Source organism: Symphalangus syndactylus, chromosome 9 (genome assembly GCF_028878055.3).
Source record: "Symphalangus syndactylus isolate Jambi chromosome 9, NHGRI_mSymSyn1-v2.1_pri, whole genome shotgun sequence".
NCBI lineage: Eukaryota > Metazoa > Chordata > Mammalia > Primates > Hylobatidae > Symphalangus > Symphalangus syndactylus.
In genome coordinates, this window is record NC_072431.2 from 108,499,664 (window position 1) to 108,642,714 (window position 143,051).

The following is a 143,051-nucleotide window of genomic DNA, read 5'->3' on the forward strand; positions in this document are numbered from 1 at the left end:
TCTCATCTCTATAATTTTTTTAATTATGTGTATGATGTTTAGTGTATTCATAGATAGTGCAACCATCACCACAGTCAATTTTAGAATATTTTTATCACCTCATTAAGAAATCACCACAGTTGTGGTGGCTCACACCTGTAATCCCAGCACTTTGGGAGGCCGAGGCAGGCAGATCACTTGAGGCCAGGAGTTTGAGAGCAGCCTGGCCAACATGGTGAAACCCTGTCTCTACTAAAAAATACAATAATCAGCCAGGTGTGGTGGCTCACGTCTGTAATCCCAGCTACTCAGGAGGTTGAGACAGGAGAACTGTTCAAACCCGGGAGGCAGGGGTTGCTGTGGGCCAAGATTGCACCACTGTGCTCCAGCCTGGATGACAAAGCAAGACTCTGTCTCAAAAATAATACATACATACAAACATAAATACATAAATAAAAGAGGCTGGGCGAGGTGGCTCACGCCTGTAATCCCAGCACTTTGGGAGGCCGAGGCTGGTGGATCATGAGGTCAGAAGATCGAGATCATCCTGGCTAACACGGTGAAACCCCGTCTCTACTAAATATACAAAAATTAGCCAGGCGTGGTGGCGGGCGCCTGTAGTCCCAGCTACTCAGGAGACTGAGGCAGGAGAATCGCTTGAACCTGGGAGGTGGAGGTTGCAGTGAGCCAAGATCGCGCCACTGCACTCCAGCCTGGGAGACAAAGCGAGACTCCGTCTCAAAAAAAAAAAAAAAGAAAGAAAGAAGAAGAAAGAAGAAAAAGAAGAAAAAGAAAGAGAGAGAGAGAAAGAAAGAAAGAAAGAAAGAAAGAAAGAAAGCAAGCAAGCAAGCAAGCCTGCTTATTTTAATAGTGGATAGAACAACTAGGCAGAAGATGAACAAGGAAATAGAAGACTTAATACTATAAAGTGGCCAGGTGCAGTGGCTCACGCCTCTAATCCCAGCACTTTGGGAGGCCAAGGCGGGTGGATCACCTGAGGTCAGGAGTTCTAGACCATCCTGGCCAACATGGTGAAACCTTGTCTCTACTAAAAATACAAAAATTAGCCAGTTGTGGTGGCGTGTGCCTGTAGTCCCAGCTACTCGGGGGGGGGCCAAGACAGGAGAGTCGCTTGAACCCGGGAGGCGGAAGTTGCAGTGAGCTGAGATCGCCATCACACTCCAGCCTGGGGGAAAAGAGTGAGACTTAGTCTCAAAAAAAAAACAAAAACCAAACCCAAAAAACTATAAAGCAACTAGACCTAACAGACATCTCTAGAATACTCTACCCAGCAATAGCAGAAATAGCAGAATATATATTCTTCTCAAATACACATAGACGATTCTTTAAGATAGACCATATGGTAGGCCACTGAACAAATGTTAATACATTTAAAAGGATAAAAACAATGTAAAGCATGTTTTCTGACCACAGTGGAATGAAATGAGAAATCGATAACAAAGAAACTTGGGAAACATACATCTGTGGAGATGTGCATGAAAATCTCCAACTATCATTATTCAGTTTCTGTTTCTCCCCTCCATTCCGTTCATTTCTGCTTTATGTGTTTGGGTGCAAAATACCATACCATACATATATGTAAAAATTAACTTAAAATGGATCATATACATAAATGTAAGAGCTAAAACTATAAAACTTTTAGAAAAAAAAACAGGCATAAATCTTTGTGACTTTGGATTAGGCAATGATTTCTTAGTTATGACATCAAAAGCACACGCAACAACAAAATAGACAAATTATACATTATTAAAAGTTAAAACTTTTATTTTTATTTTTAATTTTTATATTTTTATATATATTTTTTGAGACAGAGTCTCGCTCTGTCACACAGGCAGGAGTGCAGTATGGCAATCTTGGCTCACTGCAACCTCCGCCTCTCAGGTTCAAGTGATTCTCATACCTCAGCCTCCTGAGTAGCTGGGACTACAGGCGCACATCACCATGCCCGGCTAATTTTTTGTATTTTAGCAGAGACAGGGTTTCACCATGTTGCCCAGGGTGGTCTTGAACTCCTGAGCTCAGGCAATCTGCCCGCCTCAGCCTCCCAAAGTGCTAGGATTACAGGCGTGAGCCACCACGCCCACCTAAAAGTTAAAACTTTTACTTCTCAAAGGAAACCATGAAGAAAGTGAAAAGACAACCCGCAAAATGGAAAAACATGTTTGCAAGTCATATATGTGATTTTTAAAAAATCTACAACTCAACAAAAAAAAGTTAGCCCAGCTAAATGCACAGGATTTGAATGGACAACTCTCCAAATAAGATCTACAAATGGCCGTCCAGGCGCGGTGGCTCACGCCTGTAATCCCAGCACTTTGGGAGGCCAAGGTGGGAGGAGTGCTTGAACCCAGGAGTTTGAGACCAGCTCTGGGCAACATAGTGAGATCTCATCTCTACAAAAAATGAACAAAATTAGCTGGGCGTGGTGGCTTGTATCTATAGTCCCAGCTACTTGGGAGGCTGACGTGGGAAGATTGCTTGAGCCCAGGAGGTCAAGTCTGCAGTGAGCCAAGATCATGCCACTGCACTCTAGCCAGGGCAACAGACCCTGTCTTAACAACAACAACAACAACAAATACACACACACACACACACACACACACACACATACACACACACACAAATGACCAATAAGCACATGAAAAGATTCTTGACATCATTAACCATCAGGAAAATGCAAATCAAAACCTCAAAGAGATAACACTTCACACCCACTAGGATAATTTAAAAGACAGACAGTAACAAATATTGGCAAGAACACAGAGAAATAGAATCTTCATACACTGCTGGTAGAACTGTAAAATGGTGCAGGGACTTTAGAAAACAGCCCGGAGGCACCTCAAAAGGTTAAACAGAGTTACCATATGACACAGCAATTCCACTTCTAGGTGAATATCCAAGAGAAATAAAAGCATACATCTACACAAAAACTTGTATGTGAATATTCATAGCAGCATTTGCTGGGTGTGGTGGCTCACACCTTTAATCTCAGCACTTTGGGAGGCCAAGTCGGGTGGATCACCTGAGGTCACGAGTTTGAGACCAGCCTGGGCAACATGGTGAAACCCCATCTCTACTAAAAACACAAAACTTAGCTGAGCTTGGCGGCTGGCGCCTGTGGTCCCAGCTACTTGGGAGGCTGAGGCATGAAAACCACTTAAACCCAGGAGACAGAGGTTGCAGTGAGCTGAGATCATGCCACTGCATTCCAGCCTGGGCAACAGAGTGAGACTACATCTCAGAACAAAAACAAACAACACAAAACAACAAATATTCACAGCAGCATTATTCTAATAGCCAAAATGTGGAAACACTCCAAATATCCCTCCAATGATGAGTGGATAAATAAAATGTGATATAATGAGACTTTATTTGGTAATACAAAGAAACAAAGTACTTATAACAAGCTACAACGTGGAGGAATCTTAAACACCTATGCTAAGTGAAAGAATTCAGACACAAAAGGTCACATATCATGTTTCCATTTATATGACATGTTCGGAACAGACAAATCCATAGAGACAGAAAGTGAATTGCTGGTTGCCTAGGGCTAGGTGGGGAGAGCAGAGGATGGGCAGAGTTGGGGTGGAACAGGGAGAGACTGCTGCTTATGGGTTTGCAGTTTCTTTTAAGGCTGATAAAAATGTTCTAAAATTCATTGTGATGACAGCACAACACCTTGAATATATTTTTAAAAACCCATTGAGGCTGGGCGCGGTGGCTCACGCTTGTAATCCCAGCACTTTGGGAGGCCGAGGCGGGCGGATCACGAGGTCAGGAGATCGAGACCACGGTGAAACCCCGTCTCTACTAAAAAATACAAAAAATTAGCTGGGCGCGGTGGCGGGCGCCTGTAGTCCCAGCTACTCAGAGAGGCTGAGGCAGGAGAATGGCGTGAACCCGGGAGGCGGAGCTTGCAGTGAGCCGAGATCGCGTCACTGCACTCCAGCCTGGGCGACAGAGCGAGACTCCGTCTCAAAAAAAAAAAAAAAAAAAAAACCCATTGAATTGTACACTTTAAGTGGCTTTTCGATATTATATTTCAATAAAGCTGTTACTTAAAAAAATGTTGGTAGTCTTTCCGTGTAAATAAGGAATCTGTAGTTATTTTTAAAATAAAAACTAAAACTAACTTTTTTATTTTTATTTTTTTTTGAGACAGAGTCTTGCTCTGTCGCCCAGAGTGGAGGGCAATGGCGCAACCTCGGCTCACTACAAGCTCTGCCTTCCGGGTTCACGCCATTCTCCTGCCTCAGCCTCCCAAGTAGCTGGGACTACAGGAGCCTGCCACCACGCCCTGTAATACAAAAAATAATTTTTTGTAGTTTTAGTAGAGACAAGGTTTCACCGTGTTAGCCAGGACAGTCTCGATCTCCTAACCTTGTGATCTGCCCGCCTAGGCCTCCCAAAGTACTGGGATTACAGGCGTGAGCCACTGCACCTGGCCTTTTTATTTTTATTTTTAGACGGAGTCTTGCTGTTGCCAGGCTGGAGTACAGTAGAGCGATCTCGGCCACTGCAACCTCCGCCTCGTGGGTTCAAGTGAGTCTCCTGACTCAGCCTCCCAAGTAGCTGGGATTACAGGCATGCACCACCACGCCTGGCTAATTTTTGTATTTTTACTAGAGACAGGGTTTCACCACGTTGGCCAGGCTGGTCTCAAACTCCTGACCTCAAGTGATCTGCCTGCCTCGGCCTCGCAAAGTGCTGGGATTACAGGCATGAGCCACTGCACCTGGCCTTTTTTTTGTTGTTGTTGAGATGGAGTCTCGCTGTCTTGCCCAGGCTGGAGTGATTCTTCTGCCTCAGCCTCCAGATTTGCTGGGATTACAGGCACCTGCCATCACGCCCAGCTAATTTTTTTGTACTTTTGTAGAGACAGGGTTTCACCACGTTGGCTAGGCTGGTCTCGAACTCCTGACCTCAGGTGATCCTCCCACTTTGGCCTCCCAAAGTGCTGGGATTACAGGCGTGAGCCACCGCACCAGGCCTAACTTTTATATAAAACAAACAAACAAAACTGTTGGAAGTGCAGAAGACTGCTGCTAGTGTTAAGAAAATCAAGCTGTGTAGGAACTACCAATGAACTCAGCTCCCTGCAGCACTGAGGTGAACACCTTGCAAGAAGACATCTGGAACATGTGGCTAAAACCTTCTTTCCAAAGCCTGCTGAAGTCTGCTCACCTGCCTTCCGCTGCCAGAAGCAATAATCCTCTCTACTCCTCTCACTCTCTTAATTTTGTAGATACACTATTTATTGGCAGAACCTGCACTGGAGCCCTGCAGATGAGCAGGTACAGGAACCGTCATGTCCCAGATGCCAGCTCCTGTGATACCAGGGAGAACGCAGGAGGAAGTGGGAATGGCACTAAGCAGCCACACAGAACAGGAAATGAACTCACCTTCTGTTTGAAATGAGGAAATGGAACCTGAGATTGTAGAGGTGACTTGCTCAAGGTCACATAACTTGCTAGTGATAATGTACCTAGTGTTCAGCTTAGGGCTTTCGTTGATGGCAAGGGGGACAAAAACCATCTGTGTGAATTTTAGGAGGCACAATAAACTGACTATCAAGTTACCATTCTGATTTAACACCCAGAAAACAAATATACCAAAGATGGTTTATGTAGGAAAAATCCTGGTGCTGTAGATTTCAGGCCTGTCCAAACATTACACTTCAAACAGATACCTGACATTGCAAAATAAAGGCTCATTTCATGGGCTTGGTGGTTTGTCAAAAAATCCTTCAACATGATATTTTGGCGCACACACAAAAAAATTCCACATATCATGAGCAGAAAGTCTGAGTAGAGTTTTGCTCTTGTTGCCCAGGCTGGAGTGCAAGGGTGTGATCTCAGCTCACCGCAACCTCTGCCTCCCAGGTTCAAGCAATTCTCCTGCCTCAGCCTCCCTGGTAGCTGGGATCACAGGCGTGTGCCACCATACCCAGCTAATTTTGTATTTTTAGTAGAGATGGGGTTTTTCCATGTTGGTCAGGCTGGTCTCAAACTCCCAACCTCAGGTGATACGCCTGCTTTGGCCTCCCAAAGTGCTGGGATTACAGGCATGAGCCACCAAGCCCAGCCTGAATCTTTTTTTTTTTTTTTTGAGATGGAGCCTTGTGCTGTTGCCCAGGCTGGAGTGCAGTGGAGTGATCTTGGCTCACCACAACCTCTGCCTCCTGGATTCAAGTGATTCTCGTGCCGCAGCCTCCTGAGTAGCTGGGACTACAGGCACATGCCACCATGCCTGGCTAAATTTTTTTGTATTTTTAGTAGAAACGGGGTTTCACTATGTTGGCCAGGCTGGTCTTGAACTCCTGAACTTGCGATCTGCCCGCCTCAGCCTCCCAAAGTGCTGGGATTACAGGCATGAGCCACCACACCCAACTAGTCTGATTTTTTATTAAGATTTGTTTACTGAGAACCAAGGCTCCAATTACCCATTCACTCATTCTTAAATTTGTTCACTCATTCGCAAATGTTCCCTAAACATCCCTTAAGGAGCTTACTTCAGTGAAGGAGACAGAAACGTAAAAAGTGAATAAAATATATATGAGACTGATAAACTTAGTGTAAGAGTATAAATATATGTAAACTGATGAACTAATTATTATAAGTATAATAGGGTTGGGCACAGTAGCTCCTGTCTGTAATCTCAGCACTTTGGGAGGCTGAGGCAGGAGGATTGCTTAAGTCCAGGAGTTCGAGACCAGCCTGGAAAACCTAATGAAATCTTGTCTCTACAACAAAAGAAAAAGTAAAAAGTGGCCAGGCACAGTGGCTTATGCCTGTAATCCCAGCTCTTTGGGAGGCCAAGGTGGGCAGATCATTTGAGGTCAGGAGTTTGAGATCAGCCTGGCCAACATGATGAAACCTTGTCTCTACTGAAAATATAAAAATTAGCCAGACTGGGCACAGTGGCTCACGCCTGTAATCCCAGCACTTTGGGAGGCCAAGGCGGGTGGATCATGAGGTCAAGAGTCCAAGATCAGCCTGATCAACATGGTGAAACCCTGTCTCTACTAAAAATACAAAAATTAGCCGGGCATGGTGGCAGGCATCTGTAATCCCAGCTACTCAGCCAGCTGAGGCAGGAGAATCGCTTGAACCTGGGAGGCGGAGGTTGCAGTGAGCCAAGATCGTGCTGCTGCACTCCAGCCTGGGTGACACAGCAAGACTCCGTCTCAAAAAAAAAAAAAAAAATTAGCCAGGCATGGAGGTGGCTCTCATGAAGGCAGCTCGCATGAGGCTAGGGAGCGCCGAGCCACGCGTCGTGCCCTGTGCCACCCAGACTAGTGAACAATACAGTCAGGATGGCTAAAGGTGACCCCAAGAAACCAAAGGGCAAGATGTCTGCTTATGCCTTCTCTGTGCAGACATGCTGCAGTGGGATAATTAAGGAATCAGAAAGACTGAGGGGTTGAGGAGGAATTATTTAATTATTTAGGTGCACCGACCCAGTCGGATTAACATCCAAAGGACTGAGCCATGAACAAAGAGTCAAGCTACCTTTTAAGCATTTTGTGGGGTGGAGGGAGATCTGTGCAGGGGGAAGCATATTACAGAAGCAAGAAACAAAGACAGTTATTTAATTAAGACATGCGTTACATCATTTCTTACTTTCCAAGGAACAACATGTTTTACGACTTGAGATTATCTGCCTAGTGACCTTGCAGCTGCACAGCTAGAGAAACAGAGTCTTCACAATGCCTGGGAAAGGGAGAGATAAGGCTCACTAGCCACAGGAAAATGTCAGTCAATTTTTAAAGGACTTCAGCTTTTTTTCTTTCTCAGGGAGAATTGGGTTTTCTTACATACAACTGAGTTTTTGCTTACACATTCTTTAATTTCTTTTTTTTTTCTGAGATGGAGTTTTGCTCTTGTTGCCCAGGCTGGAGTGCAATGGTGTGATCTCAGCTCACAGCAACCTCCGCCTCCCAGGTTCAAGCCATTCTCCTGCCTCAGCCTCTGGAGTAGCTGGGATTAAAGGCATGAGCCACCATGCCCGGCTAATTTTTTGTATTTTTAGTAGAGACAGGGTTTCTCCATGTTGGTCAAGCTGGTCTCGAACTCCAGACCTCAGGTGATCCGCCCGCCTCAGCCTCCCGAAGTGCTGAGATTACAGGCGTGAGCCACTGCGCCCAGCCTCTTTAATTTCTTTTAATTCCTGTTCCAATGCAGAGAAGAACATAAGAAGAAAAACCGAGAAGTCCCTGTCAATTTTGCAGAATTTTCCAAGAAGTGCTCTTGGAGGTGGAAGACAATGTCCAGGAAAGAGAAATTTAAATTTGATGAAATGGCAAAGGAGGATGAAGTGTGCTATGATCAAGAAATGAAGGATTATGGACCAGCTAAGGGAGGCAAGAAGAAGAAGGATCCTAATGCCCCCAAAAGGGCACCGTCTGGATTCTTCCTGTTCTGTTCAGAATTCTGCCCCAAGATCAAATCCACAAACCCCAGCATCTCTATTGGAGATGTGGCAAAAAAGCTGGGTGAGATGTGGAATAACTTAAATGACAGTGAAAAGCAGCCTTACATCACTAAGGCGACAAAGCTGAAGGAGATGAGAAGGATGTCGTTGACTATAAGTTGAAAGGAAAGTTTGATGGTGCAAAGGGTTCTGCTAAAGTTGCCCGGAAAAATGTGGAAGAGGAAGATGAAGACGACGAGGAGGAAGAAGAGGAGGAGGAGGACCAGCAGGATGAACAAAGAAACTGTTTATCTGTCTCCTTGTGAATACTTAGAGTAGGGGAGCACCGTAATTGACACATCTCTTATTTGAGAAGTGTCTGTTGCCCTCATTAGGTTTAATTACAAAATTTGATCATGATTCTGTAGTCTCTCAAAGTGCTCTAGAAATTGCCAGTGGTTTACGTGAAGTGGCCATGGGTGTCTGGAGCACCCTGAAACTGCATCAAAGTTGTACATATTTCCAAACATTTTTAAAATGAAAAGGCACTCTCATGTTCTCCTCTCTCTGTGCACTTTGCTGTTGGTGTGACAAGGCATTTAAAGATGTTTCTGGCATTTTCTTTTTATTTGTAAGGTGGTGTTAACTATATGGTTATTGGCTAGAAATCCTGAGTTATCAACTGTATATCTCTATAGTTTGTAAAAAGAACAAAACAGCCAAGACAAACTCTTGATGCTCCTTGCTCGGCACTGAGGCTGTGGGGAAGATGCCTTTTGGAGGGGCTGTAGCTCAGGGCATGTACTGTGAGGCTGGACCTGTTGACTATGCAGTGGGCATCCATTCAGCTTCAGGTTGTCTTGTTTCTGTATACAGTGACATAGCATTCTGCTGCCATCTTAGCTGTGGACAAAGCGGGGTCAGCTGGCATGAGAAGTTTTTGTTTGTTTGTTTGAGTTAAGTGGGGTAGTTTTTAAACAAACTGTAGAACTCTTCATTGTCAGCAAAGAGCCACTGCATCAATGAAAGTTCAAGAACCTCCTGTACTTAAACACGATTTGCAACATTTTTGCTTTTTTTTGGTATGTTTAGAATGCTGAAATGTTTTTGAAGTTAAATAAACAGTATTACATTTTAAAAAAAATAGCCAGGCATGGTGGTGGGCGCCTGTAATCCCAGCTACTTGGGAGGCTGAGGTGGGAGGATGGCTTGAGCCCAGAAAATCGAGGCTGCAGTGAGCCAAAATCATGCCACTGTGCTGCAGCCTGGGCGATAGAATGAGACTCTGCTTCAAAAACAAGCAAACAAACAAACAAACAAAAACTCTGAAAGAAGCACTAGCAAAGAATTATGAGAGCATCTGAAAGGAATAATAATAACTCTTTTTTTTTTGAGATGGAGTTTTGCTCTTGTTGCCCAGGCTGGAGTGCAGTGGCGCAATCTCAGCTCACCGCAACCTCCGCCTCCCAGGTTCAAGCGATTCTCCTGCCTCAGCCTTCCGAGTAGCTGGGATTACAGGCGTGCACCACCACTCCTGGTTAATTTTTTGTATTTTTAGTAGAGACAGGGTTTCTCCATGTTGGTCAGGCTGGTCTTGAACTCCCGACCTCAGGTAATCCATCCGCCTCGGCCTCCCAAAATGCTGGGATTACAGGCGTGGGCCACCGCACCCGGCCACAATAATAACTAACTTTTATTGGGCACTCACTATGTTCTAAGCATCTTCTAAATGCTTTACATGTATTAATTTAATCTTCACAAAAACCCTATGATGTGAGTGGGTAGCACTCTTTTTAGAAAACTCAGACACAGAGTGGTTTAATATTGAAGGGGAGGAAAAATAACTTCTTTTTCTGCCCTTCATAGTTCTTAGACAGGATGGGCCTCTGTAACACAGGACAGATAACAAGAGAAAAACAGGCTGGGCACAGTGGCTCATGCCTGTAATCCCAGTACTTTGGGAGGCCTAGGCGGGAGGATTGCTTGAGCTCAGAAGTTTGAGACCAACCTTGGCAACATGGCTGAGACACTGTCTCTACAAAAAATACAAAATAAAATTAACTGGGCAGTGGCAGGTGCCTGTATTCTTAGCTACTTGGGAGGCTGAGGTAATAGGATCACCTGAGCCCCGGAGGTTGAGGCTGCAGTGAGCTGAGATTGTGCCACTATACTCTATCCTGGGCAACAGAGCAAGATCCTGTCTCAAAACAAAACAAAACTCCAGAATTTAACAACATGTATACCTCCTAGGTATCCATAGGAGATAAACAGAGAAAGGAGTAAACCTCAAAGAGGTGGCTTTGAATTCAGGGTTCCATACCATCGTTTGCTGGACAGGGAAAGAAGGGTGTGGAGAAGGCTGATAAGGAGGGAGCCGCCAGGAACAGCAGAGGAAACAAGAGTGAGGTTTGCTGCGCCGATTTAAATCAGAGCCATCTCTACTGATGAGTTCCTAGTGATTTAGAATCATCCTGCTTTTCCTGGTACAGAAAGGAAGACAACCCTTACAAATGGAGACTTCCCGCCAGGCGTGGTGGCTCATGCCTGTAATCCCAGCAATTTGGGAGGCCAAGGCGGGTGGATCACCTGAGGTCACTAGTTTGAGACCAGCCTGGTCAACATGGTGAAACCCCATTTCTGCTAAAAACACAAAAATTAGCTAGGTGTGGTGTCATGCACCTATAGTCCCAGCTACTCGGGAGGCCAAGGCAGGAGAATTGCTTGAACCTGGGAGGCAGAGATTGCAGTGAGCTGAGATCATGCCACTGCACTCCAGCCTGGTGACAGAGTGAGATTCTGTCTCAAAAAAAACCAAACAAACAAACAAACAAAAAATGGAGACTTCCTTTATAGATTAAATTTCCTTTACAAAAGGGTAATTTCTACTGTTTTCAGAGCTTCTCCTGTATCTGTAGCTTCTCAAAATCGTCAGGTCAAAATAGTCCTTATGCTAAGGAGGCATATTTTGTGCTGGCATATGCTGGTCTCCTACAATAACTCGCCAAAGATCACAAAACTAATAAGGGAATTCGGGCAGTCTGGCTCCACACCTGTGTCCTGCGTCATCTCACTGGAGATCTTTACAGGACAAGGCAAGTCACTTGGTAACTTCTAATTAGAGGGATCAAGGAAGACTTCATGGAAAAGGCAGCATTTGAATTAAGCCCTGAAAGTAAAGTAAAAGAGCATTCCAAGTTGGGAGCGTAGATACAGAGATGCAAAAAGAAATGTTTGGGGGTAAGCATTTGGCCTGGCACAAGAAGGTGGAAAATATTGAGGGGGAATTTGGACTCTCTACTAAGTGTCTGCACACTATTGTGAAGGTATTGAGAAGTCAAAGATTTTTTCTGAGCCCTTTTTTCTAGCCCTTTAATACAAAATAGCTAATACCTATGCCAGGCATGGTGGCTCAAGCCTGTAATCCCAGCACTTTGAGAGACCAAGGCAGGAGGACTGCTTGAAGCCAGGAGTTCAAGACCACCCTTGCCAACATAATGAGACCCCCATCTGTATATTAAAAAAAAAATCAGGGCCAGGTGTGGCACTCACACCTGTAATCCCAGCACTTTGGGAGGCCAAAGTGGGCAGATCACAAGGCCAGAAGTTCGAGACCAGCCTGCCTAATATGGTGATACCCTGTCTCTACTAAAAATACAAAAATTAGCCAGGCGTGTTGGCAGGTGCCTGTAGTCCCAGCTACTCGGGAAGCTGAGGCAGGAGAATCGCTTGAACCCGGGAGGCAGAGGTTGCAGTGAGCCGAGATCGTGCCACAGCACTCCAGCCTGGTGACAGAGTGAGAATCTGTCTAAAAAAAAAAACAAAAAACTAACATCTAATATGGGGTGGTGGTAGAGGAGAAAAATTTCTGGTATCTATTCTAGAAGTGCAACTTCATTGAAAACACAAGACATAAGAACACTCAAAAAAATGATAGACAAGTTTAAAAATGTGATACAAAAGATGTTTCAAGGTTGTGCATGGCCAGGCGCGGTGGCTCACGCCTGTAATCCCAGCACTTTGGGAGGCCGAGGCAGGCGGATCACGAGGTCAGGGGGTTGAGACCAGCCTGACCAACATGGTGAAACCCCATCTCTACTAAAAATACAAAAATTAGCTGGGCGTGGTGGCGGGTGCCTATAATCCCAGCTACTCAGGAGGCTGAGGCAGGAGAATTGCTTGAACCCCAGAGGCGGAGGTTGCAGTGAGCCGAGATCGCGCCACTGCAGTCCAGCCTGGGCGACAGAGCAAGACTCTGTCTCAAAAAAAAAAAAAAAAAAAAAAAAAAGTTGTAAGGTTGTGCATGATTAATTGTTTAACAAACCACATGGTTTTGCAAATTTAAGGTTCTATTAATTGTTTCTTTGGTTTGAATGGACGGTTTGCAAGTAGAAGAAGAGTCTGGAAAAGGCTTTGGGCAGTTGAGACAGGTTTTGGAAGGAAGCTTCTATGGTTTGAATGTGTCCTCCAAAACTCATGTGTTGGAAACTTAATCCCCAATGCAACAGTATTAGGAGGTGGGGCCTAATAAGGTGATTAGGTCATAGCGTTCTGCTCTCGTGAATGGATTAATGTCATTTTTGAGGGAGTGGGTTAGTTATCTCGAGAGTGGGCTGTTGTAAAAGTGAGTTTGGCCTCCTTTTGCTCAGTTGCCCTTGCCCTCTCTTGCTCTTTTGGCCTCTGCCATGGGATGACTCAGCAAGAAGGCCCTTGTCAGATGCTGGCACTTTGATATTGAACTTCCAGACTCCAGAACTGTGAGAAATAAATTGATTTTCTTCATAAATTTCCCAGTCTGTGGTACAGTGTTATAGCAACACAGAACAGACTAAGACAGAGGCTATAAATAATGGACGGCAAGCCCTATTGCCAAATGTGGGAATAAAATGGTTAATGCTGAAACTGACTGCCCAAGAACCGTCTCCTTACCTTCATAACGCCCCAGGGAGAGGAGAATCCCAGTAATGAGTGACTGGAAATAATAAACTGGCTGTGACAGGAGCCTAGGTGTCCAGATGTAGGCAGCTCCAGACTGACTTTGTGGTTCCACAATCCAGAGTGAGAAAATTCCAAGGCTTCCTCCTAGACCACATCCTAAATGCATAAGAATTGCCAGAGAAAATTATCCAAGATATGGAAATGGGCAAAGGAGATTACTAGGTTTCCTTTCAATGGAATTGTTATTACTGCCTATTGGAATTTCTGGAATTTTTGGATTTTATAGGGTTGTGCAATTTAACTGATTTCTTATTGACTAAGTTATTTTATAATTTTGTAGGAAATGAAGTAAAATTGTAAAAAAAAATCTGATGGTAAGGCAAATTCTTTTTTTTTTTGAGACAGAGTCTTGCTCTGTCACCTAGGCTGGAGTGCAGTGGCACAATCTCCGCTCACTGCAAGCTCCGCCTCCCAGGTTCATGCCATTCTCCTGCCTCAGCCTCCGGAGTAGCTGGGACTACACGCGCCCGCCACCACGCCCAGCTAATTTTTTTTTTGTATTTTTAGTAGAGATGGGGTTTCACCATGTTAGCCCGGACAGTCTCGATCTCCTGACCTTGTGATCCACTGGCCCCGGCCTCCCAAAGTGCTGGGATTACAGGTGTGAGCCACCGCGCCCGGCCTGGTAAGGCAAATTCTTATCCATAGCAATGCAAATAAATTTTGTCTGATAAAGATACAATTGATTTCTCCTCTGCAGAAGAGAGAACACCAAAGATTACATTTTATTGCACTGTAGGATTTTTTTTTTTTTTTTTTTTTTTTGAGACAGAGTCTCGCTCTGTCGCCCAGGCTGGAGTGCAGTGGTGCAATCTCGGCTCACTGCAAGCTCCGCCTCCCGGGTTCACGCTATTCTCCTGCCTCAGCCTCTCCGAGTAGCTGGGACTACAGGCGCCCGCCACCACGCCCAGCTAATTTTTTTTTTGTATTTTTAGTAGAGACGGGGTTTCACCATGGTCTCGATCTCCTGACCTCGTGATCCGCCTGCCTCGGCCTCCCAAAGTGCTGGGATTACAAGCGTGAGCCACCGCGCCCGGCCTGCACTGTAGGATATTAACCAGTTTTGCATCTATTTGAAAACCATTTTATCTTTTCTCTTTGCCTCTCTGTTCCTCAAATTCCCTTTGAAATAATCTTAACATCTTACCAGTGCCCTCATTAATTGAATTGAATAAAATATTTGACTTGTGATCATTCTATATTTGCACAAAACTATGTTTTTGAATTTTTTTTTTTTTTTGAGACAAGGTCTTACTCTGTCACCCAGGCTGGAATGCAGTGGCACAATCTTGGCTCACTGCAGCCTCAACTTCCCAGGCTTAAGCAATCCTCCCACCTCAGCCTCCCTGGTAGCTGGGACCATAGGCTCATGCCACCACACCTGGCTAGTTTCTTGCATGTTTTGTAGAGATGAGATTTCACTATGTTGCCCAGGCTGGTCTCAAACTCCTGGCCTTAAGAGATCAGCCCCCCTCAGCCTCCCAAAGTGCTGGGATTAAAGGTGTGAGCTGCGGTGGCTCATGCCGGTAATCCCAGCACCTTGGGAGGCTGAGTCGGGCAGATCACAAGGTCAGGAGATCGAGACCATCCTGGCTAACACGGTGAAACCCTGTCTCTACTAAAAATAGAAAAATTAGCTGGGCGTGATGGCAGGCTCCTGTAGTTCCACCTACTCAGGAGGCTGAGGCAGGAGAATGGCATGAACCCAGGAGGTGGAGCTTGCAGTGAGCCGAGATCATTCCACTGCCCTCCAGCCTGGGTGACAGAGCCAGATTCCATATCAAAAAAAAAAAAAAAAGGTGTGAGCCACTGCGACTGGCCCTTGTTTTTACATCTTAAAATATTATACTTTACATTGTTAATTCCTGCAGGTTTTCCAGTGTCTAGGCTAATCAGAAGAAAGTAAATGCCACAATTTTCACAAATGGACCAAAAGTAGTTTCCAGAAACTCTATCTGCAGTGCTTGTTGGCAACTCTGATAATTCTAATGGAGTTTTAAACAGACATTTATGAGAATTAGAAAAGGGGGAAAAGCATTTACTAGGAACTGTATATTGCCAATTACTGTGCTAAATACACAGACGTTAATCTCACTTATTCCTCAGAAAATCTTTGAGATCTTTGTCCTAATTTTGCAGGAATAAGCAGGAAATATTTGAGTAAGTATGGTAACACCCAACTGCAGATCAAGTCACATAAGTGGAAAATTACAATAATGGTTCATGAACCCTGGTGGTTAAAAGGTCATACCATAAAAAGGGTGGACAATTCAGTAAACATGTGAATGAAAGGACAACCAGCAAGATTAAAGTCATAAACAAGAGAAACTGGTGCCAGGGCTTGGGCGGGTGCTCTTAATTACATAGGCACAGCTTGAAGGTGTCTTTGTTACTTTAGACCTCAGTTAGCAACAGATCTTCCCTCACACACCCACCTTCCACCCTCTGCCTCCCTTCCTGAGCAAGAGAGGGAATTTAGCATTCACTTCAGTGCCTGCCTTCCTACATCAAGACCTATGTACATACCAGGCAAAATGAACTCTTTAAGAATAAAAGAAAAAAAATCTATGTACTGTGATTCTCAAAAGGATTTGTACTCCATGGCCAGAAGGCAGCAAGAGTGACTAGAAGCTGATAGAACTGAGGTAGCCTCTTAGAAACAGAAAGAGAGTACGTCCCTCCACTGTATCTGCAATACTATCTAAAACACAAGATCTAGCCGGGAGTGGTGGCTCCCACCTGTAATCCCAGCACTTTGGGAGGCCAAGGCAGGCAGATCACTTGAGGTCAGGAGTTCGAGACCACACTGGCCAACATGGTAAAGCCCTGTCTCTATTAAAAATACAAAAATTAGCCAGGCGTGGTGACACCCACCTGTAATCCCAGCTACTTGGGAGGCTGAGAGAGGAGCATCACTTGAACCTGGGAGGTAGAGGTTACAGTGAGCTGAGATTGCGCCACTGCACTCCAGCCTGGGCAAGAGAGTGAGACTCTGTCTTAAAAAATAATAATAAATAAATAAGATCTGATGCAAAATGGAATAATGCTAACTTTTTTATTTTTTGAGACGGATCTGGCTCTGTTGTTCAGGCTGGAGTGCGGTAGTGTGATCACAGCTCACTGAAACCTCAACCTCCTGGACTAAAGCAATCCTCCCACCTCAGCCTCCTGAATAGCTGGGACCACAGGTATGTGCCACCATACCTGGCTAATTTTTTATTTTTTGTAGAGATGGGGGTCTCACTATGTTGCTCAGGCTGGTCTTGAACTCCTGGCCTCAAGTGATCTTCCTGCCTTGGCCTCCTAAAGTGCTGAGATTAAAGGAGTGAGACGCCATGCTCAGCCAGCATAATGCTAATATTTAAAAGATTGGTTGTTATATTTTTCTCTATTTTTGCCTCTATACTTGATATATTTTATGAAAAATAAGTTTATTGTCAAGAAAAAGAAAATCTGGAGGAAAAAATATTTAAATTATTTAATTATTTATCTTGATTTTGAACCCCCACCCCATAACAGAAGAGAGATGGGAAGGTAGCAAGATGCCAGCTGCTTTTTTTTTTTTTTTTTGAGACAGGGTCTCACTTTGTCACCCAGGCTGGAGTGCAGGGGCACAATCTCGGCTTACTGCAGCCTTGGCCTCCTGGGTTCAAGGGATCCTCCCGCCTCAGCCCACCAAGTAGCTGAGACCTGGGGCACCACCACACCCGGCTAATTTCTGTTTTTTTTTGTAGAGAAGGGATTTCACCTAAGCTGGTTTCAAACTCCTGGACTCAAGCGATTCTCCTGCCCTGGCCTCCTAAAGTGCTGGGATTATAGGTGTGAGCCACCATACCCAGCCTCCAGCCGCTTTTCTTTTCTTTGTGTTTTTTGTTATGTTTTGTTTTTGAGACGGAGTCTTGCTCTGTTGCCCCAGACTGGAGTGCAGTGGTGCAATCTTGGCTCACTGCAACCTCTGCCTCTGGGGTTCAAACGATTCTCCTGCCTTGGCCTCCAAGTTTAGCTGGGATTACAGGTGCGCGCCACCATGACTGACTAATTTTTTTGTATTTTTAGTAGAGACATGGTTTCACCATGTTGGCCAGGCTGGTTTCAAACTCCTGACCTCAAGTGACCCACCCTCCTCGGCCTCGTAAAGTGCTGGGATTACAGGCATGAGCCACCGCGCCCGGCCACCAGTTGCTCTTAACTACCCCTCAGGGACCTTGTGCTGCTCTTGCTTCTCCAGTCATGGGCTCTACCTACCAGCATCCGGCCTCCCTGGTCAGCATCCCTTTTTGTCTTCTACTTGATAGATGTCTGCTTCTCTTGGAAATTTTAGGACAGTTCATGGAGATCCTACATATACAAGATTTGCTGGCTTTGGCCACAAAGTTTCTTCAGGCCTGATTTCCTCCTCCAGCTCCCCAGTCCTGACTTCAGTTCTCACTCCACCCTGCCACCTGTATCTTCTACTTCTCCTGTGTTTGCACGTTTTATTTTATATTCTCATAAACAGATTCCCCATCCACACACATACTGCCCAAACCAGTGCCTAATGGTTCTACGATTTATCAAAGAGTATCTGCGGTTACCAAATCAGAGCCTGGGGACACCCGCATGGTTTCCCCAAGCAGCCAACTTGTTTCTGTTGTCACACTGCATTCCGGCAGGGCTGCCCAGGTCATTTGAAGGAATCTGGGCCTCCAGCAGCACTTGAGGGTGGCTCTGGGAAAGCACCTTCACTCTGCAGGGCGCCTGCTTGCTGAACAGGAAAGCCGGGGGCTTTCTGAGGCTGCACAATCAGAACCTGCTGGTGTGTTTTTTGTTTGTTTGTTGTTTTTTGAAATGGGGTCTTGCTTTGGTGCAGTGGTGCAATCATAGCTCACTGCAGCCTCGACCTCCCAGGCTCAAACAATCCTCCCACCTCAGCCTCCCAAGTAGCTGGGACTACAGGCATGCACCACAAAGCTGGCTGATTTTTGTATTTTTTGTAGAGAAGGGGTTTCGAACTCCTGGCCTCAAGTGATCCTCCTGCAATGCCCTCCCAAAGTGCTGGGATTACAGGCAGGAGCCACCGCGCCCGGCCCTGCTGATGTTGTAACAGGTTTTGCCACTGCCTGGTACCATACTCGTGATGAGGGTGGCTGTTTTAGGGGAGCCCTGAATCAGCAGAGGGGACCAGTGCCTGCGCACAGGAAGTCTTAGGGCACGTCCCAGCCCTTTCTTTTCCCTCAACATCTCCTGAGGAGCCTGTAGTCACTCTGACACTGTCACAGTGCCTCTGGAGCCCCTCCTTTCCCTAAGTCCCATCCACAACTCCTTGGGACAAATGGTTTTGCAGCACTCTCACCTGGCCCAGGTCTCCTTCTTGTCCATAGGGCTGTTATGACAGCCTTTGACGGACACCTCTCTGAGACCAGGTGCCACTCTTGACCTTTTCCTGAGCAGCTGATTTGCTTCCTGTCAATAGAAAGCAACACAGCTGGTCTGGTATGTCTTATTCTTGATAAATCTCTTCGTTCTTTTGAACCCGCTGGCTCCAGGGATCACACTTCTTTCTGAAAACCTGAGTTGTTCCCATTGAACTTGCCAGAGGCCTTGTCAGGAGGTTTCTCTGTTTCAATTTTTAGTTCTCGGCTCCGTGAGGGATGAGAATGCAACATGATGCTGCAGCCCTGCTGTCTTCTCAGTGAAGGCTGAAGGTGTGTGGCGTGGAAGGTGAGAAGGTGGCACAGACAGGGTCGCTCCACGAGAGGAGGAGTGCAAGGAGAGAGGAGAGGCGGCCAGAGGACTCAGACCTCCGGGACCCTCCGGGTAGGGGGCACGAAGATGAGCCAGGAAAAACCTTGAGAAGGAACAGCGCAAGGCCGGCTGGGGCCAGAGCCAAAGAGAGGGTCATCAGCCGCAGAGGTGGGTGAGGGTCCTGAGCGCTCACTGCTGACTGTTAGGCACCGCTGAGGGTATTGCACTCTCACCATTCAGTGCCATGAAAGGGAGGGAGGAAGCAGCACTGACATACAGAGGGCAGGAGGGCAGAGAGAACCGGTTTGGGCTGGTTGTTTTTGTTTTTGCCATGGAGGAACACGTCAGTCCACAGAGGGGAAGGCTCAAGAAGAAAGGAAAACACTGAACATGCAAAAGGCGAAGGAAATAATTGACCGAGCCAAGTCCCCCTTGAAGAAGGAGCCTTGGAAAAGCATGTGAAGGTGGGAAGTCGTTGTGTTCATTGAAGCAGAGGGTGATACCCCAGGGTGCACAGTCTGATCAAGTCTGATAAAGGTGGACAGAAGCTCCCAGCTCAGCCTAATGGTGGCATCTCCTCAACTCCTATCCCCCAGTCTGAATCTTGGGATCTTAGCAGTGCGTGGGCCTGGAGACCAAAGCAATGTTAGGAGAAGGATGAAGGCCTGTCGGGAAAATAAAAAGTGTGAGCGTGGCTGGCTTGCTCTGAGCCAATTTACTCATGGGGGTGCCTGGAAAGAGGACATGAAGGAAGAGAAAGAAAGAGAAAACACACACACACACACACACACACACACACACACACTAGCCAAACCCACAGGGCAGGCTTTAGTCCATTTTTCCTGCAGTCACCTATAAGGGAGAATGAGATGAGAAAGTGAACACAAGAAGCCAGGCCCTAACATAGATCCCTGCATGCCTTCTGACCTCCCTCCTGCCCACTGCATGGAGGCAAATGAAGAGTAGAAGAAAGCTTCCAGCGCCAGGCCTGGGATTGGGTGCACACTGACTTGGGTCCCCAGTAAATACACCACAGAACTTCTTAAGTCATCGCTCTTCTCAGTCATGGGAGCGACTGGGGTCCGGGATCAGCACAAGTGCTCAAGAGCTTAGAACTGTGCCAGGCTGTTCTAACATAAAAAGGCACTCTCCATAGCTGCTGAATGCATGACTACTTGAATGTATTCATTATAATGTATATTAGTTATATATTTTTGAGACGGAATGTCTGTCACCCAGGCTAGAGTGCAGTGACGTGATCTTGGCTCACTCCAACCTCCACCTCCCGGGTTCAAACGATTCTCCTGCCTCAGCCCCCTGAGTAGCTGGGATTACAGGCACCTGCCACCATGCCCGGCTAATTTTTGTATTTTTAGTAGAGACAGGGTTTCACCATGTTGGCCAGGGTGGCCTTGAACTCCTGACCTCAGATGATCCACCCGCCTCAGCCTCCCGAAGTGCTGGGATTACAGGTGCGAGCCACTGCACCCAGCCCTAAATATCTCTTGAATGAATGACTAAATGTATTTACAGTGCATTGGAAGAAAAATATATGATTGGCATGTTAAACCCATGATTTCACAAATAATATTGGTTAGAAAAGGCTAAATTTAAAAAAATGAATTGACTTAAAGTTGATTTCAAGAAAGATATAAATAGAACCTGGGAGGTTAAGGCTGCAGTGAGCCAGGCTCACACCGCTGCACTCCAGCCTGGGTGATAGAGTAAGACCCCGTCTCGAAAGGAAAAAGAAAGAAGGAAAGAAAGAAAGAAAGAAAGAAAGAAAGAAAGAAAGAAAGAAAGAAAGAAAGAAGGAAAGAAAGAAGAAAAAGAAAGAGAGAGGGAGAGAGAAAGAGAGAGAGAAAGAAAGGAGAGAAAGAGAGAGAGGGAGATAAAGAAAGGGGGAAGAAATAAAGAGAAAAAAGAAAGAGAGAGATGGAGATAAAGAAAGGGGGGAAATAGAAGAGAGAAAGAAGAAAGGAGAAAGAGAAAAAAGAGAGAGGGAAAGAGAAAGAGAGAAAAAGAAGGAAGAGAAAGAAAGAAAGAGAAAGGGGGAGAAAGAAAAAAGAAAGAGAAAGAAAAGGAAAGAAAGAAAGAAAGAAGGAAAGAAAGAAGGAAGGAAGAAATAAGTAAAATAATATTACAAGCAGTGCTTGGTACAGCATTGAGCCCGAGGTGCTTCTCCCCCACTGCCTGTGTCACCCACAAGGGCCTACATCACCTTCTGCCTGGCTGGCAGAGAGGAAGGAAACTCATTAAGTGTCAGATGGTGGATGTGCACTTTGCCTAGGTATCTCCTTCCCCTGCTCCCAGCCCTCTTAAATTTATTCCTCCGGAAGTACTATCAACCTTAGAGAAGTTAACTTGTCCAAGATCAATCAACTATAACTGGCAGAGGCAGAATTCAAACTAAGCTCTGCCGACTTCAAAGCTTGCTCCTTTCACTGTCTGCCAGCCGAGAAGAAGAGAGTGGTCAGTGTATACAGCATTGTTCAGCCTGGGAGAGGAAGGACGAGGGAGTTTGCCTAGGAGTTCCCCTGTCTTCATGAAGTCAGTGGAGAGACCTTCTGCTGAGCTACTGTGGGGGAATTTGATAAGAAATCACCCTGATTGAAGCTTTTATCCTGTTCTGATAGAAAATTCAAAGAAATAAAAGCACTGGAAAGGGGAGACCCTTGGGGAGTAAATGTACCACCATCCACGATACTTTAGGTTGGGACCAATCGATTTATCCATTGGGTATATACTTTCACACTTATCCCCATATTTGAGGAAGGGCCAAATTTTTATGACTTTTCCTTACTATAGAGATCTCTAACTCCTTGTTACTCAAAGTATGGTTTGTGGACCAGCAGTAGGGTGACCAACCATCCCGAATGCCTGGAGCTCCGAGATTTTCTGGGACAAGGGACTTTCAGTGCTAAAACTAGGGTAGTCCTGGGATGAGTTGGTCACTCTAACCAGCAGCACCAGCATCTCCTGGGAGCTTGTTAGAAATGGAGAATTCCGGGCTTACTGAATCAGAATCTGCATTTGAACAAGACCATACACACATTCAGGTCTGAAAAGCATTTCTCTAGGTTAAATATTGGTAGAGTGGGTTGAATGGTGGTGGGTGGGCTTTATCTAATCAGTTGAAGGCCTCAATAGAACAACCCCTATATTAGTCAGGATTTTCTACAGAAACAGAATCTATAAACTTAGTTTAAGGAATTGGGTCCCACAATTGTGGGAGCTTGATGAATTCAAAATCTGATGCGGGAGACCCAGGAAGGAGCTGCGGTTCAAGTCCAAAGGCAGTTAGGCTGGAGACCCGGGAAAAGCCAATATTGCAGATGAGGTCCAAAGCCATCTGCTGGCAGAATTCCCTTTTGCTTGGGGAGGTCAGCCTTTGGTTTGATTCAGGCCTTCAACTGATTAGATAGAGCCCACTCTCATTATGGAGGGCAATTCACTTTACTCAAAGTCCATCAATCTAAAGGCAAATCTCACCCCAAAACACCCTCACAGAAACATCCAGAACAATGTTTGACCAAATATCTGGGTATCATGGCCCAGGTAATTTGACATAAAAAATTAACCATCACAGAAATCCCTGGAACCCGTGTTATCTTATCTGAAAAAGGAGTCTTTGAAGATGTTAGAAAGGATCTTGAAATGAGGAGATTATCCTGGATTCTCCAAGAAAGCCCTCAACTTAATGACAAGTGTCCTTATAAAAGACACACAGGGCCAGGTGTGGTGGCTCACACCTGTAATCCCAGCACTTTGGGAGGCTGAGGCGGGTGAATCACCTGAGGTCAGGAGTTTGAGACTAGCCTGGCCAACATGGTGAAACCCCGTCTCTACTAAAAAAAATACAAAAATTAGCTGGGTGTGGTGATGGGAGCCTGTAATCCCAGCTACTCAGGAGGCTGAGGCAGGAGAATTGCTCGAGCCTGGGAGGCGGAGGTTGCAGTGAGCTGTGATCGGGCCTCTGCACTGCAGCTTGGGTGACAAGAGTGAAATTCCATCTCAAAAAAAAAAAAAAAATAGACACACAGGCTGCCATGGTGGCTCACGCTGGATCGCTGGAGGCTAGGAGTTCAAGGCCAGCCTCGGCAACATAGCAAGACTCCCATCCTCTATTTTATAAAAAGAGAGAGAGAGAGAGAAAGGAGAGACATATCGAAGAGATGAAGGCTGTGTGAAGGTGGAGAAGAGATTGGGGTAATGTGGCCACAAACCAAAGAAGCCACGGAATGCCTCCAGCCACCAGAAACGGGAAGAGGCAAAGAAGAGTCCTCCCCAAGAGCCTCCAGAGGGAGCGTGGCCTGCCAACACCTTGATTTTGGACTTCTGGCCTCCAGAACTGTGAGAGAATGAATGTCTACTGTTTTAAGACACCAGTTTGTGGCAATTGGCTATGGGAGCCACAGGAAGCTAATACAACTGGGAAATGGCAAGAAGCTTGTCTACCTGACTTCTCTGCAGGGCGGTGGGTCCACACCACGCACTTGCACACATACTAGGAGGGAGGCCGGAGGCAGTCCTCGCTTCCTCAGGGACCCCTTCCTGCTGGTCTCCTCCCACCTCCTGCCCGGGTTCTGCTCTGCCACAGTAGCTCATTTCTGTGTCTCCACCACTAGCCGGCATCTCCTCCCTGCTCCGCACCACAGTCCTGTGTGCTTCACTCTGCAGACCCCAGGCTCCAAATATGTCATCTTTATTCTCTCTCTCAGGTCTAAGAGGCCTTCATCCCTCGCCTCAGCCCTGGGCCCACCTGCTGCCACTGTCTCTCAAGTCACAAGCATTTATTGTGCATCTACTAGGAGTCGGGCACTTGAAGTGCTGGGGGCCCCTAGAAGTTCCTGCCCTCCAGAAGTTCACTGTCTGCTCAGTAATTTCCCATCATCTCACCTCTCTGAAAACATGGCCTCTGGCCACTGATTTCCAGGAATCTGCTTAGTGCCTGCACCTGCTCCCCCTCACAGGCTGCAAGGATACCTGTGTGTGGGATATTAGAGCTGTAACTGCAGAGTCTCTTTCAAAGGTGCACAGTTTCATTTGTTGGTCGTCACTGTGGAAAAAACCATATGCCAAATGAAAGTAAAGCAAGGGGCTGGGCATGGTGGCTCACGTCTGTAATCCCAGCACTTTGGGGGGCCGAGGTGGGTCGATCACTTGAGGTCAGGAGTTCAAGAACAGCCTGGCCAACATGGTGAAACCCCGTCTCTACTAAAAATATAAAAATTAGCTAGGCGTGGTGGTGAGCCCCTGTAGTCCCAGATGCTCAGGAGGCTGAGGCAGGAGAATTGCTTGAACCCAGGAGACGGAGGTTGAAGTGAGCCAAGGTTGCACTACTGCACTCCAGCCTGGGCAACAGAGTGAGACTCTGTCTCAAAAAAAAAAGAAAAGAGAGTAAAGCAGGGGCTGAATTTGACATAAATAATGACAAATTATTATTTCATTAAAGCCACAGACCTAAGGCCTAGTCTTATTTGTATAAGAAACGATAAGGAACAATGATGTTACATTTTCTAATCTAGAGTAGCTAAAAGTTTACATAAATGTTAACCCAGTACTAGAAAATGTGATGATAGGTCTGATTCCATATCTTGCATCTTAAAAAAATCATACAGTAAAATCCACTTCAATAATCAAGATGTTTAATCAGTATAGATTTGTGCGTATTTATTCCCGTGTTACGCTCTGTGAGTCCAAGCATAACTCATTCTATTGTGCTTTGCTTTATCACACCTTGCAGATACTGCACGTTTTACAAATGGAAGGTTTGTGGCAACCCTGCCTGGAGCAAGGCTATCGGTGCCATTTTTCCAACAGCATATGCTCACTTCACGTCTCTGTGTCACATTTCGATCATTCTTACAGCATTTCAAACTTTTTCATTATTATAATTATGACTGTGATTATTATTTTGAGACAGGGTCTCGCTCTGTTGCCCACGCTGGAGTGTCGTGGTGCGACCACTGTAGCCTCAACCTTCTGGGCTCAAACAATCCTCCCACCTCAGCCCCTTGAGTAGCTGGGACTACAGACGCATGCCACCGGTTTTTTTCTTTTTTGTAGAGACAGGGTCTCATTATGTTGCCCAGGCTGGTCTTGAACTCCCGGCCTCAAGTGATCCTCCAGCCTCAGCCTCCCGAAGTGCTGGGTTTACAGGCATGAGCAGCGACCTTTGATGTTACTATTCTAATTGTTTTGAGGTGCCACAAATCGCACCCATATAAGACAGCAAACTTAATAAGTGTGCGTGTTCCAATTGCTCAACTGACCAACCGGCTATTTCCCCATCTCTCTCTCCCCTTCCGTGGGCTTCCCTATTCCCTGAGACACAATAACATTGAAGTTAAGCCAATTAATAATCCTACAATAGCCCCTAAGTGTTCAAGTGAAAGGAATAGTCACACATCTCTCACTTTAAATCAAAAGCTACAAATGATTAAGCTTAGTGAGGAAGGCATGTCGAAAGCTGAGATCGGCCAAAAGCTACACCTCTTGTGCCGGTTAGTCAAGTTGTGAATGCAAGGGAAAAGTTGTTGAAGGAAGTTTAAATGTCACTCCAGTGAACATACAAATGATAAGAAAACAAAACATCCTTATTGCTGATATGGGGAAAGTTTGAGTAGTCTGGATAGAAGATCAAACCAGCCACAACATACCCTTTAGCCAAAGCCTAATCCAGACCAAGGCTATAACTCTTCAATTCTGTGGAGGCTGAGAGAGGTGAGGTTATCTATAGAAGAAAACTTGGAAGCTAACAGAGGCTGGTTCATCAGATTGAAGGAAAGAAGCCAGCTCTGTAACATACAAGCACAAGGTGAAGCAGCAAGTGCTGATGTAGAAGCTACAGCAAGTTATCTAGAAAATCTGGCTAAGATCACTGATGAAGGCGGCTGCACTGAACAACAGATTTTCAATGTAGATAAAACAAACAGCTTTCTCTTGGATGAAGAGGCCACATAGGACCCTCATAGCTAGAGAGGAGAAGTCAATGCCTGGCTTCAAACTTTAAAGAACAGGCTGGCTCTCTTATTAGGAGCTAATGCAGCTGGTGGCTTTAAGTTGAAGTCAGTGCTCATTTGCCATTCTGAAAATTCTAGGACCTTTAAGAGTTATGCTAAAGCTGGCCAGCGCGGTGGCTCACGCCTGTAATCCCAGCACTTTGGGAGGCCAACGGGGGGTGGATCACCTGAGGTCAGGAGTTTGAGACCAGCCTGGCCAACATGGCAAAACCCCATCTCTGCTAAAAATACAAAAATTAGCCAGGCGTGGTGGTGCATGCCTGTGATCCCAGCTACTCAGGAGGCTGAGGCAGGAGTATCACTTGAACCCAGGAGGCACCCGGGAGGTGGAGGTTGCCGTAAGCTGGGATCACACCACTGCACTCCAGCCTGGGCAACACAGCGAGACTCTGTCTCAAAAAAAAAAAAAAAAAAATTATGCTAAAGCTATTCTTCTTGTGCTCTATAAATGGAATAGCAAGGCCTGAATGACAGTATATCCGGTAATTAGCACGGTTTACTGAATATTTTAAGCCCACTATTGAGATTTACTGCTCAGAAAAAAAAAAAAAAGATTTCTTTCAGAAAATTACCGCTCATTGACAGTTCACCTGGTCACCCAAGGGCTCTGATGAAGATGTACAAGGAGATAAATGTTGTTTTCATGCCTGCTAACACAACATCCAGTCCATAGCCCATGGATCAAAGAGTAATTTTGACTTTCAAGTCCTATTAAGAAATACATTGGCCGGGCATGGTGGCTCATGCCTGCAATTCCAGCACTTTGGGAAGCTGAGGTCGACGGATCATGAGGTCAAGAGATCGAGACCATCCTGGCTAACATGGTGAAACACCGTCTCTACTAAAAATACAAAAATTAGCTGGGCATGGTGACGCATGCCTATAGTCCCAGATACTTGGGCAGCTGAGGCAGGAGAATCACTTGAACTTGGGAGGCAGAGGTTGCAGTGAGCCAAGATTGCGCTACTGTACTCCAGCCTGGTGACAGAGCAAGACTCCATCTCAAAAAAAAAAAAAAGAAAAGAAAAAGAAAATGTATGGGCCATAGCTGCCATTGATCGTGATTCCTCTAATGGATCTGGGCAAAGTAAATTGAAAGACTTTGGAAAGAATTAATCATTCTAGATGCCATTAAGAACATTCATGATTCATGGGAGAAGATCAAAATATCCACATTAACAGGATTTGGGAGAAGTTGATTCCAATGCGCATAGTTGACTTTAGGGGGCTCAAGACTTCTGTGGAGGAAGTAACTGCAGATGTGGTAGAAACAGCAAGAGAAGTACAGTTAGAAGTGGAGCCTGAAGATGTGACTGAATTGCTGCCATCTCACAATCAAACTTGAATGAAGGAGGTGTTGCTTCTTCTGAATGAGCCAAGAACCTCTTTTCTTGATGTGGATTCTACTGATGAAGACGCTGTGGACATTGTTGAAATGACAACAGAGGATTTAGAATATTACATAACATAGTTCATAAAGCAGTGGCATGGTTTGAGAGGATTGATTCCAGTATTGAAGGGAGTTCTACTGTGGGTAAATGCTATCAAATAGTATCACATGCTACAGAGAAATCTTTGGTGAAAGAGTCAATCGATGCAGCAAACTTCATCATTGTCTTATTTCAGGAAATTGCCACAGGCATCCTGATCTTCAGCAGCCACCACCCTGATCTTCAGCAGCCACCACACTGAGGCAAGACCCTCCACCAGCAAAGATGACTCACTGAAGGCTCAGGTGATCATTAGCATTTTTTAGTAATAAAGTATTTTACAAGACCAGTGCACTAACCCATGAGCTATGGAGCCTTAATAAATTCCAGCTGGGCGCGGTGGCGCACACCTGTAATCCCAGCACTTTGGGAGGCTGAGGAGGGTGGGTCACCTGAGGTCAACAGTTCAAGACCAGCCTGGCCAACATGGAGAAACCCCGTCTCTACTAAAAATACAAAAATTAGCTGGGTGTGGTAGCCGGGGCCTGTAATCCCAGCTATTCAGGAGGCTGGGGCAGGAGAATCGCTTGAACTCGTGAGACAGAGGTTGCAGTGAGCCGAGATCGCGCCACTGTACTCCAGCCTGGGTGACACAGTGAAACTCTGTCTCAAAATAAATAAATAAATAAATAAATAAGATATATATGTTGTGCTGGATGCAGTAGTGGATGCCTGTAATCCTAGCACTTTGGGAGGTCAAGGCAGGTGGACTGCTGGAGCCCAGGAGTTTGAGACCAGCCTGAGCAACATAGTGAGACCCCATCTCTAAAAAAATACAAAAAATTAGCTGGCTGTGGTGACTCATGCCTGTAGTCCCAGCTACTCAGGAGGCTGAGGTGGGAGGCTCGCTTGAGCACCGAAGGCAGAGGTTGCAGTGAGCCAAGCTTGTGCCACTGCACTCCAGCCTGGGCAACAGCATGAGCCCTGTTGTTAAGAAAAAAAAACAAAAACGGCCAGGCACGGTGGCTCATGCCTGTAATCCCAGCACTTTGGGAGGCCGAGGCAGGAGGATCACGAGGTCAGGAGATCGAGACCATCCTGATTAACACGGTGAAACCCCATCTCTACTAAAAATACAAAAAATTAGCTGAGTGTGGCGAGCGCCTGTAGTCCCAGCTATTCGGGAGGCTGAGGCAGGAGAATGGCGTGAACCCAGGAGGCGGAGCTTACAGTGAGCCAAGATCATGCCACTGCACTCCATCCAGCCTGGGAGACAAAGTGAGACTCCGTCTCAAAAAAAAAAAAAAACAACCTCAAGGCTGAACTGACCTTTAGCACCAAAGAGACCATTCTGTCTCTCCTCTCTCAGGTTTAACTTTCTCATAAAAATCTTACCCCCAGTCCATTTTAACTTAACTCACAATATATGCCTGGTACTATGCAAGACTCTGGAAATGTGAAGAGGAACAAAATAGCTATGGCTGACCCCTAGTCGGCCACAGTTTATAGTCTACCAGAAATAGTTATCAAAGTGTGGTCTGGGGACCTCGGAGGAGGGAGAGAGAATCTTGGAGCCCTTTTGGGGCTGTGTGTGAAGCCCAAACTACATTCCTGTATTCATAATAATATAGCCAGTTCTCATTCTTCATGGTAGTTATGTTCTATAAAGTTGCTGTGAATGCTGAATAACTGAATACTGAATTATTGCTCTTAAGGGAAATACAGGGTTAGGTTCCTACAAGCCTCTGGTCATTTTTGTTAACCAACCAATATGTAACCTTGTTTTCTGTGTATTTCTATTTAAAGATACCTTAACATAAGAGGATGGTGGCATGTATGCCATCTCCCATTCACGTTCCTACTTCCCTGGAAGGCTATTATGAGATGAATTCTTATGCCTTTCAGGTTCTGATGAGATTAGGGCTTTATGCTGTGGCCCCCTCAGAATAGAACTGCAGAATACTAAAGCCCTTAGCTGCAGCTAAGAATGATCTTCTCGAAAGGGCGTCCCATGGCTTGCCTTGTAGTTATCTGGCCCCTTTTGTTTTGGTGTTGTCCTTTTGGTGAGTGGGACAAAGACCATAGGAGCTGGCGCCTTGAGCCACTCTTCCTTTTGCTGTTTACGTAAGTGTCAAACAGTCTGATCTAAAAGTAGCCTGTTGTACCTTTCCGGTTCAACCAGGCAGGCCTTGTCCTTGTCCTCGTGTGTGCTTGACAAATAGGAAAGACCAAGAGGCAGATATTAGATCAGCATATTGCCCAGGCATTCTGCTCATCACTAGCCCATCTGACCCCTACATCTGCAGCCTGAAACCCAGTGATGAGAAAATTCTCCATGTTGCAACCCTCATAAATGGCATTAACCTCTTCTAGAAGAAGATGGATTGCAAATGATTTTTAGATGTTCTTGTGGATAATACTTGCAGTATCTACACATTTAACGTTTATTCATATTACCATCATTGCAGAACACAGGGGTAAAAAAGCTGCGAGTTGAAGGAGGAGTCTTTGCTTCTCCAAAGGAGACTTCTCTCCTCTTTTGCTCTCTCAGGAAAGAGGGGACTCTAAAATAGTTCACTTACAGTGGACCACGCAACATGGCTAAAAATGAGGCCTGCCCAGAGACCAAGGCTTGTCACAACTTCCTCTGTCATTCTGTGAAACTTAGTCTTAAACAGACCAGGGTTTTGCCTGGCTAAAAACTGTATTCTCTGCTTTATCTGAAGTGAAATGTATTTCTCCTGTTCCAGCCAGTAACCAATCCAACTACCTTATTGTGGAAAAATAAATAAATTATAAGCATCCTCAAGATGCATTCACTTTCAAAGTTTTATTATTTACTGGCTCACAAAGTAATAATATACACTGTAAAAAAGTGTGCAAGGCTGGGCGTGGTGGCTCATGCCTGTAATCCCAGCACTTTGGGAGGCCAAGGTGGGCGGATCACAAGGTCAGGAGATCAAGACCATCCTGGCTAACATGGTGAAACCCTGACTCTACTAAAAATACAAAAATTAACTGGGCATGGTAGTGCGCACCTATAGTCCCAGCTACTCAGGAGGCTGAGGCAGGAGAATCGCTTGAACCTGGGAAGCAGAGGTTACAGTGAGCCAAGATCGCGCCACTGCACTCCAGCCTGGCAACAGAGCGAGATTCCGTCTCAAAAAATAAAAAAATAAAAAAAAAAGGGCAAAATACAAAAAGTAGAAATAAGCACACAGAAAAATCAGTCTCGCATCTACAAGAAGGCAACAACTGTTAACATTCTAAGATACTTCCCTTAAGTCCTTTATGTATTTTTTTCCTTTACACAAGCACAACTCCATATGCAATCTTGTGCTTAGCCTTTTGATTCACATCGTTTCATATTTCTCCATGATTTCACATTGTAAATATTTTGTTGACTAACTGCATAGCGATTTGTGGATGCATCAAAATTTACCTAACTCTTCCTCAAACATGTGGCACGTAGGTTAAGAAGCTTGTCATTCTTGACACAAGCTATCTGAATGAATGACAGACGGTATGGTGTGGTTAAAATAGCAGTGACTTTGCAGTCACATTTTTTGACCCATGTTTGAGATCTGGGTCAGCCACTTGTAACTTGTGTGACTTTAGGCAAACTACTTAATTTCTCTGAGCCTCAATTCCTTTCCCGGTCTATAAAATAGGACCGGTAACTTCCACTTCACTGAGTTGTTCTAAGTCAGGAGTGGACAGACTATAGCTCAGCAGCCAATTCCAGGCCGCTCTCTGTTTTTGTAAAAAAAAAAGTCTCAAAGGCACACAGCCATCTCCATTCATCTATACATCTTGTATGGCTGCTTTTGTACCACAAGGGCAGAGCAGAGAAGTTGTGACAGAGATATGGCCTGCAAAAATATCTGGCCCTCTATAGAAAAGATTTGACGACCCCTATTCTAAATAATGGACGTGAAAGTAATTCTGTAGACAAAAAAAAAGCCTAGCCAAATGTGAAAGATTATTCATGGCAGAGCCTACAGTAGGTGCTCATTAAATATTTGTTCTAAGGATGTGTAGCTAGATGGAGAATTTTATTCACCAGAATCCCTGCAGAATGAGTCTCTGTTTGGGAGAAGCATGAAGGAGAAGGTGATTCAGAAGAGCATCTGGATGGGGTGAGAACCCTGTGCAGAGGGACAGAAAAGGAGATTTTTAACACCTGGGAAACTATAGGGACAAGGAGAACTGTGTGAAGATGTTTAGAAGCTTTCTGCATGATGCTCTGAATAAAACTCCTATGCAGCCCAATTAAAGTAATCTGCAGTAAAGAAAAACATGGTTCTTTAAGACTTTCAGAGCAAGACCAGTGTTTATTTAACCACAACTTAATGTAGGGATTGGATCACAAGGAGTATAGCTTTCAAATAGATTATCAAATGGACAGAATAAAAATAACAACTCAGGCTGGGCATGGCAGCTCACGCCTGTAATCCCAGCTCTTCGGGAGGTCAGGGCAGGAGGATCACTTGAGCCCAGGAATTTGAGACTAACCTGGGCAACACAGTGAGACTTCATCTTTATATTTTAAAATCAGCTAATTGATTAAATAAAAATAAAAATGTCTCTGGGCATGGTGGCTCATGCCTGTAATCCCAGCACTTTGGGAGGTTGAGGCGGGTGGATTACTTGAGGTCAGGAGTTTAAGACCAGCCTGGCTAACATGGTGAAACCCCATCTCTATCAAAAATACAAAAATTAGCTGGGCACGGTGGCGTGTGCCTGTAGTCCCAGCTACTCAGGAGGCTGAGGCAGGAGAATCACTTGAACCCAGGAGGTGGAGGTTGCAATGAGCCGAGATAACGCGCCACTGCACTCCAGCCTGGGTGACAGAGCAAGACCTCTGTTTCAAAAAAAAAAAAAAAAATCTGCCCTAATATTGAATTTATAATACAAAATTTTAATTATTAGCACTCTCCCATAAAGCACAATGAAGAACATCTTATTTAATAAAAAGAGGATAATATTTCACTGAGCAGGCTGGGCACAGTGGCTCATGCCTGTAATCCCAGCCCTTTGGGAGGCCAAATTGCTTGAGCCCAGGAGCCTGAGCAACACGGCAAAACCTCATCTCTACAAAAATTACAAAAATTAACCGGGTGTGATGGTGGGCTCCTTTAATCCCAGTTACTCAGGAGGCTGAAGCACGAGAATCACTTGAAACCGGGAGGTGGAGGTTGCTGAGCCGAGAACGTGCCATTGCGCTCCAGCCTGGGCGACAGAGCAAGACTCTGTCTTAAAAAAACAAAATACAGGCTGAGCAAGGTGGCTCACGCCTGTAATCCCAGCACTTTGGGAGGCTGAGGTGGGAGGATCACCTGAGGTCAGGAGTTCGAGACCAGCTTGGCCAACATGGCGAAACCCCATGTCTACTAAAAATACGAAAATTAGCTGGGGTGGTGGTGCACACCTGTGATCCCAGCTACTCGGGAGGCTAAGGCTGGAGAATCACCTGAACCTGGGAGGTGGAGGTTGCAGTGAGCTGAGATCGTGCCACTCTACTTCAGCCTGGGCGACAGAGTGAGACTCTGTCTCAAAAAAATAAACAAATAAAAATAAATAAATAAAAACAAAAAACAATTTTAAAAAATAGTAGTAAGGTCAGACTTTTGATGATATATTTTTTTGAGTTCCCTAGTGCTATTCTGCCAATTTTTCTATTGGACAGCTTTTTTTCCCCCATTGCTGATTAATAAGCTCTCAAATGAGGCCCTATAGGCAGTCTATGGACAGTACATTAAATACTGGATATTTTTGTTTATTTATTTATTGAGACAGTGTCTTGCCATGTGGCCCAGGCTGCAGTGCAGTGGCAAGATCACAGTTCATTGCAGCCTCAAACTCCTGGACTCAAAGCAGTCCTCCCAGTTCAGCCTCCTGAGCAGCTAGGACTATAAGCATGGGCCACCAAGACCAGCTAATTAAAAAAAATTTTTTTTTGTAGAGATGAGTGTCTAACTATGTTGCCCAGGCTGGTCTTGAATTCCTGGCCTCAAGTGATCCAGACAGATGGGACTATAGGTGTGAGCCACCATGCCTGGATATTTTTATTGGGAGGAGGGGGTGTCTGTCAAAATTAACCAAGAGGAAGTGAAAAAGCATAACAATTATCCACGAAAGCCGGCCAAGTGGTGCACACTTTTAGTTCCAGCTACTTGGGAGGCTGAGGCATGAGGATCTCTTGAGCCCAGGTCTAGCCTGGACAATACAGCAAGACCCCACTTCTAAAAAATATTATCCATGGATCCACTCCTTTATCTGCCTGAAAAAAGAGGGTCCTGTCCTGGAACACTTAGAAGTGCTCTCTCCTGCCTCTCTATAAAGATGAAGGAAGGGGAGAAGACAACGTTTTTTTTGTTTTGTTTTGTTTTTAAGAGAGTTTTTAGTTAAGAGAGAAAAAAGAGCAGACTGGATGTGAGGAAATAGATGGGAACAAAGAGCAAAGAGTAGAGATTTAACAAAAAATGTTGTTGAGGGTTATGTATACCTTTAACATATTTGAAAAATATAAAGGCCAGGAGTGGTGGCTCATGCCTGTAATCCCAGCACTCTGGGAGGCCAAGGCGGGTGGATCGCCTGAGGTCAGGAGTTTAAGACCAGCCTGGCCAACATGGCAAAACTCCATCTCTACTAAAAAATACAAAAACTAACTGGGCGTGGTGGCGTGCGCCTGTAATCCCAGCTACTCGGGAGGCTGAGGCTGGAGAATCGCTTGAACCCTGGAGGCGAAGGTCGTGGTGAGCTGAGACTGTGTCACTGCACTCTGGCCTGGGCGACAAGAGCGACCTTGTCTCAAGAAGAAAAAAAAAAAAAAGAAAAATATAAGAAAAAAATTGAGTTATTTTAGCATGGTGGCTCACACCTGTACTCCCAGCACTTTGGGAGGCCAAGGTGAGAGGATTGCTTGAACCCAGGAGTTCGAGATCAGCCTGAGCAACATAGTGAGACCCAGTCTCTTTCAAATAAAATAATAGACTTCAGACCATGGTTTACTTCAAAATCTATAAACATATAATGGTTAACTAAGAATTTCTGTGCCTGTGAGGGATACCTTTTAGTATAGTTTCCCTTAAGTGGAATGTAAAGTTGTGTGGTAGATAAGGCTAGGCTGTTCCTGTGGTCGAATGAGCATTTACCAGTGAAATGGAGAGTGGTTTGATAGGTAGATAATCGGTCAGTATCCCTTGCTACCAATCTGGCTGTGAGAGTCCCTAAGCACCAAAAGCAAGACAAGAGCAAGACTCCATCTCAAAAAAAAAAAAAGAAAGAAAAGAAAAAAGAATAAAAAAGTTTAGAATTATGTATGTGTGAAAACAATGTGAAAAAAGACGAGATTTTGCTTGTAGATTTTTGTTTCTACCTTTAGAAACTCAGAAGAAAACTTTTTCTGGTGGAAAGTAAAATTATTGGATGGAATGGGAAATCCAAAACAGGGAAGTAACACTCAGACGCCGACTGACCACCTACTTTTGAGCTACTGTCCAGGAATACGAGAAGAATTCAGAGCCACATTTTTTTTCTTCCTTTTCAGAGAGGTGGGGCTTAAGATTTAGTCTGGAATTCAGATCCCTATTGGTGACTGCTCCGTGGCAGCTAAACCAAGAGAACAGCTGCTCTGCTCATTATTTCAAACCACACTAGGGTACAGAGCTTGTGCTTCGGGATGGAAACCTATGGTTATCTGCAGAGGGAGTCGTGCTTTCAAGGACCCCATGTAAGTAATTCAGAATTCAATAGAGCTTTATTATTGAAATTGCAATCAGAAAAAAAGGGGGAAAAAAGGAAAATTACAAAGAGGAAGAGGAAAGCTTTGGTTTTAAATCTATCAAATCCATCATTTTTAAAGACTTTTTTACTGCTAACTCAGGTTAGTCATTCTGTGGCTGCTACTTCCTTCTCAGTTACTGTGCCAATAAAATTCATGGTCTTTTTGCATTTCCAAACTGAAAGCTGAAACTGAACTCTTTTCTCCAGATTTCTGGCACTTTCATCAGATAAAGTGGGGTTCCTTTTACTTTTTGAGATCTGTTTCATAAATACAGTTTATTTCCAAAACATGCGATGTTTGTTTTAACTATTTTGTTTCCTTCCCTTTTGAAATACGGCATGTAGAGCTGCCTAATTTGTACTTCTTTTCCCTCAGTTATTTAACTGTTGACTGACCACATGATTGGGGTGGGTGCATTTACTCCAAGTTAATTAGTATCTAAGTCAAATAAAAAGGAAATTATCATGTTTATCAATATATAAATGTGACATATAGTGTGCTATACTATAGTGTAGTTTATTAAACCTAATTTTTCATTGAGGCATATGGAAATCCGAATGTTTTAGGAAATCACCATCACAGTTCAATTAGGTGATTAAAATATATATTCAAAGATCATCTATAGTTACGGAATGGCTTATACAAACGTGTGTGTGTGCGTGTGTGTTTAAAGACAGGATCTTGCTCTGTCACCCAGGCTGGAATGTAGTGGTGTAATCATAGCTCACTGCAGCTTTGAACTCCTGGGCTCAAGGGATCCTCCTGCCTCAGCCTCCCAAGTATCCAGGACTACAGACACAGACTACCACACTCGGCAAACTTTTAAAGTTTTTGTAGAGACAGGGTCTTGCTATGCTGCCCAGGCTGATCTCGAACCCCTGGGCTCAAGTGATGCTCCAGGCTTGGCCTTTCAAAGTGCTGAGATTACAAGGGTGAGTCCCTGTACCTGGCCTTATAAAAGCTTTTCAATCAGATGATATTATTCCTTCAATTATTGCCAACACAGTTTACTCCTAGCTGTATCACTAATGCATACTTTCTATTTGCCTTCTTCAATGAGAATTTATTATTTTTATTTTTTATTAGCACACTTAAATTGAAATTCAAGGTCAGACTTTCTGAGCTTCTAGCTGGAACTTGTAAGTTTTTCTCCTCATGTCATCAATAAAATCTGCTTAGAAATGGTTGTTTCTAGTTATGAAAGTAATAGTTGCTCTACTCATCTCTCCATCCATTTTTTTTGTATGACTGACTTTAAAAATGTGGCCTGAAATAATCATTTCATTCATTTGCCTAATGTTTGGTGGTTACTATGGCCACACAAGCTCTGAAATACTCTATATGGCCTTTAAGTTATCTTCCAAGTTACTCTGCCACTTAATAATTCAATTATCTTTTCCAATATTCCTCAATAAAACCTTTCTCCTGTCAGGCTGGTCTCCCCTGTATGCTATTCTCATGTCCATTTTATTGTCTTCAATCACATCATGTTCTCTCTTCCAGGAAAATACTCTTTTAAAATGTAAAACTGATAGGGTTTCGTGGCACACTGAATGTGAGAGAGAAAGGAGGTGGAGAGGTCAAGAATGCCTCCTAAGATCCTAGTAGGTGATAATACTATTCACTGAGAATTAGGACGGAAGAGAAAGCCCAGGTTTATGAGGAAGAAGAAAGCTCAATTTTGGACAAGCAGATTTGAAGTGCTTGTAGAATACATACAAATAAAGATGTCCTGTAAGTAGTTGAATATATTTAGGTTTGGGCTGAGAAGACTGGGATAGAAATTCACATCTAGGAATCATTTTAAATGATTGTGAAACTGGCCGGGTGCGGTGGCTCACGCCTGTAATCTCAGCACTTTGGGAGGCCGAGGCAGGCGGATCACGAGGTCAGGAGATCGAGACCATCCTGGCTAACACGGTGAAACCCCGCCTCTACTAAAAATACAAAAAAATTAGCCGGGCTCGGTGGCGGGCGCCTGTGGTCCCAGCTACGCGGGAGGCTGAGGCAGGAGAATGGCATGAACCCGGGAGGTGGAGCTTGCAGTGAGCCGAGATTGCGCCACTGCACTCCAGCCTGGGCAAAAGAGAGAGACTCCGTCTCAAAAAAAAAAAAAAAAAGATTGTGAAACCATGCAAGTGGTTGAAGTCATGCTGGATATATACTAAAATGAGATATAAGGAAGACTACAGAATTCTAGAAAATACTTTTATTTAGGAGTTTGAGAAAGTATAAGAGTCTGAGAAGTTGGAAGTAGGCAGGAAATCAGGTGGCTTGCAAGCCCAGGATGTAAACGTCTCAAGAATAAGGCAGTGACTAACAGTGTGAAAAAGAAGGGATTAAGACAAGCCAGAGGGCAGAGAAGACTAGGTACATGGGCAGTTGGAAAAAGAGTGTACGTGGCCAGGAAAGCACTGCTAAATATTTAACAAAGGTGTAAGAGCCTGGCACAATGGCTCACATCTCTAACCCCAGCACTTCAGTAGGTTGAGGCAGGAGGATTGCTTGAGGCCAGGAGTTCAAGATCAGCCTGGGCAACATAGTGAGACCCTAGCTCTAAAGAAATTACAAAAATTAGCCAGATATGGTGGCACATGCCTGTAGTCCTAGCTACTCAGGTGGCTGCAGGGAGAGGATTGCTTGAACCTAGGAAGTTGAGGCTGCAGTGAGCCATGATCCTGCCACTGCACTCCAGCCTGGGTGATAGAGTGAGACCCTGTCTCACACACACACACACACACACACACACACACACACACAGTACCATAGACCGAAGTACCTGGGTTTCCGCAGAATTTTATGCCCCATTAAATTTAGTGATGTCTAACAGTCATTCAGTTGTCTAAGATTTAGACAGCTACTATATGAAAAATACCATTAAAGAGTTCCAAATTAGCCGGCGCGGTGGCTCACACCTGTAATCCCAGCACTTTGTGGGGCCGAGGCGGGTGGATCACGAGGTCAGGAGTTCTAGACCACCTGGCCAAGATGGTGAGACGCTGTCTCTACCAAAACTACAAAAGTTAGCCAGGTGCGGTGGCAGATGCCTGTAATCCCAGCTCCTCAGGAGGCTGAGGCAGGAAAAGCACCTGAACCTAAGCCGAAATCATGCCATTGCACTCCAGCCTGAGCGACAGAGTGAGACTGTCTCAAAAAAAAAAAAAAAAAGAGTTCCAAATTGGCCAAGAGTGACAGTAGAACAGAGTCAGGGGCAGAAGAATCTGGTGAAACAGGTAGGGTAAGAAATGTCATTGGGTGCTTTGGGCTAAGAGTAAGCAGTGTATTTCAAAACACGTAAAGTTTATGGAGTGTGGCCAGGCGCAGTGGCTCATGCCTGTAATCCCAGCACTTTGGGAGGCTGAGGTGGGTGGATCACCTGAGGTCAGGAGTTCGAGACAAGCCTGGCCAACATGTCGAAACCCCGTCTCTAGTAAAAATACAAAAATTAGCTGGGTGTGGTGGCGGGTGCCTGTAGTCCCAGCTATTTGGGAGGCTGAGGCAGGAGAATTGCTTGAACCCAGGAGGCGGAGGTTGCAGTGAGCCGAGATCACACCACTGCACTCTGCCTCAGCCACAGAGCGAGACCTTGTCTCAAAAAAAAAAAAAATTTATGGAGTGCATAATGTCTAGCACAAATTTGTGTCTCCAATGCATATCTTCCTCCAGATCCTCAATCTCATGGAAATGTCCTTAGGTGCTACAAATTCAACATATCCAAAATTAAAGCTCATTATCTTCTCACCTACTCCAGCCCATCTCCAAATCTGCTTCTCTAAGTGCAGTGGTGCAATCTTGGCTCACTGCAACCTCCACCTCCTGCGCTCAAGCAATTCTCCTGTCTCAGCCTCCTGAGTAGCTGGGACTACAGGCATATGCCACCATGCCCAGCTATACATTTTTTTTTTTTTGTATTTTTACTAGATGAGGTTTCACCACCACGTTAGCCAGGCTGGTCTTGAACTCCTGACCTCAGGTGATCCCCCGCCTTGGCCTCCCAAAGTGCTGGGCTTACAGATGTGAGCCACTGGGCCCGGCCCCTTCTCCACATTCTTATGATTCCAATCCTCTCATTCTCTATTTCCATTATTACCACTTTAGTTGAGGTCCTGAAATATTATTCCTAACTGGTTTCCCTTCTTCTAGTCCTTCCTCCTCTTCTCAATCCATCTTCTGTAGTTTTTTTTTTTTTTTTTTTTTGTTGAGATGGAGTCTCGCTGTGTCGCCCAGGCTGGACTGCAGTGGTGTGATCTCGGCTCACTGCAAGCTCCGCCTCCCGGGTTCACACCATTCTCCTGCCTCAGCCTCCCTAGTAGCTGGGACTACAGGGGCCCGCCACCATGCCCAGATAATTTTTTGTATTTTTAGTAGAGACAGGGTTTCACTGTGTTAGCCAGAATGGTCTCGATCTCCTGACCTTGTGATCCACCTGCCTCGGCCTCCCAAAGTGCTGGGATTACAGGCTTGAGCCACCGCGCCCAGCCATCTTCTGTAGTTCTAATTAAGCAAATCTGATCATGCCATTTCCCTGATTAAAAACTCTCCCAATTATAGTGAGGGAAAGTCTAAACTCCTTAGTATAACATCATGCAAGGCCCTTGCTGAACTGACCTTGCTCATATCTTGTCTGCATCTCCCAGTTACTTTCTGCCTCCACACATCTATCTCATAAGACCGCCAAATTTCCCACCTTGTTTTTAAATTCACCATGCTGTTTTATGCTTGACTTATTATAAAGACTGAGCAAGAGTGTTGTGTTACTAAGATCAGGAGCCTAGATGGTGGAGGATGACCGGTGCAGGCAGTTGAGTAGAAGCAATTTGGCCTAGCCAGAGAGAAAAGAACAAGGATGGCTAGGAATCTTTGGTAGAAGATGTGATCCTCCTTTGACTGAATGTTTATTGACTGTGTTTCTTACATAAGGTATGATTCAAGGAACTATGAGGGAGACAAGCATACCAAACAGGGCTAACTTCAAGGAATTTATGATCTGATTTTAAAAACGTAGGTCATATATAGTGAGGTGACTAATATGACTGATTTTTCTCGGGTTCCTTATAATACATCAGATGTCTAATATTACAGTCACAAACATATACATTCAAAGATACCAGGTAATTCATCATAAGTATAACTAATAATAAGTTTGAGGTCAGGCGTGGTGGCTCACGCCTATAATCCCAGCACTTTGGGAGGCCGAGGTGGGCAGATCACCTGAGGTCAGGAGTTCGAGACCAGCCTAGCCAACATGGTGAAAACCTGTCTCTAGTAAAAATACAAAAATTAGCCGGGTGTGATGGTAGGCACCTGTAGTCCCAGCTACTTGGGAAGCTGAGGCAGGAGAATCGCTTGAACCCAGGAGGTGGAGGTTGCAGTGAGCTGAGATCGTGCCACTGCACTCCAGCCTGGGCAACAGAGCGAGACTCGGTCTCAAAACAAAACGAAACAAAAAGTTTGAGATGAGTTAAGACAAGTGCTCCAGGAATTCAGAGAAGGAACAGATTATCTTGGGATAGGGTGTTCATATTAGGTTTCACAACAGAGATGGTGTTTGAAACCTGATTGGGTGTAAGTAGCAGACAAGGAAAAGCCTTCTAATTTTGAGGAATGATACAAAGGTAGAGAAAGAACTGTTTGGGGCAGAAGGATCCGGGAGGGGAATAATGTTGGTAAGATCAGGAAAAGGTCAGGACCCTTAAATTGTGCAGGACCTTAAATGACAAACTTGTTCCCCTAGGCATACTTTATCTAGCGGGGAATGGGGAACCACTGAAGTTTTTCTTAAAGAATTAACGAGATGAAAGTAGTCTTTTAAGAAGATTTAATCAGGCAATAATGTGCAAGATAGATCAAAGGAGCAAGGGAATGCAGACAGGAAGGGCAAGAAGAAATAGAGTAATCCAGGTCTTTGTTAATTCTACTTATTTATTTTATTATTAAGAGATGGAGTCTTACAATGTTGCCCAGGCTGGACTCAAACTCCTGGGCTCAAGAAATCCTCCTGTCTCAGCCTCCTAAATAGGGATTACAGGCATGCACCACTGCACCCAGGTTAATAGTGGGCTTTGATGCCCGATTTTCTTGATTCTAAAACACTATTGATATAATAGTTTTTATAATAAAAAACTCTACATTAAATATTTACATTGATTATAAGTATTGATTTTAGGTATATAAAATCATAAAAAAAAAAGCATCTCAGAATTAAGGAAATAAGATGATAAGACCTGAACTAAGGCCAGGTGCAGTGGCTTATGTCTGTAATACCAACACTTTGGAAGGCAGAGGCAGGAGGATCACTTGAGACCAGGAGTTCGAGACCAGCCTGGGCAACAAAGCAAAACCCTGTCTCTACAAAAGTTTTGATAAATTAGCTAGGCATGGTGGCATGTGCTTTAAGTCCCAGCTACTTGGGAGGCTGGGGTCACAGGATCGCTTGAGCCCAGGAGTTTGAGGCTGCAGTGAGCCACAACCATACCACTGCACTACAACCTGGGCAACAGAGCAAGACCCTGTCTCTAAGAAAACCCAACAACCGGCCGGGGATGGTGGCTCACACCTATAATCCCAACACTTTGGGAGGCCAAGATGGGCGGATCACCTGAGGTCAGGAGTTCAAGACCAGCCTGGTCAATATGGTGAAACCCCGTCTCTACTAAAAATACAAAAATTAGCTGGGTGTGGTGGTGGGTGCCTGTAATCCCAGATACTCGGGAAGCTGAGGCAGGAGAATCGCTTGAACCTGGGAAGCAGAGGTTGCAGTGAGCTAAGATCACACCACTGCACTCCAGCCTGGGCGACAGAGTGAGACTCCGTCTCAAAAAAAAAAAAAAAAAGAAAGAAAGAAAGATAAAAGAAAACCCACCAACATAAACCGAGATAACATTTTGAATTATTTGAAAGATTGAATGTTAAAGTCAGAGAGAGTGAAGATTAAAATATGACTCCATGATTTTGAGTCTGAATGAAAGTGTCAAGTTAGTACCATTAAAAGAAATAGCAAAGTCAACAGGATAAAATGAACTTTTATATATTGAGTTTGAAGTGAGGAACTATCTAGTAGGCAATTGAACATATGGGCCTCAAGCTGGGAAGAAATGCCAGGCTGGAGTATGTATCCCAGGAATTACCTACATGGAAGTGATAATGGGAGGCTTGAGAGTGTGTCAATTTCTGAAAGAATGAGTATGCAGAGGGGCAGGGGCAGGAACTAATCATAAGAGAGTGTTCATGTTAAGGGGCAAGAGGAGGAGTAGGGCCAAAAAACAAATAATTTGAAAGGTAGAATTATATTCATTCCAGAGTACGGGCATGAAAAACATGAGGAGAGAGAGAGGTTGAGGGTTGAGGCCTTATGTTCATGCTTAGGCTTTTTTTTTTTTTTTTTTTTTTTTTGAGATGGAGTCTCGCTGTTGCCCAGGCTGGAGTGCAGTGGCAAGAACTTGGCTCACTGCAACCTCCGACTTCCAGGTTCAAGTGATTCTTCTGCCTCGGCCCCCGAAGGAGCTGGGACTACAGGCGTGTGCCACCACATCTGCATAATTTTTGTATTTTTAGTAGAAACGGGGTTTCACCATATTGACCAGGTGGATCTTGAACTCCTGACCTTGTGATCCACCTGACTCAGCCTCCCAAAGTGCTGGGATTACAGGCGTAAGCCAACATGCCCGGCCTCATGCTTAGGCTTTATAGATGTCAATTATGTATATTTGGAGATGTCTTGAACACTCATGGAAGTATTAAGAACCCCACTTGAGTGCTCCACAGGAATGTCCATGTAGCACCGCAGTTTCATACTTAGCTGCATGCTGACCCCCAAATGTAGTCTATTCTTTTTTTATTTTTATTTTTTTTTTGAGATAGAGTCTTGCTCTGTCGCCCAGGCTGGAGTGCAATGGCACAATCCCGGCTCACTGCAACCTCTGCCTCCCAGGTTCAAGCGATTCTCCTGTCTCAGCCTCCCAAGTAGCTGGGATTACAGGCACACAGCACCATACCCAGCTAATTTTTATATTTTTAGTAGAGATAGGGTTTCGCCATGTTGGCCAGGCTGGTCTTGAACTCCTGACCTCAGGTGATCCACCCACTTTGGCCTCCCAAAGTGCTGGGATTACAGGTGTGAGCCACCATGCCCGGCCTGTGGGCTATTCTTCAGTTCCAGGAGTTCTGGACCAGTACCTTGGCTGTTTCCTTAGCTTATGTTGGAAAATAATAAAATTTCCCCAGAAGCGTGTTACTGATATTCAGTGCTGTTGATCTTAGCTAGTTCCTTTAAAGTCCAGAAGAACATACTTCCCACATAACTTTGTTTGTTTTTGAGATGGGGTCTCACTCTGTCCCCCAGGCTGAGATGCAGTGGCATGATCATGGCTCACTGCAGCCTCAGCCTCCCAGGCTCAGGTGATCCTCCCACCTCAGCCTCCCAAGTAGCTAGTTACTCCAGGTGCATGCCACGATACCCAGCTAATTTTCTGTATTTTTTGTAGACATTGGGTTTCACCATATTGCCCATGCTGGTCTTGAACTCCTGGGCTCAAGAGATCCACCCGACTTAGCCTCCCAAAGTGCTAGGATTATAGGTATGAACCACCACACCCGGCTTCCCACATAACTTTTAATGAGAAGTTTAGAGCATAATTGTGTTGATCCAACATTTTATAAGAGAGTCAAAATTAAAGGCAAACTAGTTTTTAACACATTTCCAGTTCTTCTGGAATAGCTGTGCCAATTAAACTTTCTGAATTTCTATTAGGAACGACTAAGCATTCTCTGACTCACCTCATTTCCCAAGCAGCCAGATAAGAAATAATTTATTGGTTCACAATATGATACTTTTTTTTTGAAATGGGGTCTCACTCTGCTGCCCAGGCTGGAGTGCAGTGGTGTGATCATGACTCACTGCGGCCTCGACCTCCCAGGCTCAGGCGATCCTCCCCCTTCAGTTTCCTGGGTAGCTGGGACTACAGGCAAGCACCACCATGCCCAGCTAATTTTTTTTTATATTTTTTGTAGAGACAGGGTCTTGCCATGTTGCCTAGGCTGGTCTCGAACTCCTGGACTCAAATGATCACAAAAGTGTTGGGAAGACAGGCGTGAGCCACTGCACTCAGCCTGGTTTACAGTATGATACTTTCAATTAGCAATAATCACGCCTCGGATAAACCTCATTGGTACGATACTGCCACTGCACAAAGCTACAGTATGATACTTTCATAGCCCATAAAGAAAAAAAAAAAAAAAAAATATATATATATATATATATATATTTTTTTTTTTTTTGAGACAGAGCCTCGCTCTGTTGCCCAGGCTGGAGTGCAGTGGTGCGATCTCAGCTCACTGCAACCTCTGCCTCCTGCATTCAAGCGATTCTCATGCATAAGCCTCCCGAGTAGCTAGGATTACAGGCACCTGCCACCATGCCTGACTAATTTTTGTATTTTAGTAGAGATGGGGTTTCACCATGTTGGCCAGGCTGGTCTCAAACTCCTGACCTCAGGTGATCCACCCGCCTCGGCCTCCCAAAGTGTTGGGATTACAGGTGTGAGCCACCACGCTCAGCCAAAAAATATATTTTAAAATCCTGAAAAAAGGCAATATTTCACAAAAACAAAGTCATTATGTTAATTTCTACCTTTCTTCTATGATTGGCAAAGGAGCATAGGGATGGCTCACCACCACAGATGCTCTAAAAAGCTGACTGGTCGGCATGATAAACTGATTCGTAATTGGGGCTACAAATAGTGATTAAATGGTCCTGAAATATAAATTTCAAAAAGATTATCTTCCAGTTATAAGTATCTTAATCAGTACATTTGTATCTTTCAATGTTATGCTCTTGCAAAGCTTAAGCCGATACAGTTTAGGATATTGCTGAATTATTTTCAGCCAATATAATCTCTTCTTTTGAGACTGAGTCTCACTCTGTTGCCCAGGCTGCAGTGCAGTGGCACAATCTCAGCTCACTGCAACCTTCGCCTCCCAGGTTCAAGCAATTATCCTGCCTCAGCCTCCAGAGTAGCTGAGACTACAGGCGGGCGCCACCATGCCCGGTTAATTTTTGTATTTTTTTTGTTTGTTTTTTTTTTGAGACGGAGTCTCACTCTGTCACCCAGGCTGGCGCCATCTCAGCTCACTGCAAGCTCCGCCTCCCGGGTTCACGCCATTCTCCTGCCTCAGCCTCCCGAGTAGCTGGGACTATAGGCGCCCGCCACCACGCCCGGCTAATTTTTTGTATTTTTAGTAGAGACGGGGTTTCACTGTGTTAGCCAGGATGGTCTCGATCTCCTGACCTTGTGATCCGCCTGCCTTGGCCTCCCAAAGTGCTGGGATTACAGGCGTGAGCCACCGCGCCCAGCCTAGTTTTTGTATTTCTAGTAGAGACGGGATTTCACCATGTTGACCAGGCTGGTCTCAAAGTCCTGACCTCAGGTGATCCACCTGCCTCGGCCTCCCAAACTGCTGGGATTACAGGCATGAGCCACTGCTCCTGGCCTCAGCCAATATAATCTTAATCCTTACATGCTTTTCCTGGGAGAAAAGAATTGCTTTCCCCATGTAGTGTAGCCTCATAAGGCTATTCTGCAACAGGAGCAATTTTCTTTTTTCTGGGGAGGCTATAAACAGTCTGGCATATGCAGTGATATCTGGTTTGCAAGGTGTGTTTTACCTCTGTATACTCTAGAGTAGGGGGTCCCCAACCCCTGGGCCATGGACTGGTACTGGCCAGTGTCTTGTTAAGAACTGGGCCGCAGGCCAGGCCGGGTGCAGTGGCTTATGCCTGTAATTGCAACACTTTGGGAGGCTGAGGTGGGTGGATCACTTGAGGTCAGGAGTTCTCGACCAGCCTGGCTGGTCTCTACTAAAAATACAAAAATTAGCCAGACCACATGCCTGTAATCCCAGCTACTCGGGAGGCTGAGGCAGGAGAATCACTTGAACTTGAACTCGGGAGGTGGAGGTTACAGTGAGCCAAGAAGCCAAGATTGCGCCACTGCACTCCAGCCTGGGTGACAGAGTGAGACTCCGTCTCAAAAAAAAAAGAACTGGGCCGCGTAACAGGAGATAAGTGGCAGGCAAGGAAGCATTACCGCCTAAGTTCCTCCTCCTGGTCAGAACAGTGGAACAGTGGTGGCATCAGATTCTCGTAGAAGCACGAATCCTATTGTGAACTGCGCATGCTAGGGACCTAGGTTTAACGCTCCTTATGAGAATTTAATGCCTGATGACCTCAGGTGGAACAGTTTCATCCTGAACCCATCTCCACCCCCGCTTCCCATGGAAAAATTGTCTTCCAGGAAACCAGTCCCTGGTGCCAAAAAGACTGGGGACCGCTGCCCTAGAGACTCTGGTAATTAAAAGTGTTGTGGCTGAGATACAGTGTGGTGTGAGATACTTACCAGCTAGGGAAAGATATTTACTGAACAGGAATATCCAGCTTAATATGGTGATGAATTGCTCAGTTTATTCCACCTCTTGTTTGATTTCTTCATGATATTGGCTTAGGGCAGGGATGGCACATACATGGCAACATCCTTGACTCCCTTCCATCTCCCTAGAAAACAACATGGCAGACATCACAATGTTACCGGGGGGTCCTTGCTCCCAGAGCTCCCAACATGGTGGCGGGTCGCTTCCAAGATGGCGGCAAGCCTCTTGTTCTCTGACCTGGGGTTCTTGGCCCATGGATTCCAACGAATGGACTTTTGGGTCATGCGGTGATTGTTATAGCTCTATTAGAAGACGTGGGTCATGGAAGAGAACCGTGGAACCCAGCGACTAGTGTTCATCTCGATTAGGATGAACCCAGGCACTTAGCCGCGCAGGAACAACGGCAAGCCTTCAGCCCAATCGGGAGCAGCAGTGGGTGCCTCACCAGATCAGGAGCACAGCAGACACCCTGCTGGATCCGGAGGGGTGGAAGTCAGCGGCGGGTCTGTGACTGCGGCAAACAGCAGTGGTGGACAGCGAGCGAAAGTTTAGCTCAAGCGGTAACAAACACGGACCAGAAGACTGTGCAGTTGCAAGATTTAATAGAGTGAAAACAGAGCTCCCATACAAAGGGAGGGGACCCAAAGAGGGTAGTCGTTGCCCACTGGAATGCCTGGGTTTATATCCTGATCATTTTCCCTCCCGCTGTGCTCTCAGGCAATAGATGATTGGTTATTTCTTTACCTCCTGTTTTTGCCTAATTAGCATTTTAGTGAGCTCTCTTTACTACTTGATTGGTTGGGTGTGAGCTAAGTTGCAAGCCCCATGTTTAAAGGTGGATGCGGTCACCTTCCTAACTAGGCTTAGGGATTCTTAGTCGGCCTAGGAAATCCAGCTAGTCCTGTCTCTCAACAGTACATACTCTTTTCCAGTAAACTCTAGCCCCAGAGTCATTTTTGACACAGTTCTCCAGGCAGTCACCATCAATCAGTTGGAAGTGGGGATCGAAATAAGGTTGGGGATTCTCCCTGGCTCACAGTTTTACTGTTAGTATCTTCTGAATGCAAAAACAGGGCATCTTTTTTAAAAAGAGGATTTAGGCCGGGCACAGTGGCTCATGCCTGTAATCCTAGCATTTTGGGAGGCCAAGGCAGGCGGATTGCCTGAGCTCAGGAGTTGGAGACCAGCCTGGGCAACATGGCGAAACTCCATCTCTATAAAAAATACAAAAAAATTTAGCCGGGCATTGTGGTGCCTGTCTGTAGTCCCAATTACTTGGGAGGCTGAGGCACAAAAATTTCTCGAACCTGGGAGGTGGAGGTTGCAGTGAGCCAAGATAGCACCACTGCACTCCAGCCTGGGTGACAGAGTGAGACTCTGTCTCCAAAAAAAACACAATAAAATAAATAAATAAAAAGATGATTTAAGGATACATGTAGATTAAAATCAGAAAGTTGTTCAGGATTCAAGTTAAGTCAGGGCCTGGATTCTCTCCCTATGGTCTCCCTGTACTACCTCTCACAGCATATCTGTGACTATGTTTTTAAGGTGCCCCATTTTCCTTTCATTTCCAACTGGCCAATCCTCTCCGTATTCCCCAGTCCAAATGTTTCAGAGAGCTACTTTAACATGCACATTAGCTAATTACCATTGTCACTATTAGCTAGCCACAGGCTTGGTGCCAGGTTTTTTTCATGGGTAATGAATAGGCAGCTCTTGAGAAGGCAGCCTATGGGCACAGGTGATATTTTCTCTCTTTAATTTAGTGACGGTTTTTGCTTTATGAAAATTTGAAATTCAACTGTGCTGCTTAGGTATTTATTAACACTTCAATAAAAACTTTAAGCAATCCTAAGCCAAAAGAACAAAGCTGGAGGCATCACGCTACCTGACTTTAAACTATACTACAAGGCTACAGTAACCAAAACAGCATGGTACTGGTACCACAACAGAGACATAGATCAATGGAACAGAACAGAGCCCTCAGAAATGATGCCACATAGCTACAACTATCTGATCTTTGACAAACCTGACAAAAACAAGAAATGGGGAAAGGATTCCCTATTTAATAAATGGTGCTGGGAAAACTGGCTAGCTATATGTAGAAAGCTGCAACTGGATCCCTTCCTTACACCTTATACAAAAATTAATTCAAGATGGATTAAAGACTTAAATGTTAGACCTAAAACCATTAAAATCCTACAAGAAAACCTAGGCAATACCATTCAGGACATAGGCGTGGGCAAGGACTTCATGTCTAAAACACCAAAAGCAATGGCAACAAAAGCCAAAATCGACAAATGGGATCTCATTAAACTAAAGAGCTTCTGCACAGCAAAAGAAACTATCATCAGAGTGAACAGGCAACCTACAGAATGGGAGAAAATTTTTGCAACCTACTCATCTGACAAAGGGCTAATATCCAGAATCTACAATGAACTCAAACAAATTTACAAGAAAAAAACAAACAACCCCATCAAAAAGGGGGCAGAGGACATGAACAGACACTTCTCAAAAGAAGACATTTATGCAGCCAAAAAACACATGAAGAAATGCTCATCATCACTGGCCATCAGAGAAATGCAAATCAAAACCACAGTGAGATACCATCTCACACCAGTTAGAATGGCCATCATTAAAAAATCAGGAAACAACAGGTGCTGGAGAGGATGTGGAGAAATAGGAACACTTTTACACTGTTGGTGGGATTGTAAACTAGTTCAACCATTGTGGAAGTCAGTGTGGCGATTCCTCAGGGATCTCGAACTAGAAATACCATTTGACCCAGCCATCCCATTACTGGGTATATACCCAAAGGACTATAAATCATGCTGCTATAAAGACACATGCACACGTATGTTTATTGCGGCACTATTCACAATAGCAAAGAGTTGGAACCAACCCAAATGTCCAACAACGATAGACTGGATTAAGAAAATGTGGCACATATACACCATGGAATACTATGCAGCCATAAAAAATGATGAGTTCGTGTCCTTTGTAGGGACATGGATGAAACTGGAAAACATCATTCTCAGTAAACTATCGCAAGGACAAAAAACCAAACACCGCATGTTCTCACTCATAGGTGGGAATTGAACAATGAGAACTCATGGACACAGGAAGGAGAACATCACACTCCGGGGACTGTTGTGGGGTGGCGGGAGGGGGGAGGGACAGCATTAGGAGATACACCTAATGCTAAATGACGAGTTAATGGGTGCAGGAAATTAACATGGCACATGGATACATATGTAACAAACCTGCACATTGTGCACATGTACCCTAAAACCCTAAAGTATAATAAAAAAAAAAAAAAAAGAAAAATTTGTGCTAAATAATGTCCTTTTCTTTTTTGAAAGCCTCACTAAACTAATACATCAGGAGAATGCCATAGAGATTAGACCTTGATTTTAAAGATGTTTTTTAAAATCTCTTAAGACCTTGATGTGAGCCATTCAGAGAGATGTGGGCTGGATAATAGAAGAGTTACGTGAACTCTTTTTTTTTTTTTTTTTGAGACGGAGTCTCGCTCTGTCACCCAGGCTGGAGTGCAGTGGCGCGATCTCGGCTCACTGCAAGCTCCGCCTCCCGAGTTCACGCCATTCTCCTGCCTCAGCCTCTCCGAGTAGCTGGGACTATAGGCGCCCGCCACCTCGCCCGGCTAATTTTTTTGTATTTTTAGTAGAGACGGGGTTTCACCGTGGTCTCGATCTCCTGACCTCGTGATCCACCCGCCTCGGCCTCCCAAAGTGCTGGGATTACAAGCGTGAGCCACCGCGCCCGGCCTAATGTGAACTCTTAACTAATGGAACAACTTAACCAAAAAGTGATGACTGTAGGTCAGGCACGGCAGCTCACACCTGTAATCCGGGCCCTGGCCGAGGCGGGCAGATCATTTGAGGTCAGGAGTTTGAGACCAGCCTGGCCAACATGGTGAAACCCCGTCTCTACTAAAAATACAAAATTAGCCAGGTGTGGTGACACATGCCTGTAATCCCAGCTACTCGGGAGGCTGAGGCAGGAGAATTGCTTGAACCCGGGAGGCAGAGGTTGCAGTGAGCCGAGATCACACCATTGCACTCCAGCCTGGGCAACAGAGTGAAACCCTGTCTCAAAAAAAAAAAAAAAAAAAAAAAAAGGTGATGGCTGAGATGAACCTTGACATAGGTTTCTGTTATAAAGTGCAATGCTCTAGTTAGTATAGAGAGAAAACACTGGGTGGTAGTAGCTAAGCAAGTGGGATCAAGGGCTGGGCTCTTCTGTTTAACAGCTGTGCAACCTCAGGCAACTTGGCCTTCTGTATTTTGGTCTTTTTGTCTGTAAAGTAGGGGGTATATACAGAATTTACATCTTAATTTTGTTATGAGTACTGATGAATATAGATACAATGTTTAGAATAGTTTAGGCTATTTTAGTTTAGAAATGTTTAGGCTACGAAATACATGGGTAGAATTTACACAGAGGCAGAGTACTTTAAAATAATTAAATCACCAAATAAAATAAGACAAGTCTGTTACAAGAAATGTTCCCAAAGTGGCCAGATGAGCATCTGTCAGGGGTGCTGTAGGAAGGTCTCCCCCTCTGATGAGAAGGTTAGATTAGAGGATCTTTTAAAGCCTAGGAGTCATTGGTAGCCTAATTATGCCCTGAATGCTTGAAGTTATATTTATGCCTATGGAGTAATATCTAGAAAAATCTGATTTTATTATACTACAAAGCCATAAGTAATTTTTTTGCAACTTGTAGAGTTCTCAGACTAAAGTCAAATGAAACCAAATCATACAAACCAAACTGAACTACTGACGATTTTTGGTATGTCAATTCACAATGTTAAACAGTAAAGTAACAGAAATCCAGAAACGTAATATTATTTATCCATAGGAAAGTGATCTCAAAAAGCCAAGAGAAAATGCCTCCTAAGGGTCCTTGCTGCAATTTGATCTCAAGAAAGCAGAGAAGAAAATTCTAAAAAGATTATTTCATTTAAGGTTAAATTATTATGGAAATATAAAATTCTCAATGTTGGTCAAACACAAAACTTGCAAGTGGCTTAAAAAGTGCATACAATTCTCAAAATGTGTTGCCTACGGTTAAAGGTATTTATATTTATAGTTACATTTTTCTAGCTATATTAAGCATTATTTTTAAAACACATTACAGTAAAATACACATAAAAAGTACATATATATTACGTATATAATTTGAGTTTTTACAAACTAAACACACCTATGTAATCAGCACCCAGATTTTAAATTGTTTTTGAAGTTAATTTTTCTTACCTTTCAGGAAGAAAAATTTAATGTTCTATTCTGCATATTTGGAGGTACACTATGTAACTTTAAAAGCAACATACCTATCTTGACTTCAAGTGACTTTCTTTTTTTTTTTTTTTTGAAATTGAGTCTCGCTCTGTTGCCCAGGCTGGAGTGCAGTGGCGCAATCTCCGCTCACTGCAAGCTCTGCCTCCCGGGTTCACGCCATTCTCCTGCCTCAGCCTCCCAAGCAGCTGGGACTACAGGCGCCTGCCACCACACCCGGCTAATTTTTTTTGTATTTTTAGTAGAGACGGGGTTTCACAGTGTTCACCAGGATGGTCTCGATCTCCTGACCTCGTGATCCACCTGCCTTGGCCTCCCAAAGTGCTGGGATTACAAGCTTGAGCCACCACGCCCGGCCTGATTTCAAGTGACTTTCAATACCTCTTGTGGTAGGCAGAATAAATAGCTCCCCGAAGATATCCACATCTTTTTTGAGACAGAGTCTCACTCTGTCACCCACGCTGGAGTGCAGTGGCACGATCTCGGCTCACTGCAACCTCTGCCTCCCAGGTTCCATTTATTCTCCTGCCTCAGCCTCCCGAGTAGCTGGGACTACAGGCGTGCGCTACCATGCCCGGCTAATTTTGTTTTAGTAGAGACGGGGTGTCACCATGTTGGCCAGGCTGGTCTTGATCTCCTGACGTCGTGATCCGCCCACCTCAGCCTCCCAAAGTGCTCAGATTACAGGAGTGAGCCACCGTGCCTGGCCTAGATATCCACATCTTAATCCCTGAACCTGTGACTATGTTTCCTTACTTGGCAAGAGGGACTTTGCAGATGTGACCAGGACTTTGAGAAGGGAAAATTATCTTGGACTATTGAGTGGACCCAGTGTAATCACCAGGGTCTTTTTAAATGAGAGAGGAAGGCAGCAGAGTCACAGAAGATGTGGCAAGGGAGGCAGAAGTCAGAGGTGCCATGTGCCAAGGAATGTGAGCAGCCTCTAGAATCTGGAAGAGAGAAGGAAATGAATTCTCCCTGGCAGCCTACAGTAGGAAGGCAACCCTACTGACACCTTGATTTTGGTCCCTTGAAACCCATTTTGGATCTTTAACGTCAAAAACTGTAGTATAATACATTTGTGGTTTTTTTTTTTTTTTTTTTGAGACGGAGTCTCGCTCTGTCGCCCAGGCTGGAGTGCAGTGGTGCGATCTCGGCTCACTGCAAGCTCCGCCTCCCAGGTTCATGCTATTCTCCTGCCTCAGCCTCCCGAGTAGCTGGGACCACAGGCGCCCGCCACCATGCCTGGCTAATTTTTTTATTTTTAGTAGAGATGGGGTTTCACTGTGTTAGCCAGGATGGTCTCGATCTCCTGACCTTGTGAGCTGCCCGCCTCGGCCTCCCAAAGTGCTAGGATTACAGGGGTGAGCCACCGCACCTGGCCAATTTGTGTTGTTTTAAAGACCCTAATTTTGTGGTAATTTGTTACAGCATATATGAAACTAATATACCATTTATAGTCTGGTGAGTCTGTCTTCAGATTCATATATCTCACTACACATTTAATAGCTTCATGTGGCTCACAGGCATCTCAATCATAACATGCCCTAAATTAAAACTTTACTTTTTTCTTCCCAAACCAGGTCACTCTCCCAGCCTTTCTCATCTTAGTACACAACCAACCACCCCATTACTAATGGCAGAAACCTGGAAGTCATTTCTTTCTTTCTTTTTTTTTTTTTTTTTTTTAAGAGATGAGGTCTCAATCCGGCACCTAGGCTGGAGTGCAGTGGTTTGATCGAGCTCACTGCTGCCTCGAACTCCTGAGCACAAGCGATCCTCCCACCTCTGCCTTCCAAAGTGCTGGGACTGCAGGTGTGAGCCACCACACCTGGCCCGGAGGTCATTCTTGAGTCTTTTTCCCTGTCATCCCCTTATATCTAACCTATAATTAAGTCTCATCAATTTTACTTCCAAAATAAACATCATATCCATCCGCTTCAGTTGAGTTTCACTGCTACCAATCCATTCTCCACACAGCAGCCAATGTGATTTAAAAAAAAAATCTGGGCCTGGTGTGGTGGCTCACGCCTGTAATCCTAGTACTTTGGGAGGCCAAAGTGGGCGGATCACCTAAGGTCGGGAGTTTGAGACCAGCCTGGCCAACATGGTGAAACCCCCGTCTCTACTAAAAATACAAAACTTAGCCGGGCATGGTGGTGTGTGCCTGTAATCCCAGCTACTCGGGAGGCTAAGGCAGGAGAATTGCTTGAACCTGGGAGGTGGAGGTTTCAGTGAGCTGAGATCGTACCACCGTACTCCAGCCTGGGTGATACAGTGGGACCCTGTCTCAAAAACAAACAAACAAACAAACAAAAAAGAAAACTGATAGCACTTCCTTGCAAAAACCCCTTAATGTCTTTTCTTTTGTGGCTAATGTGACCTTTTTGTGGCTCCAAGCTAGCTGCAGGGGAACTAAGAGTTCATAAGAATTTTACAAATTAGAGCTTCATGATTAATTGAAATGCATCACAAACTGCAGTTTGATGAGATTCGAAATTTGCTGTACAGCAAGAAATCTCAATGAACTGTTAGACTTAGTTTCACCTGTGGTAAATTTTTAATGGTTGTAAAAAAAAAAGATGTTAATATTTTGTATCATCAACTTCATTCAAAGTTTCTTGTCAATGGTGACTCAGGAATCTGTTGCCCAGGCTGGTCTCGAACTCCTGGCCTCAAGCTATCCTCCACCCCCTTGGCTTCCTAAAACGCTGGGAGTGACTCAGAAGTTTTAAAGGGTCATTAAAAAGTCTTAAAGCCTGATTCGGTGGCATGGGCCTGTAGTCCCAGCTACTCAGAATGCTGAAGCCAGAAAAGATGGCTTGAGGCCAGGAGCTCGAGTCCAGCCCGGACAACATAGTGAGACCCTTGTCTCAAAAACAACAACAACCCAAAGTCTTATTTATCTTCAGGAGCTGCGCAAGCCCTTTACCATCGCCACGATTCTCCCTGGATGTCCCTAGGCCTCGCGACTGGCTGGGAGTTCCCTGTAGTGGAGGCCGCCGCTGAACTGATTATAAAGATGAGAGAGGCTCTACCATGCCTTGGTCATCAATTCACACTCCACCAGTGTCTTTTAGCAGTCACGGCAAGGTTTAACGTCAGGGACCGCTGTGGGGTGGCCGCGCTATAAGACAGTATAGTTGCGGTCCTGGTTTATGAAATAACTGAGGGAACAAGAGGCGCAAGAAATCCCTCCTTGGGTGCAAGACCAAAACAACTACCCCGCGGGAAGACTCGGGCTTCAGTGCGTGTGTCGCCAGTGGAGGAGGACGCTTCGGGGCGGGAGCACAGGCTGGCAGGACAGCCCCGCAGCAGCTCCAGCGCGGCAGAGACCATGAAGACGCTCCGCTGGTCTGCACCCGGCCTGCGCCTCAAAATACCGCCGGGAAGGCGGGGGGGACGGGGACGGAAGCAGCCAATCACGCGAGCCCTCTCGGGTGGCGACAGGGCGCGCTCGCGGATTCGGCACTCCGCGTGGGCGTGGCTGGGCGAGCGAGGAGTGGGGACAAGGTCGAGCGACGAGTCATCTACCCGCGCGCCCGAGCGCGGAAACCGAGGTGCAGGCTCGCGCTCTGCCTGCTTCGTGGCGCTTGGTTCGGCTCTCGCCCGAGGAGCGCGGTGGCGGCGTGGGAGGGAACCTCTGACGGCGTCTGGTGAGAGCCGCGCGGCGGCGGGGCACTCCGGGAGAGCATCCTGCCTACCCCCAGGGCCGCCTCCCCCGGCCTCCTGCCCCAGGCCTCCCCTCCCCGGCCGCTTTCCACCCCACCGCGCCCCGAGGCCCACACTGGACCCGGCTCTCGCCCAATGTCCTGCAGGCCTGCACCATAGGGCACCTCTTTGGCCCAATTCAGGGCTCCGCCGTGTGGCTCGGGGTGGGCCCTGATGAGCAAGGGAGGGGATGTAGAGGGAGGCCCAGGTTTACTTGTCCCCTGAAACAGTGCTGTCCAATAAGGGGGATGCTGAGTGTCCCGTTAGGAGCGGGGCGGGGCGAGAGAGGGTGGAGAACTGCCTGGCAGGCGAGCTGTCCTGGCGTGAAAAGGCTGGGCTAAAAGGTCCCCTCCTGGCTCTGAGTCTACATTCTGAGTCTGGGCTTCCTTGTATATTTGAGAAGCGTTAATTCCCCGCCCTCACCCCAATTTTTTTTTTTTTTTTTTTTTTTGAGACTGAGTCTCGCTCTGTCGCCCAGGCTGGAGTGCAGTGGCGCGATCTCGGCTCACTGCAAGCTCCGCCTCCCAGGTTCATGCTATTCTCCTGCCTCAGCCTCCCAAGTAGCTGGGACTACAGGCGCCTGCCACCACGCCCGGCTAATTTTTTGTATTTTTAGTAGAGACGGGGTTTCACCATGTTAGCCAGGATGGTCTCGATCTCCTGACCTCGTGATCCGTCCACCTCGGCCTCCCAAAGTGCTGGGATTACAGGCATGAGCCACCGCGCCCGGCCCCTCCCCCCAGTTTTACGCTTGTAAAATTGTTAGAACACAAGAACGTATTTTTTACTACTCTGGTAGGAGGGGTGGGGTACAATTTCGCAGTATAGGTAACTCGTTAACCCAACTGTAGGAGCGCCGCAAGAGAAGCCAAACCGAATTACAGCGTTGGAATGGGGCCCTGACTTTCAGACCGCTTTATATAGCTCTTTCCTTCTTATTCCTGTGAGTCCCATCCTCATTGCACTGACGAAAGGACGATTTATCATGTTTTCGAGGAAGATTTGTACTCATGGATGTTTATGGAATGAACAGACACAAGGCAAACACTGGATGTGGGACAGTGTTCTGAGCGCTGAAGTCATTCAGACAAGGGTTTGATTTTTCGGTTCTCTCAATGATGAACTTGGGTTCAATTCTCCTGCCTCAGGCTCCCAAGTAGCTGGGATTACAGGCGCCTGCCACCATGCTCGGCTAATTTTTGTATTTTTAGTAGAGACGGGGTTTCACCATGTTGGTCAGGCTGGACTTGAACAGACATCAAGTGATCCGCCCATCTCGGCTTCCCAAAGTGCTGGGGTTACAGGCGTCAGCCACTGCGCCCGGCCAATGATGAACTATTAAACAGTGATTTGGGGCAAGTAAATTATTTTCTCTGTGCCTCCTGTCTGTAAAATGGGGCTAATACGAGGGCTGTGAGGATGAAATGAGTTAATACGTGTGAAGAAAGCTATTAGCACAATGTTTGGCACTTCAGAAGCGCTCAGCAAATGTTTACTGTTGTTTCCTCTGTTCAGTGACTGCCTGACCCAAGTGTTCATTATTTTCAGTTGATAGCCTTAAAAATATTCTCTTCACAAAGAACTCTTTCCACGGTTGAGTGGGACATTATTTTTCTGGAAAGGGTTAATCACCTTTTGTCAGCACTTATATAGACGGTCTTGAGTTGAGAGAATGCAGAAAGTAGCCTTTAAGAATTGGGTTTCTTGGCCGGGCACGGTGGCTCACGCTTGTAATCCCAGCACTTTGGGAGGCCGAGGCGGGTGGATCACGAGGTCAGGAGATCAAGACCACGGTGAAACCCCGTCTCTACTAAAAATACAAAAAAATTAGCCGGGCGTGGTGGCGGGCGCCTGTAGTCCCAGCTACTTGGAGAGGCTGAGGCAGGAGAATGGCGTGAACCCGGGAGGCGGAGCTTGCAGTGAGCCGAGATCGCGCCACTGCACTCCAGCCTGGGCGACAGAGCGAGACTCCGTCTCAAAAAAAAAAAAAAGAATTGGGTTTCTGCCGGGCGGGGTGGCTCACGCCTGTAATCCCAGCACTTTGGGAGGCCAGTGCAGGCAGATCACCTGAGGTCAGGAGTTCAAGACCAGCCTGGCCAACATGATGAAACCTCATCTCCATTAAAAATACAAAAATTAGCTGGATGTGGTGGCAGGCGCCTGTGATCCCAGCTACTCAGGAGGCTGAGATAGGAGAATCGCTTGAACCCGGGAAGCGGAGGTTGCAGTGAGCCAAGATTGCACCACTGCACTCCAGCCTGGGCACAGGCTGTCTCAAAAAAAAAAAAAAAAAAAAGAATTGGGTTTCTCTGGCTGGGTATGGTGGCTCACGTCTGTAATCCCAGCACTTTGGGAGGCCAGGCGGCAGATCACCTGAGGTCAGGAGATCGAGACCAGCCTGGCCAACATGGTGAAACCCCGCCTCTACTAAAAATACAAAAAAAGGCCGGGCGCGGTGGCTCACGCTTGTAATCCCAGCACTTTGGGAGGCGGAGGCGGGCGGATCACGAGGTCAGGAGATTGAGACCATGGTGAAACCCCGTCTCTTCTAAAAATACAAAAAATTAGCCGGGCGTGGTGGCTGGCGCCTGTAGTCCCAGCTACTCGGAGAGGCTGACGCAGGAGAATGGCGTGAACCTGGGAGGCGGAGTTTGCAGTGAGCCGAGATCGCGCCACTGCACTCCAGCCTGGGCCACAGAGCGAGACTCCATCTCAAAAAATAATAATAATAATACAAAAAAAGTAGCTGGGCATGGTGTCACATGCCTGTAATCCCAGCTACTTGGGAGGCTGAGGCAGGAGAATCACTTGAACCCGGGAGGTGGAGGTTGCAGTGAGCTGAGATGTGTCACTGCACTCCAGCCTGGGCAACAGAGCGAGACCCTGTCTCAAAAACAAAAAACAAAAAAACAAGAATTGGGTTTTTCAGCGATTGCAAGTGAGTTCAAGATGAAGGCAAACTTGTCTGAAAACTATCATCTATCTGTCTAACATCTATCATCCATCCATCTGTCACCTATTATTTGTTTTTCTGTCTTTCTTTTGGTGGCTCAGGTGCAATTATAGAATTGAAGAGTGAAGTGGATGCAAGTATTCAGTCCCACCTTCTGACTTTCTGAGCTCTGTGCTGGACAATGCACCTACTTCATAATATTCTTTAAAAGATTGCTTGTTTTTATTTTATTTTTTAAATTTTAATTTTTTAAAGATAAGGTCTCACTTTGTCACCCAGGCTGGAGTGCAGTGGTCCTTTTCCAATTTGTACTATAGTTTCTTTCAGGGAAAAGAATTATGTAGCTGGAGAACACATATGAGAAGACTTTTTGCTATTTAGCCTCTTGTGGCTTTTAATTTACATTTTTAATTTTTGTGAGGCAAGGCCAAGGCAGATGACTTGAGGTCAAGAGTTCGAGAACAGCCTGGTTTAGTTGAAACCGTGTCTCAACTACAAAAATACAAAAATTAGCCAGGCATGGTGGCGTGCGCCTGTAATCCCAGCTACTTGGGAGGCTGAGGCAGGAGAATTGATTGAACCCTGGAGGTGGAGGTTACAGTGAGCTGAGGTCGCACCACTGCACTCCAGCCTGTCAACAGAGTGAAACTCCATCTCAAGAAAAAAGAAAAATACTGTGAGGCAAAACAAATCATTCATGGTTTGTCAATTTGTATTTATTTTACAAAGAACAGTAAATGTTCCATCTGGCAGTACTAAAATGCCTGGTACTTACCAGTTACTCAAAGGTTATTCTACCTAAACTGAGAGCAAGCTAGCCATATGAGTAAACTGAAAAATAGAACAATGTTACCTAAGGCCAGGTTTATAGACAAGTTTGCCTTCATCATGAACTCACTGGCGATCTGAGAAACCCAATTCTTTTTTTTTTTTTTTTTTTTTTTTTGAGATGGAATCTCACTCTTGTTGCCCAGGCTGGAGTGCAGTGGCAGGATCTCGGCTCACTGCAACCTCCGCCTCCCGGGTTCAAGCGATTCTCCTGCCTCAGCCTCCCCAGTAGCTGGGATTACAGGCACCTGCCACCATGCCTGGCTAATTTTTGTATTTTTAGTAGAGACGGGGTTTTGCCATGTTAGCCAGGCTGGTCTTGAACTCCTGGCCTCAGGTGATCCACCCGCCTCGACCTCCCAAAGTGCCGGGATTACAGGCGTGAGCCACTGCGCCCGGCCGAAACCCAATTCTTAAAAGCAGCTTTTTGTATTCTCTCAAGACTGTCCATTGTAAGTACTGATGAAAAGTGATTGCCTCCTTACAAAAGGAAATTTACTTGCCCCAGGCTGGATTTAAATTTTAATTTTTTTAAAGATAGGGTCTTGCTCAATCTTTCAGGCTGGAGTGCGGTGGCACGATCATAACTCACTACAGCCTCAAACTCCTGGGCTAAAGTGATCTTCCTGCCTCACCCTCCCAAATAGCTAGTACTGCAGGTGTGCCCAACCACACTCAGCTAATTAAAAAAAATTTGTTTGTAGAGACAGGAGTCTTACCATGTTGACCAGGCTGGTCTTAAACTCCTGACTTCAAGGAGTCCTTCTTGCCTCAGCCTCCCAAAGTGCTGGGATTACAGGCATGAGCCACCATGTCCAGCCAGATTTCTTGTTTTTATTTATTTATTTATTTATTTATTTATTTTTTGAGACAGAGTCTCACTCTTTTGCCTGGGATGGAGTGCAGTGGTGCGATCTCGGCTCACTGCAACCTCCGCCTCCTGGGTTCAGGCGATTCTTGTGCCTCAGCCTCCTAAGCAGCTAGGATTACAGGCAGGCGCTACCACGCCTGGCTAATTTTTCTTTTTTTTTTGTTTGAAATGGAGTCTCCATCAGTCTCCCAGGCTGGAATGTAATGGCATAATCTCGGCTCACTGCAACCTCCGCTTCCCAGGTTCAAGCAATTCTCCTGCCACAGCCTCCTGAGTGCTGGGATTGCAAGTGCACACCACCACACCCTGCTAAGTTTTGTATTTTTAGTAGAGATGGGGTTTCACCATGTTGGCCAGGCTGGTCTCCAACTCGTGACCTCAGGTGATCCGCCCACCTCGGCCTCCCAAAGTGCTGGGATTACAGGCATGAGCCACTGTGCCCAGCCAAAGTTGAATGTTTTTGCTAAATTTTAGGGCTCTTATAACTCTTTGTATATTTGAAAAGTTGATGACCAGCAATTTCCAAAACTTTGCAGTTTTAGATTTGATATTTCCAATATCTTTAAATGTTCTTATTCTACCATTTAATTGAGTCATAATTAAAAGCATTTTAAAAAGTAAGATTTGTGGCTGGGCACGGTGGCTCATGCCTGTAATCCTAGCATTTTGGTAGGCCGAGGTGGGTGGATCACATGAGGTCAGGAGTTTGAGACTGGCCTGGCCAAGATGGTGAAACCCTGTCTCTGCTAAAAATACAAAAAAATTAGGTGGGTGTGGTGGCAGGCACCTGTAATCCCAGCTACTCAGGAGGCTGAGGCACAAGAATCTCTTGAAATGGGGAGGTGGAGGTTGCAGTGAGCCAAGGTCATGTCACTGCACTGCAGCCTGGGCAACAGGGGGAGACTGTATTTAAAAAAAAAAAAAAGTAAGATTTGCCCCAACAGTTTGTAGAATATGTTACCAATTTTGTAATATACGTTGTGTATGTGTGTATGTATACACATACATACAGCATATATAAACACATCATATATATATATACTCATATATATATACACTCGTATATATACACATATATATACACATATACACACATATATACATATATACACATATATATACATATATATATACACACATATATATATATATTTAGAGACTCATTCTGTTGCCCAGGTTGGAGTGCAGTGGCACCATCTCGGCTCACTGCAAGCTCCACCTCATGTGTTCAAGTGATTCTCCTGCCTCAGCCTCGCAAGTAGCTGGGCCTATAGGTGTGTGCCACAACACCTGGCTAATTTTTTTTTGTATGTTTAGTAGAGATGGGGTTTCACCATGTTGGCCAGGCTGTTCTCGAATTCCTGACCTCTCGTGATCCACCCACCTCGGCCTCCCAAAGTGTTGGGGTTACAGGCGTGAGCCATATATTTATTCATATTATCATAGTTTATCCATGGAAGGACAGATAAGAAACCAGTAACTGTTTGCTTCCAGGGAAAAGAACTAGCTAGCTGGGGAACACAGATGAAAAGACTTATTGCTACTTAACCTCTTGTGACTTTTTAATTTTAAACCATGTGAATATACTACCTAATCAAAAATTGAGTTAATTAAAATGATTTTTTAAAACCTCCCCTTCAAAAGGCATTTTACCTTAATTTTATTTTTAAGATTTAACTTCTTTCCTTAAAAAAGCTTTGACTTTTTAAGGTTTTTTAGGTTTCTAGGTAACGTTGTATTTTTCACCATTTATTTATATGGCCAGCTTGCTCTCAGTTTAGGTAGAATAACCTTTGAGTAACCGGGTAAATAAGCATTTTAATACTGCCAGATGGAACATTTACTGTTCTTTGTAAAATAAATACAAATTGACAAACCATGAATGATTTGTTTTGCCTCACTCAGCAAATTAAATATTACCAACAATTTATTCAGCTCAAATTTGATCACTGGAAGAAGGATTATGTACAAGAACACTTACGACAACCATTTTTGGAAGAATATTTTTGTCTCTTTAAAGATTAGATAGTGCGGCCGCGTACGGGTGGCTCATGCCTGTAATCCCAGCACTTTGGGAGGCCAAGGCGGGCGGATCATGAGGTCAGGAGTTCGAGACCAGTCTGGCTAGCATGGTGAAACCCCATGTCTACTAAAAATACAAAAAATTAGCCCAGCATGGTGGCGCATGCCTGTAATCCCAGCTACTCGGGAGGCTGAAGCAAGAGAATTGCTTGAACCCAGGAGGCGGAGGTCACAGTGAGCTTAGATTGTGCCACTGCACTCAAGCCTGGGTGGCAGAGCGAGACTCTGTCTCAAAAAAAAAAAAAATAATAATAAAGATCAGATAGTGGTTGGGTCTTCTGAATATAACTCTCTTGGCGGAATGCCTGTTTCATTATATTGTGTTTGCCATTGGGTGAAATTAGCTTTTACTGGCGATTATAAATTCAGAGTGGACCTAATGATGGGACCGTTTGCATGGTCACAGAATTTTAGCCTCAGAGAGTGTTGAGGTACCAACAGCAGAGGGCTACTGATGGAATTTCCAGTGAATTTCAGAGTTTACCCTCATCTAAAGGATGGCACCCCTAGAATTGGAATCCTTACTGAAGTGTCTCTGGATTCCTGATTACAAGTTCTAAATAGTGATACACTTACTGAAACATGAACATTGAGATCAGAGTCCATGAGCTGAAATTTTATGTTGATTTAGAGAAGTTTAACATGTTCCAAGTCTGGCTCAGTGCTGTATGCCTGTAGTTCCAGCTAGTTAGGAGGCTGAGGTGGGGGGATTGCTTGAGCCCAGGAGTTCCAGGCTGCAATGAGCTATGATCATGCTTGTGAATAGCTACTGCACTCTAGCTTGGGCAACATAGCAAGATCCCATCTCCAAAAATGTAAAAACTTTAAAAAATATTCCATAAAACAAATCTCTTATTCCTTGCCCCTGATTTTACTTTTTGAATGGAGGGTATAGCATGGCAGGGAGGGATGAGCAAGCAGTGGAGCTGAGCAATAGTATATCTGTGAATGGGAGGGCCATAACGCTCAGAGCGAGGCAGCAACTGAGAAACGTGGGGGAGGAGGACCTGAGGTTTGTGTGAAGCCTTTCCAGAAAGGATGACACTTAGATTGAGTTTTGAAGGATGAGTAGAAGACCAGCAAGGTGGAAAGGAAGTTTTAGGAAAAAGTAGGTGGCATCTATAAAGGTACAGATATACGGAGATTCACTATTTGAACTGGCGGCAATTTGGTATGGCTGGCGCTTTGGCACAGAGAAGGGTAATTTTAGGCAGGGAAGAGATGGTGGAAAGGAAGATCACTTTGAAAGTTTGCAGGAGGCCAGGCGCAATGGCTTATGCCTGTAATCCCAGCACTTTGGGATGCCGAGGTGGGCGGATCACTTGAGGCCAGGAGTTCAAGACCAGCCTGGCCAACATGGCAAAACCCCATCTCTACTAAAAATACAAAAATTAGCTGGGCATGGTGGTGGGTGCCTATAATCCCAGCTACTCGGGAGGCTGAGGCAGGAGAATTGCTTGTATCTGGGAGGCAGAGGTAGTAGTGAGCCAAGCTCGTGCCACTGCACTCCAACCTGGGTGACAGAGTGAGACTTTGTCTCTAAATAAATAAATAAGAAAGTTTATAGGAGGCAGGCAAACCACTTGACAGCTGTTAGGATCATCCAGACCTAAAATGAGGGACTGGACTAGGGGAAGTCCTTGTAAGGATGAAGAGGAGGAGAGAGATTTGAAAGATATTTAGGGGGTGGAATTGATAGCATTTTGGAGATATGGGGCGAAGAACAGAAAAGACAAGGATTTGAAAGCATTTAGATGAATGAAATTGCATAACTCAGAGAACAATTGAGGAGGAACAGGTTCTGAAAAGAAAATGAGTTCAGTTTGGGACACTGACTTTAAGGTGGTTATAGGACATACAGCAGGAGATATCTGATAAGCATTTGGAGTTGTCAGTTTTGTTGGCACTGGTGTGTAGGTACTAATGAGGGCTTGAAGGTCAGGTTTTTATCTTACTCATCTTTCTCCTGCCCAGCATTAATCACAATACCTTGTATTTAGGAAGTGTATAGTGTGAGAGTGAATAGACTGTGTTCCTTATGAGACATGATCTTGAATGTTGGGGCAGTAATTTTCCCTCTCAAGACCTGTGTTTCCCTTTCTATAAAGTGATGGAGTTGAACTGGATCAGTGGTTCTCAACAACTGATTTTGCAACAACCTACTATGTTGGGCTCATCTGTGAGTTATGGCCAGTAATTTTTCATAATAAAGAGCTGAGGCTGGGCGCGGTGGCTCACGCTTGTAATCCCAGCACTTTGTGTGGCTGAGGCGGGCGGATCACGAGGTCAGGAGATTGAGACCACGGTGAAACCCCGTGTCTACTAAAAAATACAAAAAAAAATTAGCCGGGCGTGGTGGCGGGCGCCTATAGTCCCAGCTACTCGGAGAGGCTGAGGCAGGAGAATGGCGTGAACCCGGGAGGCGGAGCTTGCAGTGAGCCGAGATCGCGCCACTGCACTCCAGCCTGGGCGACAGAGCGAGACTCCGTCTCAAAAAAAAAAAAAAAGAGCTGACATTTCCTCACCTTTTAAACAAGAGCTGATTTATATCACTCCTTCTTAATGGCATTCCAGTGTGTTTTCTTGAGTGTGAGAGGATGGGGTGTTGTTACAGTTAGTCTGCTGGAGTTTCTTCTTCTTCTTTTTTTTTTTTTGAGATGGAGTCTTGCTCTGTCACCCAGGCTGGAGTGCAGTGGTGCGATCTCAGCTCACTGCAAGCTCTGCCTCCTGGGTTCACGCCATTCTTCTGCCTCAACCTCCCGAGTAGCTGGGACTACAGGCGCCCGCCACCACGCCCAGCTAATTTTTTTTTTTTGTATTTTTAGTAGAGACGGGGTTTCACCATGTTAGCCAGGATGGTCTCGATCTCCTGACCTCGTGATCTGCCCACCTCGGCCTCCCAAAGTGCTGGGATTACAGGCGTGAGCCACCACGCCCGGCCTTGGAGTTTCTTAACTCTGGATATACCAATGGGAGAGTCACACATAAGTGGAGGTGCAAAAAAAGATTAAGAATCACTGTACTAAATAGTGGTTAAGGACTTGAAACTGAAAATTTCTATTTCTGATTTAGAGAAGTTTAAAGTTTAGTTATATCTAGGAGTTATTCTGATTATAAAGTTTTTATTTTGGCAATTTCAGGAACTTTATTTTAAGAACCTCTCAAAACGAAACAAGCAAATCATGGAGAAGAATGGAAATAACCGAAAGCTGCGGGTTTGTGTTGCTACTTGTAACCGTGCAGATTATTCTAAACTTGCCCCGATCATGTTTGGCATTAAAACCGAACCTGAATTCTTTGAACTTGATGTTGTGGTACTTGGCTCTCACCTGATAGATGACTATGGGTAAGATGAAAGCATTTTCTTATTCTTCATTGCAACAGTGTGCTAGAAGGAGCTTGGGTTTTGTAGCCATATGGGCCCAGCTTCAAATTCCTGTTCTGCTGCTTAGTTTTTATGTGGCCTTAGAGTAGTCACTTAGCATCTCTGAGCCTCAGTTTCCTCATTATAAAATGTAGTGAAAACTTATATTGTAAATTATTGTGAGGAATGGAGATCATGATATAGAGCATCCATCACAATGATGCCGCTTAGTAGATGATTGATAAATGGTAGCTATAAATAATATTACTGTTTGTTATTAGTTGTTACATTCAAAGAAATACCACTTATAAATACATATTGTATGAGTATAATAATGTGATTCCATGTAATCTGTTTTGTGAGCTGTAATGGCAATCTTTAAAACTGGTTTATAGGCCAACAGCATATAAAGTAGTAGATACGGAATAAGAGTTTAAAAATCTAACCTGCAAGGTAGAGAGTTACATTACTGTCACCATTGGCATTTATTTTGCTGACATTAGGTTTGTTATTAATCACAGGCTACATTTAAAAAGTGAAAGTTGGGCCAGGCACAGTGGCACAGGCCTGTAATCCCAGCACTCTGGGGGGCTGAGGTGGGTGGATCACCTGAGGTCAGGAATTTGAGACCAGCCTGGCCAACATGGTGAAACCCCATCTCTACGAAAAATACAAAAAAAAAAAAAAATTAGCCAGTTGTGGTGGCGCATGCCCGTAGTCCTAGCTACTCGGGAGGCTGAGGCAGGAGAATCACTTGAACCCAGGAGGCAGAGGTTGCAATGAGCCGAGATCACACCACTGCACTCCAGCCTGGGCAACAAGAGTGAGACTCCGTCTCAAAAAAAAAAAAAAAAAAAAAAAAAGCAAAGGTTGGATAATCTGAGAGAACAAGGCATATTACATACATCTTGATGTATATAATAAAAAGTCATTTAGTGCACCCTTGTGGCATGAATATATTAATGCAGTCTCCAAAGAGGATCACAAATACAATACTGTATCTGAAAGAACCTTGCGTTAAAATAAAATTGTCCTTTTCAGACTATTCTTTAAAAACAAGGTGGGAATTTGCTACTAGGAAATACTTAAAGAGCAGAGAAGAAACTTAATGGATAGCTCAGGGATCCACAGATTTTTTTTTTTTTTTTTTGAGACAGCGTTTTGCTCTCGTTGCCCAGGCTGGAGTGCAGTGGCGTGATCTCAGCTCACCGCAACTTCCACCTCCCGGGTTCAAGTGATTCTCCTGCCTCAGCCTTCCGAGTAGCTGGGATTACAGGCATGCGCCACCATGCCCGGCTAATTTTGTATTTTTAGTAGAGATGGGGTTTCTCCATGTTGGTCAGGCTGGTCTCAAACTCCCAACCTCAGGTGATCCACCTGCCTCAGCCTCCCAAATTGCTGGGATTACAGGTGTGAGCCACTGCGCCTGGCCAGATTTTTTTTTTTATATATATATATAAAATGAATTCTGGCTATTTAGGAGCATCCTCTCAGTAGAGTAGAAATTTTAGCTAAAGCCTGAGATGAAAGTTTGAGTGGGTTCTTTTACTGCTGTGAGAAAGCTTTGACAGGAAGACTAGTGGAAGAGAGGCTCTCAGAGAAATCGTAGTAGATTTTTTATCTGCCTACCACAGTTACCAAGGGTGGAAAAATAGTATTTATCTGATGAGACCGTTAAACAGGAAATTTGACTAGTACTTAATGAAAATGCATGTTTAAAGTACATTCTAACACAAGAAATTGGTTGCTTCTTGGGAGAAGAAGTGGATGACTGGGAGACAAAAGTGAGAGACTTTTCACCATGAAATGTTTTCTTAAAGAAAAAAGGGTTGGCTGGGCACGGTGGCTCACACCTGTAATCCCAGCACTTTGGGAGGCCGAGGCTGGCGGATCATGAGGTCAAGAGATCGAGACCATCCTGGCCAACATGGTGAAACCCTGTCTCTACTAAAAATACAAAAATTAGCTGGGCGTGATGGCACACACCTGTAGTCCTAGCTACTCAGGAGGCTGAGGCAGGAGAATCGCTTGAACCTGGGAGGTGGAGGTTGCAGTTGAGTGGAGATCGCGCCACTGCACCCCAGCCTGGGCGACAGAGCGAGACTCTGTCTCAAAAAAATAAAAAAAAGGGTAAAGAACATTTTCCCCTAAGTATATATAAAAAGTGCTGACCACTGTTAAAAGTTTAGTCTCTTTCTTCCTAATAAAATATTCTCTGGCCGGGTGCAGTGGCTCACGCGTGTAATCCCAGCACTTTGGTAGGCCAAGGTGGGTATCACCTGAGGTCAGGAGTTCAAGACCAGCCTGGCCAACATGGCAAAACCCCATCTGTACTAAAAATAGAAAAATCAGCTGGGTGTGGTGGTACATGCCTGTAATCCCAGCTACTCAGGAGGCTGAGGCAGGAGAATCGCTCGAACCCAGGAGGCAGAAGTTGCAGTGAGCCTAGATCGCGCTACTGCACTCCAGCCTGGGCAACAGAGCAAGACTTCATCTCAAAAAAAAAAAAAAAAAAGAATCTTAATCAGGCTGTTTACACTTATGGTCTATGCTTTTTATGTTTGTAAGTTATACTTCAATTTATTTATTTTAATGTTTCTCACTTCAGAGTTGGTGTTAGATTGCTTTTCTTGTATGTTATGGCTCTGTGTTCAAGAACATGTTCTTATATCTTTATTTCTCCCCGGCTTTAGAAATACATATCGAATGATTGAACAAGATGACTTTGACATTAACACCAGGCTACACACAATTGTGAGGGGAGAAGATGAGGCAGCCATGGTGGAGTCAGTAGGCCTGGCCCTAGTGAAGCTGCCAGATGTCCTTAATCGCCTGAAGCCTGATATCATGATTGTTCATGGAGACAGGTTTGATGCCCTGGCTCTGGCCACATCTGCTGCCTTGATGAACATCCGAATCCTTCACATTGAAGGTGGGGAAGTCAGTGGGACCATTGATGACTCTATCAGACATGCCATAACAAAACTGGCTCATTATCATGTGTGCTGCACCCGCAGTGCAGAGCAGCACCTGATATCCATGTGTGAGGACCATGATCGCATCCTTTTGGCAGGCTGCCCTTCCTATGACAAACTTCTCTCAGCCAAGAACAAAGACTACATGAGCGTCATTCGCATGTGGCTAGGTACGTATCTCAGATTTTAGTCAGCCTAATGGTTGTTTTTGTCAGAAAATGTTCTGTCTATTTCAATCCTTTTGGAAACTATTATGGATAGAATATTCTGTTAGCAATGAGAAGGCCAAGGTTTTAGTTCACAGACCTTGCCCTATGGTATGACTTTACCACTCTGAGGTTCACCTTTTCTGTAAAATAGGCTTAGTGGATTGATTTTTAAAAATCTCTGCTATATTTATAGAATGGAATGCTTTTAATCCATTAAATATATTAGTTATAAGAACGATCCTAATATGTCAAAGGAGGGGAGCTATAAAATTATAAGTATAATATGCCATTTCATTTTATTTTATTTATTTAATTTTTTGAGATGGAGTCTTGCTCTGTTGCCTAGGCTGGAGTGCAGTGGCGTGATCTTGGCTCACTGCAGCCTCTGCCTCCCGGGTTCAAGTGATGCTCTGCCTCAGCCTCCCGAGTATCTGAGATTGCAAGCGTGCATCACCACGACTGGATAATTTTTGTATTTTTAATTTCACCACGTTGGCCAGGCTGGTCTCGAACTCCTGACCTCAAGTGATCCACCCACCTTGGGCTCCCAAAGTGCTGGGATTACAGGTGTGAGCCACTGTGCCCAGCCATAATCTGCCATTTTAATAAAAACTGTAATAATGGAATGGTTAGGAAGTATGTACACCAAGTCATTTATTATATTTATTTCTGGTGTGGGATTATGGGTGTTTTTATGTTTGATTTTCTGAATTTTTTTTTTTTTTTTTGAGACAGAGTCTTGCTCTGTCATCCAGGCTGGAGTGCAGTGGCACAATCTCGGCTCACTGCAACCTCCACCTCCCAGGTTCAAGCAATTCTCCTGCCTCAACCTCCTGAGTGGCTGGGATTACTATGCCTGGCTAATTTCATATTTTTAGTAAAGACAGGGTTTTGCCATGTTGGCCAGGCTGGTGTGGAACTCCTGACCTCAGGTGATCCGCCCACCTCAGCCTCCCAAAGTGCTGGGATTACAAGCGTGAGCCACCGCGCCTGGCCTGATTTTCTGAATTTTTTTACTACATTGGCAAAATGGTCATTTTTTTTTTTTTTTTTTTTTTGAGATGTCTGTCACCTAGGCTGGAGTGCAGTGGCTCAATCTCGGCTCACTGCAACCTCCACTTCCCGAGTTCAAGCGATTCTCTTGCCTCAGCCTCCTGAGTAGCTGGGGTTACAGGCACACACCACCACACCCGGCTAATTTTTTTTTGTATTTTTAGTAGAGATGGGGTTTCACTATGTTGGTTAAGCTGGTCTCAAACTCCTGGCCTCATGATCCGCCCACCGCGGCCTCCCAAAGTGCTGAGATTACAGGCATGAGCCACCACGCCCAGCTTATTGTTATTTTTAATGCTTTTCTTACAGAATTGTTGGAATACTCAGATTATGCATGTTGGAAGCAGTAAGCCCTTATTAATATAAGGGATTATGATGATTATTATTAAAAAGCAAAAGTCATAGTTGTAGCCTTAGAATATATCTTTGTAAATAAGCCCTATGTTCCAAAATTTTTAATGTTCAGTGCTCTAGCTTCCTAGAAATTATCTTTTGCTAATCAGAGGTAAAAAACCCCAAGTTTACAAACAGAATGTCAGTTGGTTAATTTATAGTAAGAGTACTACCTAGGGGACAAATTAGGACTAATAATCTATTTAGGACCTTTCATTTCTAAGAGGCAGATCTATTGAATTATAAAATTAAGGCTGGGCGCGGTGGCTCACGCTTGTAATCCCAGCACTTTGGGAGGCCGAGGCAGGCGGATCACGAGGTCAGGAGATCGAGACCACGGTGAAACCCCGTCTCTACTAAAAATACAAAAAAATTAGCCGGGCGTGGTGGCGGGCGCCTGTAGTCCCAGCTACTTGGAGAGGCTGAGGCGGGAGAATGGCGTGAACCCGGGAGGCGGAGCTTGCAGTGAGCCGAGATTACGCCACTGCACTCCAGCCTGGGCGACAGAGCAAGACTCCGTCTCAAAAAAAAAAAAAAAAAAAAGGATTATAAAATTAATGAACAGAAAATTGATTTGGTTGGGTCAGGTATGATGGCTCACCCTGTAATCCCAGCACTTTGGGAGGCTGAGGTGGGAGTATTGCTTGAGCCTAGGAGTTACAAGGCCAGCCTGGGCAACATAGCAAGACCCTGTCTCTACAAAAAATAAGAAAATTAGCTGGGCGTGGTGCTGTGTGCATGTAGTCCTAGTTACCTGGGAGGCTGGGATGGGAGGGTCACTTGAGCCTGAGTAGTTGAGGCTACAGTGATCTGTGATTACACTGCTGCACTCTAGCCTGGGTGACAGAATAAGACCCTGTCTCAAACAAAACAAAACAAAAAAAACAAAAACCAATAATAATAAAAAAAAACACAGAAAGAAAAAGAAAATTGAATAAGCAAAGAGATTTTGTATATTTTTACTCTATATTACATCAGGAAAGGAATTGGGCTTTCCTGCTATATAACGTAATCCATTCTACATATTTCTGTTGTTCAGTCTGGAGTGCAGTGGTACAGTCTTGTCCTCCTGGGCTCAAGTGATTCTACCACCTCAGCCTCCTCAGTAGCTGGGACTACAGGCATGTACCACCATGCCTGGCTAATTTTTAAAATTTTTTTGTAGAGATGGGGTCTCACTATTTTGCCCAGGCTGGTCATGAATTCCTAGGCTCAAGCAATCCTCCTGCCTCGGCCTCCCAAACTGCTGGGTTTATAGGCATGAGCCACCGCATCTGGCCCATTCTAAATATTTCTTATCCTTGCACAGATTTGTAATTATCAAGGGATCGTCTAGATAATCTGGTGGAACAACCTTCTGTCTCTTCAGTCTCTCCTTTTAGTATGCTTCCGATGAAACACTCTTGGATTTTGTTCTAATTATACCATTAGCTCTCTAGGTATTCTGGAAAACTTGTATTACTGAAAAACTTGTAATGAATAGAAAATAATAATGTGCCAGATGTGGTGGCACATGCCTGTAATCTCTGTACTTTGAGAGGCCAGAGTGGGCAGATCACTTGAGCCCAGGAGTTTGAGAACAGCCTGGGCAACATGGTGAAACTCTGTCTCTACAAAAAATACAAAAATCAGCCGGGTGTGATGGTGTGTGCCTGTAGTCCCAGCTACTCTGGAGGCTGAAGTGGGAGGATTGCTTGAGTCTGGGAGGTCAAGACTGAAGTGAGCCATGATTGTGCCACTGCACTCCAGCCTCGGTGACAGAATAAGAAAGACCCTGTCTCAAAAAAATAAAACACTAGTTTTGGCCAGGTGCAGTGGCTCATGCCTGTGACCCTAGCACTTTGGGAGGCCCAGGCGGGTGGATCACTTGAGGTCAGGAGTTGGAGACCAGCCTGGCCAACATGGTGAAACCCCATTTCTACTAAAAATACAAAAATTAGCCAGGTGTGCTGGCACATGCCTGTACTCCCAGCTACTCAGGAGGCTGAGGCAGGAGAATTGCTTGAACCCAGGGAGGTTGCTGTGAGCCGAGATTGCACCACTGCACTCCAGCCTGGGTGAAGAAGCGAGACTCCATCTCAAAAAAAAAAAAAAAAAAACAAGCATAAAAGCCAGGCCGGATGCGGTGGCTCACACCTGTAATCCCAGCACTTTGGGAGGCCACAGCGGGCGGATCATGAGGTCAAGAGATTGAGACCATCCTGGCCAACATGGTGAAACCCCATCTCTACTAAAAATACAAAAATTAGCTGAGCATGGTGGCACACGCCTGTAGTCCCAGGTACTCGGGAGGCTGAGGCAGAAGAATTGCATGAACCCAGGAGGCGGAGGTTGCAGTGAGCCGTCCCAGGTACTCGGGAGGCTGAGGCAGAAGAATTGCATGAACCCAGGAGGCGGAGGTTGCAGTGAGCTGAGATCGTGCCACTGCACTCCAATCTGGCAACAGAGCGAGACTCCATCTCAAAACAAAAAACAGCAAATAACCATTAGAAAGCAGAATGTAGCAAAACTGAATTGTATTTATAGGGCATAAAGTCCTATTTGGGACAATTTAAGCAGTTCTTTATGAAAAGAAGGACATTAGAACAGCTAAAATTGCACTTTTTTTTTTTTTTTTTTTTTTTTGGTCTTTAAACCAGTGAAAAAGAAAACTCAAGACAATGAGGCAGAGCCATCCACCACTGGGCAGTAATACATGTTATATAAAACCTGTGCCTGCTTCTTGATGTGCAACTTCTTCTTCTTCTTTTTTTTTTTTTTTTTTTTTTTGAGACAGAGTCTTACTCTGTTGCCAAGGCTGGAGTTCTGTCACCTAGGCTGGAGTGCATTAGTGCAGTCTCGACTCACTGCAACCTCTGCCTCCCAGGTTTAAGCAATACTCCTGCCTCAGCCTCCTGAGTAGCTGGGACTACAGGTGCACACCACCACACCTGGCTAATTTTTGTATTTTTAGTAGAGATGGGGCTTCACCATGTTGGCCAAGTTGGTCTTGAACTCCTGACCTCAGGTGATCCGCCCTCCTCGGCCCTCCAAACTGCTGGGATTATAGGCGTGAGCTACCGCACCTGGCCTTGATGTGGAACCTCTCATGCTATCACTCTGCTTATAGGAAGATAGGGTTGGGTAGGCCATATATAACATTGCAGCTTTGTAACCAGAATGTTAATATGTAACAATCTTAATTTTAAAATTAGCAAAGTTAAAAAGGCATGTTAAGTTCCTAATAATGAAAGGCATATCACAGTAAATACAGGACTTCACAACAGAAAACAAAATGCCTTTATGGAAAGGATTTATGAAAGGGCTGAGGCTGCTGAATTACGGATAGATACAAAGACCGGTAATAATATCAGAAGTGCCAGGTGGAGAAGCAGGTGCAAACTTTGTATGAAATGTATTATTGCCAGGGATGAGTTGCTCTGGCTCACTGTCTCGCGTTTTACTTTTCCCTGGTCTAAAAAGACTTCTAGTTTTTGCTACTTTGCCATCCTTCTTTCATAAAGAAACTGTTGCTGGGCACAGTAGCTCGCGCCTGTAATCCCAGCACTTTGGGAGGCTGAGGCGGGCAGATCACAAGGTCAGGAGATCGAGACCATCCTGGCCAACATGGTGAAAACCCATCTCTACTAAAAAATACAAAAATTAGCTAGGCGTGGTGGCATAGGCCTGTAGTCCCAGCTACTCAGGAGGCTGAGGCAGGAGAATTGCTTGAACCCAGGAGGTGGAGGCTGTAGTGAGCCAAGATCATGCCACTGCACTCCAACCTGGGCGACAGAGTGAGACTCTGTCTTAAAAAGAAAAAAAGTAAATGAAACAAAAAGCTGGTTCTTTGAAAAGATAAATAAAACTATTAGACCACTGGCAAGATTAACCAAGAAAAGAAGGGAGAAAATCCAAATAACCTCACTAAGAAATGAAACGAGATATTACAACTGACACTACTGAAATACAAAAGATCATTCAAGGCTACTATGAACACCTTGATACACATAAACTAGAAAAACTAGAAGAGATGGACAAATTCCTGGAAAAATACAACCCTACTAGCTTAAATCAGGAAGAATTACATACCCTGAACAGATCAATAACAAGCAGCAAGATGGAAATGGTAATTTAAAAATTACCAACAAAAAAAATTCCACGACCAGATGGATTCACAGCAGAATTCTACCAGACATTCAAAGAAGAATTGGTACCAATCCTTTTGACACTATTCCACAAGATAGAGGAAGAAGGAACCCTCCCTAATTTATTCTGTGAAGCCCCCATGACCCTAATACCAAAACCAGGAAAGGACATAACAAAAAAAACAACAGGCCAATATCCTTGATGAACACAGATGCTAAAATCCTTAACAAAATGCTAGCTAATCAAATCCAATAACACATCAAAAAGATAATCCACCATGATCAAGTGGGTTTCATTCCAGGGATGCAGGGATGGTTTAATGTATACAAGTCAGTAAATGTGATGCACCACAAAAACAGAATTAAAAATCACATGATCATTTCAATAGATGCAGAAAAAGCATTCAACAAAATCCAGCATCCCTTTATGATTAAAACTCTCAGCAAAATCAGCATACAAGGGACATACCTTAATGTAATAAAAGCTACCTACGACAAACCCACAGCCAACGTAATACTGAATGGGGAAAAGTTGAAAGCATTCCCTCTGAGAATTGGAACAAGACAAGGATGCCCCCTCTCACCACTCCTCTTCAACATGGTACTGGAAGTCTTAACCAGAGCAATCAGACAAGAGAAGAAAAGGGCATCCAGATCAGTAAAGAGGAAGTCAAACTGTCACTGTTTGCTGACAATATGATTATTTACCTTGAAAACCCTAAGGACACCTCCAGAAGCTCCTAGAACTTATAAAAGAATTCAGCAAAGTTTCCGGATACAAGATTAATGTACACAAATCAGTAGCTCTTCTATATACCAACAGCGACCAAGCGGAAAATCAAACTAAGAACTCAACCCCTATTACAACAGCTGCAAAATAAAATAAAATAATAAAATAAAATTGTAAAATAAAATACTTAGGAATATACCTAACCAAGGAGTCAAAAGACCTCTACAAGGGAAATTACAAAACACTGCTGAAAGAAATCATAGGCTGGGTGCAGTGGCTCACACCTGTAATCCCAGCAATTTGGGAGGCCAAGGCAGGCGGATCATTTGAGATCAGGAGTTTGAGACCAGCCTGGCCAACATGGTGAAACCCTGACTCTACTGAAAATACAAAAATTAGCTGGGCATGGTGGTGTGCACCTGTAGTCCCAGCTACTTGGGAGGCTGAGGCAGGAGAATCGCTTGAACCTGGGAGGCAGAGGTTGCAGTGAGCTGAGATCGCACCATTACACTCCAGCCTGAGCAACAATAGTGTGACTACATCAAAAAAAAAAAAAAAAAGCGAAAGAGAGAAGGAAAGATAGAAAGAAATCATAGACAACATGAACAAATGGAAACACATCCCATGCTCATGGATAGGTAGAGTTGATATTGCAAAACACATCCCATACTCATGGATGGGTAGAGTTGATATTGCGAGAATGACCATACTGCCAAAAGCAATCTACAGATTCAATGCAATCCCCATCAAAATACCACCATTATTCTTCACAGAATTAAAAAAATAATTCTAAAATTCATGTGGAACCAAAAAAGAGCCCACATAGCCAAAGCAAGACTAAGCAAAAAGGACAAATCTGGAGGCATCACACTACCTGATTTCAAACTATAAGGCCATAGTCACCAAAACAGCATGGTACTGGTACAAAAATAGGAATATAGACCAATGGAACAGAATAGAGAACCCAGAAATAAACCCAAATACTTACAGCCAACTGATCTTCGACAAATCAAACAAAAATATAAAGTGGGGAATGGACACCTTTTTCAACAAATGGTGCTGGGATAATTCGCTGGTCACGTGTAGGAGAATGAAACTGAATCCTCATCTCTCACCTTATACAAAAATCAACTCAAGATGGATTAAGGACTTAAATCTAAGACCTGAAACTATAAAAATTCTAGAAGATTACGTGGGAAAACCCGTTCTAGACATTGGCTTAGGCAAGGATTTCATGACCAACAACCCAAAAGCAAATACGATAAAAACAAAGATAAATAGCTGGGACCTAATTAAACTAAAGAGCTTTTGCACAGCAAAAGGAATAGCAGAGTAAACAGACAACCACAGAGTGGGAGAAAATCTTCACAATCTATACATGTGACAAAAGACTAATATCCAGAATCTACAATGAACTCAAACAAATCAGTAAGAAAAAATCCCATAAAAAAGTGGGCTAAGGACATGAATAGACAATTCTCAAAAAAAGATATACAAATGGCCAACAAACATATGAAAAAATGCTCAACATCACTAATGATCAGGGAAATGCAAATCAACACTGCAATGCAATACCACCTTACTCCTGCAAGAATGGCCATAATCAAAAAATCAAAAAACAGTAGATGCTGCTGTGGATGTGGTGATCAGGGAACACTTCTACACTGCTGGTAGGAATGTAAACTAGTACAGCCACTATGGAAAACAGTGTGGAGATTCCTTAAAGAACTAAAAGTAGAACTACCATTTGATCCTGCAATTCCACTACTGGGTATCTACCCAGAGGAAAATAAATCATTATTTGAAAAAGATACTTGTACACGCATGTTTATAGCAGCACAATTCACAATTGCAAAGTCATGGAACCAACCCAAATGCCCATTAATCAACGATTGGATAAAGAAACGGTGGTGTGTATATATGTGTGTATGTGTGTGTGTGTATCTATCTATATCTATATCTATATCTATATCTATATCTATATCTATATATATGATGGAATACTATGCAGCCATAAAAAGGAATGAATTAATAGCATTTGCAGTGACCTAGATGAGACTGGACACTATTATTCTAAGTGAAGTAAGTCAGGAATGGAAAACCAAACATTGTATGTTCTCACTGATATGTGGAAGCTAAGCTATGAGGACGCAAAGGCCTAAGAATGATACAGTGGACTTTGGGGACTTGGAGGGAAGAGTGGGACGGGGCGAGGGATAGAAGACTACAAATATGGTGCAGAGTATACTGCTCAGGTGATGGGTGCACCAAAATCTCACAAATCACCACCAAAGAACTTACTCCTGTAACCAAATACCACCTATACCCCAATAACTTATGGAAAAATAAATAAACTTAATTTAAAAAAGGTAAGTGGAGCTCACTTTCAGTTTTATGGAATAATATAGGCCCTATTGGTAAATACCTTGTGTTGTTTGACATAGCACTGTCAATCTAAACTTTTTACATTTTAAATTTTTGCTGAGGAACCGTCCTTGGGATCCCAGCCTAGGGATGAGCGAAACTCTCCTAGTCCTTTAACAGAGTTAGAAACACTTGCCACTTGTTGAATCTGGTAGGTGATAGTAAAGGGAAGCTCTGTGCATTCTAGGAAATATGTTTAATGCTTGTTCAGCCTCAAAATGCCCTGATATGCAACATATTCTTATTCATTGATATTGCTGAATATTCACTAAAAACATTAGTTAGAAATTGGGAAGAGTCACATTTTTCGAGTGCTTTGGAATAGTTTGGATTTTAAAACAGTGAATTTCTAGTGCCTGCTATTTAAAGTTATGTTTGTGGCAGCATGTCTTTGTAAAATGTTAAGTTTGCTGAATCCTTGGATTTGTTGCTGTAAATTCTTATCATTTGACTCTAATTTGGATGCCCTGTTCACAATTTGACAAACTGTTTCTATCTTAGAATTTTTAAAAGCACAGACTTAGAGTCTTGCTTTCAGAATTTGCTTCTTTCTCTTTTAAGATTCTTAACTAATGAAGCAATGTGGTTTGATTTTCTTTAAACAGGTGATGATGTAAAATCTAAAGATTACATTGTTGCACTACAGCACCCTGTGACCACTGACATTAAGCATTCCATAAAAATGTTTGAATTAACATTGGATGCACTTATCTCATTTAACAAGCGGACCCTAGTCCTGTTTCCAAATATTGATGCAGGTAATTGAACTTGAAAATGAAATTATGCCACCTACTTTTTCCAGTTTTATGTTTCTATTACCTCTTCGTTTAACTGCCTATCTTGCTCATCTTATCATTGAAGGGCACTCTATTCTGAAATGCATTCCAATTTTCAAAGGATTACCAATTTTGCTATAACTCAAAAAGTTTGTAATGTTTTTGCCAAGTCCAGTAGAAACTTAATAATAAAAATAGTCTGTCTACTGTCTACTTTAGTCTCATGTTTAGTACTAATATTTTCCCTCCAGTTTCCACCAGTTAAGAAATTGCAGAAGCCAAGAGACATAAATCTTAGAAGTTGAAGTGAAAGATGGCCGGGCACGGTGGCTCATGCCTGTAATCCCAGCACACTGGGAAGCTGAGGCAGGCAGAACACTTGAGGTCAGGAGTTCGAGATCAGCCTGGCCAAGATGGTGAAACCCTGTCTCTACTAAAATACAATAATTAGCCAGCCACCGTGGTGGGCACCTGTAGTCCCAGCTATTCAGGAGGCTGAGGCAGGAGAATCACTTGAACCTGCAAGATGGAGGTTGCAGTAAGCCGAGATTGTGCCACTGCACTCTAGTCTCAGTGACAGAGTGAGACTCCATCTCAAAAAAGAAAAAAAGTTGAAGTGAAAGAGGATCTCTAGAAAAGCAGTGGTTCCACTATCCACAGTAAAATAGCCACTAATATTTTTTCTTGCTTTCTTTCATATTTATGTTAGCTATACCTTAAAGTAGTCTTGAGCTGAAGCAGTTTAAATCTGGAGTCCCCAGCCAGTCCCAACCAGTTCATCCTCAAACCTGTCCTGGCTGATCACTTGCTTACCAGTGTATGATACTATAGATTTTGGTACTGCTGAGACCTTAGGCGAGTTAATGGGGGTGTGAGATATTAATGAGAAATGTCAGAACAGAGCCTAACACTGAAGAATTTCCAAATACTGGTTATTGTTAGCTGACACCACTCATTGTTGAGTTCTTAGGCTTGTTTTTGGTAAAGGAGGCAGAACCCTTTCTCTGCAATGTCAAGATATCACCAACTTACTCTGAAAGAACCCCTGTCTTAGTATTACCTTGAAGAATCTTTTCTGCTAGGGAGAACAAAGTAGGATATTAGTTGAAAAAAAATTTAAGAATACCCAACCCAGATTTTTTCCAGGTAATATATCAATATTTCAAAAACGTTAATATTTATTCTTTTCTGATCCTTTAAATTTTGTATAAATATGTGTAATGTAACTATGTATCATTCTCGTTCAGCATTCATTGTCAATGATATATTCTGCTTATAATACACTTTCCTGACTGTATATACTTTAGAATTAGAGGTATTTTTTTTCTATGAAAGTAAAGGGTCCCAAGTATATCTAAGTCATGGCTGCCACTTGCCTCGACCCTCCACAGGGTTTTTGATAAGCTATACACAGGGAACAATAGGAAAATAAGAATCAAGGCATCACTTTATCATTATCTGGCTTAGTGCCCAGTTCCCCAGTACAGGACTCCCTCTGGAAAATGGATTATTGAGGCCTTAAGCCCAAGAGGAGCTTTCAACTGAATCGAAACCTGAATCTTGGAATAGTAGTGGTGCCTTCTGGTGTACCATGTACTACAGAGTTTGAGTATCCCTAATCCAAAAATCTGAAATCTGAAATGCTCCAAAATCTCAAACTTTTTGAGCACAACATGATGCTCAAAGGAAGCGTTTATTGGAGCAGTTGGATTTTGGATGTTCAGATTAGGGATGCTGATCTGGTAAGTATTACGGAATAACAAATATTTCAAAATCCAAAAAAACTTGAAACCCAAAATATTTCTGGTCCCAACCATGTCGAATGGATGCTCAACCTATACAATAATTACAGATGATGCTCTGGCAAGACTGTATATAGAGAGAAGTGGCCAGGCCTTCTCCAGAGAGTTAGACCCTGAGTCCATTTACCTACCTTGCCACACAATGAAAGTTAAAAAAATTGAGAACCATGCATGCACAGCTTTGGTTAAATGAGTGGCATCTGCCCACTGGTGAGCATGGTGTGGTCAGACCTCTGCCTTCTAACCAGTCAGGTTAGCAATTTTCCTCCCTAGGTATGGGGTCGTTAGGAGAGGGTCAGTTGAGAGGCAAGCAGAGGGACATTAAATATTGCCTCCCCTTCATGTATCTTTAAATGTTTATTAAGTCATGCAGTTAAAATATAAGCCATAGTTATCAGAATCTATTTGTATTTTCTTGGAGTTTAGTTCACTAAATGGGAGTGCTATCCCGCTGAGTTCTTGTTAGTGTAAAGGTGAGTGTAGCCGGGCAGAGGCTCTCTGATCAGCTTGGTGTGTGAAGCCTGAGAGGGTTCCATTTGGGAACTCTCAGGTTAAGAGATACAGGCTGTTGGCCTGTCTTTAGCCTCTTAATTGTTGTTTAAGGTAAAGGCTTTTACTAGGGCATTGATAAAAGTTATTTGCTTTGCCTAGTTCTGTTTGAAAAGTCCCAACTGCTGCTTTTTGAGTTCCTTGATGAGTGAAGCAGAGGACATTTTAGATGCCCATCATTCATGAAAAAGCCAGTAGTTAAAATTACTATTTCCCTAATAACTGATGTGAGGTTTTTTTAGGAAGATTTCTTTTTTTTTTTTTTGAGACGGAGTCTTGCTCTATCGCCCAGGCTGGAGTGCAGTGACGCGATCTCGGCTCACTGCAAGCTCCGCCTCCCGGGTTCACGCCATTCTCCTGCCTCAGCCTCTCCGAGTAGCTGGGACTACAGGCGCCCGCCACCACGCCCGGCTAATTTTTTGTATTTTTAGTAGAGACGGGGTTTCACCGTGGTCTCGATCTCCTGACCTCGTGATCCGCCCGCCTCGGCCTCCCAAAGTGCTGAGATTACAAGCGTGAGCCACCGCGCCAGGCCAGGGAGATTTCTTTACGTGGGCTATACTTGCCAATGAAAATGGTTTCTTTATCTCACAAACCATTTACCAATTGGTTCTTTTCATTTTCATAGGGAGCAAAGAGATGGTTCGAGTGATGCGGAAGAAGGGCATTGAGCATCATCCCAACTTTCGTGCAGTTAAACACGTCCCATTTGACCAGTTTATACAGTTGGTTGCCCATGCTGGCTGTATGATTGGGAACAGCAGCTGTGGGGTTCGAGAAGTTGGAGCTTTTGGAACACCTGTGATCAACCTGGGAACACGTCAGATTGGAAGAGAAACAGGTATTTACCTTTGCTCATACTTCAACTGACTAGGCTTTATACATACGTGAGTTGTTATAAGGTATGCATATATCAGTGCCGAGCATATATTTTGTGAACAAGTGAGTGAATGAGGTTAATAACCAGTTGAAGCCTAAAATCTATAGTCGATAAATGGCACACAGTGATTACCAAGTATTTTAGATCTCTACTTACATTTTATCGTCTTTGTAATATCAATTAGCACTAAGTGGTTCTTTTTTTTTTTTTTTGAGACGGAGTCTCGCTCTGTCGCCCAGGCTGGGGTGCAGTAGCGTGATCTTGGCTCACTGCAAGCTCCGCCTCCCAGGTTCACACCATTCTCCTGCCTCAGCCTCCCAAGTAGCTGGGATTACAGGCGTAAGCCACCGCGCCCAGCCTAAGTGGTTCTTAATTATGGTCTTTCATGGCTGTGTTTAAGAGAGAATATGGTTGAATGTTTCATGAATATATGAATGCTAGTCTTTTATTTTCTGGGCCTAATATAGAATCCCTTCAGTCAGTACTTTAGAGTATGGTAGTTCTAAGTGCCCCGTAAGTATAAGTAGGATTATTATTAATGAATTTGCTAACTGAGCTAGGTCCTGTTATTAACATTAGTTCAAGTTCTAATCCTGTTTACACGCAGTAGAATTTAACGGAAGCTGTAATGGAAAAGTGTGTATCATTAAAGGAAAAAGAACTGGACTAGAACCAAGGAGATGAGTTCTAGCTCTGCTCTTTCTCCAGTTCTTCATAATTGCCACCTTTCTGTTACATTTAGATCTTTTTCCCTTCTCATTCCCAGCATATTACTTTACTCCCTGCTTCATAGAGAAAATGGAAGCCATGAGATGGAAATTCTTTCAAATTCCTCAATTCATTCATTTAGAAAATATTTAGTAAACACCTACCATGTACTAGGCACTGGGATTTGGTAATAAACTAGACCAAGAACGGCTGGGCTCTCATGCAACTTACATTCTAGTGGGAGAGGAGATAGATGATAGACATACACAAAAGAAATAAGAAAAATATCAGGAATTCTATATGCTGTGCCTGCTGTAACACAAGGTATATGATGGACTCCATTAGATTGGTTAAAGAAGGCCTCTTTAAGGAGGTGACACCTAAGCTGAAATCTGAATGACAAGGAGTCAGCTATGTGAGGATCAGGGAAAGGCAGTGGGAACAGCCAGTGTGAGGGCCAGGAGGTGAACTTGGTGTATTTGAGAAATGGAAGCGCTATTGTGGCTGTAGAGTAGTGAGCAAGAGGCAGAGTGATACAGATGATGTTAGAGAAGGAAGCAGATGCATGTAAGCCAGGGTAAATTATTTGGAATTTTTTCTAAGTATAATGGGAGGGAATGACATGACATGACTTGCATTTTGGAAAGATCACTCTGGTTGCTAATACAGAGAATGGAATGTCGGGGGGCAGGAATAAAAGCAGGGAGACCAGTGAGGGGGCTGATTCAGTTGCTCAGATGAGAGATGATAGTGGCTTTGGTGAAGTATTAGAGATGGAAAAAAGTTAGATTTGGGTCTTGTTATAGTACTTGCTGATGCTTGGATGTGGAGGTGAAAGGATCAACAAGGAAGCCTAGATTTCTGATTGGGCAGTGGTATGCTGGGAATGAGAAGGGAAGAAGATCTAAATATAACAGAAAGGTGGCAATTATGAAGAATTGGAGAAAGAGCAGAGCTAGAACTAATCTCCTTGGTTCTAGTCCAGTTCTTTTTCCTTTAATGATACACACTTTTCCATTACAGCCTAGATTTCTGATTGGGCAATGATATTGGGACACTGAGGGAGGAACAGATTTGGGGAGGGATTGAATTAAGAGTTCTCTTATAGCTATGTGAAGTTTGAGATGCCTATTAGATATCAAAGCAGACATGGCTAGTAAACAGCTAGATAGTTCCAGGAAGAGTTAGAGTTGGAGGTAGAAATTTGAGAGTCATTGGTATAGAGATGATGTACAATTGGTTGTCAGTTTGGCTGCTATAACAGAGACCCTAAATAATAGTGGCTGAAATAAGTTAAATGTTCTTTCTTTCTCAGTGGATGGCAGCTCCACAATCATCAGACTTAGCCTCCATCTGTTTTCTTAGTGGTTGCTCTAGCTATTGCTTGCAAGTCTGTTTTAGCCTTTGGAAGAAGGAAAAGAGAAGATGCCTTTCCCTTTAAAGGCAAGACCTGAAAGTTGCAAATCTTTCTTCTCACATCCATCAGAACTTAGTCACATGGCCACATCTGGCTGCAAGGCAAGCTGAAGAATATAGTCTTTTTTGTTTGTTTGTTTGTTTTGTTTTGTTTTTGTCTGAAATGATATTGTTCTGTTGCTCAGGCTGGAGTGCAGTGGTGTAGTCATAGCTCATCGTAACCTTGAATTCCTGGGCTCAAGTTATCCTCTCACTTTAGCCTCCCCAGCCGTGCCTGGCTAATGTTTTTACAAGATGTTTTGTAGAGACAGGGTCTTGCTTTGTTGCCCAGGCTTGTCTCAAACTCCTGGTCTCAAGTGATCCTTCCTACCTTGGCCTCACAAAGTCCTGGAATTATGGATGTGAGTCATTGTGCCCAGTCTGTGTTTTGTTTGTTTTCTTTCCTTCTTTCCTTCCTTCCTTCCTTCCTTTCCTTCCTTTTCCTTCCTTCCTTCCTTCCTTCCTTCCTTCCTTCCTTCCTTCCTTCCTTCCTTTCCTTCCTTCTGTCCTTCCTTCCTTCTTTCTTTCTCTTTCTCTCCCTCTCTTTCTTTTTCTTTTTTTTTTTTTTTTTAGTGAATCAGTGCTGGGGGAGGAGGAACTGGTTGTGATCAATTAGTTGTAAACACCACTGTACTTGGACCAGCCAGAATATAATCTTTGGCTGGGGATCAGATGCCTGGCTAAAAATTCTGTTTCTAATATGAAGAAAAGATATTGAAGATAATGGCACCAGCCATAGATAGTATTTAAAACCCAGGCCAGGTGCGGTGGCTCAACGCCTATAATCCCAGTGCTTTGGGAGGCCAAGGTGGGAGGATTGCTTGAGGCTGGGAGTTTGACCCTAGCTTGGGTCAAGATAGTGATATTTTATCTCTACAAAAAAATTTTAGCGTGAACCCGGGAGGTGGAGCTTGCAGTGAGCCGAGATCATGCCATTGCACTCCAGCCTGAGCAACAGAGCAAGACTCTGTCTCAAAAAAAAAAAAAAAAAAAAAAAAAAAAAAAAAAAAAAAGATGATATTTTATCTCTACAAAAAAAAGGTGGACCTGGTAGCATGCGCCTGTGGTCCTAGCTACTCAGGAGGCTGAGGCGGGAGGATCACTTGAGCCCAGGAGTTTAAGGTTACAGTGAGCTATGATTATGCCACTGCAGTCCAGCCAGGGTGACAGAGCAAGACTTCGTCTCAAAAAAAAAATACTTGTAAATAGGGCAGAGAATGGAGCCCAGGACCAACCTCTGGAGCCCTTCAATCTTTAGAGTTCTGGTGAAGAGGGAAGGGCCAGCGAGGAAGACTGAAGAGGAACACCAGTGAGGTTGGAGGGAAACAAGGAGAGTGTGCTATCTATAAAGCCCCCAAAATAAAATGTTTTAAGGACGGGGTGGTGGATACTGCTGAGTTCATTTAAGATGTGAAAGGAAAGCCATGCACAGTGGCTCACGCCTGTAATCCTAGGACTTTGGGAGGCCAAGGCAGGTGGATCATTTGAGGTCAGGAGTTCAAGCCAGCCTGGCTAACATGGTGAAACGCCATCTCTAAAAATACAAAAATTAGCCAAGCGTGGTGGTACACGCCTGCAATCCCAGCTACTCAGGAGGCTGAGGCAGGAGAATCGTTTGAACCTGGGAGGTAGAGGTTGCAGTGAGCCAAGATTGTGCCACTGCACTTCAGCCTGGGCAACAGAGCAAGACTTTGTCTCAAAAAAAAAAAAAAAAGTGAAAGGAGAATTGAACCATATACCAACATGATCTCTGTACTTTTTGCCACTACACTTAAGTAAACTTATATAAATGTGCATGCCCATCCATCCTTTCCTCCTTACCTTCTTTATAGCAGGGTGTGGGCATGGGTGTGGGTGTGGGTGTCTCTCCTGCCTGTCCACTGCCCATCCTTCTACCTGTGTTTTCAGTCCCTACCACTTCTGCCTTCTCAGGGACCTATCCATGAGTGATCTTTTCTCATCCTTCTTTATTTAACCTCCTCATCATTTAAACATGCCTAAGCCTCTCACATCTTAAAAACAAACAACACAAAACAACTCCTTTCTTGACCCCACACCTCTCTCCAGCTGTTACTCGTCCACTCTTCTCTTCTTAGCCAAACCCACTGAACAGCGTGGCCATTTTCGCTAGATTTACTCCCTCATATTGGTCAGGAAATGTCTGGAGGGAAAGTGACTGCCTGACCAGCCGAGTGAACCACTGGCTGAGTAGATGGAAGGCAGGGCAGGTTGAAAGAGTGGATCTCATAGATGACTAAGCAAATGGTAAGTGGATGCCAGGTTAGTCTACCTTATTTATTTTAATAAACAAAAACTTGATTTGTTCTCTTTGGGAATAAAGGACCCCAGTGCCCTTAGGTGTTTGATGTACTGAAATCTTGCCAAGAGTACTTTAAAAGGTATAAAGTAGACAAGTTAAATTTTCCCTAACAAAAGACTTACCTGAAGTCAGCTGGATTTCAGGTCTAATTATGAGCATAGTACACTGATAATTTCTTTATTCTTTGGATATTTCCACTTCCAAATCCTTGTAATGTGTCACTGGTTTTACCTAGGGGAGAATGTTCTTCATGTCCGGGATGCTGACACCCAAGACAAAATATTGCAAGCACTGCACCTTCAGTTTGGTAAACAGTACCCTTGGTGAGTATAAAACATTCTTTGTTGAGTGATTTAAAAGGGGAGCTACCTTCAGTACCATTTTAGAGCTACAATCACTGTTTAATCATCCTAACAGAGCTTTCCTTCTTATGCCTACGGGCCCCTAGTTGCTGGGGAGACAGGGATTGCTAATATCATACCCATTATTACTGTGCCAAAGGTTCCAATGTAGAATATATATTTTATTTCTTTTTTTTTTTTTTTGAGATGGAGTCTTGCTCTGTTGCCCAGGCTAGAGTGCAGTGGCGCCATCTCAGCTCCTGCAACCTCTGCCTCCTGGGTTCAAGCAATTCTCCTGTCTCAGCCTCCGAAGTAGCTGGGATTACAGGTGCGCACCACCACGCCTGGCTAATTTTTGTATTTTTAGTAGAGATGGGGTTTCACCATGTTGGGCAAGCTGGTCTCAAAACTCCTGACCTCAGGTGATCCGCCTGCCTCAGCCTCCCAAAGCGCTGGGATTACAGGCGTGAGCCACTGTGCCCAGCCTTATTTTATTTGTTTCTCTTAATTAATACAACACTTTTGCTACACTTATTTAACCTTATTTGACTTTTTATAAACATTAGAAAATAATGTAACTGTCTAGTTCAGCTTTTTAATTAATTTTGACCACCCTCCTTTCTGTTTCAAATCGATGAGATTTCCCTGTATTTGAATATTTCTTTCTGAAAATAATTTTGTTTTCTCAGAAATATAAAGATAAAAACTAAAAAAAGCAAAAAAATGCAGGCACTTAGTTACAATGTTGCTGAAGAGATCTAGATATTATTTTATAAGAAATTTTTTTAGTTCTGTATAATTATGATTTATAGTTTTTAATTTTTAATTGACAGATAAAATTGTATATATTTATTATGTACAACATGATGTTCTGAAGTATGTATACATTGTGGAGATGTTATTTTATTTCTTTTTTGTTATTGTTGGTTTTTTTTTTTTGTTTTTTTTTTTTTTTTGAGACGGAGTCTCGCTCTTTCACCCAGGCTGGAGTGCAGTGGCGCGTTCTCGGCTCACTGCAGGCTCCGCCCCCCGGGGTTCACGCCATTCTCCTGCCTCAGCCTCCCGAGTAGCTGGGACTACAGGCGCCCGCCACCTCGCCCGGCTAATTTTTTGTATTTTTAGTAGAGACGGGGTTTCACCGTGTTAGCCAGGATGGTCTCGATCTCCTGACCTCGTGATCCGCCCGCCTCGGCCTCCCAAAGTGCTGGGATTACAGGCGTGAGCCACCGCGCCTGGCCGGTTTTTTTTTTTTTTTTGAGACGGAGTCTTGCTCTGTCACTCAGGCTGGAGTGCAGTGGTGCGATCTCGACTCACTGCAACCTCTGCCTCCCAGGTTCAAGCAGTTCTCCTGCCTCAACCTCCTGAGTAGCTGGGATTACAGGCACCCACAACACCTGGCTAATTTTTGTGTTTTTAGTAGAGATGGGGTTTCACCGTGTTGGCCAGGCTGATCTTGAACTCCTGACCTCAGGTGATCCACCAGCCTCGACCTCCCAAAGTGCTGGGATTACAGGCGTGAGCCACTGCACCCAGCCTATTTATTTCTTTAAACATGATTTTTTAAATTACTTTTTTGTAGAGATAGAGTTGCTATCTCTATGTTGCCTAGGCTGGTCTCAAACTCTTGGGCTCAAGCAATCTTCCTGCCTCAGCCTCCCAAAGTGCTGGGATTACAGGTGTGAGCCACTGTGCACGGCAGGAAGACGTCACTTTAGGAACAAGCATGAATTATTTTTACCTGAAGTCTCAGTTTCCATTATATTATACCCTCACTACCATTTAACATGTATGGCAGAAGCATATAATTTAATTGACTTTTTGTATATTGCAGTTCAAAGATATATGGGGATGGAAATGCTGTTCCAAGGATTTTGAAGTTTCTCAAATCTATTGATCTTCAAGAGCCACTGCAAAAGAAATTCTGCTTTCCTCCTGTGAAGGAGAATATCTCTCAAGATATTGACCATATTCTTGAAACTCTAAGTGCCTTGGCCGTTGATCTCGGCGGGACGAACCTCCGAGTTGCAATAGTCAGCATGAAGGTAAAATAACTCCTAAACTCCTAACTTTATATCCCATATGAGCGATTGATTTTTTTTAAAGTATATATAGTTGGAAGGTGAGACTAGAAACATACACAAGAGCTTGTAATCATTTGCTCATAGTATTGACTTGTGGATCCTTTACAATGTTTGTCTCACTATTTTCCTGATCATTAACATTTCGAAGAAGTAAATTCTTTGGGAATCCAAGACAGTAGACTCAACAGTGGGAAGACCCCTTTAGGCATCACATCGGGCTTTTGCCACCCAGAAGACCTGAAATTCTATACATGGTAACAGCTTGGAGTGTGGAGTATGCTGATTACTATCACTGCCCAGGTGAGGGGTATCAGCAAATGGTGAAGGGAGCTGCCTCTTCTCTAGAATGTGATCAGTTGTGTGGATCTTCCATTTTGCATTTTTACAGTTCTGCTCTTTGTTGAGTACAGCATACCTTCAATCTGTCAACCAAACCATCACCCAGTGTTGACAGGTGAGAGAACATTCATAAAAATAACAAACTGCTCATGTTAAAGTGATCTCTAATGACTTAGAATAAACCTACTAGAAAAATCTTTGTTTGAAATAGTGTGAGTGTATAAAGCTTCCAGAGATGATGAGAAATAGCAAAGATTTTAAACGTAAAGTTGTAGGAAATTTATTAATACCATTAGGTCAAATAAGGAAAGCAAAACAGAACATAATTTTCTCAAGAAAAGCCAAGAGGCCTCCCTTATAAATACTCTTTTAAAAACTAATAGAAGGCTGGATGCAGTGGCTTACGCCTGTAATCCCAGCACTTTGGGAAGTCCAGGCGGGCAGATCACTTGAGGTCAGCAGTTTGAGACCAGCCTGGACAACATGGTGAAACCGTGTTTCTACTAAAAATACAAAAAAAAAAAAAAAAAATTAGCTTGGCATGGTGGCGGGCACTTGTAATCCCAGCAACTTGGGGGGCTGAGGCAGGAGAATCACTTGAACTCGGGAGGTGGAGATTACAGTGAGCCAAGATCGCACCACTGCACTCCAGCCTGGGCAACAGAGTGAGACTTCGTCTCAAAAAACAAAACAAAAACTAATAGAAGAATAGTTTCTTAACAGAAAGATGATTTATTCCATATGAAAGGCCAACATCTTTTTCAATGGTAAAATTCTAGAGGCATTCCTGTTGAAATCAAGAAGAAAAGAAAGATGTTTTCTGCAGCATTATCTCACATAATTTTGGAAGTTATGAAGGGAATAAAGGAAGGAATAGCAAAAATGGAGATTATTGATAGGGTAAAACAAAAAACATTATTAATAGACAAAAAAATGCTTGGCTCCCACCCCGGACTGGTTAAATTAGAGTCTCTGGGGATGGGGGGCAGGCATTGCTCTTCGTTAAAAGCTGTCCAGGGGATTCTGATGCACAGCGAAGATTGAGAAGCACTACTCTAGATTTTTTATTCTCTTAATTTAAAAAATTTTTTTTTTAGAGACAAGGTCTTCCTATGTTTCCCAGACTGGACTCAAGGTCCTGGGCTTACATGATCCTCTGCCTCAGCCTCCCAAGTATAATAGCGAGGACCACAGGCACATGCCACTGTGCCCGGCTCTAGATGTATTTTTGTTTTTCGAGACGGAGTCTTGCTCTGTCACCCAGGCTGGAGTGCAGTGGTGTGATCTCGGCTCACTGCAACCTCTGCCTCCCAGGCTTAAGTGATTTTCGTGCTTCAGCCTCCTGAGTAGATGGGACTACAGGCTTATGCCAGCATGCCTGGCTAATTTTTGTATTTTTGTAGAGACAGTGGTTCACCATGTTGCCCAGGCTGGTCTTGAACTCCTGGGCTCAAGGGATCCGCCAGCCTCGACCTCCCAAAGTGCTGGGATTACAGGTGTGCCTGACCTAGATTTATTTTTAATGACAATCCTAGTGACAGCTCTAACCCTGTATTTGAGATATAAAAATCCACTAATAACAAAATAATATAAATGGAAAGAGAGATCTTATTCAGAACAACAACAAAAACTCCTAAGAATAACTGAAACCAGGAACAATGTAATCTATATAAAGAAAATTCTAAAACTTTACTGTAAGACATAAAGCCTTGAAAAAAATGCCCTGGATGGAAGTGCTGATTATTTTTAAGATGTCAGTGTTTTCCAAATTGGATTTATAAGATCAACATAATTCTAGTAAATATTTCAATGGTATTTGTTTTACATTTAGTAAAATTATTGTAAATCACAGTGGAATTTCTCGAAGTTTAACATTAAAAGTACAAAAGTCAGTTGTGCAAAGAAAAAATATAAAGACAAGGAATCAGGAGGGACTCTCCCTGTTTGGTATTAAAACATATCGAAAAGCACAGTAATTTATTTTATTTTTTTGAGACAGGGTTTCACTCTGTTGCCCAGACTGGAGTGCAGTGGCACGATCTCGGCTCACTGCAACCTCCGCTTCCTGGGTTCAAGCGATTCTCCAGCCTCAGCCTCCCAAGTAGCTGGGACTACAGGTGTGTGCCACCACGCCCAGCTAATTTTTGTATTTTTTATAGAGATGGGGTTTCCTCTTATTGCGCAGGCTGGTCTTGAACTCCTGAGGTCAAAGTGATCTACCTGCCTCAGCCTGTCAAAGTGCTGGGATTACAGGCGTGAGCCACCACGGCCGGCCATACAATAATTTAAACAATGTGGTATTTCTGCCAGCCAGGATGGAAATTTACCCTAAGGAAATAGAGTATCCAGACCATCACTGAATTCAGTTACAGGAGATGATTAAAGCTCAGCTACTTAGTTGCCTCAGTATTTTTTTTTTTTTTTTTGAGAAAGGGTCTCACTCTGTTGCCCAGGCTGGAGTGCAGTGGTGTGATCTCAGCTCACTGCAGCCTCAACTTCCCAAGCTCAAGAAATCCTCCCAGCTCAGCCTCTCAAGTAGTTGGGACTACAGGCATGTGCCAAAATGCCTGGCTAATTTTTTGTAGAGAGGAGGTCTCACTGTACCTCCCAGGCTGGTTTTAAATTCCTGGGCCTAAACGATTCTCCCGCCTTGTCCTCCCAAAGTGCCGGGATTACAGGCGTGAGCCACTATGCCCGGTCACCTCAGTAAGCAAGAAAATTTTGTCAACCTGAAAGAGTAAACTATGGTCTTTTAATGAACTAGGCTCAAATTAGCCAACATTGAACTTAAGCTTAAGAAAGGGGCCTGGCTGGGGGCAGTGGCTCACGCCTGTAATCCCAGCACTTTGGGAGGCCGAGGTGGGCGGATTGCTTGAGGTCAGGAGTTTGAGACCTGGGCAGCATGGTGAAGCCCCATCTCTACTAAAAATACAAAAATTAGCCGGGCGTGGTGGCAGGCACCTGTAATCCCAGCTACTTGGGAAGCTGAGGAAGGAGAATCGCCTGAACCTGGGAGGCGGAGGTTGCAGTGAGCCAAGATCGCACCATTGCACTCCAGCCTGGGCAACAGAGCGAGAAGCCATCTCAAAAAAAAAAAAAAGAGAGAGGGGCCCATCTTGCTGGCTGTGGAGTTGTCATTGCTTCAACAGCCCCATATTAGGACAGATTACAGGAACTACTTGAGCTTATCCCAGGGCTGGCCCAGGCCAGGCAGTGGCTCCTTCCCCAAGCAGTCATCTAAGACTGCGGGGCCATCCTATAGCAGTGTCTGATTTGTCATGAAAAAGATCACAACACTCACAATATGCTGCTTAGCTAAGACCAGTGAGACAGAACTTGTTGTTTTCTCTTTTAGGGTGAAATAGTTAAGAAGTATACTCAGTTCAATCCTAAAACCTATGAAGAGAGGATTAATTTAATCCTACAGATGTGTGTGGAAGCTGCAGCAGAAGCTGTAAAACTGAACTGCAGAATTTTGGGAGTAGGTAAGATTGTAAATTATAAATCCAAGAAATGCTCATTTTAATGTACAAAATTTGCTAAGTTGTGATGCATGCCTGAGCATCAAGTCAGTGTCTGCCCTGTGCATAGATGGCTCTAGGTGCTGTCTGTGGGCCCCAAGCATGGGGACTTCCTGGGACACCAACAAGCATTAGGAGAGAAGCACTGACAGTTCTAGAAATCTTCAAGGCGCTATGGCTTTAATTCACAACTGTCTAATATTTCCTTGCAGTCCTTGGTAATGTTTGTCTTAGGAGATCTGGGGTGAATGAGTCTGTGTTCTTAAGACAAGAAAGTCAGCACACTTTCCTGAGATTGCTCATCAGCAGTGTTTCCTTGTGTTTGTGGTGGAGCGCAGGCATTTCCACAGGTGGCCGTGTAAATCCTCGGGAAGGAATTGTGCTGCATTCAACCAAACTGATCCAAGAGTGGAACTCTGTGGACCTTAGGACCCCCCTTTCTGACACTTTGCATCTCCCTGTGTGGGTAGACAATGATGGCAACTGTGCTGCCCTGGCGGAAAGGAAATTTGGCCAAGGAAAGGGACTGGAAAACTTTGTTACACTTATCACAGGCACAGGTAAGAGGGGTAGGGGGAGGTTGGTTCAGGAGCTAGAATGTATATTGGAGCATGTCTTCAACACGGTCAGGTGGTTACAACTCTGCCTTAGCCTTCACTTCCTGCTTGACTAGAGCCTGAACGTGAGCCACATGTGGCCTTTTCTGAGCATGTGCCCAGCCTTAGACATGCCTGTGGCCTTCTAAATTCCAGGAACTTGTCAGAGCTATTCAAAGCTCTTATTTCCCAGAGCTTCTCATTTCCCAGCTTTTCCTTCCAGTCTTTTTAGTTAGTGTGTTGGATGCCCCAGCTGTTATCCTTTGCCCTAGACAGCAGAGACTAATACATTTTACCTTGAAATGTTTTTGATAAACATCCTTCATGTAACCCCCTCGGCACTGGGATAGTTCCTAGTTAGTTGAGATGAAAGCAGGCCCTTTGAGGTGGTCCTCCAGGGAGCTGACAGGCAGGTCAAAACAAACAACCACAATTTTTTGAAAGTAAGTTCATCCTGCCCCGTCAGGTACTGGTATCCAGTACTGTTTCTGTACACCAGTACTGGGAGTGTGGACTGTTGTTCAAGGTCACCACCAAGCTGGAGAGTGGGTGATGGGACCAGGGTAGGTTAAAACACCAGAAAGTTCTCTTATCAAGATTCAGCTGGTTTTGTTTTGTTTTTAGACAGGGTCTCACCATGTTGCCCAGGCTGGTCTTAAACTGCTGGGCTCGAGGGATCCTCCTGCCTTGGTCTCCCAAAGTGCTGGGATTACAGGCATGACCCACTGCACCCGGCCCTGGTTTTTGTTTTTCTTTTTTAAATTAAGCATTCCTCTGTTTGTTGCAAACTTTGGTTAGTTTCCAGAGTTCCAAAAAGGTTGATTCTGACATTTTTACCAGTTTTTTCCTTGCTTTAGTGGCAGAATGGACCTTTGGAGTTCCCTGCTCTGTCATTTTTTTTATGACATCTCAATTTGTTACTTTTGTTTTTTACTCTATTTTATTTTTATTGTATATATTTTAAGTGTATAACTTGATTTTTAAATGAGGAAACAGACTTAGCTAATAAGCGGTTGAGCCAGCATTTGATACAGATATGTCTAACTTCAAAACTTCTATGTGCTTAAACTCTACATTACACCACTATCCCTTTAAGCTCATGTACTTACTTATTTATTCATATAGAGAGTGAGTCTTGCTCTGTCACCCAGGCTGGAGTGCAGTGGCGCAGTCTCAACTCACTGCCTCCCAGATTCAAGTGATTCCCCTGCCTCGGCCTCCCAAGTGGCTGAGATTACAGGAATGTGCCACCACACCCAGCTAATTTCTATATTTTTAGTAGAGACAAGGTTTCACCATGTTGGTCAGGCTGGTCTTGAACTCCTAGCCTCAGGTGATCCGCCCGCCTCAGCCTCCCAAAGTGCTGGGATTACAGGGGTGAGCCACCACACCCAGCCTAAGCTCATGTACTTTAGCTCATGCTCATCCTCTTTTAGTTCCAGACACAGTTTTAGCAAACTTGGATACCATTTCCTGGCTCAGAGCAGTGATTAAGCTGTAAATCAGAGGGCTAGGGGTTGAGGAATAAGTGCCCAAGAAGTGACAGATGGCAAGACAACCCTTAAAAGCAGAGCCTTCTCAGGCACAATACCCTTTACTCCTTTGTAACTGCTAAACACCATGACAAAAGACAGTCACTGATATTTGTAATTATTGAATCACAGATTTTTAGACATGGCAGCATCAAAAAAGGCAAAATCATATTTCATATTTTCTGCTTCAGGAAGCAGGTAGTGTGTGATACATTTTAAAAGACTTATCTTGGGTATTCCTCAGAGCAGAGCCTGAGACAAGGATTTAGGTACAGGTATGGTTTTTTGGAGGTGACCCCAAGAAGCAGGAGGGTGAGTGGGAAGAATGAAACAGAGCAGGAAGAAAGCCATTAAGGATATATTAACATTATTGAAGTTGACTTGAGGGCAAAGGGGGCTGAACTCCACCAGCACCTCCTAAGAAGCCTGCAGAACAGCATCCAGAATTATCCTGTGGATCTGCTGGCTCCTGCCTTGCCTCGGTTGCAGGTTGCCCCTGGGTGCTGTGCCTGCATGGCTGAGTAGGTTCTTGCTTCAGTGTTGGAGAAAGCCTTGGTGCACAAAGATGGACAGTGTGTGCTGGGCCAGGGGGTCTACTACCCACAAGGTGGGCATGCACTTTCACTGCACTGTCCCCACAGCTGTGTTTGAAATCACAGTGACCCAAGCAGATGGGTCACAGGGCATCAGAGGATCTGCTAAAAACATTTCCATCCAAAATGTTGCCGGAGAATGCTTTGATGCCTAGTGGGCTTCAGCTGTCTAGAGAAGTATCTATAGACCCTCACTGCCAAAGCTCTGCTAAATGGATGAGGTGTTGTGATATCATAGTTTTCTGTTTCAAGTAAAGCACCCTCAGTGATTTCTGTCCCTCACTGTAGGAATCGGTGGTGGAATTATCCATCAGCATGAATTGATCCACGGAAGCTCCTTCTGTGCTGCAGAACTGGGCCACCTTGTTGTGTCTCTGGATGGGCCTGATTGTTCCTGTGGAAGCCACGGGTGCATTGAAGCATACGCCTCTGGAATGGCCTTGCAGAGGGAGGCAAAAAAGCTCCATGATGGTTGGTGTCCCTCTCTCGAGGAATCAAGTAACCAAATAGTAGACAAGTACTTCAAAGTGGAAATTCCAAAGAGAGCTGAACACTGAAGCCAGAAGTTTCCCCCTTTTCACTTCTCAGGGAAAGAGCAGGGCTCCCTCACACTAAAACTGCACAGTCTTCTTGGCTGACCCATATTGCCACTCTTCCTCCCCAGGGGTGGTGGTGGACAGAGGTCTAGAGTTCCAAGATAGCAGGGAAGATTTCCTTCAGTTTTGTTTTCTCAGCCAGTATCACAGGGAGGGTACTTAATACACATTTTAATGCAGAAATAAATGGACAAAACATGTTATGTATATACCACACATACATGCACTGTATGTGTAGTGTATCTGTGCTTCATACATAAAAAGTGTAGATTTTTGGGCCCCAAAACCAATTTGTGAGCATATGCTGAAGGAAAAGAGATGGGGAACGGAGGCCGAGAGTGCAGGAGAGAAGCGTATAGAGCCCTACAGTAGGGTTCTGAAGAGGTGGGAAGAGATGAGCTGCAAAGCCAGGCAGAGGGCCCACGAGAGGGCATGGCGAGCCGAGATGATGGGCGTATGAGACGGGAAGCAAAAAGGTAGGGGATCACTGCCTGGTGGTGCCCCCTATGAGAGAGGTAAGAAGTATGCTCGTCTGTAGAAGGACTGGGAAGGTGGTGAAGGTATAGAAAAGCGCAGTCAGGGAGAATGGGTGAGAGCTGTGAGGGCCCAGGGGAGACAGGAGACCACCAGTTGATGTCTAGGTAGCAGTTTGCACAGCTGGGGATTTTTTTCCTTCAGGGTCCAGATATTCTAGCAGATTAGTAGGAGGCAGATTGATCTGAGTTGGTGACAGGCAGAAGACAAGGACTACACATAACCACAGAAATATCTGCTGCTTATTGAGCATTTACTGTGGCCAGCACTTAACTAAGTACTTTATGTCCATGATCTCATTCCATTCCTCAAATAACCCTGCCAGGGTAGGCACTATTGGCCTCATCTTCTAGGAAGGAGGAATGTGTAGAGGTGAGGTGACAGGCATGGGGTCATGCAGCTGGGAGTGGCAGAGCTGGCACTGACCCCAGGCCTGTGTCTGTTCCTCAGCCGCTGTGCCTCGCTGCCATAGAACGTGTGGCGCTGGCAGATGGCACAGCATTGTGTCTGGGATGAGTAAGGAAGGAGTGAATGTGGGAGGAGGGTGATAATTTGGAGAAAAGAACACTTCAAAGACTGTCTGCTACTGGAAGTGAGAAGTGAGGGAGCCAGAGGGGTAGGAGGCTGTCGTCAGACTTGAGGTTTTTCCAGGAAGATAGGTTCTGGGTTATGTACAACCAATTAGCAAGAGGGTAGCAAAGGCTTTAGGGGCAGTGTACGGAGATGTTTGTGAATGATAAGCTTTGCAATTGTGAAAAGAAAACACCGTCTTCCCACGTAGGGGCTTGCTTTCCACAGGCCCAGTGGTGAGCTTGGCCTCCCCACAGCTCGTTAGTGACTGCTTTTCCTTCTCACTCTGCTCAGAGGACCTGCTCTTGGTGGAAGGGATGTCAGTGCCAAAAGATGAGGCCGTGGGTGCACTCCATCTCATCCAAGCTGCGAAACTTGGCAATGCGAAGGCCCAGAGCATCCTAAGAACAGGTAAGCGTGGGGCTGCAGGTGGCTGTGCTGCAGGGGGTGGCCTCAGACATCATATGGCCCAGCCCAGCCCCAGAAGAGACCCTGCCTCCCTAGGGACAGGTGCTTTGCAGTGTGTGTTCAGAGGTTTCTTTCCTAACTACTCAGAGGTAAAAAGGGAATTGTATTCAAGGTATTTGGCAGCATTGCCTTTTTCAGCAGGTGGTTGGTTTGGTTTGACAACTATAAAAATGCTCCTTTCATTTTACAGGAAATTTAGAGAAATATAGGACAGTTGTAAGAAAAAATATCACTTAGTTTTCCCGTTTGGAGATACCAACTAGTAACATTTCCTTCGAGTCTTTCTATTCATTTTTTTGCCTAGCGGAGATCATGTGGTACAACCGGCTTTTTCCACTTGAGGCTGTCACATGATCATTTTCTCATCTTAAGAATCAACCGTGAACTGCTTTTAAAACAGTGCCTCCCACTGCATGCTGTGGATGTTCTTTAACATTTCTGCTGCTGGCTCTTTTCTGCCTTCCTCTTTGGTATTTTGATTTTGGCTTCTCTCAGAAACTCATTTTAATTTTTGTCTCCCTATAGCTGGAACAGCTTTGGGTCTTGGGGTTGTGAACATCCTCCATACCATGAATCCCTCCCTTGTGATCCTCTCTGGAGTCCTGGCCAGTCACTATATCCACATTGTCAAAGACGTCATCCGCCAGCAGGCCTTGTCCTCCGTGCAGGACGTGGACGTAGTGGTTTCGGATTTGGTTGACCCCGCCCTGCTGGGTGCTGCCAGCATGGTTCTGGACTACACAACACGCAGGATCTACTAGACCTCCAGGAACAGACATGGACCGTCTCTCCGGAGCTCCTGAGTGGAATCAAGTTCTTGTCTTTAGGATGACCGTTTCTTAACAAATCTGGTATTGAACTGCAGGTGACTTTGGCAGAGAAATGTTTTCACTTTTGGTCTCCTCTTCCAGAGTCACCTTTCCCAACTCCTATTTTTGTAGATGCTATTCTTTCTGATGTTTTCCTACTAGGGGTCATTTTAGCTCAAACCCTGTAAGTTGCAGTCACAATTGTCTGTGCCAAAGTAGCTACAATAATAGAGAGGAAGCCTTCTTAGAACTCTGCTTACTAATGTATTGATACCACTGAGACCTTCAGGCCTTGCCTGGGATATCACTTCATCCTGAAGTTTGCATTAATAATCCTTCCAGGCCGGGCGCGGTGGCTCACGCCTGTAATCCCAGCACTTTGGGAGGCCGAGGCGGGCGGATCACGAGGTCAGGAGATCGAGACCATCCTGGCTAACATGGTGAAACCCCATCTCTACTAAAAATACAAAAAACTAGCCAGGTGTGGTGGCCGGTCCCAGCTACTCAGGAGGCTGAGGCAGGAGAATGGCATGAACTGGGGAGGCGGAGCTGGCAGTGAACTGAGACTGCACCACTGCACTCCAGCCTGGGTGACAGAGCAAGACTCCATCTCAAAAATAATAATAATAAATAATAATAATAATAATAATAATCCTTCCAGCCGGTCACAGTGGCTCATGCCTGTAATCCCAACATTTTGGGAGGCCGAGACGGGCGGATCACCTGAGGTCAGGAGTTTGAGACCAGCCTGGCCAACATGGTGAAACCCCATCTCTACTAAAATACAAAAATTAGCCGGGCGTGGTGGCATGCACCTGTAGTCCCAGCTACTCGGGAGGCTGAGGCAGGAGAATTGCTTGAACCCGGGAGGCGGAGGTTGCAGCGAGCCAAGATCATGCCACTGCACTGCAGCCACTGCACTCCAGCGAAACTCCGTCTACACACACACACACACACACACACACACAAATCCTTCCTCCTCTAACCCCAAACTAAGATCACAGAAGGTGATCCAGTCAGAGAACAGAGGGATATCTTACCAGGAAGGGCTTAAGTACACTTTTTTTAAACAGCTTTATTGGTTTTTAAAGCCTACAATTTGATAAGCCTTGACATACGTATACCTGTGAAAGCATCACCACAATCAAAACATTGGACATATCTATCACTCCCCCATCTCAGATATCCCCCCTAATCCTGGATACCATTTGTTGAAAGATGTTATTACTCTAGCTGAACTTACAAGAGACTTTAGACCAGGGATCTAAATTACAGTGGCCTTAATGACCTTGCCCTTATCTTCTTAGGACAGCTGAGAAGCCACTGGGACTTAGAGCCTTTACAAGGAGATTAACCGTCCCAAAAGGATCTTTGCTACTGACCAGCAGACACTTCTTCCTTCAGTAGCCTTTCATACTGTGTTGAGTAACACCCTAGGGTGTCTATTAAAGCAGTGTTTTGAGTTTTATCTAGAGCCCAGAGCCATGAATCAGGATTCTGTCTACATGATTCGTGTTTTCATTGGTGTCAAAATACAAAAGCCAAAGTTCTGGCTATGAACTGTAACTTGGAAGAAATTCTAACTGCCACCACTTATTAAGTGCCTACTGTGTGCCAGGCTCTGAACTAGGTGCTTCATATACATTATCCTAAATTCTCTCAACATATGAGGTAGGTGTTTTAATTTTTATTTTATAGAACTTGGTGTGTTTGACTGTTAAGCTATGGGGCTAGAGAGAGGGTTTGATCCCAGGTCCCTCTGTGCTTTTTCTGCTGAGCCACACAATCTCTCATTTCAAAAACACTTTCAAAATGCTAACATACTCTAATTCACTCTAGGCCACCAAAAACTTTAATACTAATATCTGATTTGTAAATGACTTAATGTATCCTTGACCCTATCAGCTGAATTTAATCAAATATTCCTCTCTGCTGTGAAATTTTACGAGTATAGTATTTGGTCTAGTGACAGGTGTTTTATTTTTTTGAGACGGGTCTCACTCTGTCACCCAGGCTGGAGTGCAGTGGCTCAATGCAACCTCCACCCCCCAAGTTCAAGTGATTCTCCTGCCTCAGCCTCTTGAGTAGCTGGGACTACAGGCACACACACCACGCCCAGCTGATTTTTTTTTGTATTTTTAGTAGACAAGGTTTCACCATGTTGGCCAGGCTGGTCTTGAACTCCTGACCTCAGGTGATCCGCCCGCCTTTGCCTCCCGAAGTGCTGGCATTACAGGTGTGAGCCATCACACCTGGCCCTAGTGACAGGTTTTTATGGGTACTTTTAGATGATCTAAAAAATCATGTGCATATATTTTTCAGATTTTTATTTTGGGAAGATGAAGGTTTCTACAACATATTGTTTCAGTGTTCAAATAAACTGAAGGACTCAACATTACATTTGAACTATATCCTTCCTAGTGGGTTAGTGTGAAAAAGAGTTTGGCTGATTCCTAAAACTCTACCAGCCCTGCAGTAATCTCCAGGGCCTGGTTATTGTTCAGACATTCCATGGTGATTCCTGGGAAGGAAGCTTGGCTGCTCAGTTTCTGAGTCTGGGGTGAGATGATGTTCCGGGAAGGGACATCTGTTCTTTGGTGTAATCTCTTATGGTGAAATCTGCTCTGTACATCAGACAATTGCATTGCTACCAAGTTTCATACCAAATATTTGAAAGGATGGTATTGAATCTAAAACCAAATATTAGTTTGTATTAAACTCATGGGAAGGCTAATATATTCCAACGTAAATTATTACATATGGTTAAGTAATTGCATGTTAATTTATTTTAATGTAAATATTTTTGTTACTGTTCTGAGCCAAATTCTAAAGAAAAAATAAATACATTTCCTTGTTGAAATCCTGTTGTATTTTGTTTTGTTCGTAACTCACTAGCCAAAAGCATTTTCCTTCTCAGAAGAGATTTAATTGTTGCACTGCTTACGTTTTGAAGGTTACGTAACTTCCTTAAGGCCTCTAATATCATTGCTTTCTTAACCAAAAAAAGTCTATTAATAGAAAGCATGGCTGGGCATGGTGGCTCATGCCTGTAATCCCAGCACTTTGGGAGGCTGAGGCAGAAAGATTGCTTGAACCCTAGAGTTCCAGACCAGCCTAGACAACATGCCAAAACCCCGTCTCTACAAAATAATACAAAAAAAATTAGCCAGGCATGGTGGCAAGTGCCTCTAGTCTCAGCTACTCAGGAGGCTGAGGTGGGAGGATCACCTGAGCCCGGGAAGTCGAGGCTGCAGTAAGTTATGATCATGCCATTGCACTCTAGCCTGGGTGACACAGTGAGACCCTGTCTCAAAAACAACAAAAACAAAACATTGTTACATATAACAAACATTGAAAATTTGGCATAAAAAAGCAAAGTAGCCCCAAGAAAGGGGTTTGAAACTAAGTGTTGAGCACTTACTGAGTCCCTAGACCCACTCCCTCTTTTTATGAGGCCCCATGTGGGTCTCATACAGGCATTAGAAACAATCCCAAATTACTATTGCTGTGTAACCTCAAAACTGAAGAGCTTAAAACAACAGTAATTGTTTCACGTCGTGGTTTCTGTGGGTCAGGATTTGGGAAAGGCTCAAACTTGACAATTGTAGCTCAGAGTGTCCTGCACTTGTAGTTGTCAGCTGGAATAGCACGAGGCTGGCTGGCCAGGCATCTCCCATTGTGTGTGGTTACAGGGTCTCTCAAGTGGCCTCTCTTTGTGGGCTAGTTTGGGCTTCCTCACCACATGGGTAGCTTCAAAGGTAGAATTTTTTATGAGGTGGCTCAGGGCCACCAGCTAGTTGTTCCAACAAATCAGCCATCAGCAGCACTGCCTTTTATGACCTAGCCTTGGAAGTCATCCCAGCATCACTTTTGTCACATTATTCAGTCACCTCTTCATCTAGAGAATGTCACAGATTTTGTTGACATTTAAAATTGCCACCTCCCACCTCAAGAAGCCCAGCTGGTGTGGGAGCAAGACTGGTCCGGACGATGGCACCAAGACTACCAAAAATAAGCTGCCCCAGGTAGACGGCCATGGGAGTTCAGGGCAAGGGGGGTGGCCTTTGAACTAGTTCTTAAATTGGATTTTGACATTTGGAATGGGATTAGCAGGTCCCGTAGGAACAAAAGTCTGCGAACAGTGATTGCTTGATTGTAGTCAGATCTGACTAAAGGGGGAGGAATAAGCAGAGGCCAGAAATGTGGGCCAGGTCAAGGAAAGCCCAACTAAGAAGCTTGGAAACGGGGAGGTAGCAGGAAAAGTAATGAAAGCTCCTTCCAGCCAAAAATAATTAACATTGAAGAGATAGTGGCCTTTCCTTCTTAGCAATGGCAACGCCTAACCCCCATCCTGAGCATGGTATTACAGTTTACCTCAATCTCCAGTTTGGAAGTACCAGGTAGTTATAAGCAGATTACTGAAATATAGCTTTAATAATTGCTTGGAACATCACCTAAAACGAGCCAGGTACTATGCCAGGTTCTGAAGGCAGATAATGAACTTACTGGTGTCTGAACAAAGCACAGGCTCCTGGAAACACCTGTGGTAGATCAGCATGGTCCAGTGCAGCTTTCTGTGACCATGGGCATGTTCTATAACCTGTGCTATCCAATTCGAGTGCCACCTAACCACATATGGCTACTGAGCACATGAATTGTGACTAGGACTAGAAATGTATTTTAAATTCATTTAAATAGCCACATGGGCCTGGTGAATACTGCATTGGACAGCACAGGTCTAGATGAAGGATTTTACAAGAGAAATATGAACCAAGTGCTTGGGATGGCACAGAACCCAACATGTGCTACAGGACTCAACAGTAATGGGGCTAGCCACACATGAATGCCGTCCTAACTCAAGCTTACTGGCCGGATCCAAAGGAGTCAAGGTCTTACTAGAGTCTACATGCCCCACAGACTCCTGCTGAAATATACTATCCAAGACCCTAAACTGAGCGACACTGGCAAGCAAGAGCCCATCTGGGAGAAAACGACTAGGTTGGTGAGAGGATTCACAGCTGTGTCTTAGGTAGATAACGAGGGGGTTAACCTTCAGCCACTAGACTCCCTTCTCAAATGCAAATGTCCACAGGATCCCACTCTAGATCCCAGTGCTACCTTAGTTCAAGGCAGGGCCGTGTGCCCAGTGGCTGTGCCTCCTCAGCCCTAGAAATTTCAAGGCAATTCTTCAACCCTTCCAACCTCACTCCAAACTACAACACATCTTGAGGTCAATAAAGAAGCTTCACATAATACAGTTTGAAACAGAAATTTATTCTCAGAATAGTGCACAGAAGCACAGGTTGAGGCTACTGTTGGGAGGCTTTCCTCCCCTTCCTCTTCCTCCTCTCCCTCCTCTCTGAATGCCAGGGAGAACACAGTTGAAGGAAACATGCAATCACAAACAATGAACAACTCTAAAGACAAAAAGGTTTGGTCCAAAAGAACTCAACATAATTAATCCAATGACTGTGAAGAGCTTCACTGAGTAGGATTAAGATATTGCAGATGTAGTGTTTCCACAGGGTGGCTCTTCAGTGCACCAGCGGGGCCTGCTTGAGGGAGATGAGGACTGAGCGCATGCGGGAGACATCTTTGGCCTGCTTGCTAGACTTGGGGTTAAAGTCACACAGCCGGGCCACCCGTTCCCACTCAGTGCCTGGGGACGACTCGTCAATGTCATTTACAAAGGCTTCTTCTGCTGCCCTGGAAGCAACAACAAAATATGTTGGTTTATGTAGAACCCCCTTTGAGCAACCTGGTGGCTGCCTTGCTACACAAGCAACTGCCTATTTGTCCCTTTCTTAATGACATTCTGGCTTTCCCAAGATAACAGCCCCTGGCCCAGGTCAGACTCAGGTAGACACGTAGCTGGCTCTCCTAGGCACAGGGTGCCCAGACCGCTGTGTAAAATGTTGGAATACAGGTGTTTGGTTCAGGGCTCACTATGTCTCTCTGTCTGGCTGTCTCTGCTCCCGTGGAGCATTAATAAAATAAGTCCTTAGCCAGCTACACACTGCTTTTATTAAAAAGAACAAAGCAGCAGGCTGATCAAGAACTTGAGTAGTTTATGGTGGGCTGTACTGAATTTCAAGGAAATTTAGAGACTTCTAAAAAGCCCATAGATCATTGCACAATAGCCTCTAGATTTACTTCTAAGGCTGGAGAGAAACAGGGCAGATCAAAAGGAATTCAAGACAAAGCTCCCATGCTAGCAGGCACTAGAGACTAAAGCCATTCTGGAAGGGGGTTTGTTAGGACATTCTCCAGTTCAGCCAAAAGTTTGCCATTTTCCCTCCAGCCAGGTGCCTTGGGGCCACTCAGGGCACACTGGCAGGAGAGCCAACGTGAGTTGCTTTTTGGCAGGATGCTGCTCGAACATTCTTTCACATCAAGGTCAGCCCACCCCCAGTTCGGAATTAACTGGTGGGAGCTACAGCCGGAAAGGACAGCGGTAAGACACACTATATTCATCTACTCCAACAAGCATCACGGGCAAAGCAAAAGCAATGGAGATGACTGGTCTGTGGGGACGGAGGGGTGGCACTATCACAGGGATGGCCGTGGCAAACACTGCTGAAGCCCAGAGCCACTACAACACTGCGACTTCATGGCACACACAGTTAGGGGCAGTGAGAAAGGTTTACTTAACTGTTCTAGGCTGTAGCAAGGATGGTTTATGTTTGTGCTTAAAGGTGAAGAGAAGAAAAGAAACGAGAGAAACTTTAAGTCAGATACAGAAAATGAGAATGAGCTCAATGCAGATGGTCAGTAAGCTGGACATGCCCTTGCCACTCTATCTGTGCTTGGGGACGTGCAGCTGGCTTTGCTGGCCACCCAGCTGCCCAGCAAAACCAGACTCGACCTTTCCAGTCTCCATTTCTACTCCAGAGAGAATGTGCAGAAATCAAATCAAACACCACCTGTAAGTCCAGCATTTCACAAGTCTCACTGCAAGTGCATCTGGGGGCCCAGGAAACCCAGTTCTGTCTTCTAAGGGGATGAACATCTCAAGGTCATAGGCCCTGACAGGCTCTACAGACCTGAGCTCATCGCCCACCTTCCACAGGTTCCTCTCCTCTTGCATTCCACCCTTACTTCTCTTGTAAAGCCAGCCCTAATTTTTAAGGAGGAGATAATGAGAACTGTTTCCAACTCTTCAGCAATACTGCTTTGATAAAAGAAATCCTTAGAAAAAAGAAAAAAGAAAAAAAGAATAAGAAAAACACCTTCTCCAGAGAAGATGCAAGTTTCTTTTGGGGGGGTCGGGGGAGAAGCCCAAGCGGCCCGTATCAAGACACTTTGACTATCCTGATCTCAAAGCTGGGGGCTTCCCTGTGCTAGGAGACAGGACATCAGAAGCTGACCACTAAATAGCAATTTCTGACATGCAAGACCACAGAGGAACAATTATAGACACCCACTGGAGACAACCCCCTCTGCTCTGGACTCTTCTGCCTGAGGGAGTGGCAAACGACCCCACATTGTTTGAACGAACCAAGTATGGAAAATGCTGCCCCACAGCTCTGACTTTGGCAATGCAAGGTGCTGCTGCTCACTGGCTCCTAACCTCCTGGGACTGCCACCTGAGGAAACCTCCTTCCCACCTGAGGCAGGCAGGCAACAGGGCATGGCAGCAGTGATGGCAGCAAGAGCAAGAGGGCAGAGTTCCCCCGAGCCTCAAACCCTTCCCAGATAAGATCGCAAATGACACATTTTGAAAGCAAGTTAGCTTTCTTCCCTCCAAAACCCCAAATATGAAAAATGGCCATCAGAGGATGCAGGGAGTCACAAATCTGGAAGATTCATCAACGGATCATACCCCGCTTATCAATTCTTAGGCAGCCCCCAAAGTGCCAATATGAAATAATTGAAAAAGCAAAGCAACTTGTGACATAAAAGGAGCATTAACTCTAAACAAAAAGTAGAAAGAATCACAAGAAAAAGGAATTAGTTTTGCAACATACACATAACCAATCACGTCAGCGAAGGGTTGTTTGTAGAAAGCTTCATCTGCCACCCTAGACAGCAAGAGGTCCAAAAGGCAGGCAAGCAGGCAGGAAAAAAGAGAGAACATTGAGAAGCAGAAACATCTAAAATCCACAATTGAGGTACAACTGTGCTCTGAGGAGCTGCTCCCAAGGCTCCTTCCTAACCCCCGTGAGGCTTCCAGCGCTGGAGACTTCAGCAGGCCTGGTTTCCCGCTGGCCTTCCCATATGGGGACTGCTCCATGACAGAGCGAGCACTGCCAACTTCATCCCTTTGGCTCACCCCAGCAACACGGGCATTTATTAAGCACCCAATCATGGACTAAGCCCTTTCACATACATTATGTTGATTCAATCCTTAACTGTAACAACCTATGACCCTGACTGTTCTCACCCCCACTGTACAGATGAGGTAACTGAGGCTTAGAGATGAACAACTTGCTCAGCTACATCACAGTGGCAGCATTCAGGACTCACAACCAAGGCAGCCTGGCCCTAACTCCAGAGCTCTTTCTACTGTATAGTCATGTTTCTTCCCTGCTGGTATGTGCCCAGAAAGCCACGCCACCTTCCTGCCTGTCTCAGTAAATGTCACTGGGCAGGAATGCTGCCAGACACCAGATGCGCTAGGACCCAAAGCCAGTTTTATCTTGGATTATCTAACTACTGCTTTCCCACACTGTCTGGGTGGGATACACTTCCAGAATCCTGGGAACACATATGGTCATTTTAAAATCTCAACCTTACAGGAAAAAAACGGCTGGAGGCGAGTGGTCTGGTGGGAAGAACACTGGACTAGAATCCTGGCCCTGGCTTCTGTTGTTCCTGAATATGGCTCTCTACTCAAGAAGCGGGTACAGTTTCTGAATATTTTTACACCAGACTCAATTGGCTTTGACAAGGTGCAGCCCAGAATCTAGAACTTCATCACTTCTTAACTCTCAACGTGGCAGGGCTCTCAGACAGGAAGGAGGGGCAGACTGGGTGGAGAAATTTTCACAGCAGGGGCCAGGCTGGCTTTGACTCTGTTGCCCTGGACTGACTCCCTGGGCTCAGCCAGCCCACTCTTCTCCACTGTGGCTGGGCAGGGAACCTCCCTCACGGAGTCTTACCCTGTCCTTTGTCAAGTCGATTTGGGGTGGGCAAGGGGAAAGACATTTTTCAAGGATAATCATGCCTGGTCATTAAGCTAACCTCACATATTTATTTGAAGGCAAATTCTAGTAATTTTAAGTTAATTTTTAAGCTCACACATGCCCTTCTTTCCCATTTTGGTTTATACACAAGAGGTGTTTTGTGGAAATTTAAAGAAAGCAAAAAGAGCAGGCTGATTGTAACTTAAAGTGACTCAGCAGGAAAACAGAGTTGTTTGTGGGCAGAATGAGTGGGAGGAAAAGGCAAGGCAGGCTGGCTTATAAACCCATAACCCTTTTAGCTTACACAAAGGACTAAACCTGATCTATTTCAACTTGGGTTTCCCTCCACAAGAAGAGTAGAGGTTTCATGACTCCTGTCAAATCATCACTAAGACAACAAAAGTTTGAATGTCAGGCTCTTGCTCCTTTGCAGCTAGCCCAAGACCAAAGAGCTCCTCAGTGACAAGCACATCCCCTGTCAAGGTTGCAGGCCCAGAACAAACAGAAAATCAGACACACACACAGGTGGCCCTCCGCTTATTTGTCCTTCACTTGAAAGTAGCAATCCCCAGCCAAGGCAGGAAGGGGCTCAGGGAGGCTCAGGAGAGGGGAGGGAAGAGGAATGCCTGACCTAGGACAAGCTCTGGAGGCACGAATACAATGCAGAACTTCATCCATAAACAGCCTCAAAGTGGGCATGGAAAAAATGTTTGCCATCTCTGAGAACTGTGGGTTCCCCAAACCTTCTCAAGCCTTGAAAGAGCTAACAAGCACAAGTGCTACCTGTAATAGGGGAAATGTTCTGGGGTTGTTCTTGATAAGCAAACTCATCCAGCTGCAGGAATCAGTCACTGCTCTGGCTGGCTGGCTATGAAAAGGCAATTCTCTTCCATGGCTGTCACTGATTCACAGCTCTTGTACTGTGACATTGAGGCCTCAACTTGGGATAAAAGAAGGGAGATGCAGTCTGGGGACTGACAATAGAGTACAGATTGTGCGGGGGAGGAACCATGTCTACCCGCCGCACACCCACTCCCAGTGCAGTGCCAGGCACGATATGCTCCTAGTGCTTTGGTGACCCAGTGGTGAGGCAGCTGGAAGGCAGGAGGCCTGAGGATGCTCTCACAATTAACTGGATGCCCTTCCTGTCTCCGAGTTTCCTCTTTCAAACTTGTCATCTTTCTGCCTTATCTCTCGGGTCCCCTTAACATCCAGCTACTGCAGGAGTCACCCAGAGAGAATCATACTTGTTTGAAATGAGCACCCCGTTTTTTTGTTTTTTGTTTTCAGACTGAGTCTTGCTCTGTCGCCCAGGCTGGAGTGCAGTGGTGCAGTCTCAGCTCACTGCAACCTCTGCCTCCCGGGTTCTAGTGATTCTCCTGCCTCAGCCTCCCGAGTTGCTGGGATTACAGGCACACGCCACCATGCCCGGTCAATTTTCGTATTTTTAGTAGAGATGGGGTTTCACCATGTTGGGCAGGCTGGTCTCAAACTCCTGACCTCAAGTGATGTGCCCGCCTTGGCCTCCGAACGTGCTAGAATTACAGGTGTGAGTCACGGTGTCCGGCCCCCATTTTCTTTTCTAAAAATATTCACTCTTTACCCATAGACAGATAACAAGGATGAATTACTTTATACATCTAAATGGGACCTATTCCTTTGAACTCCAAAGTTTACAGTCAAACGTGGATGGAGAGGGGGAGTAGTCAGCAATATAAAAATCTCCAGGGGAGGGTGTAGACCCTTGGAAGAAGTCCCCCAAAGTGACTCTCAAATGGCTCCCACCTCCAACCAGTGAAGAATCACTGGAATAAACTGTAAAAACCATCTCTTCTGTCCTAGAGCCCTGGTGACAATGGCTAGTGTGCCACTAGCTTTATGCTCTCAGGGTTAGCCCTGTGCTGCAAGGTTCCCACAAGGCAAGTGACCTGCTTCCTAAGCAGCTCTACATTCTCAGTGAGCAGTGGGGAAGTCCCTTCTCTCTGGAACTTAAGAGGTTCATCTGTGAGACCAGCTTACCCAGCATTCTACAGTTCCAAGTAAAGAAAGGTACCAAGACTCAAATTCAATGCCTGGAGGGACTAAACTTTTAAGACTGAGCTCCTAAAAACAGGTGTCATGGCCGGGCGCGGTGGCTCACGCCTGTAATCCCAGCACTTTGGGAGGCCAAAGAAGGCAGATCACAAGGTCAGGAGATCGAGACCATCCTGGCTAACACAGTGAAACTCCGTCTCTACTAAAAACAGAAAAAAAATTAGCTGGGCATGGTGGCGGGCGCCAGCTACTCAGGAGGCTGAGGCAGGAGAATGGCGTGAATCCGGGAGGTGGAGCTTGCAGTGAGCCGAGATCGCGCCACCGCACTCCAGCCTGGGTGACAGAACAAGACTCCATCTCAAAAAAAAAAAAAAAAAAACAACAACAACAAAAAAAACAGGTGTCATTACTCCCTCTGAGAACAACGGATTCTGGATACAGAGAGTATCCCTTTCTTGACAGTTCAGCAAAACTTCCTTGAAAAAAATTTCTGCAACAGAAAGGCTGTTACCAACATATTCATTATCTAAGTTTGAAAATTTATGTTAAGTTCTTGAAGCATCACAGACCCAGAGCAAGGAGGGTCAGCACGGCTACAGTACTTCAAACTAAAGTGCTGGGGCCGCAGGCTGGGGGAGTTCTCAGGGCTCGCAGGGTGCTTGCACACAGTCCCCACTCGGCTTTACCGATCTGAACTTCCACCTGGGAGAAAATCATCTTGAGGGGGCAGACGACACAGGAGCCTGGACTTGTCAGCACCACCTACTGACCACAGGCTCAACAACAGCCCCACGTAGCTGATGGAAGCCATCACCACTGGCAACCCAGCCTGCACACCAGAGAGCAGTCCCACAGAACTCCACGTGGAACCTGACAGGCACTCCTTGAGCACACCGCCCCCAGAGGAAAGTGACCAGGACACAGGCTCAAGCTGGAATCCAATGAGCCGAAGGGCTGCTAGCATACAAAAGAGAGTCCAACTGCTCTGTCATACTGGACCCACAATAGCACTGGCTGGCTGGCAAAGCCATTAACTCTCTCTCCTGCCACATCTCTGTCTAACAGAGCTGCCACTTAACCCAACCTGCTTCCTGCCTCTGCGTACAAGAACCCAAGGCTCTACCTTGAAAATTAAAAATATCCCCAGGCTCGGTCTGGCCCGTTTATACACTGAAGTGAATGGATTGACTATTCAGTTAAAGTTGGGCTCTGAACCTGCCTGCCTGAGGGAAGCAACACCACATATCCTCTCTTTGCTGCTTCCAAGAATGGCTCTAAGTGTAGGGCATTAAAGCCCAGCTGCTGGTGAGTAGTGGTATGAGAATGAAAGCGTTTTTCTCCTCACAACTCCTTAACCACCAGTAACTAAATAAAATCTATTTCAAACAGAACATTTTTAAGAAGTCAATTCAAGACTTTTTAAGGCACAGATAAGTACCCACAGAACCCTCAATTCTAAAATAATTATGTTGGAACATCCTTGGCTGCCTAACTACAAAGCACATTTTCCTGCCAACGGACTCCTTCATGAAGTGGCTTTCAGAGGGCAGGGCTATATTTAGGAGACTCAACATGACCAAGTCTATAATCATATCCAAAGTAACTAGATCTGGGTATATCCATGACACCCAGCTTTCATTTCAGGGTTCCATGAAAAGTAACTTTTCCCTTGGCTGAATCACACCATTACAGGTTATGCATATTAACCAAACTCTCAGAGAGCTAAGCTCACTACAACTGGGATGGCTAAACAATAGGGTGAATTATGCTCACAAGACCCGAGAGACTTGCAACCTGTTTCAAGCACTTTCTTTAAAAACTGCAGACATTTCACACTAAAGGAGGCAGAAGCCAAAAACCTAGACTGGATGCTAAGAATGGATTTGATTCAATTTTGGAAAACAAATGTGCTACAACCACCATGGACTGACCTGTTGTTTGCTTTTGTTTTCTGTAGCTGCTCGTCCTGTCTTGCATACCACTCTTCTAGCTCCTTTATTGCCTTTTCTTTCCACTCTGCTTCTTGCTTCCGAGAATTGGCATCTTTGAAGGGAGAGAAGAGAAAGACAATACAATTGAGGCAAGGTGCAAACTGAAGTTCATCAGTTTATTTTGGTCTTACTGAACTTATGGTGGGTGCAGGTCCATGTTTGTGTGCCTGTTGGGGGAGAAGAGTAGAGAGGGGAAGATAAACTTCTGTTTTCTCTGTTTACACAACCAACTCTGATTTCAGTGCTTCTATTCCTGCCTGGTCTTTCCCACAGTCCTATTCCTGGTCTTATCCCAGTCCACTGACATTTTAGTGGGTCATTAGTTTTGTTTTGTCTTGTTTTGGGCAGAGCAAAAGAGAAGGGTGTATGTGGAAATACTGACTTCTATTATTAATAGGAAAAAAGCCTTCTGGGCACCAATTGGGGGAGAAACAATTATAGATGATTCTTTACCAATGCTGCCAATATTAGTTCACAGTAGGGTATTCATCTTAATCTTTTACCTCTTCTCCCAAACTAGTCCATATTCCAGGTTTGACAATGGTTTTGTGGAACACAAGGTGGCACTCTCATAACTAAATATGGTAGAAGCACTTCTGTGAAGCAGGGTGCTATTAGGACAATTACCAAAGGTAGAGAGGATTCAGGAACCAGAGAATGATAGACCACAGAATATCAGCACTAGAGAGGACCACAAGGCATCTACTCCTGCTTGGTCTGCAGTGTGTTTGTAGCAGAGCCAGGGCAGAGCTACAAAAGAAACTCCACTGGAGAGAAGTGCAGGGGGTAGAGGTATGGGATCATTGTTAACAGTTAATCTGAAGGTTCTAGAAATGAGAGCAAGAAAATGCATACCTAGCAGGTTTGCTAGATTGGATTCTCAAACATGAAACATGAAGTTTCTGAGGACTAAATATGGTTTTCCCTAAGACACTGAGCTGAAGAGACATATATCAGTAGATAGTGAGAGATAAAGAAATACATGCCGGCTGGTCGTGGTGGCTCACGCCTGTAATCCCAACACTTTGGGAGGCCGAGGCAGGTGGATCATCTGAGGTCAGGAGTTTGAGACCAGCCTAGCCAACATGGTGAAATCCCGTCTCTACTAAAAATACAAAAAATTAGCTGGATGTGGTGGTACATGCCTATAATCCCAGCTACTGGGGAGGCTGAGGCAGGAGAATCGCTTGAATCTGGGAGGCAGAGGTTGCAGTGAGCTGAGATCGCATCACTGCACTCCAGCCTAGGCAACAAAGTGAGACTCTGTCTCAAAAAAGAAAAAAAAAAAAAAAGAAAAGAAAAGAAATACATGTCGGCCGGGCGCGGTGGCTCACGCTTGTAATCCCAGCACTTTGGGAGGCCGAGGTGGGTGGATCACGAGGTCAGGAGATTGAGACCACGGTGAAACCCCGTCTCTACTAAAAATACAAAAAAAATTAACCTGACGTGGTGGCGGGCGCCTGTAGTCCCAGCTACTCGGAGACGCTGAGGCAGGAGAATGGCGTGAACCCGGGAGGCGGAGCTTGCAGTGAGCCGAGATTGCGCCACTGTACTCCAGCCTGGGCGACAGAGCGAGACTCCGTCTCAAAAAAAAAAAAAAAAAAAAAAAGAAATACATGTCATAGCTACTGAGGCAGCTGACACTTGAAGTTAACCTGATACCTCACTTTAAACAAGTTCTTCTGGACATTCTGTCTGGCAGGTGTTTTATAGACATCTAACTCAATCTTTACAACAATCCCAAGAAGGTAAACTCTGATCCCATTTTCAGCAGTGAGAAAAACTAAGGCTCAGAAAGTTTGAGTGAACTTCCTAAAGGTTATAGTAAGTGACAGAGCCAAGATTCAAACCCAGATCTGGCTCTAAAGCTTACACTTTTCTTACTTCATTATACTTCCTCCAAAGGGAGGGACAGAAAAGGAGGCAAGCCTAGAAATAATCACAAAATGTGACCACCAGTGATCTGGACAGAGTTTTAAAAGTGCTGAGCAAGAGGCCAAACTGAAATTAGTGTCTTTCAGAAGGAGAGTAGAGAGCAGTAGCGGTGTCAAGTAACTACTAGAAGGGATGAAAAATGAAGTATTCTTGGGCATTTTTAGGGCCTTTGCAGGAAAGGTCTTATAGTAACAACCTGCAAATGGCTGTGTGTAACTATAAGAAAAAGCCTAATAGCAGCTAGAAACTCCCCCAAGTTTCAGGTTAGAAAGAACGTTCATCTCGGTATCTAATTTGTCAGAAGGTGATCTGTCGTTCAGAAGAATCATTTTCTCAGATTTTTCACTGATGACTCTAAAGTATATATAGTAAACTTTTTTTTGTTTTGTTTGAGATAGGGTCTCGCTCTGTAGCCCAGGCTGTAGTGCAGTAGTGCTATCACAGCTCACTGCAGCCTCAATCTCCCAGGCTCAAGTGATCCTCCCACCTCAACCTCCTAAGTAGCTGGGACCACAGGCATGCACCACGACACCCAGCTAATGTTTTTTTTTTTAGTAGAGATACGGTCTCACTATGGTGCCCAGGCTGGTCTTGAACTCCTGAGCTCAAGTGATCCTCCCACCTCAGCCTCCTAAAGTGCTGGGATTACAGACCTGAGCCACCCCACCCAGCCTCTACAGTAAACATCTAATATGTGTCTATCCATGGCATGAAGTACAGATGTGGAATGGAAGATTTAGCTATGCTGCAATGAGAAGCTGTGGGCTGGAAGTGCCATGTGACAATACCTAATTCAAAATGTAAGGCCCCCTTTTCAATCATGGTGAAATTACTTCCAAATAATTACCTTTTTGATTGGACAGTATTTTCTTTCAATGTATTTTGATGTTAACATTTACTATACATTAGGACTAAAATATAAAATTTATCTCTGAAAAATGAATTTAAATAAAAATGGTGACCTGCTGAACAGACTGTGGTTACTGCATAAAACAGTACATTTAAATTGGTCTTCTGGCTTTTGCAGCTTTAGTGCCACTGCAATACTAATTTAGAATTCTTCCCCTCAGAGGATGAAGAGGAAGAGTCCTCTTAGAGAGCAAAGCACATTCACAGGTGCCTTCCATTCTGGCCACCCTCGTTACTGGTCAGACAAAAGAAAATGACTTGAGAATGTAGCCAGCAGCTAGACTGAAAACCACTGCCACCAGTTCTCTATTTTTAGCATCGTGTGCTTTCTCACAGTTTTTGCAAGGAAAAAAGGTGAAATTGAAGGAACACCTTGTTCATGAACCAAGTGAATTCAATTCAGTTGGAATGCAAGGCCAAATGTTGTACTTCTCTCAAAGAAGCACTTTGAATTAAGAAAACAGCTCATAAAAGTATTCCCCAAGTACCCAATTTCATAATTGAAAAATTAAATCTTTCCAGACACTAAAGCAGACTCTCTCCATGGAGAAGAAAAACTGCTAGAGCTTGGTGAAACAGAAAAGATAAATTTGGGTTCTGTAACATGAAAAATACTACAGCAGTACCAAGACCAGCTAAATCTTGCTTCTAAGCATACTCAAGAGACACAAAGAACAAGCAAGGACCAAAGCTGTTAGGACCTATTTTCATCTTCCTACAGCTCCACTGTCCAATACAGTAGCTACTAGATACATGTGGCTACTTCAATGTAAATTTATTAAAATTAAAGAAAATTTAAAATCCAGTTTCTCAGTCACACTTGAAATGTGAAGCCACACTTCAAGTACTTAACAGTTACATGTGGTTAATGGCTACCATACTAGACAGCACAGATACAGAATATTTCCACCAAAGAAATTACTAATGAATGGTGCTATAAAGGTTCAAATATTAAGTGCATTCTTTGTTCTGAAAGCCACCTAAATTGGACTAGAGAGATAAAAGGACTAGAGAGATAAATGATTTGGCACTAATTGGCTGTGTCATCTGGGTCATGTCTCTTCCTATTTCTGGGTGTCAGTTATCCCAACTGAAAAATAAGGACTCATGTTTTCACTAGTTCAACAGTTCCCAAGAGGGAATAATACTGCTGACACTGTGGTTACATAGGAGAATGTCATTATTTCTAGGAGGTGTACATTGAAATATTTAGACATGAAGTATATGATGTCTTTATCTTAAAGTAGGTCAGCCAAAACAATTTGTGTATGTGTGTGTACGTCCAAAACATATCATTTATATAAAGATAACCCATTAATTACTGAATCTGGGGGTGCACATGTTTATTTTCCTCCTCTTTCAATTGTTAAGTTGAGAAAAGATGAATCTTAAAGTCAGCTGATTAAAAAAAGAAAAAGAAAAAACAAAGAAAAGGGCACAATGTGGATTATATCCTCACACTCTACATACTTCTCCAATCCACCATGTACAGACACAAGTCTCCCCTGATCATGAACCAGGTGGCACTCCATGTACACATCTCTTTATCAAAGGCCAGGCTGTGTGGCTAGATGGCCACGCACATTAAATGTTTAGAAAACAATGTGGCTGATGGGGATGGGTAGTGACTTTGAAGCAAGGCAGACTTCAGCTGAAATTGTGACTCTTATCATTCCTTAGCTGAGTATTCCAAATACTTATTCTACCTCTCCTCCACTTTTCTTACCTGTAAAATTGTAAAACTTACCTTACAGAGATATCAAGGTAAGAAAAACAAACTGTACATTTTTTCCTAACATACCTCATTTTCCTCGTGTTACCTTAAATTCATTCAGCCTTCAAATGAAAAATGGAGGCCGGGAGCGGTGGCTCACGCCTGTAATCCCAGCATTTTAGGAGGCCAAGGCGGGTGGATCACAAGGTCAGGAGATCGAGACCAACCTGGCTAATATGGTGAAACCCTGTCTCTACTAAAAATACAAAAAAAAAAATTAGCGGTGCATGGTGGCGGGCGCCTGTAGTCCCAGCTTACTCAGGAAGCTGAGGTAGGAGAATGGTGTGAACCCGGGAGGCAGAGCTTGCAATGAGCCGAGATCGTGCCACTGCACTCCACCCTGGGTGACAGAGTGAGACTCCATCTCAAAAAAAAAAAAAAAAAGAAAAATGGACTGTTAAAGTCCACGGACATGGGAAACTTGAATCCTTCAAGTTTATAAAGCACTCTATAAACACCACCTGAGGCTACTCTTGAGGTCAGGAACAGCATCACTATGCTCTTCCTGTGAGAAGATCTTGGGGCTCTCCGGCTACCCTAACTCCTCACACAATGGCCTGTGATTAGGCATCTCAGTGCAGGTAGCCTTGTAACCTTCAGGCTGAGAAGATATCTTCCCAAGGACCAGACAATGACACTGGTTAATGTGAGCTAAAAAGGAATAAAAGTAGAGTCCAGGTCAACTACTCCACTGAAAACAGACACCAAAAGACAGAAAGGGATTCCTTACCAAGGGCTTCCAAGCGTTCCATTTGCTCTTCTCTCCATTTACGGATACTTTCAGGCTCTGACTGCAATCGATCCACTTGTGAAATAGCTGCGTAACTGTCTGTTGGACCATTACTTTCCTTAACACAAAACACAATTGTGCTATATTAATACCAAAAATTCCTTCCTAAAATGCACTTCACCTGAGTTAGAACCCCCTGGTTCTTTTTTTTTTTTTTTTGAGACAGAGTTTTCACTCTTGTTGCCCAGGCTGGAGTGCAGTGGCACGATCTCGGCTCACTGCAACCTCCACCTCCTGGGTTCAAGCAATTCTCCTGCCTCAGCCTCCTGAGTAGCTGAGATTACAGGTGCCTGCCACCACACCCAGCTAATTTTTGTATTTTTAGTAGAGACAGGATTTCACCATGTTGGCCAGGCTGGTCTCAAACTCCTAACCTCAGGTTATCCACCCACCTTGGCCTCTCAAAGTGTTGGGATTACAGGCGTGAGCCACCGCACCCGGCCAGAGCCACCGCAACCTCGGCTCACTGCAGAACCCGTTTCTAACAACAATGGTGGCTTTTGTAAAATGTTAAAGGATTACCTTAAAAGCAACAACACAGGCTGGGCATGGTGACTCACGCCTATAATTCCAGCACTTTGGGAGGCTGGGGTGGGTGGATCATTTGAGGTCAGGAGTTTGAGACCAGACTGGCCAACACAGTGAAACCAGTCTCTGCTAAAAATACAAAAATTAACCAGGCGGTAGTGGCATGTGCCTGTAATCCCAGCTACTGGGGAGGCTGAGGCAGGAGGAGAATTTGCTTGAACCCGGGGAGTAGAGGTGGCAGTGGGCCAAGACTGCGCCACTGCACTCCAGTCTGGGTGACAGAGTAAGACCCTGTCCCGCCCCCTTCCCGCCGCCCCCCACCCCCAAAAAAAGGCAACCACATAGGACAGGCGCGGTGGCTCACGCCTATAATTCCAACACTTGCGGAAGCCGAGGTGGGCGGGTCACTTGAGCCCAGGAGTTCAAGACCTGCCTGGCCAACACGGCAAAACCCCGTCTCTACTAAAAATACAAAAAATTAGCCGGGCGTGGTGGCATGCGCCTGTAATTCCAGCTACTCAGGAGGCTGAGGCGGATGAATCGCTTGAACCCAGGAGGTGGAGGTTGCAATGAGACAAGATCGTGCCACTGCACTCCAGCCTGGGCGACAGTGAGACTGTCTCAAAAAAAAAAAAAAAAGACTCAAATAAATGTTAATCTTTACAAAATTATTCCATATGCCACTCACTGAACTAAGGAATATTAATATTACCAGGTTAACCTAATCAGACTATATACAAAGATGGAAGAAGAATTATTTAAAGTATTAGTACTAACTTACTGCACTTAACACAGTGTCATTTGAATGGTGATTTCTTTAGAATAAAGGTGATAACACTAGGGGCAGGTAAATAACATTTTTAAACAGTTCTCTTTTTATCAATGCTACCTCTCTTTAAATCTTTCCACTTTGGTAGATAACACACCAGCCAGTAATACATTCAGGAAAGTCAAAGGACTGGGGTTTCTTTCTAGGTCAGTCAATTAAAATCACAGGAAAGGAAGATTCTCAATCACTATCAATGAATAGAATCAGAGTACTCTGTACCTGGTAGTATTCACCATTCATTACTCCATCAACAGCATCTGCAAGACATAAGATTTTGGTCTATCAACAAAGACTGGTCAAACACTGGGCCAAAGGGTTGTACAGTAGAATACAGCATTATATGCTGTATGAACCTTGAGCTCCTAAATGCTATCCCTGTGGTAGGTGCTATATACAACAAATAAAACCAAGATGTGCTTATATACAAATTTCACCAAAATGTGGACACATCTGTCCTTAAGTTCCCAAGTCCAAAAGCTTTTGATTTTTTCTGTTTTCTGTTTTACAGTGCAGTGGTAACAAATGGAAGACTAGAAGAAAGAGAACAGTGTTTCTCTATGAAAGTTCTGCAGGAAGGGGAAAAAAAAAAGTGTGGCCTGGAATCACCCAGTGAGCAGAGACCTGCAGCTTCATCTTTGAGACAGTCTTGCTCTGTCGCCCAGTCTGGAGCAAAGTGGCCCAATCATGGCTTACTGTAGCCTCAACCTTTTGGGCTCAAGCCATCCTCCCACCTCAGTCCCCACAGGAGCTGGGATTGCAGGCATGCGCCACCACGCCTGGATAATTTTTCTATTTTTTTGTAGGGAGGGGGTTTCGCCATGCTGCCCAGGCTGCCATCGATTTCCTGGACTCAAGCGATCCACCCGCCTCGGTCTCCCAAAGTGTTGGATTACAGGCATGAGCCACCATGCCTGGCCTCTCATATTTTTCTTAATTTTCCTAGTTGACTTTTACTCCTATATGTCAGTACAAAAATGAGTTTCTTATAGTTTGTCAGTGGCCTTTTACCACCTTAAGCCATGTGCCATCTACCTATACAGTTTAAGCATTCTATAAAGTTTTGGAAATATGAAGTTTATCAAACTAGTGAAAGTATGGGGGAAGCATATTCAATTTCACCTCTGTAATAACTTCCTTGGTGTAGAATTGCTGGGTTACAGCTGGGCGCGGTGGCTCACGCCTGTAATCCCAGCACTTTGGGAGGCCAAGGTGGGAGGATCACTCAAGGTCAGGAGTTCGAGACCTGCCTGGCCAACATGGTGAAACCCACCTCCGTATACTAAAAATACAGAAATTAGCCAGGGTGGTGGCACGAGCCTGTAATCCCAGCTACTCAGGAGGCTGAAAGAGGAGAATTGCTTGAACTCGGGAGGTAGAGGTTGTAGTGAGCCAAGATCACGCCACTGCACTCTAGCCTGGGCGACCATGCGAGACTCCATCTCAAAAAAGAAAAAAAAAAAAAAAAGAATTGCTAGATCACAGTATATATATATATATATTTTTGAGACAGAGTCTTGCTCTGTTGCCCAGGCTAGAGTACAGTGGTGCAATCTTGGCTCACTGCAACCTCCGCCTCCTGGGTTGTTCAAGTAATTCTCTTGCCTCAGCCTCCTGAGTAGCTGGGACTACAGGCGTGAGCTATCATGCCCACCTAATTTTTTTTGTAGTTTTAGCAGAGACGGGGGTTTCACCACATTGGCCAGGATGGTCTCGAACTCCTGACCTCAGACGATCCACCCACCTCAGCCTCCCAAAGTGCTGGGATTACAGGCATGAGCCACCGCGCCCAGCCAGGATATGTATTTTTTTTATTTTTTTTTTGAGACGGAGTCTCACGCTGTTGCCCAGGCTAGAGTGCACTGGCGCGATCTCGGCTAGCTGCAACCTCTGCCTCCCAGGTTCAAGTGATTCTCCTGCCTCAGCCTCCCGAATAGCTGGGATTACAAGCATGTGCCACCATGCCCGGATAATTTTTGTATTTTTTAGTAGAGACGAGGTTTCACTATGTTGGTCAGGCTGGTCTCGAACTCCTGACCTCAGGTGATCCGCCCACTTCGGCCTCCGAAAGTGCTGGGATTTCAGGCATGAGCCACCACACCTGGCCCAGGATATGTATTTTAAAGACTTCTAAAACTCTACCCACTTGTTCCTATTAGTCTACCAGTTTATATTACTACTAGCAGCACAAGTGCCCCATTTCTTAGATCTTCCCTGATACTAGGCACTGTGCTTGATCATGTTTTAAAATTTTTGCTAATTTGATAATGGAAAAAAAAAAAAACAACAACTCATGGTGGCTTTCTTGTGCCAATCTTATTTCCAGTGAGGTAATCACATACCCGACATCTGATTTTATTCTTTACTGAATTTTTTGAGTTTGCCTATTTTCCCGCTATTTTTTGATCTCTAAGTATTTGCTCTCTAATAGTCAAATATTTTCCCTAGTTTCTCTTTTGATTTGGTTTATGGTATTTAACACTTGGAACAACTTAATTTGTGTATGATCGACTTTTTCTTTATGATTTCTGTATCTGCTTTTACGCTGAAGGCCTTTCCTACTATGAGATAGACAAATATTCATTTTTCTTCTTTTACTTTTTAAATGTCTCTCTTTAATCCACCTGGAATTTATTTTTGTGTAAGACAGAAGAGTGAGATGGTTTTAAATCCTAGATCCTACAATGGCTAGTCTGGCCAGGCCTACATTATGGTTAATATAGTACAGTTGACATACCAACTATCCACTAATATAGTCCAGCCCTGGGCTGGAATATCAGAAACTTTGATCACTACTCCATATACAAAACAAGAAGCAATCCTCATCCCACATCTCCTTAAAAATCACATGCTGTCTGAAGGCTCCTCCAGACCCACTGGCATCTGCTTTCCTCTTTATTAGTTACTGTATTACTGCACTAACATTCTTACAAGAATCAACTGGCTCAAGCCAAGGGATCGTCTGTTGCTGTGGAAACATGCAGAAAGGACATGTAGGGCCTTGACTTACTACAACAACTAAACTAAGCAACACGATGCTTCAGAAGGAAACTTTCTATGGCCTTTCAGGAACTCCAGACAGAAAAAGGGCCAAAGTTTTCAAAAGTGAAAGACTGTCCCAAACCCACTTTCAACTTTCCACATTCCAGAAACATTTGAAGTAAAGCAGACCTACGTTTGAAGCTGCACTTGAGCCATTTATTACCTTGCTACCTTAGGGACACTGCTCAACTTCCACACTGATCCATTCTCATCTGAAATATGACACTACCACTTAACTTGTGGAGCTACTGCTGGGATCTGAAAGTGTACCTGGTATACAGCAAATGTGCAGTATAATTAACTATCATGCATGAGATTTCCCTAAACTTCCCTCCACCACTGCTACCAATAAAATTACTTCTCCAGAAAGCTTCCCTTTAATTCACCCATGTCTCTTTCTTCTCCTACAAGAAATAACTTGTCACCGGGTGCGGTGGCTCACACCTGTAATTCCAGCACTTTGGGAGGCCAAGGCGGGTGGATCACCTAAGGTCAGGAGTTTAAGACCAGTCTGGCCAACATGGTGAAACCCCAAAAAGTTAGCTGGGCATGGTGGTGGGCGCCTGTAATCCCAGCTACTCGGGAGGCTGAGGCAGGAGAGTCACTTGAACCCAGGAGGCGGAGGTCGCAGTGAGCCGAGATCGTGCCATTGCACTCCAGCCTGGGCAACAAGAGCAAAACTCCATCTCCAAAAAAAAAAAGGAAGCAATAACTTGTCAAGAGCATAACAATACGCCGGGCACAGTGGCTCATGCCTGTAATCCTAAAAACTTTGGGAGGCCGAGGGAGGCAGATCACTTGATGTCAGGAGGTCGAGACCAGCCGGGCCAATATGGTGAACCCTGTCTCTAGGAAAAATACAAAAATTAGCTGAACATGGTGGCACACGCCTGTAATCCCAGCTACTCGGTAGGCTGAGGCAGGAGAACTGCTTGAACCCAGGAGGCGGAGGTTGCAGTGAACCGAGATCACACCACTGCACTCCAGCCTGGGTGACAGAGCAACTGTCTCAAAAACAACAAAACACCATAATAGTGCCTTACTGCTGTACTCTCTGTGGCTTCTCTATCCTGTTTTCTTCCCCGACTCAGCCCTCATGATTGAGAGCTTTTCAACAGCTCCACTTGTGCTGCCTCCTTCATGACCACCTGTTCTTTCTCAATATCCCCCACAGCTGGTTACCTCAATATCACTTCACCCAGCTGGTTTCTTCCTGCCTCTAAACCTACGTCTCTTTTCTGGATCTCTTAACAACCAAAGGAGTCATCCAAGGCTCAGCCCTAACTCCTCTGGTTTTTGCCTGTGCCCATCCTCCATAGGCGCTTTCCGCAAGCTGGGGCCAGTTTATTTTCCTCTCATCAATCTGTCATAGCTGACTGCCTATATATCTCTGTATAATACATCAGAAAGAGAGCTCCTGCCTAAAACTTCTCAATTTACTCGGTACTCTTCAAAGCCTAAAGGCCTTGTAACTCCTTTCTCCCACTAATAGTAGCTGGAATTCACTAGATACTTACATATATAACTGTAAGCACTTTATAGACACTCTTGAATGTAATCCTAAAGATGCCACATAGCATTATATTATACAACTTTTACAAAAGAGAAAACTGAGGCCGGGCAGTGGTGGTAGTTATATACATTGTCTAAGATCACAAAGCTAAACTCACACTCAAGCAGTTTAGTATAGCATAGAATCTTAACCACTAGAGCATATCTTAAAAAAAAAGGAAAAAGAAAACTGAGAGAAAAAGTGTCCAATCAGTTCTCTAATCCCCAAAGGAAATGCTGACCACTGCATATTACCAACCTCAATTACACTGTCAGGAATCTGGCTTTAAGTCACCAAATGCTTAGTTCACTAAGAAAGTCCTTCCTAGGAACTAAGTCAGCAACCATTTCTTTCCTTCCCTTTGCTGAAGGCTTGATGCACAAAGGACCGAGTATCCAACTCTATTCTCTCCCTTTTACCTTCACCAAGATCTGTCAGTTCTAAATAGGACCCTTGGATCTGACATTTTTGCCCATTTCTTTGTCAAACGTGAGCATCTACTACATGTCAGACACACTGCTAGCCAGTGGAGATAAAACAGTAAGGGGTAACACTGTCCTTGAATCAGGACAATCTTCCACCTACAGATCTTGGGTTCTGCTTCTCTGTTCCACCTGGGGCAGCCACAGCTGCCTGTCTCTTACCGCACCACAACCCTGCTAAAACAACTAAACACTGCAACAGAATGTGGTATATTCTAAGAGTGGGTAGACTTGGGGCTCAGCTATTAACTCGTGCTTTTTTAAGCAAGTCATTTCTGTCTAGGATTGCTTCTCTTCTATTAAATGAGAAAGGTAAACTAAGGATCTAAGAAGTCAATTTTAAAACTCTTAGAAAAATGTTAGAGACCACCCAATGAAAATATCTCCTAATCACTTAAGGCCAACTTCATCTCGCAATCACAGCCCAGTTCAGTCCAACCTACCCGCTATAAAGTTGCATATTCGGGCATATTACATGTTCCCACTAAGTTCTTATTGGGGGACTGATTTGCTTAGGAAGCAACATGGTGCAGTCAAAAACTCAGAGGCTGCAAACTAGCAGCACACCCACCAACCCATTCATCAAAAGGTTCTGCCTGGCTGGCACAGTAACTTGAGATTGCTGGGTCTGAATGCCTTTATACAGAGCACTACTATAGTGCACCAAAGCCTCAGTCTCCAACACTTCTACTGTCTCATGTCAAGCCAGCTTCTCTCGTATATGTTACCCACCTGGCCCCTTAAGGTTTGAATTTAGGGTAGACACTACTCCTATATGCCCCAGTAGTGCCCTATTCTCCCTTAGTTGGAATTTTTTTAAGCGAATGAAAAGCCGTATTTCATTTCTTCTAGCTAAATTTCCTACTTCTTTGTATTATTAAATAGGTCTTTTCCACTCATGATCCTAAGCATCATACACACGTAAGGCATCCAAAGGTCAAACTGCCATCCTACCTGCCCCATTTTTACTTGAGTTTGGCTGAGAACACTCTCTATTCACCTCTTCATCCCTCCCTGATTGGTTTAGGCTAATCTTGGGTTCTGCTTAGGCAATATTGCCTACCAAAGCTGTTCCCAGAGGGAGAGCTCCAGAAGTCCTAGCTGTAAATCAATCGCTCAACGATAGCAAACTCCTACCCCGCTTAGCAGTTCTTTCTCCAGACCTAGATCATCTTTCGAGTTCCCTACTCACTCCTTCCTCCTCGTAATCCAACACTCTGTACACCTTAAGTGCTTAAATGCTGAACTGCACTGCTACTTTTGTTTGTATCTTTCAAAAACGGTATTTCCATTCTTTTTTTTTTCTGCCCTCCTTTTCTAATAACTGAAGTTCTGTGCTCGGCTCAGACTTGCTTATAAGTCTGGAAAAACTGCGCCAATGCAGTTGCTTCAGAGACCGGACTAAAGGCACAGCAAATACTTAATGAAAAGTTGCTGAATTGAACGGGCTTCTTCCGGCTCCGGAGCCTGCCACCCTACACTTGCTTTCTCGCTCCGCCCGCGCCCAGAAGCACTCAAACACGCTGAGAACCGAGCAGGCTTCTCGAGCCTAGGTTTCTGAATGACTGGGCCAGGGTCTCGTTTCCTCTTTGCACTGCTCCCTAACCTCCTAATTCAACAAGGAGCACGAGTCACACAGAAGCTCTCGGACCCACTGTGGACCGAGTTTCCAGACAAGTCCTCTCGCCCCAAACGCGCCCGCACTCTCACCCGGACCCCCCGGCGGCTCGCCGTGTGGCTGGGGCCCGGGGGCGCCGCCGTCCAGGATGGCGAAGGCCTCGTCGTTCTCGATGCCCGCAATCTCGCTCTCCTGCTGCGCCAAGAAGGCCGCGGCCGGGTCTTCTTCGCCGGCGCCGGCCACTCCGTTCCCCAGCGCGGGACCGCCAGGGGCGCCGGCAGGGGCGCCGAACGGATCCAGCTCAGCCATGGCGGGCAATTCAACGGCACGGACACCAACGGTAAGAGAAAAACCAACGGACCCACCGACACCACGCCCGGCAGCCACCGCTGTGGTGCCGACTGGGAGAGGAGAACAAGCGGGAGGAGGGAGACGGGGAAAGCGGAAGCCCTACCCGTGCATCCGGTAGGTCTAGGCGGTATTGGAGAGCCGAAAAGGGAACAACCAATCAGAGGAGAGCAATGATTCAGGAGCTACCCAATCAGCAAGTGGAGGGGCGGGCCCCCTAAAACAACTCGTGACTGGGGTAGCGCGGGAGGTGAGGGAGGTGAGCCGCGCGGGCCCCGGGAGGCGGAAGTGCTGCCTGACAGGGAGCGTCATACCGACCCGGCCTGCTGGGGCTAGACTGACCAGGGACGGCCACCCCTGAGGGGACTCTAGTGCTGCACTGGGAGGTGAGGTGAAGTTAGGGCGGCGACGATTGGCCGATTACTGAAAAGGCATGCCACTTAGGCTTTCTGAACCTCAGTTTCCTCATTCGTAAAATGGAAACAAGAATCCTGCTCTTGCCCCTCCTCCCGGGATTATTAGAAGATGAATCCTAAAAAATAAAAATAAAAATAAAAAAGAATAAGAAGAAGATTGAATCCTTTTATGGATTTGCCCTGGCTTTATAAATTTAAAATATTTAATTCTTTCAGCCAGCCTGGATTATTTGCTCCCTTAGAGCCCATAGATTTACTGTAATTGATTCAGTCCACTCCGATTTTTCTCGCCCATAAGTATTTTTATTTAAAAATGAATATATCTTATCTTCTTCAACAAGCACTTTTGCAGCCATATGTCTTTTCAGAGCTAGACAGAAGTTACTAAACCTGGAAAATTCCTTAAGGATCACTTGCTTCAAAGGGAGACACGGGGCCCGGCTGTTCAAGGGGCGTCAGTGACCCAGAGAGTCAGTGACCAAGAGGAAACGCCTGTCTCCTGGGGACTTCCAAGATACTAGCTACAGTCTCTTATATTTACACCTTTCCTCCCTAAGGACAGCAGGAAAAATAAAGTTCCATGTTTCTTTTTAAATCAGGGAGATGTTAATAGCTACATGGCTCATTTTGTGTACACCACAGAAATAACAGCGGTTCCAGTTAATCATGCTCATGTTGAGGGGGAGTGCTTATGCAGGGGCCACCAGGAGACCCCTCTCCTTCACCACCACCACCACCACCCTAAGAAATGAAAAGCCAAAAAAAGAAACCAAAAAACCAGAGGTCAACAAGAAGCTTCCAGAGGTAGTCAGCAGGGGACAAGAAAGTGTTTTTATAAAAAACGCACATATCTTTGATGACAAAAAAAAAAAGGGATAGTTATGAAGAAAAAATGAAGCAAATAAAAATTATTTAAAGCATATATTTACTTAAAGCATAATTTTAAAGTCATTTAAAGTATGAACTATAGCAAAGTGTTGAAGAAAAACATTTAAGAAAGTTAAAATGTTAGGGTCTGCAATTGATTCTTTTCCCCTTGTCTGTTGTTTTATGCTCATCCCTAACATACATTGGCAACAGTGCATGAAGTATTTTCACATTAGCCTTGACATAGTTTCATGAGGAAAAGAGGGGCTGGGACTACTATGAGAGAGCCCAAGGATGACAACTTTTAGTTGCTCACAACAGTAGTAGCTCCGGAACAGACAGCATTCTTTCTGGGGAAATGCATGACTTTGGGAGAAACTCTCCTGTGATTCCCTTGCTAAAGGAGGCATTACATATTATGCAAAAGCAACAAACATGCAGACACTCAAAATTGGAGGAATAGCTGATGTGTTTACGGATGATTTCACAGAGGTGGCTTGGAGCTCAGTTTTGAAATATGGGGAACATTTAGAAGAGTCAATAATGAGGGTCTAATGTTAGTGTCATGTAAAAGTTCAGAGGTGGGAAAATGTTTGGCATATTTTGGGGACAGTGAGTGAATTAGTTGGAGTCTGAAGAGCTCAGCAAGATGAATAATTGAAGGAAAACCTGGGGACAGATTCCAGAGCCCTGAAAGCAGTCCATGTTAAGGAGTCTTAATGGCAATAAGGAACCGTAGAAGGTTTCAGATAAAGGAATGTTTTGATCAGCTGCTGCTTAGGAGGTTAATTGGGTCCCTGGGTGCAGGATGGATGGGGCAGAGGCTGTGGGCAGAGATGTCAGAGATGAAGGTCTGGGCAGGGCAGAGGTATGGAGCTGAGTGGGGAGTGTTGATAGAAAGCGGGTCCCAATAAGGAAGTGACTAACTTGGTGACCGGCCAGAGGTAGGGGCTGGGAAAAAGGCAAGGGGAAAGAATGGGGTCATAAATCATGTATCTGTGAAATTGCCAGAACCATTAGTTTGAGGGCTTTGGGGGAGCTCAGGTGATTGCTGGGAGACGGAAGATTTAGAAGATGTCCAGGAACTAGAAGTGTGTAGCCTGCCATGATCCCTGGTGGACTGAACAAAGAGGGGTGGGCAATGGGAATAAAAGACAAGAGACAAGAGTATATTTGGAAGAAGGGGTCAGGGGGCACTTTGCCTCTAGTGGACAAGGGCCCTGAGCTTTACACAGCCCTCCGTATTTATTAGGCAAAAGAGATAGTGAGAAAGGGGAGGTGATTGTCGGGTAATTGTCAGTCGGAGGTTTGGTTCACAGCAGGCTTGCGAGACCGCATCCTTTGAACAATAGGTTTAGGAATGGACAGGTGAGTCAAACCAGGCTCATGAGACTCAATTCCAGGACTGTTACTAGAATCTTAGGGAAAGAGCTAACTCTGCTGGAGCTGACAAGCAGGCAAAGTGTTAGCTTAGAGCTTCTTGTGGTCATCTTGTCATCAAGAGGAGAGATTGAGAATGAGAATGACGTCAACATGGAGGAATGCAGAGAGTGAGAAAGACAACTTCCTGTTGGTATCATTGAGGATCTGGATTCAGCCATTTGTGAAGTGAAAGATTTACTTCTGTACTTTTCAGCTCTGTGAACAAATAAATTCTATTTTTTTCCCCCTTAAGATAATTTTGAGTTGTGTTTCTGTCATAAAGAATTCTGCCTGGCCGGGCGCGGTGGCTCACGCTTGTAATCCCAGCACTTTGGGAGGCCGAGGCGGGCGGATCACGAGGTCAGGAGATCGAGACCACGGTGAAACCCCGTCTCTACTAAAAATACAAAAAAATTAGCCGGGCGTGGTGGCGGGCCCCTGTAGTCCCAGCTACTCGGAGAGGCTGAGGCAGGAGAATGGCGTGAACCCGGGAGGCAGAGCTTGCAGTGAGCCGAGATTGCACCACTGCACTCCAGCCTGGGCAACAGAGCAAGACTCCGTCTCAAAAAAAAAAAAAAAAAAAAAAAAAAAAGAATTCTGCCTAATCCAGGCCAGGCACAGTGGCTCACGCCTATAATCCCAGCATTTTGGGAGGCCAAGGTGGGTGGACCATTTGAGGTCAGGAGTTCGAGACCAGCTTGGACAACATTGTGAGACCCCGTCTCCACTAAAAATACAAAAATTAGCCAGGCATGGTAGCGTGCACCTGTAATTCCAGCTACTCAGGAGGCTGAGGTAGGACAATCGCTTGAACCCAGAAGGTGGAGGTTGCAGTGAGCCAAGATCACGCTGCTGCACTCCAGCCTGGGCAACAGTGTGAGACTCTGTCTCAAAAAAAAAAAAAAAATTTTGCCTAGGGGGGCAAATTTAAATGTAGAAGACATTAGAAAACTTTGCAGCCGGGTGCCGTAGCTCATGCCTGTAATCCCAACACTTTGGGAGGCTGAGGAGGGTGGATCATCTGAGGTCAGGGATTCGAGACCAGCCTGACCAACATGAAGAAACCCTGTCTCTACTAAAAATACAAAATTAGCTGGGTGTGGTGGCACATGCCTGTAATCCCAGCTAACTCGGGAGGCTGAGGCAGGAGAATCACTTGAATCCAGGAGGCGGAGGTTGCGGTGAGCCGAGATCACGCCATTGCACTCCAGTCTGGGCAACAAGAGTGAAACTCCGTCTCAAAAAAAAAGTTTGCAATGAGGGCTGGGCACGGTGGCTCATGCCTATAATTCCAGCACTTTGGGAGGCTGAGGTGGGCAGATCACTTGAGGCCAGGAGTTTAAGATCAGCCTGGCCAACATGGCAAAAACCCACCTCTACTAAAAATATAAAAATTAGCCGGACAGTGGAGGTTGCAGTGAGCTGAGATCATTCCACTGCACTCTTGCCTGGGTACAGAGTGAGACTCCATCTCAAAAAAAAAAAAAAAAAAGGCGGGGGGAAAGGAGGAAAGGAGGGAGAGCTGTGGCTAGAGAGGGCTCTAAGGTTGGGGTGATGTTTAGGTAGGAGAGACTTGAATGCTTGAATACATTTGTATGCCGAAGATAGAGGTTGAAGTTATAGATGAAGGAGAGGTGGTGGAAAGGATGGGCTAAGAAGGGAGGATTTTAGAGGCAGAGACAAGGCTGAGGACAACTCTGAGGGATTCAATTGCTCCAGTAAAGTGAGAACCAGTAGAAAAGAGAGGAGAGGTTTAGAACCACCAAGGGGAAACTCAATAGATGATGGCCAAGAAAGACCTAGGACTGTATTGTTCTAGTCAGGGTTCTCCAGAGAAACAGAATCAATAGAAAATGCATAATATGTATACATGTATATATAGTCATATGCTGGGGAACAAAATATCATGGATTGGATGGCTTAAACAGCAGAAATTAATTTTCTCACTGTACTAGAGGTTAGAAGTTCAAGATTAAGGTTCCAGCTGATTTGGTTTCTAGTGAGGGCTCTCTTCCTGGTTTGCAGATGGCCACCTTCACTTGTCCTCACATGGCCTTTTTTGTTGTGTCTCTTATAAGGGCACTAATCGTATCAGATCAAGGCTCTACCCCATATTACCTCATTTAACTTAATTAGTTCCTTGGAGGCCTCTACTCCAAATATAGCCACACTTGGGGTTAGGGCTTCAACATGAATTTCTGAGGGGACACAAATACATAGTCCATAGTAACATGTATATCTCTGTGAATGTGTATATATACATGTATAATACATATATACATGTATGTATATGCATATACATACACGCACACATACATGTATACATATATGCATACATATGCATATGCACACATATGCATATATGCATACGTATATGTGCATGCATGTATATACATATGTATATGTGCATACATGTATATACATATGCATGTACATGCATGTATATGCACATACGTATATGCATGCATGCATATACATACATACGTGTCTACATATGGGCATACATACCTACGTGTATGCATGCATGCATACATATACACATATGCATACATACATGCATATACACACATGTATATACATAAACACATGTATATATACATACACACGCATACACATGTATATACATGCACATACGTACACATATGTATACATACACATACGTACATATATGTATATATACATACATAGAGAGACTGAGAGTGAGACAGATAAAGAGGGGCACAGACACAGAGATTTGTTTCAAGGAATTGACTTACATGATTGTGGAGCCTGGCAAGTCCAGAATCTGCAGCGTAGGCCAGCAGGCTGAAGTCCCAGGAAAGAGTCGATGTTGCAGTTCAAGTCTGAAAGCAGTCATCTGGCAGAATTCCTTCTTTTACAGGGAAGTCAGTCTTTTTTTTTTCTTTCTTTCTTTTTTAAATTAAAGTCTTTGGCTGGGTGTGGTGGCTCACGCCTGTAATCCCAGCAATTTGGGAGGCTGAGGTGGGTGGATCACTTGAGGTCAGGAGTTTGAGGCCAGCCTGGGAAACATAGGGAAACTCTGTCTCTACTAAAAATACAAAAATTAGCCGGGTGGGCACCTGTGATCCCAGCGACTTGAGAGGCTGAGGCTCAAGCATCACTTGAACCCAGGAGGCGGGGTTTCAGTGAGCCGAGATCACACTATTGCGACAGAGTGAGACTCCGTCTCAAAAGAAAAAAAAAATTAAAGCCTTTGACTGATTGAATGAATCCCGCTTACATTACAGAGGATGAACTGCTTTACTCAGAGTTTACTGATTTAAATGTTAATCTTAAAAAAAACCTTCAGCCGGACGTGGTGGTTCACACCTGTAATCCCAGCACTTTGGGAGGCTGAGGCGGGCAGATCACTTGAGGTCAGGAGTTCGAGACAAGCCTGACCAATATGGTGAAACCCCATCTCTACTAAAAATACAAAAATTAGTTGGGCGTGTTGGTGGGCCCCTGTAATCCCAGCTGCTTGGGAGGCTATGGCAGGAGAATCACTTGAACCTGGGAAGCAGAGATTGCAGTGAGCCGAGACCATGCCATTGCACTCCAGCTTAGGCAACAAGAACCAAACTCTGTCTCAAAAAAAAATTAGCCAGGCATGGTGGTGAACGCCTGTAATCCCAGCTACTCAGGAGGCTGAGGCAGGGAGAAATGCTTGAACCCGGGAGGCAGAGGTTGCAGTGAGCCAAGATCGTGCCACTGCACTCCAGCCTGGGCAACAGAGCAAGAGTCTGTCTCAAAAATAAATAAATAAATAAATACAACTTCATAGGAACATCTAGAATAATGTTAAAAATTTTTAAATTTTTGGCCAGCTGCAGTGGCCCATGCCTGTAATCCCAGCACTTTGGGAGGCTGAGGCAGGTGGATCACCTGAGGTCAGGAGTTCGAGACCAGCCTGACCAATATGGTGAAACCCCGTCTCCACTAAAAATACAAAAATTAGCTGGGCATGGTGGTGTGCACCTGTAGTCGCAGCTACTTAGGAGGCTAAGGCAGGAGAATCGCTTGAACCTGGGAGGCAGGGGTTGAGGTGAGCCGAGATCACACCGTTACACTCCAGCCTGAGCAACAGAGCGAGATTCTGTCTCAAAAATAAAAATAAGTAAAATTTTTAAATTTTTTATTTTAATTTCTTTGTATTTATTTATCTGTTTATTTTTATTATTATTATTATTATTTTGAGACAGAGTCTCGCTCTGTCACCCAGGCTGGAGTGCAGTGGTGCGATCTGGGCTTACTGCCAGCTCTGCCTCCTGTGTTCACGCCATTCTCCCACCTCAGCCTCCGGAGTAGCTGGGACTACAGGTGCCTGCCACCACGCCTGGCTAATTTTGTTTTTGTATTTTTAGTAGAGACGGGGTTTCACCATGTTAGCCAGGATGGTCTCGATCTCCTGACCTTGTGATCTTCCCGCCTCAGCCTCCCAAGGTGCTGGGATTGCAGGCGTGAGCCTGGCCTGTATTTATTTTTAATTTTTGTGAGTACATACTAGATGTGTTTATTTATGGGTATGTGAGATGTTTTGATACAGGCATGCAATACATACTAATCACATCAGGGTAAATGGGGTATCCATCCCCACAAGCATTTATCCTTTGTGTTATAAACAATCCAGTTATACTTTTAGTTTTTTTTTTTTTTTTTGAGACGGAGTCTCGCTCTGTCCCCCAGGCTGGAGTGCAGTGGCGCAATCTCGGCTCACTGCAAGCTCCGCCTCCCAGGTTCATGACATTCTCCTGCCTCAGCCTCTCCGAGTAGCTGGGACCACAGGCGCCCGCCACCATGCCCGGCTAATTTTTTGTATTTTTAGTAGAGACGGGGTTTCACTGTGGTCTCGATCTCCTGACCTCGTGATCCGCCCGCCTCGGCCTCCCAAAGTGCTGGGATTACAAGCGTGAGCCACCGCGCCTGGCACTTTTAGTTATGTTTAAATGTACTATGAAATTATTTTTGACTGTAGTCACACTGTTGTGCTAGCAAATACTAGGTCTTAGTCATTCTTTTTTTATTTAATTAAAAATAGAGATGGGGTCTCCCTATGTTGCCCAGGCTGGTCTCAAACTCCTGAGCTCAAGTGATCCTCTCCCCTTGGCATCCCAGAGTGCTGGGATTACAGATGTGAGTCACCACACCTGGCCTACTCATTCTACTTTTTTGGTACCCATTAACCATTCCCTTCCTTCCATTAACCATTCCATTAACACTTCCTCCCTTCCTCCTCCCCCTACTACCCTTCCCAGTCTCTGGTAATCATCCTTCTACTGTCTATCTCCATGATTTTTAGCTCCCACAAATAAGAAAAAACATGCTGTTTGTATTTCATTTCTTTTTTTTTTTTTTTTTTTTTGAGACAGAGTCTTACTCTGTCGCCCAGGCTGGAGTGCAGTGTCTCAATCTTGGCTCACTGCAAACTCCGCCTCCTGGGTTCGAGCAATTTCCCTGCCTCAGCCTCTTGAGTAGCTGGGATTACAGGCATGCACCGCCATACCTGGGTAATTTTTGTATTTTTAGTACAGACGGAGTTTCATCATGTTGGCCAGGCTGGTCTTGAACTCCTGACCTCAGGTGATCCACCTGCCTCAGTCTCCCAAAGTGCTGGAATTACAGGCGTGAGCCACCACGCCCAGCCCAAAGTTTGTATTTCTGTGCCTGCATTATTTCACTTAACATAATGACCTCCAGCTCCATCTACATTGTTGAAAATGACAGGATCGCTTTCTTTTTTTATGGTGAATAGTACTCTATTGTGTACATGTACCACATTCCCTTTATCCATTTGTCTGTTGATGGACACTTAGGTTGCTTCCAAATCTTGGCTATTGTGAATAACGCTGCAATAAACAGGAGTGCAGATATTTTTTTAATCTACTGATTTCCTTTCTTTTGGGTATATATCTAGGAGTGCAACTGCTGGATCATATGGTAGCTCTTTTTTTGGTTTTTTGAGGAACCTCCCAAGTGTTGTCTATAGAGATTGTACTAATTTACATTCCCACCAACAGTGTATGAGGGTTCCCTTTTTCTCCACATCCTCACCAGCGTTTGTTTTTGCCTGTCTTTTGGATAAAAGCCATTTTAATTAGGAATGAGATGATATCTCACTGTAGTTTTGATTTGTATTTCTCTGGTGATCAATGATGTTAAGCACCTTTTTGTATACCTGTTTCTCATTTGCATGTATTCTTTTTTTTTTTTTTTGCTGAGACAGAGTCTTACACTGTTGCCCAGGCTGGGGTGAAGAGGCGCGATCTCCACTTACTACAACCTCCACCTCCCAGGTTCAAGTGATTCTCCTGCCTCAGCATCCTGAGCAGCTGGGATTACAGGTGCCCGCCACCATGCCCAGCTAATTTTTTGTATTTTTAGTAGAACGGTGTTTCACTATGTTGACCAGGATGGTCTTGAACTCCCGACCTCGTGATCCACCTGCCTCAGCCTCCCAAAGTGCTGGGATTATAGGCGTGCTCCACTGCGCCCAGCCTGCATGTCTTCTTTTGAGAAATGTCTATTTGGATCTTTTGCCCATTTTTAATTGATTAGATTTTTTTTCCTATAGAGTTGTTTGAGTTTCTTATATATTCTCCTTAGTCTCTTGTCAGATGAGTAGTTCTGCAAATATTTTATCCCATTCTGTGAGTTGTCTCTTCACTTTGCTTTGTTGTTTCCTCTGCTGTGCAGAAGCTTTTTAATTTGATGTGTCCATTTTTGCTTTGGTTGCTTGTGCTTGTGGCTTTTACTCAAGAAACCTTTGCCCAGTCCAATGTCCTGTAGAGTTTCCCCAGTGTTTTCTTGTATTAATTTCATAGTTTGAGGTCTCAGATTGAAGTCTTTCATCCATTTTGAAAATCCATTTGATTTTTGTATATGATGAGAGATGGGGATCTAGTTTCATTCTTCTGCCTATGGATATCCAGTTTTCCTAGCAGTATTTATTGAAGAGACCATCCTTTCCCCAATGTATGTTCTTGGCACTTTTGTCAAAAATGAGTTTACTGCAGATGTATGAATTTATTTCTGGGTTCTCTATTCTGTTCCACTGGTCTATGTGTCTGTTTTAATGCCAGTACCATCCATTTGGTCACATTTGGTTATAGTGTATGCTGAGAACAGCTCGGTCGGGGAGACCCTAACCCAGTGGTGCTACAGGAATTAAAGACACACACACAGAAATATAGAGGTGTGAAGTGGGAAATCAGGGGTCTCACAGCCTTCAGAGCTGAGAGCCCCGAACAGAGATTTACCCACGAATTTATTAACAGCAAAAGAGTCATTAGCATTGTTTCTATAGATATTAAATTAACTAAAAGTATCCCTTATGGGAAACAAAGGGATGGACCGAATTAAAGGAATAGGTTGGGCTAGTTAACTGCAGCAGGAGCATGTCCTTAAGGCACAGATCGCTTATGCTGTTGTTTGTGGCTTAAGAATGCCTTTAAGCAGTTTTCTGCCCTGGGCAGACCAGGTGTTCCATGCCCTCATTCCCGTAAACCCACAACCTTCCAGTGTGGGCATTAGGGCCATTATGAACATGTTACAGTACTGCAGAGATTTTGTTTATGGCCAGTTTTGGGGCCAGTTTATGGCCAGATTTTGGGTGGCCTGCTCCCAACAAGTGTAGATTAAGTCCAATGTTTGTTGATTGGCTTTCTGTCTGGAAGATCGGTCTGGTGCTAAAAGTGGGGTGTTGAAGTCACCAGCTCTTATTATATTGGGGTCTATCACTCTCTTTAACACTAGTAAATTGGTTTGTATTAATTTTGTCTGGGTCCTCCTGTGTTAGGTGCATACATGTTTGCAATTGATATCTTTTACTAAATTGACCCATTTATCATTATATAACGGCCTTCTTTGTCTCTTCTTATAGTTTTTGTCTTGAAATCTATTTTGTCTAAGTATAGCTACGCCTGCTCTTTTCTGGGTTTCCATTGGCATGGAATATCTTTTTCCATCCCTTTATTTTCAGTCTATGTGTGTCTTTTTTTTTTTTTTTTTTTAGATGGGTTCTCACTCTGTTGCCCAGGCTGGAATGTGCAGTGGCATGATCTTGGCTCACTGCAACCTCTGCCTCCCAGGTTCAACCAATTCTCATGCCTCAGCCTCCCGAGTACCTAGGATTACAGGCATGTGCCACCGTGCCTGGCTAATTTTTTATATTTTTAGTAGAGATGGGGTTTCACCATGTTGGCCAGGTCTCAAACTCCTGACGTCAAGCAGTCCGCCTGCCTCGGCCTCTCAAAGTGCTGGAATTACAGGCGTGAGCCACCGCACCTGGCCCACTCTAAGTCTTTTGATTGGTGATAGGGTTTGGCTCTGCGTTCCCACCCAAATCTCATGTTGAATTGTGATCCCCACATGTTGGAGGAGAGGCCCAGTGTAGGGTGATTGGATCAAGGGGTGGACTTCCCCCTTGCTGTTCTCATGACAGTGAATGAGTTCTCATTAGATGGTTGCTTTAAAAGTGTGCAGCACCTCCCACTTTGTTCTTTCTCTTCCTCCTGCTCCACCATGGTAAGAAGGCTTGTTTCCCTTTCACCTTCTGCCAGAATTCTAAGTTTCCTGAGGCTTCCCAGACATGCTTCCTGTACAGCCTGAGGAACTGTGAGTCAATTGAACTTATTTTCTTCATAAATTACCCAGTTTCAGGTAGATCTTTATAGCAGTATGAGGACAGACTAACAAAATTGGTGAGTTCGGTCCCTTAACATTCAATGTTATGCCAGGCACAGTGGCTCATGCCTGTAATCCCAGCACTTTGAGAGGCCGAGGTGGGCGGATCTTGAGGTCAGGAGATCAAGACCATCCTGGAGAACATGGTGAAACCCCGTCTCTACTAAAAATACAAAAAATTGCCGGGCGTGGTGGCAGGCGCCTGTAGTCCCAGCTACTCAGGAGACTGAGGCAGGAGAACCATCTGAACCTGGGAGGCGGAGGTTGCAGTGAGCTGACATCGCGCCATTGCACTCCAGCCTGGGCAACAGAGCCAGACTCTGTCTCAAAAAAAAAAAAAAAAAAATTCAATGTTGTTAGTGATAAGTAAGAACTTACTCCTGCCAGTTTGTTATTTGTTTTCTGGTTGTTCTGTGGTCTTCTCTTCCTTCTTTTCTTCCTTCCTGTCTTCCTTTTAGTGAAGGTAATTTTCTCTGTGGTATGATTTAATTTCTTGCTTTTTATTTTTTGTGTATCTGTTGTATGTTTTCTGATTTCATATTATCCTGAGGCTTGCAAATACTTTTAACCCATTATTTTAAGCTGATAACTCAACACTGTTTGCATAAACAAACTTACAAGCAAAAAGAAAACTAATAAAAACTCTAACTTTGTCCCTCTGCTTTTTTTTTTTTTTGAGACAGAGTCTCAGTCTATCGCCCAGGCTGGAGTGCCAGTGGCACAATCTTGGCTCACTGCAACCTCTGTCTCCTGGGTTCAAGTGATTCTTCTGCCTCAGCCTCCCAAGTAGCTGAGATTACAGGCTTGTGCCACCACACCCAGCTAATTTTTGCATTTTTGGTAGAGATGGGGTTTTCACCATATTGGCCAGGTTGGTCTCGAACTCCTGACCTCAGGCGATCTGCCCGCCTCAGCCTCCCAAAGTGCTGGGATTACAGGTGTGAGCCTCTGCGCCTGGCCAATAGTCTGTCTTTTTCTGTATACTTACTATTACCAGTGAGTTTTGCATCTTCAGGTGGTTTCTTTTTACTCATTAACATCCTTTTCTTTCTGACTGAAGTATTCCCTTTAGCATTTCTTGTAGGAAAGTTCTGGTGTTGATGAAATCTCTCAGCTGTTGTTTGTTTTGGAAAGTATTTCTTTTCCTTTCCTTTTCTTTTCTTTTTTTTTTTTGAGACAGAGTCTCATTCTGTCGCCCGGACTGGAGTGTATTGATGTGATCTCTGCTCACTGCAACCTCTGCCCTCCGGGTTCAAATGATTGATTCTCCTGCCTCAGCCTCCTGAGTATCTAGGACTCACAGGCATGAGCCACTGCACCCAGCCTGTTTGGGAAGGTATTTCTCCTTCATGTTTGAAGGATATTTTTTCTCCAGACATACTATGCTAGGGTAATTTTTGTTTTCCCCTTCAGCGCTTTAAGTATGTCATGCCACTCTTTCCTGGCCTATAATATTTCCACTGAAAAATCTGCTGCCAGGTATTGGAGCTCCCTTGTATGTTATTTGTTTGTTTTCTCTTGATGCTTTTAGTATCCTTTCTTTGTCCTTGACCTTTGAGAGTCAGATTATTAAGTGGCTTGAGGTAGTTTTCTTCGGGTTAAATCTGCTTGGTATTCTATAACCTTCTTGTAGTTGAATATTGATATTCTCTAGGTTTGGGGAATTCTCTATTATCCCTTTGAATAAACTTTCTACTTCTATCTCTTTCTCTACCTCCTCTTTAAGGCCAATAACTGTTAGATTTGCCCTTTTGAGGCAATTTTCTAGATCTTGTAGGTGTGCTTCATTTTTGTTTGTTTGGAGTTTCACTCTGCCACCTAGGCTGGAGTACAGTGGTGCAATCTTGACTCACTGCAATCTCTGCCTCCCAGGTTCAAGTGATTCTCCTGCCTCAGCCTCCTGAGTAGCTGGGATTATAGGCATGCACTACCACGCCTGGCTAAGTTTTGTATTTTTAGTAGAGACAAGAGTTCACCATGTTGGCCAGGCTGGTCTCGAACTCCTGACCTTAGGTGATCTGCCCACCTCAGCTTCCCAAAATGTTGGGATTATAGGCGTCAGCCACCGTGCCCAGCTGTGCTTCATTTTTATTCCTTTTTTTGTCTTCTCTGACTGTATATTTTCTTTTCTTTTTTTTTGAGACAGTCTCTTTCTCGCCCAGGCTGGAATGCAGTGGTGCAATCTTGGCTCATTGCAAACTGCCTCCCTGGTTGAAGTGATTCTCATGCCTCAGCCTCCTGAGTAGCTGGGACTACAGACGTGCACCACCATGCCCAGCTAATTTTTCTGTATTTTTAGTAGAGATGGGGTTTTGCCATGTTGGCCAGGCTGGTCTCAAACTCCTGGCCTCAAGTGATCCACCTGCCTCGGCCTCCCAAAGTGCTGGGATTACAGGCATGAGCCACCGTGCCCAGCCAAGTTTTAATTATTCTTATAATTTATTTATAATATTTACTTTAATTATTCTTAATTTATAATTTCTTATTATAAAAGCAGAAATTCTGAAGTTGAAAAATGCAATTGACAACTTAAGAATGCATCAGTCTATTAATAGCAGAATTGATCAAGCAGAATTAGTGAGCTTCAAGACAAGTTATTTGAAAATACAGAGGCTGGGTGCAGTGGCCCATGCCTATAATCCCAGCACTTGGGAGGCCAAGGCAGGCAGATCACTTGAGGCCAGGAGTTTGAGACCAGCTTGGCCAACATGGCAAAACCCCGTCTCTACTAAAAATACAAAAAAATTAGCTGAGCATGTTTGTGGGTACCTGTAATCCCAGCTACTCAGGAGGCTGAGGCAAGAGAATTGCTTGAGTCAGGGAGGTGGAGGCTGCAGTGAGCCAAGATTGCGCCACTGCACTCCAGCCTGGGCAACAAGAAACAAGAGCAAAACTCCGTCTCAAAAGAAAAAAAAAAAAGAATAATTAAAACTTCTTTTAGGGCCTGGTACGGTGGCTCATGCCTGTAATCCCAGCACTTTGGGAGGCGAGGCAAGCAGATCACCTGAGGTTGGGGGTTCAAGACCAGCCTGACCAAAGATGAAGAAACCCCGTCTCTACTAAAAATACAAAATTAGCCGGGTCTGCTTGCGCATGCCTGTAATCCCAGCTACTCAGGAGGCTGAGGCAGGAGAATCGCTTGAACCCAGGAGGGAGAGGTTGCGGCGAGCTGAGATCACACCATTTAGATCAGCTTGTTGGGCAGCTTGGGCAACAAGAGCGAAACTCTGTCTCAAAAAAAAAAAAAAAAACTTCTTTTAAATTATTTCGGTCTCTTTGTTAAATTTATCTGATAGAATTCTGAATTCCTTCTCTGTGTTATCTTGAATTTTGTTGAGTTTCCTCAAAACAGCTATTTTGAATTCTCTGTCTGAAAGGTCACATATCTGTGTTTCTCCAGGATTGGTCCCTGGTGCCTTAATGTTTGTTTGATGAGGTCATGTTTTCTTGGATGGTCTTGATGCTTATGGATATTTGTCAGTGTTTGGGCATTGAAGGGTTAGGTATTTACTGCAGTGTTTGCAGTCTGGGGTTGTTTGAATCCGTTCTTCTTGGGAAGGCTTTCCAAGTATTTGAAAGGACTTGAGTGTTGTGATCTAAGCCACATCTGCATTAGGGTGCACCCTACGCCCAGTAATGCTGCTCATAGAAATACCTCCTTGGTGGTCCTGGATAAGATCTAAAAGAATTCTCTGGATTACAAGGCAGGGGCTCCTGTTCTCTTCCCTTACCTTCCCCTAAACATATGGAGTCTGGGGTGGAGTGACACAAGCATCTCTGTGGCCACCATCACTGGAAGTGCTCTGGGTCAGACCTGAAGCCAGCACAGCCCTGGGGCTTACCCAAGGCTCTCTGTAACCACTACCAAGCTACTGCCTATGTTTGTTCAAGGCCCTAGGGCTCTTCAATCAGCAGGTTGTAAAGCCAGTCAGGCTTCTGTCCTTCCCTTCAGCACAGTGAGTTCCCCCAGGCCCTGGGTAGATCCAGAGAGGTGTCCTATTGCACTGCTGCTGAGCCATCACACAGTTCTTCCCACTCTTCCCTCCCCTTTCCATAAGCAGAGGAGCCTCACCCCATAGCCACCACCACAAGCCCACAGGGAGTACTGCCAGGCTACCACTGATGTTCAGTTAAGACCCAAGTGCTCTTTTTTTTTTAATTTACTTATTTTTTGAGACAGAGTCTCTCTCTTTTGCTCAGGCTGGAGTGATCTCAGCTCACTGCAACCCCTGCCTCCTGGGCTCAAGCGATTCTCTTGCCTAAGCCTCCTGAGTAGCTGGGATTACAGGCACGTGCCACCACACACAGTTAATTTTTGTATTTTTAGTAGAGACAGGGTTTCATGATGTTGCCCAGGCTCGTCTTGAACTTCTGACCTCAAGTGATCCACCCACCTTGGACTCCCAAAGTGTTGGGATTACAGGTGTGAGCCACTGCACCTGGGCCCAAGTGCTGTTCAGTCAGCTGTGGTGAATGCTGCCAGGCCTGGCCTGGGACTCACCCTTCAGGGCAGTGGGCTTCCCTCTGGCCCAGTGTAGGTTCAGAAATGACATTTAAGAGCCAAGGCCTGGAACTGGGGAACCTAAGAGCCTGCTTGGTGCTCTACCCCACTGTGGCCAAGCTGGTACCTAAGGTGCAAGACAAAGTCCCCTTTACTTTTCCTTCTGCTTTTCTCAAGCAGAAGGAATCTCTCCCTGAGGTCACCACAGCTGGGAATGTGCTGGGTCTCACCTGGAACCAGTACGTCTCTGAGTCTCACCCTAGGCTCACAGCTTACTACCTGGGTATCGCTGCTGGTTTTTCAGGGTCCAAGGGCTCCTTAATCAGCAGGTGATGGATCTTGCCTGGATTGGATTCTTCTCTTCAAAGCAGCAGGTTCCCTTCTGGCCCAGGGTGTATCTAGAAATGGGTAGGGACTAGGGCCCGGAATAGAGGCTTTCTGACTCTGACTAGTGCCCTATCCTACTGTGGCTGAGCTGATATCCAAGATGCAAGACAGAGTCCCCTTTAGTTTTCTCTCCTGTCCCCAAGCAGAAGGAAGAAGTTTCTTTTGTAGCTGTGAGCTGTCCTGCCTGCGGTTGGAGAAGGGGTTATGCAAGCACTCCCTTAGCTGGCTGGCTGGTATCTCAGTAGGTTGCATGTCCCGCAAGTCTAATGGCTCTAAGCCCAGTTCAGCACCAGGACTTGCCCAGGAATTGTAATCCTTGTGGCCTTCAAGTTCACTCAGGGCCCCGTCTCTACTAAAATACAAAAATTAGCTGGGCGTGGTGGCGCATGCCTGTAATCCCAGCTATTGGGGAGGCTGAGGCAGGAGAATGACTTGAACCCAGGAGGTGGAGGTTGCAGTGAGCTGATTGTGCCACTGCACTCCAGCCTGGGTGACAGAGCAAGACTCTGTCTCAAAAAAAAAAAAAAAAAAAAAAGAAATTAACCATCACAAAAATGATTCCATTTTAGACCATTTGAATGCATAGTGAGCCCCACCAACAGTTCTGAGACTCTGAGAACAGAAAAAGTCCAAGCGGTGAAGGTCTGGGATTGGAAAGGAGCCTAGCCAGGACTTCCAGGACAGTAGAGGCCAAGGGAGAGAACAGTGTGAGGCGAGCCCCTGGCCTGGGTGGGATGACAGGGATGAGGAGAGCCCTTGACAGCCTATCAGGAAACAGCCCTGGATTCTCGGCGGGACAGAGATTAACCTGTGTAGAATTCCTCCTCAGCACTCTCCCAGGGCAGATCAAGGGCCACACAATTATTTCTGAAGGGTACTGGGTGAGAGATTAAGACAGAGTTCCCACCTTTTAAAGTAACAAATGCCGGGCACAGTGACTCACGCCTGTAATCTCAGCACTTTGGGAGACCGAGGTGGGAGGATTGCTTGAGCCCTGGAGTTCAAGACCAGCCTGGGAAAAAAAGTGAGACCACATCACTACAAAAAATTTAAAAACAACAACAACAACAAAACTACCCAGGTGTGGTGGCAAGCACCTGTAGTCCCAGCTACTCAGTAGGCCAAGGCGGGAGGATCCCTTGAGCCCAGGAGTCTGAGGTTGCAGTGAGCTATGATTGCACCACTGCAGTCCAGCCTGGATGACAAAGTGAGATCCCATCTCAACAACAACAACATCAAAAGAGCAAAAATTGATCTTAGTTAGGAGAAAGGCAGGAATAAATGCTTATAAATTACTATATGATAGATGCTGGCGGGATAGGGAATAAGGAGGTGGCCAGGGCAGCAGAGGGCAAGCACTGAAAAGATAGAAGGGAGGCTAGTCATATGTGATTGGGAAGCCCCAGAAAAGTGATTTTTGTTGGGACCCTAAAGGGCTACACACTAAGAATAAAGGTGGAAATAGTCTAAAGCCTAACTTTGAATCATATAATGCCTTGATTGAATTAAAGT

The 143,051-nt window shown here is 44.6% G+C and overlaps 2 protein-coding genes, 3 long non-coding RNA genes, 1 other non-coding gene and 1 pseudogene across 16 annotated transcripts; 2 read left to right on the forward strand and 5 right to left on the reverse strand.

Annotated features, from left to right (window-relative positions):
* The first annotated feature begins 7,221 nt into the window (after positions 1-7,221).
* On the forward strand, positions 7,222-8,738 carry LOC134731452 (high mobility group protein B3-like; annotated as a pseudogene).
* Positions 8,739-8,818: 80 nt separating this feature from the next.
* On the reverse strand, positions 8,819-18,837 carry LOC134731454 (uncharacterized). The gene is made up of 3 exons (XR_010113732.1): positions 17,653-18,837; positions 13,339-13,503; positions 8,819-9,315 (listed from the first exon to the last, which is right to left on the reverse strand). It is a non-coding gene; the product is annotated as an uncharacterized lncRNA (long non-coding RNA).
* Positions 18,838-19,590: 753 nt separating this feature from the next.
* Positions 19,591-21,576, reverse strand: LOC134731456 (uncharacterized). The gene is made up of 2 exons (XR_010113734.1): positions 21,481-21,576; positions 19,591-19,796 (listed from the first exon to the last, which is right to left on the reverse strand). It is a non-coding gene; the product is annotated as an uncharacterized lncRNA (long non-coding RNA).
* An 11-nt stretch (positions 21,577-21,587) lies between these two features.
* On the reverse strand, positions 21,588-55,480 carry LOC129490174 (uncharacterized). Its single transcript, XR_008660185.2, has 4 exons — positions 55,345-55,480; positions 46,769-46,923; positions 24,031-24,190; positions 21,588-21,709 (listed from the first exon to the last, which is right to left on the reverse strand). It is a non-coding gene; the product is annotated as an uncharacterized lncRNA (long non-coding RNA).
* Positions 35,151-101,170, forward strand: GNE (glucosamine (UDP-N-acetyl)-2-epimerase/N-acetylmannosamine kinase). Of its 3 annotated transcripts, none has more exons than XM_055293714.2 (12): positions 35,151-35,321; positions 65,706-65,911; positions 68,623-69,074; positions 78,446-78,598; positions 81,596-81,808; positions 86,566-86,653; positions 88,503-88,713; positions 92,447-92,576; positions 92,951-93,172; positions 95,622-95,804; positions 97,328-97,444; positions 98,027-101,170. In XM_055293714.2, the coding sequence occupies exons 1-12, from the start codon at positions 35,271-35,273 to the stop codon at positions 98,260-98,262; spliced, it is 2,262 nt and encodes a 753-aa protein (XP_055149689.1). In that variant the 5' UTR covers positions 35,151-35,270; the 3' UTR covers positions 98,263-101,170. The 3 variants fall into 3 exon arrangements, with proteins under 3 accessions (XP_055149689.1, XP_055149690.1, XP_055149692.1); XM_055293715.2 differs by lacking the exon at positions 35,151-35,321 and adding an exon at positions 55,633-55,776; XM_055293717.2 differs by lacking the exons at positions 35,151-35,321; positions 78,446-78,598 and adding an exon at positions 55,633-55,776.
* Positions 44,430-44,568, reverse strand: LOC129490960 (U4 spliceosomal RNA). The gene has a single exon (XR_008660410.1). It is a non-coding gene; the product is annotated as a U4 spliceosomal RNA (small nuclear RNA).
* Positions 101,171-103,563: 2,393 nt separating the features above from the next.
* CLTA (clathrin light chain A) lies at positions 103,564-125,394 on the reverse strand. Of its 9 annotated transcripts, XM_055293745.2 has the most exons (7): positions 125,009-125,363; positions 118,445-118,482; positions 116,809-116,926; positions 111,401-111,512; positions 106,278-106,331; positions 104,963-104,998; positions 103,564-104,016 (listed from the first exon to the last, which is right to left on the reverse strand). In XM_055293745.2, the coding sequence occupies exons 1-7, from the start codon at positions 125,223-125,225 to the stop codon at positions 103,845-103,847; spliced, it is 747 nt and encodes a 248-aa protein (XP_055149720.1). In that variant the 5' UTR covers positions 125,226-125,363; the 3' UTR covers positions 103,564-103,844. The 9 variants fall into 9 exon arrangements, with proteins under 9 accessions (XP_055149720.1, XP_055149722.1, XP_055149721.1 ...); XM_055293747.2 differs by lacking the exon at positions 106,278-106,331; XM_055293746.2 differs by lacking the exon at positions 104,963-104,998.
* Between the last annotated feature and the right edge of the window lie 17,657 nt (positions 125,395-143,051).

Coding starts and splice junctions, on each gene's coding strand:
- CLTA (XM_055293745.2), bottom strand. CDS start 125,225: ATGGCTGAGCTGGATCCGTTCGGCGCCCCTGCCGGCGCCCCTGGCGGT. Junction 111,513..116,808: donor GGAACGCTTGGAAGCCCTTG/GTAAGGAATCCC, acceptor CTCCCTTCAAAG/ATGCCAATTCTCGGAAGCAA. Junction 104,017..104,962: donor CCTTGCTACAGCCTAGAACA/GTTAAGTAAACC, acceptor TGTTGCTTCCAG/GGCAGCAGAAGAAGCCTTTG.
- GNE (XM_055293714.2), top strand. CDS start 35,271: ATGGAAACCTATGGTTATCTGCAGAGGGAGTCGTGCTTTCAAGGACCC. Junction 86,654..88,502: donor TTTGGTAAACAGTACCCTTG/GTGAGTATAAAA, acceptor TGTATATTGCAG/TTCAAAGATATATGGGGATG. Junction 93,173..95,621: donor TACACTTATCACAGGCACAG/GTAAGAGGGGTA, acceptor CCCTCACTGTAG/GAATCGGTGGTGGAATTATC.